At 49.3% G+C, this 143,843-nt stretch overlaps 1 protein-coding gene, 1 long non-coding RNA gene and 2 pseudogenes across 12 annotated transcripts; 3 read left to right on the top strand and 1 right to left on the bottom strand.

The window, feature by feature from the left end:
- The first annotated feature begins 20,098 nt into the window (after positions 1 to 20,098).
- On the top strand, positions 20,099 to 21,246 carry LOC105470105 (ras-related protein Rab-1B pseudogene; annotated as a pseudogene).
- A 4,369-nt stretch (positions 21,247 to 25,615) lies between these two features.
- LOC105471409 (Y-box-binding protein 2 pseudogene) lies at positions 25,616 to 26,754 on the top strand (annotated as a pseudogene).
- Positions 26,755 to 41,433: 14,679 nt separating this feature from the next.
- Positions 41,434 to 126,010, bottom strand: LOC105470073 (carbohydrate sulfotransferase 15). 11 transcript variants are annotated; one of them, XM_011721821.2, is made up of 8 exons: positions 125,899 to 126,010; positions 78,176 to 79,229; positions 77,079 to 77,418; positions 74,804 to 74,950; positions 71,007 to 71,163; positions 55,203 to 55,359; positions 46,226 to 46,373; positions 41,434 to 44,085 (listed from the first exon to the last, which is right to left on the bottom strand). In XM_011721821.2, the coding sequence occupies exons 2-8, from the start codon at positions 78,719 to 78,721 to the stop codon at positions 43,895 to 43,897; spliced, it is 1,686 nt and encodes a 561-aa protein (XP_011720123.2). In that variant the 5' UTR covers positions 78,722 to 79,229; positions 125,899 to 126,010; the 3' UTR covers positions 41,434 to 43,894. The 11 variants fall into 11 exon arrangements, with proteins under 11 accessions (XP_011720123.2, XP_011720137.2, XP_070925071.1 ...); XM_011721835.3 differs by lacking the exon at positions 125,899 to 126,010 and adding an exon at positions 125,639 to 125,749; XM_071068970.1 differs by lacking the exon at positions 125,899 to 126,010 and adding an exon at positions 125,143 to 125,163.
- Positions 126,011 to 139,172: 13,162 nt separating this feature from the next.
- LOC105470120 (uncharacterized) lies at positions 139,173 to 142,945 on the top strand. Its single transcript, XR_980297.2, has 3 exons — positions 139,173 to 139,295; positions 141,766 to 141,872; positions 142,384 to 142,945. It is a non-coding gene; the product is annotated as an uncharacterized lncRNA (long non-coding RNA).
- The last annotated feature ends 898 nt before the right edge of the window (positions 142,946 to 143,843 follow it).

Genomic DNA, 143,843 nt, shown 5'->3' with positions numbered 1-143,843 from the left:
ACTGGCTTCCAGTTCATTGCTGTTATTTGAGTATTTGCAGTGGAAAGTATAATTTTGCTTTCACCTGGCCAGGACCCTGGGCTCACACCCACCATGTGCTGGCATCTACAGTAAGAATAAAATTTGCAGGACAAAGCAGGTGACAAAACAGGTATTATTTTTCTATAACAGGACTTAATATGAGAGTCCAGCCCCCATTCACCAAATAACAACAAATGTCATCTAATCACTTCTGGGAATGCCTCAGTGACGCCTTCGTCTCTGCAGCTCCAGGTACATTTTCCCCTTCCTTGGTATCATCCACTCCTAAGGATTAAAGTGCCATCCACCTGCAGTAGCCTCCTGTTTCTCCCCGCGGACCAGACCCCTCCTGTGCTCCAGACTCACACAGCTAAAAGAGAAACGCCATTTCCATCCACACTGCTTCCCTCTGAGCCTTCCCTGTCTCCATTACTCAGGTCCAAACTGGGCGCGTCTTTTTGAGTCCTCTTTCCCTCACACCTAATCCAATCTTTGGTACAACCTGTGGGGTCTACCTCCCAAAAAGACCCCAAAGGTGACCTCTTTCACTTTTGCTGTTGCCGTCAGCCTTGTCCATGCACCACCATCTTTAATCTGGATAATTCTAGAACTTCATGGTCCATACCGAGCCACTAGCCACATGTCGCTATGTAAATTTCACTAATTTAATTAAAATAAAGTGAATTTTAAAGCCGAACCTCTTAGCCACACCTAGCCAGATTCCAAGTGCTCAAGGGCCACACATGGGCCCGGAGCCGCTGCCCGTGCAGTGCCAATGCAGGACACTTCCATTGCAGGACAGCCCTGCTCCAGGATCTCTCAGGGACAAAAGGGACGATGACCCCTGCCTGTATGTGTGTCTCCTCCCCCAGGCCCAGCCCATCTTCCCCAGGGCAGGCAGGGCCTTCTTCCTGAGCACAACTCAGCTGACATCGCACCTGTGCTTAAACTGTCTCATTGCCTATTCCAGTAAACAGAACAAAACGCAAGTTCCTTCTGTGGGCAGCCAGGCACCATATCTTCACATTCAGCCAACTGTCAGCAAATATCTACTGGACACAAACTATGTGCCCAGCAATTGTGATGGAAGATGCCGAACAGCAAAGAATCAAAACACCTTTGCCTCCATTGCCATGGAGCTGTCTAGGGGTGGGGGGCGGGGGGAGCAATAAACAAACGGTAAGTAAATGATAGTTTTCTAGAAGATGAAATTGCTATTTAAAAAAAAAAAAAAAAAGCAGACAGAGTGAAGGGACCTGGAATGCCAGGGGAGGGTGACCAGATGGCCTGGTTGACAAGGTGACAGGTGAGCCTTCCAGGTGGGGGATCAGCCAGCAGGGAGGCCCCAAGGTGTAGGCAGGCCTGGGTATTTGAGAAACCATCAGGGGATCCAAGGGGCTGGGAAGGAAGAAACAGGGGAGAGGGTAGGTCCTTGGGGGCTATGGGAAGGACGTGAGCTTTCATCTGAGCCAATGGGGAGTTATGGCACGGTTTGAGCCAAGCAACAGCTCCCAGCTCATATTCCAAAGGCTCCTTCCGGCTGCTGGCATGCGATGGGTGTTGGGAGGGGGGCGCGGAGAGCCACGAGTCACCTGCAGGGACGGGGAGGGTGAAGTGGATTGGGGTGGAAGTGGTGAGATGTTCAGAGATGTTCAGAGGATCGCAGGTGAGTGGGATTTGAGTGGAGGGAGCAGAACAGGATGGCTCTGGGTTACTTGGTGCCTGAGAGGTGGGAAGGACAGGTGTGCAATGCTGGTGAAGACAGGAGTGGGAGGCGTTCACTGGACACTCAAACAGAGGCGCAAACGGAGAGCAGGAAGCATCCACTGTACACCCAAGAGGAGGGACAAAGGGGAGTGGGAGGTGTTCATTAGACACCCAAGCAGAGGGGCAAACGGGCTGGATCTGAGTCCACAGTGCTGGAGAGAGGTTGCTTTAGAGGCGGGAGCTAAGTGTTATGAAGCTGGCCCGCTGCTCTCTCCTTTCCTCTCTCCACTCTCTTTCTCCGTCTGGTCACTTGCACCTCCCATTCCAGCCACGACATCCCAGCTCGTTTCGGTGCCCTGGACTCTGTCCAAGCAGCCCCCTGGCCAGCTCCACTCCGCGGTCCCGCCCTCTGCTTCCCACCGCAATCCGCAGCCCTGAATGATCGCTACTCACCCGGCTTAAGCTGTGGGCCCAAGAATACTTTAGGACAGTTGTGTGAGGACACTTGTGGAGGACAGACACTCCAGCTCCTTGCTTGGGCTGTATGCCCAGCGCTAGACATGCCTAGCCCCAGAGGACTCAGCATCTGCACTGCCCCCACCTTGCCCCGCCCCTGCCCCACCTTGCTGGGCCCCCTGCCCTACCTTGCCCCGCCCCCTGCATCCACCTGCTGCTTTTCTGGGAGGCCCAGGAACCCAGATGGTCGCTGACAAGAGGAGCATCCCTCCTGCACCAGGTGGATCCAGCCCTGGGGCCTCAGTCTATAAGACACCACCCCACCCATACACAGACACACACAAACATACACACATCCCACACACAAACACACACACAGACACATGCAATCACACACACCCCCCACACACACCCATACACAAACACACACATCCCACATACAAACACACACACGCAATCACACACACACACACAACCCCCACACCCACACCCACACACATCCCCCCCACACACAGACACACACAATTACACATACACCCCACACACACCCACACACAAACACGCACACACACACGCAATCACACACACACACCCCACACCCACACACACATCCCACACACACACACATCCCACACACACATCCCACACACACCCCACACACACATCCCACACACACACATCCCATACACACACATTCCACACACACACCCCCCACACCCACACACAGTCACACATACGCACACACATGCATACCCACACATTCACACAATCACATACAACCCCACACCCACACAAAAACACACACATGCAATCACACACACAAACACCCCACACCCACACACACACCCCCAACACATACCCACACATTCACACAATCACATACACACACCCCACACCCACACACAAACATCCCCACACATACACACTGACATACATACGAACCCCACCACACACACACCCCACACATGCCCACATTCACACAATCCATACACACACCCCACAGCCACACACAAACACATACACACAAACATCCCCACACACACACTGACATACATACAACCACACAAACACACAATCACACACAAACACCTCCACACACAATCACACACACAAACACCCCCACATTCACACACACAATCGCAAACATACACATCCCACACTCACACACAATCACAAATACCTCACACACACAGTCACTCACAAACATGCCCCCCACACACAGTCACACACACAAACACCCTCCACACACACAACCCCCCCACACACCCTCCACACACAAAAACACAATTACACACAATCATACATAAACACCCACCCCCAACACACACAAACACCCCACACATGCCCACACACAAATACTCCCCATACACATTCACATGCACACCCCACCCCCACATGCAAACAATTACTCACAAGAACACACAAACACTTCCACACTGACACAAACACAATCACAAACATACACACACTTCACACTCACATGCAATCACAAACACCAGACACAATCACACACACACAAACACTCCCCCACACACACAAAAACATACACCCCACAACCACACAAAAGCACACAACACGTACACACCCTCACACACAAAAAAACACTCCACACACCCACACATACAAACACCCCACAAACACCCACACACAATCACACACACAAACACCCCCACACACCCACATACAAACACAATCACAAACACCCACACACGAACACACCAATATATACTCTCACACTCACAGTGTTTAACTTCTTTTCTTCCCCTCCTCCCCCTTCCCTATTCCTGGTCTGATAGTTTTATTTGAGAAGACAGGAAAAGCCTGAAAAACCAGCTCGCCTCAAAAGTACATATTTTTAAAAATTGAATGCAGTATATTAATTATTGATTATGAATTTGATTTATGAATGAGAAATGACTTTGAAACTTATTTTTTCAGCAGTGGAGCCATTCAAAAGGGATACGAGCAAACGTTCTTGTATCCTGACTCCTGAGTCGATCCCACGCAACTCAAGTTGTCAACGGTGATGCAGAAGAGGAGCTGTGGAAACCCACAGAAATGCGGGAGCGTGACGGGGCGAAGAACAAGGACGGGAGTGGAGGGGGGAGGGGGAGGAAGGGAGGGAGGGGGGAGGGGGAGGGGGGAAGGAGGGAGGGAGGGGCGGGGAGGGAGGTGTGGAGAGGGGAGGGGATGGAGGGGCGGGGTGGGAGGGGAGAGGATGGAGGAGGGGAGGAGGTGGAAGGGAGGGATGGGGCGGGGATGGGGAGAAGGAAGGAGCAGGGAGAGGAGACAGGTGGACTGGCGAAGAGGGGATGAAGAGGAGAGGCGGGGCAGGAATGGAGCGACGGAGGGACTGAGAGGGGGTGACGATTCCCCGCCCCTCTGAACGCCCCGCCTGGCGGTGCTGCGCGCAGTGCTGGGAGCGCTCCTGCAGGAGGCTCCCGAGCGGGTCGACGTCCGCTTCCAGAGCCGAGGCCGCTTCTTTCCCGGGCGGCCACGTTGCGGGCTGAGTGGTTCCTCGCTGTCTCCTTTGGAATGGGTGGGCAGGTCTTTGTGCGCTACTTTTAAGTGCTGTAATGAGCGCCCTCTCGTTCCCAGCCCTGGAAGCTGCGGTAGCTCCGGGGAGCGGATGGAGTGTCGTGCGCTCCCATTCCCCACCCCATCCCACGTCTGGTCGCACCGAAGCCACAGCAGTGATCACAGGGACCCTCGGCCGCCAGGCCCGGGCGGGTGACAGGGACGCTCCGTCGTCCGTTGCGCCCCGCGGGTGGCTGCTCTGCACCTGGTGGACGCCTTCCCTGAAGTTCTTGATCCCTTGAATGCACTCAGGGCCAAGCGGATTTTCCTCCACGTGTGGGGATGGGAAATAGCTGCTGGCAGCCGGACAGGAGCTCTGTCTCCCTGCGATTTGCAGGGCTCGGGCTTGTGCAGCAGACATTGCGGGCGAACCCAGCCATGGGTGGCTGCAGGGAGGGCTGCTCGCGTGCAGACTCCGCAGGCGGGAGGCCATGGCTCCCCCAGTTCCTGCTCAGCCTGCGTCCTCACCCACCAGGCCGGCCACGGTGACTGGGACTGAAGGGGCTTTCTGGAATGCAAAACTTTCAGCGCTGAAATCGCAAAAGTCCTGGGTAGACCAAGGCAAGTTGGACACCCAAAGGCCAACCCAGCTTCTGGGGGTAGGGCAGTCACCCCTGCTGTATTCACCCCACAGGGCATAGACTCCTGGGGGAATAATCACCTTCAGTTTCTCCCTTTCCTGGAGACTCCAGAGATTTTATTTGTCTTCTTCACTCTGTGTGTGGCTGTATCTGGATTCAGCATACAGTACAATCAATCTGCTTTCGATTCTTATAAGCCCAGCATTGCTTATGAATTCCTGATTTGGGAGCAGCTCCAGTGTAGCTGTGGGTACCAGCCCCATTCAGCTCCTTCAGGTGCGAGATCGCTGCAGAGAGTGCAGGACAGGGAGGCCCTGGTCCCTTTTTTCTGGCTTTGTGGTAGGCTCTGAACTGTGCTGCTTTTGAGGGCACCACAACCTGTCATCTTGTTGGTTTCCTTTTGGTTTGGGCACCGGGTGAAGCTGACCTGCTTAGTTCATGAGCCCACATTTCCCGCTGGAGCTCTGCTACTGAGTATCCTCCCTCCACCCCTGGGAGGAGGGCTGCCCCTTGCCATCTGGGTCTGCCTTAATCAGGAAGAGAAGTTACTGTTGATGAAGGAAGAAAAAACAAGGTATATTTTTCTGAATCTTTTGCTTATTCCTAGACCAACGTTCCTTGAAGTTAAGATCCAGGAGCTGCCACCTCATCCCCCACCCCACCTTTACATTTACATTTTGTTTTATTTGTGACTTCGCCCCAGGGAATGTGGTCACCTAAATAGGGACCCAATTATAGGGTTTTGTGGAGCTGTAAGGAGCCCATCAGTTAATTTTTTTACATGCCATCCTGCTGGGATGGTACAAGGTGAACTCTGACCTGCCTGTCTTCTGGCTAACTAGATGGTTCATGTGTCTTCTCCTCCCTCTAGTGGACCTAATGGATCGATGCTTTTTTCTTCACCTTTTCTGTACCATGAGACTTTCAGTGTCCTCCCACTGTGGGTGTGGTATTCTGCCCCCTGGACCTCATGTGACTTGCTTTGGCCAATGGGCTGTTAGCAAACATGACTCAGAGTGGGGTTGGGTGGGGGAACACTTGCACTTTTCCCTCACTCTTGCTCCTTCTCCTTTGCCAAGACAGTCCAGGTGGTGAGTCTTAGGGAGCAGAGCCAAGTTTCCCAGTTATCCCAGCTGTGCTCATCCTAGAACAGCCAAGCTGCAACTGACCAGTAGACATGTGGGTGAGCCCAGCCAAGACCAGAAGAACTGCCCAGCAGAGCCCTGCCTAAGTCACTGATCCACAGAGTTGTGTGTCAGTATTTACAGTGTGACATGGATAATAGGGTGTCACTGAGGTTGTGTGGTTGATACAATGATGGATTCACTCTAGCTCCACACAGCTGCCAGAAGGAGCTCTCCGTTTCTGTGATGTCCCAGGATCCAGCATTATTCTATGTGCAGTTCAAAGCAGAAGGTGACAAGGGAAGGAGCCTGGTGTCAGGCAGACCAGAGTGTGGACCTGCAGTCTGCCACTTACAAGCAGCTTGACTCTGGGCAAGTTAGTTAACTCCTCTCGTATTCAGTTGTCTCATTCTAAAATGGAGATACTCCTGATATCACTAGTCCTAATGCTATGGTTTGGATATTTGATCCCTCCAAATCTCATGGTGAAACATGATCCCTGATGTTGAAGATGTGGCCTAGCAAGAGGTGTCTGGGTCATGGGGGCCAATCCCTCATGAAGTGCTTGGTGCAGTTCTTAAGGTAATGAGTGAGATCTCCGTCTATCAGTTCCCACAAGAGCTGGCTGTTAAAAAGAAATGGACACTTCCTACTCCTCTTTCTTGCTTTCTCTTCCTCTCCTTCTATGTGATCTCTGCACACGCCAGTGTCCCTTCCTCTTCTGCCATGAGTGGAAGCAGCCTAAAGCCCTCACCAGAAGCAGATTCTGGTGCCATGCTTCTTGTACAGCCTGCAGAACTGTGCACCAAATAAGGCTCCTTTTAAAAAATAAAATAAAATTATCCAGCCTCAGGTATCCTTTGTAGCAATACAAATGGACTGAGTCATTTAATAATTCTAATAGGCACAATTTATTGGGCAATTATGTGACTGAGATCATGTTAAGAATTTCATGTATAATAGCTGATTAGATTTTCACCACAGCCCTGTAATAAATATCTGTTTTACAGATGAGGAAGCTGAGGTACACTGAGACTAACTGACTGGGCCAAGGGGAGAGAGCATATGCTGCATTAAGTTTTGTTTTATGTGTGTTTTTCTTTCAGCAGCATATAGATTTTCCATATAATATGATCTCAACTAAAGCAAAATATATAGAAATAAGACTGGAAAAAATATGACAATATGTAAATAGCAGTTGCCTCTGAGTACTGAACTTTGAATTTTTTTATTTTTATATTAACTCAAAAATTCTTATAATTATCTTTACTTTTACATTTTTATATGTTTATATAAATATAATTATGACTATGTTTTATAAAAGATATTATTTTATATTATCTTTATAATTAGAGTCAACATTTTTAAAAAATTCCTCTTCACACAGTATTTGACTGTGTTCCTAAATCTTGTGGTTAATGACAATATCTGGCTTTAGAGTTACCTCCTTCATATTTTTTATTTTAATCAATGTCAGACCTTTGGTTCAACATCCTGGAAGAACAGTTATTGCAGCACTTTCTCCTAAAAGTATATTAAAATTCTGATAGAATATGTATTAGTTAGGGTAGGGTGGGTTGGGGTAACAAAGAGACCCCAAAATATATAATGGTTCAAACACAATAGAAAGGGGATTCTGTTTCTTGGGGAGCTTGCGGAGGACCAGTCTTCTTAAAGAGAACAACAAGAATGCTGATGGTATACCAAAAAGCATTTGTCTGAAGGCATTGGAGAGCTGTGGAGGCAACCAGGCCTAAGAGGCCAAGATTCCTGAAAGGGAAAAACCATGGAAAGATGAGCCATATTTTGAACCTGCTCTTCCCTCATGCACTTGGGAATGCTGGGCAGAAGGCCAGGCCTGGGCTACTAGAGAGGGCAAGAAAACTAGCAAAGATGTGGGAAGCTTACAGGTCTGGAAAGGAAAAATTAAATTCTTAGGGGTGGGGGATCCAGAATCCCATAAGATGGAGCAAATAACTGAGTCAAACTCTCAGTCAGTTTTTAACTCAAGATATTGGGAAATTTCTGGAGCTACACAAAATGGAAACTAGGTAGGCAAATACAGAGCCCCTGAAAAGCTAAGTGAAGTTTTCAATAATCTCACTGTGCTGAGGACACTAGGACTAAAACTTAGAACTTATGGGGCAAGGGCCATGATGAACACCCCAGCCACTCAACAGGAAACCCTAAAACCATGCTCTAAGAATAAACATGATCCAGGAGTAGGTAGAGGTTCAATACTGCTACTGAGCCCTGAGTTAACTCAGTCCCTGGTTGAATTAAGCTGACTAACCCATAGTATATGGTATGGTTTGGCTGTGTCTCCACTCAAATCTCATCTTGAATTGTAGCTCCCACAATTCCCACATATCATGGGAGGGACCTGATGGGAGGTAACTGAATCATGGGGACAGGTCTTTCCCATGCTGTTCTTGTGATAGTGAATAAGTCTCATGAGATCTGATGGTTTTATAAATGGGACCCCTGCATAAGCTCTTTTTTTGCCTGCCTCCATGTAAGATGTGACTTTTCTCCTCATTTGCCTTCTGCCACGATTGTGAGGCCTCCCCAGCCATGTGGAATTGTGAGTCAATTAAACCTCTTTCCTTTATTAATTACTCAGTCTTGGGTATGTCTTTATTAGCAGAGCAAGAACAGACAAATACAGTAGATCTACCTATCAGAGGAAAGGATGAACAATGTCCAGCATTCAATAAAAATATGTAGGCATACCAAGAGACAAGACCAAATGGTCAAGTGTTAGGGGGGATATTTAGATAAGGGAAATCAACCCACAGGTGATTCAGATATTGGACTTAGCGGATAAGGGCTTAAGTGAACTATTATTAATATGGCAAAGACAATATAGAAAAAGATAAAGAAAATAGAATTTCATCAGACAATTGAAAAGCTATGAAAGGAACTAAATGAAAATTTTAAGAACTAAAAATTGCAAAAACTAAACTTAAGAATTCAGTAGGTGGATTTATTATTAATGTAATCTGTTATTATTAATAATCTATTATGAATAGATTAGAAACAGCAAAAAAGAAGATTAGTGAAATAGGAAATACAGCAACATAAAAAATTAAGATTGAAACACAGAAGAAAAGAAGTTAGAAAATTCAAAAGAGAACATAAAGGACATAGACAGCAAGTGTGAAGGCCTAACATAAGTATAATTGCAGCCTCAGATACAGAGGAAAGAGATAATGGGATAAGGAAATATTTGAAGAATTAATAGCTGACAATTTTCCAAAACTGAGGAAATTTAAAATCTCTACATACTCTAAGCAAGGTAAATATAAAATAAATTTTACTTTAGTATAGCTGAACTGCTGAAAAACAAAGATTACAAAGGAAATTGTGAACACAGCAGGAGAGGAACGATAGATTACCTTCAATGGAGCAACAGTAAGACTAAACATTGGCTTTTCAGAAATGATATGTTTAAAGAGCTGGAAGATAGTACAATTAACCTGAAATTCTATATTCAGTGAGAGTGTAACAGCTCAATAGGTTAATCTTGCCCACTGCCCACCCAGATAGAGCCAATGTATCAAGATGGGGAATTGCAATAGAGAAAGAGTTCAATAAATGTAGAGCCAGCTAAATAGGGGACTGTAGTTTTATTACTATTCAAAGTAGCCTCTCTAAAAATCGGAGGCTAAGGTTTTGTAAAGATAGGTGAGCAGGGGCATAGGGAATGAGTGCTGCCGATGAGTTAGTGATGCAATCATAGGGGTGTGGAAAATGGTCCTCATGTGCTGAGTTCACTCCTGGGTGGGAGCCACAGAGGAGTTGCTGATCCAGTTGGAGTCATCCAGTCATCAGAAATGCAAAAGCCTGAAAAGGCATCTTAAAAGGGCAATCTTAGGGTCTACAATAGTGATGCTCTTTACAAGAGTCATTGGAGAAGTTGCAAATCTTGTGACCTCCAGAATAATGGCTGGTAATCATTTAACTATGCCTACATCTTAGCAGAATTCAGGTCCCTCTCATCTTCCTAACCTGGTTGCCTTTCATTCGTTTTGCAAAGGTGGCTTAGTTTTGGGAAGAGTTATTATGTTTTAGTCTCCCAAAGTTAGTCTGGCCCATGCTCAGGAATCGCCAAGGGCAGTTTGGAGGTTAAAAGCAAGATGGAATTGATTAGATCTTTCACTATCATAATTTTCTCACTGTTATAATTTTTGCAAAGGCAGTTTCCAAAACAGCCTTCAAAAATGAAGGGAAAATATTACTTAAAGACACCAAAACAGAAAAACCCAGTCTAAAATAAATGCCAATGGAAATTCTTCAGACAAAGGAAAAAGAACCCAAATTTAAAAACTGAAATGCATGAAGAAATTGAAAGCTACAAAAAGAGTATATATGTAAATATAAATAAATATTAACCATACAAAACATCAAAAATGATGTCTAGTGGTATTTAAAATATATATTGACAAGAATAAAGGAAAAGAATGGGAGCAATAAAGTATTCTAAGGTCTTAACATTGTATAAAGGAAATAAAAGTCCTAAATTATATTAGACAATAATAAATCAAGGATACATGTTGCAATATTTACAGTAATTACTAACATACAAATAAAAGAATGTTTAAGTACTAAGTTTATATAGGGAAAATAGAATAATAAAACTATTCATCCAAAAGAAAGTAAAAAAAAAAAAAACCCCAAAGACATGGAAAAGCAACATAAAATGGGTATAACATAAAAAGTAAAATGGTAACTATAAATTCTAATATATTAATAATTATGTCAAATATAAATTGACTAAATACTTCAAGTAAGACCAAAATAGTCAGATCTGATTTTATTAACTCAATTATATGCTGGTTACAGGAGACCCACCTCAAGAGCAAAAGAGGATGAAAGTAAAAGTTGAAAAAAGCTGTGCCAGATAAACACTAAACAAAAGAAAGCTGGTATCAGTATTCTAATATCAGAAAAGTAGACCTGAAGGTAAGAAGCATTGCTAGACATAAAGCAGATGCTTTGCAATGATAAAAGGATCAATCCACTCATAAAGCAAAAATAGAACTGAAAAAAAGAGACAAGTTCACAACAATGTTTAGAGGCACAAGCACACTCCTCTCAATGTATGATAGAAATGCAAATAGAAAATCAGTAATAGCACAATTAGCCTGACCTAATTAACACTGTATCCTACAATGACAGAATACGCTTTCTTTTTAAGTGCACACATAACATTTAATAAAATGAATCATATGCTGGGTCATAAAACAATTCTCAACAGATTTCAAGGGATTTGAATCACTCTGACCACTGTGAAATTAATCCTCTGACCACTGTGAAATTAATCTAGAAATTAATAACAAAAAGTTAATTAGGAAATCTCCTTTTCTGCTATGCTAGCAATCTCTGACTCCAAATATATATCAATGTCTTTTTAATTCATAGGAAAGCTTGAAGGAAGGAAAAGAGACACTTCTTGAACAGAAATAAAATAGAAACTACAGCCAGCAGGAAATAGAAACTACAGCCAGCAGGCAATCCATGAACCAATACACCAGGAGGAGCTCAGGGAAGCATCAAATGTGAACACATGTTCTAAGGGCTCACAGCTGGGTTTTGATGCCGGTTAGGAGAAAGGGAATATGGCTTTGACCTACATGAGGCAGAGGTGAACTAAGAACTCTGAGCAGAGTTGAGACCCTGGAAGACTGCCCCCTTCTTATAAGAGTAACTAGAAAAACTCAAGCAAAGCCTCCAGAACCAAGCTTGGCTGTGCACTGAAAAAGCAAGGGGGAAAAAATATCCCACTGGAAGTGGAAACTTCAAATTCATTCTACCCCAATCAGATGTAAAGTTTTAATTTATACTTCCCACAAAGTAAGGAAATCCCAAGCCAAAGATATATATATATATGATATAATTATATGTAAAATATAATTATAATTATAAAAATATATAATATATTTACAAAATATAATTATGTGTAAATATATGTTTATAAAACATGAGTATATTATATTTATTTATTTATATAAAATATTAATTTCAGAAGAATGATCCCTTGGCTCCAAAACTAAAGCAAAGATAAATCCTTTCTAAAGATATCTTCAATGCCAGGCCACATGAGACTCCCATGGGGGAAAACAATGGCAACACCAGCTGGAGAAAATTTCCAATAATTTTTTAAACTCACAAACTACACAAGGAAACAATTCATAATAAGGGAAGTCAGCAGATACAATCAACGTGATAATTAGATCCCCCAGGCACTTGTGATAACAGAATAGCCCAAATCAAATTATATACCAAATATATTTTAAATGATTAAATACATAAAGAAGGAATAAAAATCATGTTGAAAGAATAAGATTATATTTAAAAAATAATAACAGTCTGACCTGAACATGAACCAAATTGTAGTTCTCAGACTGAAAATGACCCCCAAAAGTTATTTTAAAACTTAATAGTTTAAATAGCAGAATTGATGGTTTAGATAAGTAGGAAGATTTGGTGAACTGGGAGATAAATGTAAGATACTTTCACAGAATACAATGCAGATATGAAGAGGTATCAAATCTGAAAAAGAGCCGAACTGAATGAAATTGAAACATGAAAAACCATACAAAAGATCAACAAAACCATAAGTTGGTTCTTTTGAAAAAGATAGACAGGCTACTAGCTAAACTAATGAAAAGAGAGAAGATCCAAATAAACACAATTAGAAATGACAAAGTGGACGTTATCAGTGACCTCACAGAGATGCCAAAAACCATCAGAGATTATTATGAACATCCCTATGCATGCAAACTAGAAAACCTAGAAGAAATGAATAAATTCCTGAAAACATGCAACTTCCCAAGACTGAACCAGGAAGAAATTCAATTTCTGAACTAACCAATTCTTTTCTGAACTAACCAATTTCAACGAGTTCTGAAATTGAATGAGTAATAAATATCCTGCCAACCAGAAAAGCCCAGGACTAGACGGATTCACAGGCTAATTCTACCAGACATATAAAGAGGAGCTGGTATCATTCCTGCTGAAACTATTCCAAAAAATTGAGGGAGAGGGATTCCCTCCTAACTCATTCTGTGAGACCAGCATCATTCTAGTGTTGGCAAAGACACAACAACAACAAAACAAACAACAACAAAAAAGACTTCAGGCCAATATCCTTGATGAATGTAGATGCAAAAATCCTCAACAAAACACTAGCAAACCAAACCCAAACCATATCCAACAGCACATCAAAAAGCTAATCCATCACAGTCAAGTAGGCTTTCCGTGGGATCCAAAGTTGGGTCAACATACACAGTCAATAAATGTGATTCATCACATAAACTGAACTAAAAACAAAAACCACATGATAATCTCAGTAAATGCAGAAAAGCCTTTTGATAAAATTCAGCATCCGTTTCTGTTAAACACCTTCAACAAAGTAGGCATTGAAGGAACATATTTCAAAATAGTAAGAGTCATTTTTGACAAACCCACAGCCAACATTACACTGAATGGGCAAAAGCTGGAAGCAGCATCCATGGAGGGAGTCAAAACTGTCTGTTGGCAGACAATATGATTTTATACCTAGAAAACCCCAGCCTCTGCCCAAAAGCTCCTCGATCTGATAAACAACTTTAGCCAAGTTCCCAGATACAAAACCAATGTACAAAAATCAGGAGTATTTCTATAAATCAATATCATCGAAGTTGAGTGCCAAATCAAGAACACAATCCCCTTCACAATAGCCACAAAAGGAATGAAATACCTAGGAATACAGCTAACCAGGTAGATGAAAGATCTCTACAACCAGAATTATAAAACACTACTGAAAGAAATCAAAGATGACACAAACAAATGCAAAAACATTCCATGTCCATAGATAGGAAGAATCAATATTGTTAAAATGGCCATATTGCCCCAAATAATTTACAGATTTAATGCTATTGCTATCAAACTACCAATGATATTCTTCACAGACTTAGTAAAAATTATTCTAAAATTTATATGGAATGAAAGAAAGAGCCCAAATAGACAACACAATCCTAAGCAAAAAGAACAAAGCTGGAAAAATCACATTACCCTACTTCAAACTATACTACAAGTCTACAGTAACCACAACAGCATGGTACTGGTACAAAAATAGACACATAGACTTATGGAACACAATAGAGAGCCCAGAAATAAAACCTCAGAGCTACAGCCATCTGATCTTGGACAAAATCAACAACAACAACAAAAAAGCAAGGGGGAAAGGACTCCTTATTCCACAAATGGTGCTGGGATAACTGGCTATCCATATGTAGAAGATTGAAACTGGACCCCTTTTTACACCATATACAAAAATCAACTCAAGATTAAAAATGTAAATGTAAAATCTAAAACTATAAAAAGCCTTGAAGAAAACCTAGGAAATACCGTTCTAGAGATAGGCCCTGACAAAGACTTTATGACAAAAATGCCAACAGCGATTGCAACAAAAATTAAAATGGATAAATAGGACCTAATTAAACTAAAGAGATTCTGCACAACAAAAGAAACTGTAAAACCAAGTAAATAGACAACCCACAGAATGGGAGAAAATATTTGCAAACTGTGCATCTGACAAAGTTCTAATATCCAGACTCTATATGGAACTTAAAATAACTAACAAGCAAAAAACAAGCAACTGGATTAAAAAGTTGCCAAAGGACATGAATAGACACTTTTCAAAAGAAGACATATATGCAGTCAACAAGCATATGAAAAAATATGCAGCATCACTAATCATTAGAGAAATGCAAATCAAAACCACAATGAGATGACCATCTCAAAACAGTCAGAATGGCTATTACTAAAAAGTCAAAAAATAACAGATGCTCGTGAGGCTGTAGAGAAAAGGGAACACTTATACACTGCTAGCAGGAATGCAAATTAGTTCAACCACTGTAGAAAGCAGTTTGGTGATTTCTCAAAGAACTTAAAACAGAACTACCATTCAACCCAGCAATCCCATTATGGGGTTTATACTCAAAGGAATATAAATCACTCTACTATAAAGACATGTTTACACATGCAAACATGTGTTCATTGCAGCACTATTCACAATAGCAAAGACATGAAATCAACCTAAATGCCCATCAACTGTAGACTGAATAAAGAAAATGTGGTACATATACACCATGGAATACTACACAGCCATTAAAAAGAACAAGATCACGTTCTTTGCAGGGACATGGATAGAGGTGGAAGCAATTATCCTAGGCACATTAATGCAGGAACAAAAAACCAAACATCGTGTGTTCTCACTTGTAAGTGGAAGCTAAACATTGAGTATACATAGACACAAAGAAGTGAACAATAGCCGGGCGTGGTGGCTCACACCTGTAATCCCAGCACTTTAGGCGGCCGAGGCGGGCAGATCACAAGGTCAGGAGATCGAGACCATCCTGGCTAACATGGTGAAACCCCGTCTCTACTAAAAATACAAAAAATTAGCCAGGCGTGGTGGCGGGCGCCTGTAGTCCCAGCTACTGGGGAGGCTGAGGCAGGAGAACGGCGTGAACCTGGGAGGCAGAGCTTGCAGTGAGCCGAGATTGCGCCACTGCACTCCAGCCTGAGTGACAGAGCAAGACTCCATCTCCAAAAAAAAAGAAATGAACAATAGATACTGGGGTCCGACTTGAGGAGAAGGAATGGGAGAAGGGTGAGGACCATAAAACTATCAGGTACTATGCCTATTACCTGGGTGATGAAATAATATATATGCCATATGAAATAATATGTACACTTTGGGAGGCCGAGGCAGGCAGATCACGAGGTCAGGAGATCAAGACCATCCTGGCTAACACAGTGAAACTCCGTTTCTACTAAAAAATACAAAAAAATTAGCTGGCCACGGTGGCGAGTGCCTGTAGTCCCAGCTACTTGGGAGGCTGAGGCAGGAGAATGGCATGAACCTGGGAGGCAGAGCTTGCAGTGAGCTGAGATCGTGCCACTGCACTCCAGCCTGGGCATCACAGTGAGACTCCATCTCAAAAAAAAAAAAAAAGAAAGAAAAGAAAATCTGAAAAGGATTAAGAGGAATTAAGATTAAGAGAAAATCTGAAAAGATTAAGATTATGAGAGATAATGAATAAGGAGGACCAACCTAGAATCCAGTAGTTCTTTTTTGTTGTTGTTTTATTTTATTTGTAATTGACACACAATAATTGTAGCTATTTATGAGGTACGGTGTCATGTTTTAATGCACGTATGCATTGTGTAATGATAAAATCATGGTATTAAGCATATCCATCACCTCAAGCATTTATCATTTCTTTGTGATAAGAACCTTCAAAATCCTCTCTTCTAATTATTTTGAAATATATGATACAATATGAGGGGTCTTCAATAAGTTCATGGAAAGTGCATATTATGAAAAAAACTATGCATGGATTGCAAAAATTTTTGCACAGATGTAAACACATACTAACTTATTATAATATGCTTGAGCAGGATCTAGTTTGAGGAACAAAGAAGGGTAAGACATGGGCTTAAAAACAGCCTGTATTAGGCTGTTCTCACATCGCTATAAAAAAAAAACCTGAGACTGGGTAATTTATAAAGTAAAGAAATTTAATTGGCTCCCAGTTCTGCAGGCTGTACGAGAAGCATAGCACTAGAGTCTGCTTCTGGGAGGCCTCTGGAAGCTTCTAATTATGGCAGAAGGTAAAGTGGAGACTCGCATGTCACATGGTAAAAGCAGTAGCAAGAGAGAGGGAGGTGGTAAGTGCTACACTTAAACAACCAGATCTTTTGAGGACTCACGTACCTGCTGTTCATGAGAACAGCACCAAGGGGATGGTGCTAAACCATTCTTGAGAAACATCTCCATGTTCCAATCATCTCCCAACAGGCCCCACCTCCAACACTGAGGATTACAATTCAACATGAGATTTGGGTAGGGACCCAGATCGAAACCACATCAGAGCCCCTGTCAGAGTAACATGAATTCTGCTAAAATTGAAGCAAGAACAAACACGAAATTTATGGTGAAGCTTGGATGGACAAATGATGAAATCATTGATGCTTTACAAAAAGCTTATTAGAACAATGTGCCAGTGAAATCAGCAGTTTACACATGGATAACTCGAAGGGATGAGAACATGCAGAAGTCTGGCCAACAGCAGCAGATCATCCACATCAATTTTTGAGGAAAAAGTTAAGCTTCTTTGTGCCCTCATTGAAGAGGACTGACAATTAACAGAAGAAAAAACAGGCAAGACCATAGACTTCTCAGTTGGTTCAGCATACACGATTCTGACTGTAAAATTATAATTGAACAAATGTTCCACTCAATGTGTGCCAAGCCCATTGTGTCCATGGCCCCCTGTGCAGTAACAGACCCATTACACTGAGACAGTAGGGGTTGCAGCAGAGAAAGAATTAATTTATTGCAGGGTGCTGAGCAAGGAAATGGGAAGAGACCCTCAAATTCCTCTCCCTAAAGAGTTCTGGGATTGGGTTTTTAAGTGGATTATGGAAGATGAGGAGCTGGAGAATTAGGGGTGTTGATTGGCTGGGGTAAGGGGGATGACATCAAGATGTGGAAACTCATGCTTTGGTGAGTTAGCTTCTTATGGGGTCCTTCAGACCAGCTGGCATCAGTGGGGTCCTTCAGACCGGCAGAGTCAATAGTTCATAAATATGCAGGACCTGAAAGAATATCTCAAAGGGAAAACTTAACATTTTATATTCTTTAAGTTGTTATCTATAAAGCAGTTAAGGAGAACTGTAATCTTCTAACAGGGTCTACATGATTCCAGGACAATAGGCACCAAACACCTGTGAGGAAGCAGGTCAGAGAATAAGCTGACTTCATGATTAATGCTGAACGTGCTGCAAGCTTGGTTTATTTTTATTTCTCCCTCTCCCTTCTTCCCTGATTAATTTTCATTGTCTTTTATTTTGGGAGACAGCATCTCATTCTGTTGCCCAAGCTGGAGTGCAGTGGTATTAACAGCTCACTGTAGCCTCGACCTCCTGAGCTCAAGCAATTCTCCTGCCTCAGCCTCCTGAGTAGCTGCGACCACAGGCACGCACCAACACACCTGATTAATCGTTTCTATTTTTTATAGAGACAGGGTCTCACCATGCTGCCCAGGCTGGTCTCAAACTCCTGGGGGGCTCAAGCGATTCTCCCAAAGTGCTGGGATTATGGGCATGAACCACTGTGCCCAGCCCCTGATTGATTTTATAAATGAGATAAGGGCAATTTTACCCAAGTTAACTTCAGAGAAGAGCAGAACTTTCAATGGAAATTTTAAACAAGTAGAATCAATATCCTGAGGCAGTTGTTCAAAGAATTATAACAGAAGATGAAGCACGGCTTTACTAGTGTTATCCTGAAGACCAGGCACAATCAAAGCAATGGCTACAAAGGAGTCAAAGCAAAACAGACTAATCAAGGGCAAAGGTCATAGTCACATGTTTGGGGATGCTCAAGGCATTTGGTTTGTTGACTTTCTGGAGGACTAAAGAATGATAACATTTGCTTATTATGAGAATGTTCTCAAAAAGTTAGCCAAAGCTTTAACAGAAAATCTCCCAGGTAATCTTCACCAGAATCCTTCACCACAAGAATGTTCCTGCTCATTCCTCTTGTCAGATAAGGGCTTTTATGACAGTTTCAATGAGAAATCATTAGGCATGCACCTTACAGTCCTGATTTGGTTTCTTCTGCCTTCTTTTTGTTTCTTTATCTTAAAATAATAATTTTACAGAATCTTTTTGTTTCTTTTTGTTTCTTAATCTTAAAAAATATTAATTTTTATTTCATTTTTTTTTTCTGAGACAGGGTCTCACTCTGTCACTCGGGCTGGAGTGCAGTGGCGTGATCTCAGCTCACTGCAACCTTTGCCTACTAGGTTCAAGCAATTCTCGTGCCTCAACCTCCCAAGTAGCTGGGATTACAGGTGTGCACCATTATGCCCAGCTAATTTTTGTATTTTTGGTAGAGATGAGCTTTCACCATGTTGGCCAGGCTGGTCCCCAACTCCTGACCTCAAGTGATCTGCCCACCTTGGCCTCCCAAAGTGCTGGGATTACAGACATGAGCCACTGCACCCATCCTTAATCTTAAAAAATCTTTAAATGGCACCCATTTTCCTTTAGTTAATAACATAAAAAAGACTATATTGACATAGTTAAATTCCCAGGACCCTCAGTTCTTTAAGAACGGACTAAATGGCCAGTATCATCCTGTATTAGTCCATTCTCACACTGCTATTTATTAGAAAAGAGGTTTAATTGGCTCATGATTCTGCAGGCTGTGCAGGAACCACAGCAGTATCTGCTTCTGGGAAGGCCTTGGGAAGCTTTTACTCATGGCAGAAGGCAAAGTAAGAGTAGGTGTGTTACATGGCAAGAGCAGGAGGGACAGTGTGGGTGGGCAGGAGGTGCTATACACTTTTAAACAGTCAGACCTCACAAGAACTCACTGTCATGAGGAGAGCATCTAGTGCTGTCCTCAGGGATAGTGCTAAACATTCATGAGAAATGGGCCCCTGTGACCCAATCACCTCCCACCAGGCCCCACCCTCAACACTAGAGATTACAGTTGAACACGAAATTTGGGTGGGGACACAGATCCAAACCATATCACATCTCTTAGAAAAATGTCTTGAAGTTGAGAGCCGACTGGGAGCAACCGAGCGGGCCGCCGCCGCCGCCATGAACCCCGAATATGACTACCTGTTTAAGCTGCTTTTGATTGGCGACTCAGGCGTGGGCAAGTCATGCCTGCTCCTGCGGTTTGCTGATGACACGTACACAGAGAGCTACATCAGCACCATCGGGGTGGACTTCAAGATCCGAACCATCGAGCTGGATGGCAAAACTATCAAACTTCAGATCTGGGACACAGCAGGCCAGGAACGGTTCCGGACCATCACTTCCAGCTACTACCGGGGGGCTCATGGCATCATCGTGGTGTATGACGTCACTGACCAGGAGTCCTATGCCAACGTGAAGCAGTGGCTGCAGGAGATTGAGCGCTACGCCAGTGAGAACGTTAATAAGCTCCTGGTGGGCAACAAGAGCGACCTCACCACCAAGAAGGTGGTGGACAACACCACAGCCAAGGAGTTTGCGGACTCTCTGGGCATCCCCTTCTTGGAGACAAGTGCCAAGAACGCCACCAATGTCGAGCAGGCGTTCATGACCATGGCTGCCGAGATCAAAAAGTGGATGGGGCCCGGAGCAGCCTCCGGGGGCGAGCGGCCCAATCTCAAGATCGACAGCACCACTGTAAAGCCGGCTGGCAGTGGCTGTTGCTAGGAGGGGCACATGGAGTGGGACAGGAGGGGGCACCTTCTCCAGATGATGTCCCTGGGCGGGGGGCAGGAGGTGCCTCCCTCTCCCTCTCCTGGGGCATTTGAGTCTGTGGCTTTGGGGTGTCCTGGGCTCCCCATCTCCCTCTGGCCCATCTGCCTGCTGCCCTGAGCCCCAGTTCTGTCAGAGTCCCTAAGGGAGGACACTCAGGACCTGTGGTCAGGCAGGGCAGGGGCCTGCTCTGCTGCTGCCTCTAGGTGACTTTCCAAGATGCCCCCCTACACACGTTTCTTTGGAATGAGGGCTCTTCTGTCGGTCTCCCTTCCACCCCCATGTATGCTGCACTGCGTTTCTCTCCTTCCCCTTCTTCCTGCTCTCCTTCTGCCCAAGAGCTGAGGTCTCCCCGGCCTCTACTGCCCTGGCTGCAGTCAGTGCCCAGGGCCAGGAGAGTGGCCAGGGGATCCAGGACCTGGGATCCAGGGCCCTGGGCTGGACCTCAGGACAGGCATGGAGACCAGCAGCCCACCCTTTCCTCTCCCCACTGCCTCTTTTCCCCTCCTACACTCCCAGCTCCAGCCGTCCAGCTGCGGTGGGGTCTGAGTTTATTTAGGACGGGTGGGTGGGTAGCCGCACTGGGCTTGTGTCTTGAGCCTGGAGGGAGTCTGCTCCTGCCGCCCTCTGCCCTTCCAGAGACAGACCCATGCGCTGCCTGCCCAGTGTGCCCCTTTGTCCCCACGTCAGGCAGAGGCGGAAGGCCCACTGTGCCAGAGGCTGGGCACCAGCCTTAACCCTCTGCTAGCACCTCCTCCCCTTCCCCGAGGCAGCACATCTGGCTTACTCTCCCCTGGGTCTCTGGAGCCCACCAGGGAAGGCCCTCATCCCCTGCCGCTACTTCTCTGGGGAATATGGGTTCCATCTGGGGTTGGGGGCCTCTCTGCTCATCCACTCTGCACCCAGGATCCTAGTCCCCTGCCCTCTGGCACAGCTGCTTCCTGCAGGAAAGCAAGTCTTTGGTCTCCCTGAGCAGCCATGTCCCTCGTGCTGTCTCTTGCCTGTCCCACCTGTGCCCTGCCCTCCAGCTTGTATTTAAGTCCCTGGGCTGCCCCTTGGGGTGCCCCCCCCCCGCCCGCTCCCAGGTTCCCCTCTGGTGTCATGTCAGGCATTTTGCAAGGAAAAGCCACTTGGGGAAAGATGGAAAAGGACAAAAAAATTAATAAATTTCCATTGGCCCTCGGGTGAGCTGAGGGTTTTTGCAAGGAAAAAAAAAAAAAAGAGAGAAAAATGTCGAAATTAATGGAGCTTATGTTGAGAGATCAAGTTTATGCTTTAAATTTTTATCTTTTAATTCCATTTTTACCTAACTTTTTGAAGTCCCCTTGTATTGTTAACTATAGTCACCCTACTGTGCAATAGAACACCATAACTTATTTCTTCTATCTAACTGTAATTTTGTACCCATTGACCAATCTCTTCTCATCCCCTCCTTCCACTAAGCTTCTCCACCTTCTGGTAACTTCTATTCTACTCTGTACTTCTATGAGATCAGCTTTTTCAGATTCCCCAAATGAGCAAGATCATGTGGTATTTATGTTTCTGAGCTTGGCTTATTTCACTTAACATAATGTCCTACAGGTTCATCCGTCTTGCAGAAAATAACAAGACTCGATTCTTTTTATGGCTGAATATAATTCCATTGTGTATATGTACCTCATTTTCTTTATCCATTCATTCACTAAGGGACACTTAGGTCGCCTCCATATCTTCACTATTGTGAATAGTGTTGCAATCAACATGGGGGTGCAGGTGTCTCTGTGACATATTGGCTTCATTTCCTTTAGATAGATACAGTATACCCAGTAGTGAGATTGCTGGATCATATGGTAGTTCTATTTTTAATTTTTTGAGGAACCTCTATACTGTTTTCCGTAACAGCTGTACTAGTTTACATTCCCAGCTGTATATAAGGTGATATGGTTTGGCTTTGTGTCCCCACCCAAATCTCATATTGAATTGTAATAATCCCCATGTTTCATGGGAGGGGCCCAGAGGAAGGTAATTGAATCATGAGAGTGGATTTTTCCCATGCTATTCTCATGATAGTGAGTAAGTCTCATGAGATCTGATGGTTGTATAAAAGGGCAGTTCCCCTGCACAAGCCCTCTTGCCTGTATGACTGCCACGTAAGACATGTCTTGCTTCCCTTTCACCTTTCACCATGATTGTGAGGCCCCCGCAGCCATGTGGAACTGTGAGTTAATTAAACCTCTTTCCTTTATAAATTACTCAGTCTGAGGTGTGTATTAGCCACATGAGAACAGACTAATACATAAGGGTTCCCATTTCTTCACATCTTTGCCAGTATTTGTTTTGTTTTTTGCCTTTTTGGTAATAATCATTCTACTTGGGGTGAGGTAATATCTCATTAAGGTTTTTATTTGCATTTCCCTCATGATTAGTGATGTTCAACATTTTTTTACATACATGTTGGCAATGTTTATGTATTCTTTAGATAAATATCTGTTCAGATCTTTTGCCCATTTTAAAATTCAATTATTTAGTTTTTTGTTATTGAGTTGTCTGAGTTCTTTATGTATTCTGGATATCAGCCCCTTGTCAGATGCATAGTTTGCAAACATTTTCTCCTATTCTATAGATTGTCTCTTCACTCTGTTGATTGTTTCCTTTGTTGTACAAATGCTTTTTAGTTTGCTATAATACCATTTGTCTATTTTTGCTTTTGTTGCCTATGCTTTTAAGCATAGGCAACAAAAAATCCTCGCCCAGGCCTATGTCCTAAAACATTTCCCCTATGTTTTCTTCTAGTAGTTTTAGAGTTTCAGGTCTTACATTTAACTCTTCAATCCATTTTGAGTTGATTTTTTTTTAATATGATGAAAGAAAGTGGTAGAGTTTTATTCTTCTGAGTGTCGATATGTAGTTTTCTCAACCATTTACTAAAGAGGCTGTCCTTTCTCCCAGTGTGTGTTCTTGACACCTTTGTCAAAAAAATCAGTTGCATGCATTTATTTCTGGGTTCTCCATTCTCTCACATTGGTCTACGTGTCTTGTTTTTATGCTAATATCATGTTGTTTTGGTTACTATAGCTTTGTAGTATATCTTAAAGTTAGGTAGTTTAATGCCTCCAGCTTTGTTCTTTTTGCTTAAGATTGCTTTGGTTATTTGAGGTTTTTTATGGTTTGATACATATTTTAAGATTGTTTTTTCTATTTTTGTGAAGAATGTTAATTTTTTTGATAGGGATTGCATTGAAATTCTAGATCACTTTGTGGAGTATGAACATTTTAACAATATTAATTCCTCTAACCCACGAACATAAAATATCTTTCCATTTATTTGTGTCCTCTTCAGTTCATTTCATTGCTATTTTATAGTTTTCACTGTAGAGATATTTCACCACCACTTTGATTCAATTTATACTTGGTTTGTTGTTGTAGTAGTTGTTGTTGTTGTTTTTGAGAGTCTCACTCTTATCTCCCAGGCTGGAGGGGAGAGGTACTATCTCACCTCACTGCAACCTCTGCCTCCCGCATTCAAGCAATTCTCCTGCCTCAGCCCCCCAAGTAGCTGGGATTACAGGTGCACACCACCACACCCAGCTAGTTTTTGTATTTTTAGTAGAGAAGGGTTTCATCATGTGGCCAGGCTGATCTTAAACTCCTGACATCAGGCAATCCTCCTGCCTCGGCCTCCCAAAGTGCTGGGATTATAGGCGTGAGCCACCATGCCTAGCCCAGGAATTGCTTTCTTGATTTCTTTTTCAGATGGTTTGCTGTTGATGTATGGAAATAGTACTAATTTCTGTATGTTGATTTTGTATCATGCAACTTTACTGAATTTATTAATTCTAACAGTTTTTTGTTTTTGTTTTTGTTTTTTTGGTGGAGGCTTTAGATCATGTTATCAGCAGACAGGGAAAATTTGACTTCTTTTTTCCGATTTCTCTCTCTTAACCTAATTGCCGCGGCAGGGACTTCCAGGACTATGTTGAATACAAGTGGTGAAAGCAGGCATCCTTGTCTTATTCCAGATTTTAGAGAAAAAAACTTTCAACTTTTTCTTATTCAGTATGATATTAGCTGTGGGTTTGTCATATATGTCCTTTATTGTGTTGAGATATGTTCCTTTCCTACCTAATTTGTTGATGGTTTTCATCATGAAGGGATGTTAACTTTAGTCAAATCCTTTTTTTGACGTTGATTGAGATGATCATATGGCTTTTGTCCTTGCAGAGTCTCATAGGAGTCCTCAGTGAAAAGCAAGACAGTGCAAGGGCTTCCTGACAGCATCTATCCATCCAGGCCAAGGCAGACTGCCCATCTCACATCTGGATGGGGACACAGACCGAGTTCTGGCAACTGAAATGTGAGTGGACTTAAATGGGTAACTTCTTAGCTAAGGCAACCGTAGTTCCCTCTTCCCCTGCATGGGCTGAGAGGGCCACGTGTTCCAGGAGGCACAGCCACTGGTTGGTGAGGGGCTGTGATATGTGAATAAGCATGGGCTTCAGAGACTGGGGAAAGAGAGCGATTAAGGAGTGCAGGCCAGGCATGATGGCTCATGTCTGTAATCCCAGCACTTTGGGAGGCTGAGACGGGAGGATCACTTTAGGTCAGGAGTTCGAGACCAGCCTGACCAACATGGTGAAACCTCGTCTCTACTAAAAATACAAAAATTAGCCGGGTGTGGTGGCGCACGCCTGTAATCCCAGCTACTTGGGAGGCTGAGGCAGGAGATTCACTTGAATCCGGAAGATGGAGGTTGCAGTGCGTGGAGATCAGCCATTTCACTCCAGCCTGGGCGACAGAGAGAGACTCCATCTCAAAAAAAAAAAAAAAAAAAAAAAGGTGCAGCGATTAAGAATGAAGACATTGGCGTGCAGGCGAGGCTCAGAGCACGAGGACCGAGCAGGGCAGCGGGTTCGCGAGCCGGGGGGAGGGGCCGGGGCTGCGGCGGAGGACGAGGCGGTGGCTGCGAGGGCCGGTACTGGACCCGGCGGGAAGAACGAGGTGGAGGCTGCAGCGGTGGCGACAGCGGGTCCCCGCGGCGACGGTGCCCGCGACGGCGGCAGGGGTGGAAGCGGTGGTAGCAGTGGTGGCACCGGTGCCCGCGGGGGAGCCGCAGAAAGCAGGTGGCGGGGCGGGCGGCTGCGGCGGGGGCAGAGCCGCCTTGAACCCCGCTGTCGGGGGCCCCTGCACCCCGGGCCCGCGCACCCCGGGCCCCTGCACCCCGGACAACCAGACGACGGCGGCCTCGGGAACCCCCGCCCCCACCCCTCCACCCATCCGGCCGGCCCGGAGTCAGGTGGACGAGCCGGTGCTGGCAATCCGAGTCCTGGGCACTGTCAAATGGTTCAGCGTCCGGAGTAGTTACGGATTCATCAACCGGAATGACACCAAGGAAGACGTCTTTGTTCACCAGACAGCTGTTAAAAGAAACAACCCCAGGAAGTTTCTGCGCAGGGCTGGAGATGGGGAGACTGTGGAATTTGATGTCGTGGAAGGAGAGAAGGGCGCAGAAGCCACTAATGTAACTGGGCCCTGGGTGGGGGTGTGCCCGTGAAGGGCAGTCATTATTCCCCCAACCGACTTAGGTTCCGCGATTCATCCCCGGCCTCCCTCAGCTGCCCCACCAACCATGGTGGCAGAGATCCCCTCCGGGGACAGAACCTGGCAGCGAAGGGGAGTGGGCCGAAGACTCTGGGCAGTGGCCCAGATGAGGGCGCCCCCCACCCTTCTACCGACGGCGGTTTGTGCCAGACCCCTGGCCCCCCAACCAGCTGCAGCCTATAGAGGGCACTGAGGGGGTAGAACCCAAAGAGACAGCCCCACTGGAGGGGCACTAACAGCAGGGAGATGAGCGGGGCGCCCCCGCCTAGATTCCAGCCCAGATACCTAAGGCCCTTCCGCCCAGGCCACCCCAGCAGCCTACCACGGAAGGTGCTGACGGTGAGACCAAGCCCAGCCAAGGAAATTATTTTTTTAAAAAATTTAATAAATAAATAATAAAAAAGAATGAAGACATTTTTGCGGCCAACAAACATATGAAAACAAAGCTCATTATCACTGGTCATGTGAGAAATGCAAATCAAAACCACAATGAGCTACCATCTCATGCCAGTTAGAATGGCAATTATTAAAAAGTAAGGAAATGACAGACACTGGCGAGGCTGTGGAGAAATAGGAACGCTTTTACACTGTTGGTAATAGTGTAAATTAGTTCAACCATTGTGGAAGACAGTGTGGTGATTCCTCTAGAGCCACAAGTACCATTTGACACAGCAATCCTATTACTGGGTATATATCCAAAGGATTATAAATCATTCTACTATACAGACACATGCACACATATGCTTACCGCAGCATTGTTTACAATAGCAAAGACTTGGAACCAACCCAAATGTCCATCAATGATAGACTGGATAAAGAAAATGTGGCACATATACACCATGGAATACTATATGGCCATAAAAAAGGATGAGTTCATGTCCTTTGCAGGGATATGGATGAAGCCGGAAGCCATCATTCTCAGCAAAGTTAACACAGGAACAGAAAACCAAACACAGCATGTTCTCACTCATAAGCGGGAGTTGAACGAGAACACATGGATGCAGAGAGGGGAACATCACACAGCAGGGCCTGTTGCAGGGTGGGGTCTAGGGGAGGGAGATCTTTAGTACAAATATCTAATGCAGGCGGAGCTGAAAACCTAAATGACAGTTTGATAGCTGCAGCAAACCACCATGGCACATGTATACCTATGTAACAAACCTTCATATTCTGTACATGTATCCCAGAACTTAAAGTAAAATTAAAAAAAAAAAAGTTAAGCCAAGGGTCACAGATTGGATATCTAAGTGTGTCTTTTAGGCAGAGCAGGGCATGTGGATTTATCTGTTTTATCTCAGCTTTTCATCGAGACTGCGGACACTCCTAAGCCTGCACAGTAGCAGCTTCTTCTCCAGACCCTCTGTCCCTCTGAACGCCAACCCCAGCCCTAGCCCAACCTAGCAAATCTCCTTCACTGCCAGACGGGCGAGAGCAAATGGAGAGGAGGAGAGAGAAAGCGAGTAAAGGAGAGGAGAGAGCAGAAAGGACTCAAAGGCAAAGTGGACAGGGAAAGGGAAGGTCAGGGCCAAGCAGGATGAGCACCTGGGTCCAAGATGGAAATCCCAGACCTCAGCATGTTGAACTAAGGCTGGGAAGGTGCTCAGATAACACAGGGAGGCCCTGGGAATAGGGCCAGGGGTGTCGGAGCCCAGCAGCCCCTGGACCTGTTCCATCCTGTTCCATCTAGGAACAGAATGGTTCGGGGAACAGGGAGAAGCAGAGCCTGCCTGCATAGGGCTGCGAAGACACAGAGGCAAGGCTTAAGGAGAGAAGAGAGCAGAGAGGAGATGGGAGAGGCCAGGGAAGACAGAACGCTGGGGAGAAGAGGAGAAGGCAGAGGCAGGCAACCATGAAAAAGGATAGGAGCCCTGGTGTGTTTGCAGACAGGCCTCTGATCCTGCTTCCAGGAACTCCTCATCACTATCACGGCCACTTCCAAGGCCTCCCTGGGAACAGTGATGGCTCCTTCCGAGGCCCTCCTCAATCATCCACAGTCCTAGGAGGGGGCTTGAGGCCAAAGTACAGCTGGCTCAGGACAGGATTTTGTAATGGTTCAGGAGAGAGGGTTGGGAAGGGGCAACTGTCCCAGGATGGAAGGACTAGGAGGGCAGAAAGGTGGGGAGGTGGCTGCGCCCCTATCACTTCCAGCGGAGCTGCTGAGCAGACCTCAGAGGCCGTGGGAAAAGCCCACAAACGGAGGGGCAGGTGGGTGCACCTCTGGGGGGCCGCCACATCCACTTCCCCGCAACTGGGCGCCTTCAGAACCACGCTCTTGATTGGCTGAGCTGCGACCCAGTTTTTCACCCTCCAACGCCCTCATCCTTGGTGTCGGGAGCTCCCCAGCCGGGTAAGAGGTGAGCCACGAAGCCTGGGGAGTGTCCAGCGGACAGCCTCTCTCCGGAAAGCCGGGAGGGAAAGGCTTCCTGGCTGCAGTGTCCACATTGGCCACCAGGGAGCAACGCAGGACTGCCTTTTGGCGCCTCCTGGTCTCCAGCGAGCAGGTCTGCAGAACCCCAGGGGCGTGGGGACCCGGCTGCCACTGCCGGCCCCCGCCCCCTTCCACACCCTTGGCACAGCTCCTCTGCAAAACGCCTTAGGAATTCATGCAGCTTGGGGAAAGTGGCGAGTTTTCAAAAGGCAATAAAGGGACAGGCAGATCTGAAAGGGCTCCTTGAAATCCTCCGTATTCCCACCCCGTTCAGAGACTGGGGAAACTGAGGCTCAGAGAGGTTAAATCGCTTGCCTAAGATCGTCCAACTCTTTCTCTGCCCCCCCCCCCACCCCCAGTTCGGTTCTCTCTCCGGACATCCACTACCTCAGCCTCAGGAACATCGCTACACTGCGGGATATCTGGGGATGGGGATGGAGGAATCCAGGCAGCCATCATGGAGGAAGCAGCAGCGCTTGAACTTGGCCTTGGGGTGGGGTAAGAGGCGGACTCGCTTGAACAGTGTGAGGAGTCACCGCGTGGGCAAAGGCAGGAGGCAGAGGGCTGGGGCCCCGGGAGGCAAGTGCTTTCTTAGGGGAAGTAGGAAGATAGCGGGGATAGGAGGTGTGCCCATATCCCGAGGTCCTTGCAGGCTGCCCGGGTCTCTGCCTTTAGAATTGCGGGGTGGCTCGGCCCAGGAATTTTCCTGAATTCCATTATGCTGAAAGCGCAGAGTATGGCAGGAGACCTCCCGATTATCTCATGTGGAAGTGGGAGTAAGCAAATGGTCTGCCCCGCCACTGGGGCACCGGCCAGCTGCCCCTCCGCGGCCGGGAGCCCAGCCCTGGGGAAGAGAGCGGCCACGCCCCATTCCTCCACCGTGACTCGAACCTTCAGCTGCTGGAGCTCTTGGCCACCGGGGCCCCGTATTGACCTCAGAACTGGCCGTGTCTGGGTCAGCCCGAGGTTCCTGGGCTCTGAGCAAGCGTCAGCCTGTGAGGTGGAAGGGCCCAGGGCACAACCGGTTCCATCTGCTCAACTGTGCCTGCAAAGCCATGGGGCTCCTCCCAGGGCCAGCAGCGCACTCAGCTCGGCTCTGGCCTGCAGGGAGATGTGGGACAGGGAGGAGATGCAGTGAGGGCAGCGGTGGAGCCCAGGACGGAGTTTCTGTCCCCTGGGAGTCTGCGCACACAGTGGGGCGCAGGGGAGGAGGAGGCCCTGCTGTCCTGGCATTGCTGTTGCTTCCACAACCTGAATATGGCACCCAACCCTGACCGCAGCCCTCCCTACTTGCAGCGGCTCAGCCTGGTCTCCCAGCCCCAGACCGTGTCCGAAGTCATTGAGTCTACACGGTTCCACCACCTCCTTGGAAACCCTTTTCAGAGACTCAGAGTTGAGAAGCTGAGGCTGAGATTCGAGCTCTGGGGACCAGCAGACCTGAGACCAAGGACCACCTCTTCTCCTTACTAGCTGAGGGGCCTGAGCCCGTCTGAGCCTCAATTCTCCCACCTTTATAATGACGAAACCAGAATAAAGATAAAACCTCCTCCCGGGGTTGCAGTGAGGATCTGAGACATGAGGAGACGCCCCAGCACAGGGCCTGGTGCTCACCTGTGTTCAATCATAGCTGGCCTGCAATGACCATTTTCATCCCCTTTACCATGGATGGCCTCTCATCTGGCCCTTGCGGGTGACAGCTGTGTCCATATCCCCTCGACATCCTGGGCATGCTGCTGAGCATGCCCTGGGCTTTTACGCTCCTGGCTTTCAGCCATTTGGCCAAACACCCTCCAGCTGATCTTGTAGTTACAAGTCAATTGTGTTTGCTCCAAGCCTTTTTCATGCCAGCTGTTCTTGATATTATGAATGCACAGGTTAATTAAATATCATATAAGCTAGCAAGTTTTCAAACTAGTTGGGTTTGTTTGTTTTCAGAGATGGGATGTTGCTCTGTCCCCCAGGCTGGAGTGCAGTGGCGTGATCACAGCTCACTGCTGCTTCAAATTTGGGGGCTTAAGGAATCCTCCCACCTCAGCCTTCCAAGTAGCCGGGACCACAGGTGTGTGCCACCACATTCTGCTAATATCTATTTATTTATTTGTTTACTTTGTAGAGACAGGGTCTCACCGTCTTGCCCAGGTTGGTCTCAAACTCCTGGGGTCAAGGGATCCTTCTGCCTGAGCCTCCCAAAATGCTGAGATTAAAGGTGTGAGCCACCGTACCCAACCTCAAACCGTTTAAAGATTCCTTTATACTCTTAAAAATCACTGAAGATCCCAAATAGCTTTTGTTTATGCGGCTTGCATTGATTGATATTTACCATATTCGAAGTTAAAGACGAGAGACTTTCAAAGCACAGGAATACACAAGCACGCACTCCATCGGCTGTCAGAGGGCAGGGCTGGGGCCTCTGGAAATCTTTATTTGCACCTTCTGGAGAAAATGAGAGCATCAAGGGCACACAACATCTTAGTCTGACCAAGAAAAGAGTTTGGACTCTGGATTCCCTGAAAGGGTCGCAAGTGGTCCCTGGGCCACTCTCGGAGAGCCACTGATGGAAGCTGATGAAATATGAATGCAGAAAGGGAGCTGCTCCCTGAACGCCAGGCTGGAAGCTTTGGAAAGTCCCAGCACAGATGAAGGTAATGATTTGGGGAAAATAGTCACACGAATAATGAAGGACTCCGCCTCGAGACTGCCTTGTAAGTGCCTTCCAGTTCTCACGTCCCTTTAGAAACACTGAAACCAGAAATCAGTGCTGATTCACTGCACTGTGGTTTCTGCCACAGAGATGACCCAGAGCTCCAGTCAGTGGGCTTATGCTCAGAGAAAAGGTTTTGGCCCCATACCAAAAGGCAGACAAATAGATGTGCTGTACTTTATGTATTTTAAGTAAAAATAAAATGTTTCAGAAATGTCTATGTGGTTATGTAGGACTTCCCCACCCATCTAACTTGCCCAGCTAACGCTGCAATTACAGATGTTGCAAGAACGTTGACCCAACCCAGCCTTCCCCTACTATGGTAAATGCCCCCCAGCCCTCCACCCTCAGGCTGGACACCAGCTCCAAGTCTAATCCTTGCCTTTGACCATTTGGGGCTTGACTTTGCCTTTGACCTTGCCTCCATTGCCTGCCACATCCTTCAGTTAGTCACAAGCACGAGATGGGTCAGATGTGGTGGGTTCCTATACTGGGTCCAGTACTAACTGTGTGACCTTACTGCAGTCACCTAACCTCCCTGAGCCCCAGCTTCCTTTTCTGTAAAATGGGGAGTTACACATAAGCATGCATATACCCGAGCTCTGTGGGTGCCGTCAGTAGTGATGTCACCATCCCACTGGAACAGTGCCTTTGAAATGGCCCTTCAGCCATGCTTCCTACTCCTAGCCCCTGTGATCACTCACTTGGACCATAAAAGCCTCAGCCTTGGCCTTTCCATTTCCAGGCACTTCTACCTGCTCCAAATTAATTATCTAAATCCCTGCTCTAACCAAGTAATTCCTCGGCTCAGAAAATGTCAGTGTGGGAAGCTCAATACACCACTCGTTCAACCAAAGGCATTTACCCTGAGACCCAAACCCTCTTTGACCTGGTGCCCACTTACCTGGGTGGCTTCACCCCCTACTGCTACACCGGTGCCTGAGGACCAGTGCCGAGGTGACCTGCCCCAACCTCCAGGGGCCAGATGCCATGTGGAGGGCATTACATGCGTGAACCCTGAATATCGCCATAAGGGCCTGAGTCTGAGTGCATCCCCATTCTGCAGATAAGAAAACAGAGGCTCAATAGCATCAAGTCCTCTGCCTAAGGTCACACAGAGGACAGTGGCAGAGCCAGGATTGTAGCCCAAGTCTCCCTGACTCCAAAGCCCAGAATGTTCGTATGCTCCTTTCTGGAGGCACTGAGACCTTCCCTGCTCTTGTGCCTTCCCTGTTCCCTGCCCCTGCTCACCCCAGCCCCTCCTCTCGGCATGCCTGCCCACCTTTCTAGATCCTGCCAGTCTTCGGGGCTCAACACCACCTCTTTCCGGATGCCATCTGGGTCACAGCCCCCATGCACCCTGCAGACCTCTCCTCTGCCAGAGGTTCTGACATTTGCACAGGGCCTGCATTCTCCTAGGCTCTCCCTGTTCCTTCCTTAGGAAAGTGAGTCTGGCCCCTACAGTGAGGTCCTCTTTCCCTGCTTCACACTCTAGAGCAGTGGGCCCCAACCTTTTTGGCACCAGGGACCAGTTTCATGAAAGACAGTTGTTCCACAGTTGGGCAGGGGGGTGGTTTGGGATGATTCAAGCTCATTACATGTATTGTGTACTTCATTTCTATTATTACTATGCTGAAATATATAACGAAATAATTCTACAATTCACCATCATGTAGAATCAGTGGGAGCCCTGAACTTGTTCTCCTGCAACTAGATGGTCCCATCTGGGGGTGACGGGAGGTAGCAACAGATCTTCTGTTGTTAGATTCTCATAAGGAACGTGCCACCTAGATCCCTGACATGAACAGTTCACAATAGGGTTGGAGCTCCTATGAGAATCCAATGTTACCACTAGGAGGTGGACCTCAGGCGGTAATGCAAGCGATGGGGAGCGGCTGTAATAGAGATGAAGCTTTGCTTCTCACCTCCTGCTGTGTAGCCCAGCTCCTAACAGGCCACAGACTGCTACTGGCCCATGCCTGAGGGGTGGGGGGTTGCTTACTCTACAGCATCATCACACATGTCTTTGCTCCATCTAAGTTTGTTGAGTATTATGTGCAGCCACTGATCCAGGCTCTGAGACTGCAGCCATGAACAGCATTCCCACCTCAAGGAGCAGAGGTCCCTGATGGGTAGAGGGCTGCTGAAGCAGCAGCAGACACACAGATGGTCCAGTCTCAGGTGACAGCTATGAGGCAAGTGCTCTCAGCAAATCAAGCAGGGAGCCTGGCTTGGCAGGAGAGGTATTATTTTGTGTAAGTGGCCAGGGAAGGGACCATACTAAGTCAAAGGCACCGGCCTGGCCAGAGCCAGGGAAGGGACCGTAGTGAGGCAAAGGTGCCGGCCTGGCCAGGGTCAGGGAAAGGTATGCCAGGCAGGGTACCCCAGGGGCACAGGCCAGTACAGGGAAGGGCTTGGTGCACTGAGCATGGTGGTGAGGTCAGCATGGCCAGAGCTGAGGTGAGTGCGGGCAGCTGAGGTCTCAGAGGTCAGCAGGGCAGGGTCAGGGAGGGCCTCAAGGGCCATGAGCAGGTCTTGGCCTCTTATCCTAGGTGTGTTGGGGAGTTGGGGAGGGTTTCAAGGAAGAGAGTGACATGGTTTGAAGGACTGTAGGGAAAAGTGACAGTGGAAGTGCCAGGCTCTCACCACCATGCCAGAGTGGTGTGGGGGTGGGGGGTGTTGAAGCATAGGTTTCACTGTTATTCGGGTAAAGTGAGACCAACAGCTCAGGAGATTGTCTTTGGCTGGGCTCAGTGGCTCATGCCTGTAATCCCAGCACTTTGAGGAGCTGAGGTGGGCAGATTGCTTGAGCCCAGGAGTTCAAGACCATCCTGGGCAACACAGCGAAACCCTATCACTACAAAAAAATACACAAAGTTAGCTGGGCATGATAGCAGGTGCCTGTAGTCCCAGCTACTCAGGAGGCTGAGGTGGGAGGATCACCTAAGCCCTAGAGGTTGAGGCTGCAGTGAGCCGAGATGGCACCACTGCACTCTAGCCTGGGCATCGGAGTGAGACCCTGTCTCAAAAAAAAAAAAAGATCGCCTTTGACACAATGGTTTGTTACTCACAGTTCCCAAGAGGAAGAGACACACCGGGCTATGTGGGGCCACTGGGAAGCACCGGGGTGAGGAGGCAGAGAGAGCACTGGGGAAATGGTGAGCCAGAGCCTTTGCTGTGGTTTTCATAGCAAGAAATGGACAAACAGCAACTGGGTTATGCAGGGCTAGAGCTGAGTTTGAATAATTTTATAGGGCTCAGGGTGTCTGGGCTTCCAAGTTGTCTGGGCTCTGGCCCCTGGATGACTGGGGATTGCCCACTGTAAAAGCTCAGGAAGGGAGATGGTCGGGGTGGGCTGGGATTGATTGTTTTGCATACAAAAGGTGTGCTCCAAGTGCTGCTATATCTAGGGGTTAGCTAGTCCCGAGGGGGCAGTCCTTCCCGGGTCAGCAACATGTCAAAGGATCATAAAATACAGAAAATAATCAACATAACGAATACAAGCGTGGTTAAGATGAGGGGGCAGAGCCGGGAGAATGGCGGATCCTCTGAGGCAGGGGGAAGACCAGATGGTGAGAGAGTGGCTTGGGAAGGGGCGGGGTGGCTGTTTGGTCAAGGTGGTCAGGTTGATTGGGAGGTTGCTGTCAGCCTGAAGGAGGAAGCCGAGGCAGAGCCTTCCCGCAGAAGAGACTGCAGGAGCAGGACAGTCGGTGAGATGGGTTCCAGGGTGGGTGAGGGCGAGCAGTGCCTGGCGGAGCTCAGCGATGTGGCCTGCATGGGCTGGTCACTGCGACTGAAGATGGAACCGTGCTGGGGAGGCGGCTTAGGTGCGGGGACAGACCCAAGAGCTCCGAGTCATTAATGCTGGGGGCGCCACCTGTCACACAGTGGGTGCACAGCCTGTGCTCAGGGCTGAGGTCTGGGGGTCATCGGCATAGAGATGGCGTCTGAGGCCATGGACTGGATAAGACCAGTTATGGGAGAGGGCTGAGGACTGAGCCGCTGGGCACCCTGACATTCATGGCCAGAAAGAAGAGCAGGTGCAGCCATGGAGGCACGATGGGGACCAGCGAGGAGTCCATTGTCCTGGAGACCAAGTGAAAGTTTCAGGAGGAGCTGCCAACAAAGTCAACAGGGCCAGAAGATTGGATTAGGGTTGGTGTCTCCAGACGAGCATCTGCGGAGGGTCTGACAGGGTGCACTCAACTTGACCCTCAATGAAGCAGAATATTACCCACTCCCAAAAGAACCCCTTGCTTCTCATAAGCAGAGCTGTATTACCAAAAAATTGTACTCAACGATTGTATTTTGAATTCTATCTCTAAATATTTGTGGAACCTCTTTTCTCTCTGTTACATTAGTACCTAATATCTTCTATTTTTCCTCTTGGGTCCACAAAGTGTAATATATTTACCATCTGGCCCTTTATGGAAACACTTCAGTCATTTTGAGCCAGAGCAAGAAAGTGGAGGAGGCATTTTGAGAATGGATGAGGGGCCACGGGACACATAGGACCCAATGCAAGGTACAGTGGCTTCCTGAGGATCAGGGCATGGCAGCCTTGGGGTGATCTGGTAGGTAGAGACTCTGGTAGGCCTGAAACATTCTGGGAGTGGTCTTCGTGGGGCCTGGGGAAAGCTGGGCGGTCAGTTCCAGCCCAGCCTCCTCCTGAGGCTTGGTCTCTGAGACAGATGGGGAAGTCAGAGAGAGTGGAGTAGCTGGGGAGGGGTGAGGGTATCTCACCAGAAATATGTCACTGTCCCCAGTATCGCCCCTCATGGCTGTTGCAGTTCTGAAATGCTTTAGGCAATGCTGTGATCAATGTCTTGTCTGTTTCTGATCAATATCTGTCTGCTGCACTGCAAGCAGGCAGGGACCAACTCTGCTCTCCCAGGTGCCTCTAATACCAAGGACATGGCTGGTGCTCCCTCAGTATTTGTTGGAAGAACCAGTGAAGGAATCAATGAATGAGCAAATGAACTATGCCCCACCCTCACCACAGTGCCCAGCCCAATGACTCGTGCATAGTAGATGTTCAGAAAATATTTGCTGAGAAAATTAAATTTTGGCTTTTTTATGCTTTCTAGCTCAGGTGTGTTTGTTTGGTGCCTTTGATGCCCTGGGCAGGGCTGAGCCCTGGGGTGGAGCAATCTACTTCTGATGTGACTCAGGGGTCACAGGATTCCTCTCCGTAGCTAGCCCATCACAGCCAGCCCCTGAAGTCTGCTTTCAGGGAGGCTCAGACAACTCACGCCAGCCAGCCCAGGGCATGGGGAATATCCATGCCAGCAAGTTTCGGCTGAGAGAGCCTTTTGGCAGAAGAAGTCATGTTTATTTCCCTTGTTTCCCCCTAGAAATCCCAGTCATCACCTAGACCCTTGATGAGTTAAGTTGCACAAACCCCTGGCCCAGGTGACCTCAGAAACCACTGGCCTTCCCTGAGGGAACTTGAAAGGGGGGCATTTGAAATGGAGGGGAAGGAGAACTGATCCTCGAAATGCAGACAGGCTGCTGAGGATGGGAGCCTGGGGCTGGTGCTAAGGGTGTACAATGCAGCACTATGGTTAAAAGCACTGACTCAGAATGTCTGAGCTGCCATTCTGCTCTTTCTGGGGATCTGAGCTGTGTGACCTCAGGCAGGCATGCAGCCTCTCTGATCCTCAGTCCATATTTGTTAACTCTGAGACCCACTCATGAGCAAGACAGACCTGTGGGTGCAGAAAGGGCCTGTGGTGTACCCAAGGTTATGAGATGGCTGTCCCAGGCCCTCTGCTGCGGAATTGGGCTTTGAATCCAGCTCATCTGGCTCCAAACTCAGGGCTTACCCTCTTCCCACACTGTCTCTGTCAGGGGCAGAGTTTGGTGGATGCAAATCACAGTCCCTTATGGTGGAAAAACAGTCGAAAGGGGATGGCTCATGACCTGGGGGAGATGGGCCAGGGTGCAAGGAGAGGCAGCTGGGATTTCCCCACCCTGATTCCCTGGTCCCCGCCTTTCTCTGCCCTGCCAGGAAGAATATTCCTCAGGGAGCGCTGGGCCTCCGACCCTGGGCAAGTCACAAGGCTCAGGGAAGCCGAGGTTTCAGCCTCAGCTGAGACTTGCCCACTTCTAGATCTGACCAGGACCTGACTTTAAAGGGGCCTTTCAAAACATGCAGAGCTGACGGTACACCCCAAAAAGCCCTCAGGATCCCCATTGGCCCTCAGTCCTGCCAAGGACCCTGCAGGAACCCGGCCTCCTCATGCTGCTGGCGGCTCTCCACCATGGGAGAGGAGGCCTTTCACAGTCTCTGTGCCCCAGACACGGTGCCCAGCACCTATAGGGCAGTCAGCAGAGGCTGCCCAGCAGGGAGGAGACCAAGTCTCCTCCTTGCTTTGCCACAGGTTCAACAATGAAGAACCCAGGTGCAAGCCTGAGCTGGGTCCTGGGTGCCCCATGGCAGGAGGACGCAGCCACTTGCAGGTGGCAATTGAGAGAGCCCTGGTGCTCTTCCCCAGCCTCTCTCACGGGCCTGCTGCGTTGCCTGAGAATCCCCACCTTCTGCCTTCATACCCAGCCTTACAATCCAAGGTTAGCAACCTGTGCAGCCTCAGGCTCCCAGGACGGCCCACAGTGCTCAGCCTGCTGCCCCGGACCTGAGTAGGAGCAGGTTTGCAGAGGATACTGGGGATGAGCCACGGGGCTGGGGACAGGGTTGGTGAGGACAGAGATGGTGGGGGTGAGTCCAGTCTGTAGCCATCAGTGAGACTGGACACCAGCCTTCCCAAGCCCAAAGCCATGAGGCTGGGGGCCACGGAGGTCAACAACCCCTGAACAGGGACCGGAAAATGTTCTAACTATTTCTGCAACTTTCATCAGCTGTTGCCTTTGAAGTCAACAACAGCTGAACTTCAGCAACTCAAAACTACCCAGGTGGCTGATGTGTGTAGTTTACACACATCCTGGAAAACTCACAAAGTAACTTCACAAAAATTTTTTAAAAAGCAAAAAGGTAAATAACTAGTAAGCACTCAAAAATTACTTCTACCAAGAGCTGGAGAAATTGTCCTGTCTCCATTGTGGGGGACAAGGCTGACTCTTGGAAACCAGGTGACCTTCCGTGGGAAAAACACTGTGATGTGAATTCGGGAGGAGGTGGGTCTGCGGCCTGACCCCTCACATCGCCCTGTCCACCTACTCCACTACCCCAGTCATAGGGCCTTGCCTGGACAGGAAGATGCACTGTCCCGGAATGATGCATCCAGAAGCTCGGCCTTCTGCTGAGGGCAGCCCCCTCCCCACTCAGACCTGCTTGGGCTGTACAATAGAGCACAGGGAAGTGGCCAGGGGGTACCCCCTCCATCCCATGCTTGCCCGACTGGCCAGCTCTCCACACCACCCTCCTGTGGTTGGCTGAATAACGGCCTTTGAAGATGTCCACGTCATAATCCCTAGAGACTACAAATATGCTCCCTTCTATGGCAAAAGAGGCTTTACAGATGTGATCTGGAGATGGGGAGATAATCTCGGATGATCTGGTGGGCCCAGTGTCATCACGAGGGTCCTTACGACACCGGGAACATGAGGGTCAGAGAAGGCCATGTGATCTCGGAAGCAGAGGGAGAGAGTTAGACTTGAAGATGCCATGCTTTTGACAATGGAGGAAAGAAACAGGAGCCATGAGTGCAGGCGGCCTCTCGAAGCTGGAAAAGGTAGGAAAACAGACTCCCTTTGAGCCCCTGGAGAGAACCAGTCCTGCTCATCTCTTCACTTTAGCCCAGTAAGACCGACTTCAGACTGCCGGCCTCCAGCACTGTGAGATCATAAACTTCTGTTGCTTTGAGCCACTAAGTTTGGGGTGATTTATAGTAGCTGCTGCAGTTTGGATGTGTGTACCCCAAACCTCATGTTGAAATCTGATCCTCATTGTTTGGGTCATGGGGGCAGAGCTCTCAGGAATAGCTTGGTGCTGTTCTGGGGGTAGTGAGTTCTTGCTCTATTTGTTCCCACAAAAGCAGGTTGTTAAAAAGAGCCTGGCAACTCCCTCCCCCGGCCCTGCCCTCCCCTCTGTGACCTCTGTGCGGCCAGCCCTCCTCACCTTCCGCCAGGAGTGAAGCAGCCTGAGGCTTTCACCTGATGCTTAATCCTTACCAGCAGAATTGTGAGCCAAACAAGCCTTTTTTCCTTTATAAATTTCCAGCCTCAGGTACTCCTTTATAGCAACACAAACTCACGAAGCTCCCAGGCTGCTCCAGCTAATGCAGCGTCTGCCCCACGGGACCTGCTCTGTCTCTGCTGCTCCGCAGAGAACCCTGCCCGGTGAAGTGCTGGGAAAACCCGATTTATCAGTGATGTTTTCCGATCAGTCCCCCTGGGATCCACCGCACCATAGGCAGCACAGTTGTCTGGAGGGTGAGATTTCTGGAGTAACAGGAAAATAGCCACCCACACAATCCCTGTCTCCACACTCAGGGATCCTTGGAGTTCCTCCACCTGGAGCACAGCCTTTGCTTCAGTTCCCAAATAGGGTCACTGTGGGGAAGAGGCGTGCTCATCAGGATCCTTCCCGAGGGCTGGTTTCTCGGTGGGGAGTGGGTGGCCTCACGGGAGAGGCTTTCAGAGGAAATCTGAAAGGGAGGGAAGTCGTGCCCTCAGCCCTCAAAGATGCACCCCAGCTGTTCTGCTCCTGACTCCCACCTGTCCTCCATTCCCTGCTGGGTAAAGCCATTCCTGACGCTGGCAGGAAAAGATGGGGTATTTCCAGCCTGGACACACCAGCCCCCAACCTCAACACACCACCGTGGGAGGCGGTGCTGGGGAGAAAGGGAACCCCAGGAAGGTCTGCCCAGAACTGGGGGACCCACCAGGGTCCACGCTGTGCTCAGGATGGCCCAGCTTCCAGAGCCCTAAGCCTGAGATGTCCCCTCTGTATGGGCTGAAAAGTGTGCCCCAAATTCATATGTTGAAGTCCCAATCTCGAGTACCTCAGAAGGTGACTGCATTTGCAGACAAAGTTTTTTAAAGAGGTGATGAGGTTAAGATGAGGCTGTCAGAGCGCGCCTTCATCCCCTCCGACTGGTGTCCTTACAAGGAGAGGAAGAGGCAGCAGGGCCGTGTGTGTGTGGCCACACGAACACACAGAGAGCATCAGCCATCAGCAAGCCAAGGAGAGAGACCCCCAGAGAAACGAGCCCTGCAGCACCTTGATCTCAGGCCTTTGATCTCCGGACTGAGAAAAAGTTTCTGTTGTTTGTGATCTTTTTTTCCTGGCTGCCCCAGCTGAGTGCACACCACCTCCTCCTGTGGGCTTGCCCTCAGCGATAAGGACACGTGCCACAGACACCAGGGGTCTCAAACTCACAGCTGCCGGGGACCAGGCAGGCCACCGGAATGAGGCCTGTGGTCACCTAACCTTCAAATTGGAAGGTCTGAAGACAATGCTAGGCCCCTCCGTTGTGGGGGACAAGGCTGACTCTTGGAAACCAGGTGACCTTCCGTGGGAAAAACACTGTGATGTGAATTCGGGAGGAGGTGGGTCTGCGGCCTGACCCCTCACATCGCCCTGTCCACCTACTCCACTACCCCAGTCATAGGGCCTTGCCTGGACAGGAAGATGCACTGTCCCGGAATGATGCATCCAGAAGCTCGGCCTTCTGCTGAGGGCAGCCCCCTCCCCACTCAGACCTGCTTGGGCTGGGCCGGACCTCCCACCCTGACTCACACCCCAACAGGACTCGCACGGGGAGTCCCTGCTAACATCTGAATCCTTCTCTCTCTGGTCTTGAGTTTTCTTCTGCCTGTTGCTAGCACGATCACACCTCATCTCTCAGCAGCCAGCACAGCTGTAACTCCCCTTTACACAGAGCCTGCACAAGTCGGGCAGGTCCGACACTAAACCACTGTGATTCATTCACGCCCCAGGAAGAGCCTGGCTGCAGAGGAAGAGCACCCGCTCCACAGGCGTCACTCACATGGGTCCATCTTTAATTATGTTAAATATTAATAAAAGTACAGTGTAACTGCAATTTACTGAACATACTTTACAGGACTAAGGGAGTACAATTTAACACAGTCTGGTACACAGCTTTTGAGAACAAAAAGGAACTTCAATACCATGTTATGAGAAATGCTCTAATTCACTTTGGTTTTGAATGGCAGGCTCGAGAACCACCGCCCAGAACGGAACCTATCCTGTCAGCAAGAGCCGGGCCTCGAACGAGAGGAAGCAGAGGCAGCAGAAGTGCCCTCTGGAGAAAGGCCCCTGGAGGGAAAAACCATGTCTGGATGGCATTGATTGGCACAGAAGGGATGGGACTGCATATATAAAAAAGATCCGCATAATAAACCAAATAATATTGGAAATAATACCTTCAGTAATACTTCTGTAAGAAGCAGAATTACACCACATGTTATTCACATGCATAGGAGTGCATAAGAAAAATCCCTTGTTATAATTATGGTTGGTGTGGAATAGTAAAATATGTACTGAAAATGACAAGTTAATTGGCAGAGAAATTAATCTATAAAAGGGTTGTGTCCAGAGCGGAGGAGCCTCATTAGCAACTGGAACTGAACAGAACTCACTCAGAAGACGCACTCACCCACACGTGCGAGTACACACACACACACACACACACACACTGTACAGCAAATAAATACACACACACACTGAAGGGATCTCTCCCTAAAGCATCCTTGTGCTCAGACCAGATTTCCCTGCTGGCGGCTGCTCCCAGTGCCGGCTATAGAGAAGGTGGGGACTGTCCCTGCAAGTGGGAGTTCGGGACACACAGCTCCTTCAGTAGCAGGAACAGCTCCCGGCCATCCTGGTGCTCAGAGCCCTCTGCACACCTTCAAATGGGCTGTGTGTCCCTTCCCTGATGGCAGAAAGACAACAGCACCAGGGGATGGCTGAGCGATTGCAGATCCTCCTACCCCTAAAGCCCGGTCTGTCTCACACATGCAAGTTAGAGCTGGGTAGACGGGTGCTTGCACTTTCTGGCTTTGGTGGACGAGACCTTGGCCTGAGAACTTTGGTTCACAGGAAGCTTCCCTTGACAACACTTGAGTGCAAAGCTTCATCCAGGTCCCACCTGGGCTGTTGCCAAGGATGCTCAAGTCTTCTCTTCAATCTTGCCCGTGACTGCCAAGAAATGACAAGATCTCTTGCCCATCCATCGGTAAACCAAGCTGCCAAGTAGCCTGGAAAATTCCATGAAGAACACGACTCTTAGAAACCTCATCCCAAATCTCAACACGCCACGTTCAGCCCAAGTTCAGCTTATGCATTGTGTTTCGGAATTGGGACATGGGTATCTATAGTCCCTTGCTGGGCAAGGAACTTTGACCACACGTAGTGGAGAATGTGGAAATAAACATTTTCCAATGGGAAGGCGGAGAAATGGAGCCTGTAGCCGGCCAGAACTAAAAATTAAAATCCTCTGTTTCTCTGATGATCTTGTAAACCTGATGAGGGCTTGAATTACCTACATTTTCCATGAAGTGTTCAATTCCTTCAGGTTGCTCATTCTGGCATTAACAGCAAAATTTTCCCTTCCAATTATAAACTGAATTTCTTGACATATAAAGAGGCAGCAGAGAGAGCGAGCCAGGACTGGTTAAATGCAGAAAGTGGTTTTGTTTTCAATGTATTCATTTTCTAGGTTAAACATAAGTAAAGTCCACAAGGACAGAATAGGAGGAGGTCAGAGAGATGAAGGTGCTGCCAAAAACTGACTGATTTTTTTCCTTTTGGAAACAGTGACGTTAACAGGGTTTACATCTGAAGAAACTAGAGGGCTGACTTTGGAGTAAAGGAGAAAAAAAAATGAAGAGCCTCCATTCTCGAAAGACTGCGGTTCTCTGTCCCAGTGAGCTTAGCGATCCCAACAAGCGTTTCAGAAGTGAATGTGATATGATCACACCTGTGAAGATAGCCATTGAATACAGACAGTCTGCGCAACACAGCGAGACCCCATCTCTAGAGGGAAAAAAGGGAACGTGAAGTGTAAGTTCCAGCCAGCCCTGTGGCATGACCTCTGGCATGCTGACTCAGAACCCAGACTGAGGCTCGCCAGAAGGCGGAGGCGGGCAGCGCTGGGCTGCCTTCCCTAGGTGTTCTCTCCACACCCAGTGCAGGGTCAGCTGGCTGCATCCCCAAGCTCCAGGACGCTCGGAGCAGAGCTGAATTCTTGAGAAATGGGGTCTCCACTGGCCTCAGACAGGAGCTCTGTGAGGGGTCCATTGCTGAGCTCTTGAACATCACAAAAGAAATTCCAAAATGGTTATAATTCATGTGTGCCTAGAGAGGCGGAGTCCTGGGGTTTTCCATACCATGAGTGAAACAGTTCCCTGCAAAGAGATTTGTAAAATCCTGGTGATGACGGCATTGGCGGGCCCAGCACGTGCAGCAACAGTTCAGCTCTCACGTCGTCTTCCACGCAAACGCCTCATCAGCGAGGACCTGCGCTAGCCTAGCGTTGAAAGGCCTGTAGAAATCCCGCAGAATCTTCTGTGTGATGGGCCACATGGGCCCCAGGTTCCGGTCCTCGGGACGCCGTGCATTGGAGGCGGGACTCTTGGTCATCAAAGCCTCCTGCTTCTCACTTAAGGGCCCTAGAATGAAAGAAGAGGAGTCCCGTAAGGCAGGAGGCATGGCAGGAAGTAAAAAGGACTTTGCAAAAATCCCAGCTATGCTTCGTATTCAGGCAGGATTTTCCTTTAAGAAGAATGTATTTGGGGATTAAAATTATTTGGCTGGATCCATTTTGGAAGCACTGAGGAAAGTGGAAATACCATTAGGAAATTGCAAAGACACTCTGTGGCGGGTGCAGGATGCCCACCCACGGGGGAGCCCAGCTGGCATTTAATGATGATACAGCGTCTGAGGCTGACCTCAAGGATTCCCTTCCAATTGCCCTTGGTGGGCTGCTCTCCATGGGTGTCAACCCATCCTTGGAGGAACGTGCGGCCTGCCGGGCACAGCCCATGGGCTTCAGTTTTCCTGCTCAGCAGCCCTCTGGAATTCCGCCATCATCGTTTCTATTTCAGGCTGCTCATGCCAAGGGCCCTGGGCCTGCAGTTTCACCCTGTGCGTCTTGCTGTGAAGTGGCCATAGGTTGGAGGGTGGGGAGGCCACCTGTGCCCAGAGCCCCCACGGGCTGAACCTCCATCTGCAGCAAGGAGATCAGTGAGGAGAGGCCTGCCGGCAGGGGCTGTCAGTCGCCCCCACGCCCCGCCCTCTGGAGTGAGGAGAGGCACTAGATCAGGCCGGCAGAGGTTGTCAGTCACCCCCACGCCCCGCCCTCTGGAGTGAGGAAAGGCCCTGGAACTAGCCGGCAGGGGCTGTCAGTCACCTCCACGCCCCGCCCTCTGGAGTGAGGCGAGGCACTAGATCAGGCCGGCAGAGGTTGTCAGTCACCCCCACGCCCCGCCCTCTGGAGTGAGGAGAGGCCCTGGAACAGGCTGGCAGGTGCTGTCAGTCACCCCCACGCCCCGCCCTCTGGAGTGAGGAGAGGCCCTGAAACAGGTCGGCAGAGGTTGTCAGTCACCCTCACGCCCAGCCCTCTGCGCCACAGCTTCTTAGTGTAACCCATCACTGCTCAAGCCTCTTTACCCAAGGCTCTTGGGATCTGGCCAAAGTCCTTAACCCATATACAGAAAAAGCATGTCCCAGCATCCTAGGGCCATATGAGATACAGAATTGGCCTTACTATCCATCTTGGGGACACAAGACAAGCTCATTAATGGGACAGAGTCAACATGTGGTCAAATCAAAGAAAGATGAGTCTAAGCCTTGGAAGGGAAAGAACTCATCAAACTCGATCACATTACCGCTCTCCAAAAAAAGGAGAAACAAAATCAAATGATCAAAGAGGCCCAAGTCCCAGTGGCAGGCAGATATTTTCCAGAAACACTCAATTAACCAAGTTCCCGGGCAAGACCATCAGTCAGGGCTGCAGGGGGTGTCCTGGGAAGGAGGGCGGCTTGTTCTGAGCCTGTTCAGCCTTTCAAGCCATCCCTGGGTGACCCGTCCACATGGGCAGCCCTCACTCCGCCAGCACATGCCTCTGCCAGCCATCACCACAGTCAGCAGTGTGGCCTGTCACCACAAAGTGACTCTCAGGCCCATGGGGGCGCTGGTATCCACAAGCTGAGGGCAGGTGGTCATGACCCAGGGGCCCAGCACCCATGACCAGCAGCCAAAACTCAGCCACACGGCTGTGACTCCAGGAATTTCCCAGAATACCCGAGATGATGCAATGATCTGTCTGTTCCCTCCTCCAAGCCCCATGTCCTCTGCTCCAGCTCCCCGGTGACATCCTGTTGGTCATACAAAGCTCAGCTCTCAGGCCCTTTCCTTCCACGAAGCCTTCCTCATCCCTGCAGTAGCTGGGATCCCAAACCATCAGCACATACCTTACATGACAGTGCTGACCTTCCCCATGGCACCCTACCTGTCATTCAGTTAGGTGAGCTATGGCCTCTTCCTCTGCCTTCACTAGACCATAAGTTCCCAGAAGGGAAACTATCTCCTCCTCTCCAGAGAATCCCTCACCATACTGTGCACAATGACCTTTGTACAGCTAGTGCTCAATAAATGGTACTTAACAGGCCTCCTGGAGGGCATCCCCAGGTCTCCCAGCTCAGCCCATTCCTACCCAGCTGACCAGGTCTGCATTTGCCCCAGAGGACTCCCAGAACAGGTCCACAGAGCTCATGCTTTGCCCCGTCAGTCTAAGCACGACACTCATACCTAGGTTCAGAAACTGGAAGACCTTGTGCATGGTGTACTTGACGTTGGATGCATGATCTTCCAGGCGAAGAATGAGAAACTGTTGCTTGTCAAAAACACTGAGCCAGTCCAGAAGGTACACAGCATAGAGCCCGACCTGGAGCCTCACCTAGGACCAAAGAAGAAGGGCATTATTTCAGGAGCGGTTGCCCCAACACCATAGGGCACTTTTCCAAAAGTGGTATGGCATTTCACTAGGATACCACAAAAGAGTTACCCTAGCAAAGTTACTTTCAGAAGCTGGATTTTAACACAAGGTGTTCTTCTTCTTTACAGGGGGTTTTGTGCTACATGTGCAAAGAATTCCTATATTAGGGGTTGCATTTAATCCTCACAACACCCTGTGGGTAGCTCCATGCCTCCATTTCACAGGTAAGGACTGAAGTGCAGGGAAGACGTCAAGGTTGTGGCCACCAATGGTGCGCATGTTCTTTGCACAATATCCTGGCTATTTCTCTGTTCCCAGTGTGACCTCTATGCCCAGCACACAATGGGCTGTGAAAAATCAACCACAGACACCCCAAAGACAACCTAGATGAGTGAAGAGCCAAATGCCTGATGCCAGAGGAACATCCTTGACTGTGAGGGTGTGTGTAAATCAGCATCTAATCAGCACTGAACCAAGTCCACAGGAGGATGTTTCTATTTAAGTCCTTTCTACTTTCTAGTACCAATTTCCTGGGTTTTCACCCTTCTGTTCCTTCTCTCAAGCCTTACTGCAAGCTGTGTGGTGAAGATTTCACTCTATTCTAAGAGAACTCTGGCCTTTCCCTCAGCTCCTGGGGGGTGATCTCTAGGTCCCTGGACATCCTACCAGACAGAAGTGTCCTGGTTGGCCTGGGGGTTTTGGTCATAGGCAGGCTAACACTGTGCTTTATGATGGGGCCTTGGGCCACATGGTATCAGTCCTGACTCTAATAGGACTGGAGACTAAAGGTCAGCCACAGGAGCTGCATGTGATGGAGCCCCAGTAAAAGGCCTGGCCCCCAAGGCTTGGCCTGGCAATACTCCCCAAGGATTGTCATATACCATGGCCAGTGGCACTAACACCGTCCATGACTCCACAGGAAAGAAGGACCCAGAGCTCCACATGTGGGCCCCTCCCGGACTCTGCCCCCTGCACTTCCTCTCCCTTGGCTGATTTTAATCTTCATCCTTTCCCTGTAATAAATCATAATCAAGAGCGTAATAGCCTCTAGTGTGTTCTGAGAATCCTTCTGGAAAATTACAGAACCTGAAGGTGGGTTGGGGAATATCTCTCCTGAACTTGCAACTGGTGTCAGAAGTGACAGCAGTCTTGGGAACAGTTTCCTCTAACTCCACAGTTCACCCTAAACTCTTAGCAAAGCTTCCAGAAAAACAAAACAAAACAAAACAAAACAAAAACAAAAAAACCAGCCTCTTCCTCTTTCGCTGAGGCCCCCTTCTCCAGGACTTCTCCCCTTGCCCCTTCTCCAAGTGCCCAGGGACCCTGCTCTGCCTATCTGTGTCTGCACAGAACTTCTCATCTCCCATCTCTCCCCAGTTCACACCACTCCCTTTGTTTGTGCCCCATCTACACCTGCCTGAAGCTGATACAGCCCTGGCTGGTCCTCCTTTCCCTGGTCTCTGCACTTCCATCTGCACCCTGCCACCAGCATGGGTTTTCCAAAGCAGTGAGCTAGCCACAGCCAGCCCTGCTTAAAGCTTCCATGGCTTTCTATGTATAGAAAGTTCTGGGCCTGGCTTAAACTTCCAGCTCATCCTCTCATATATGCAGCACTTCCCAGCTCCCCAGGCTCCTCTCTGGAGTTCCCATTTTTTAGGCAGACACTCTCATGTCACATTTCCTTTCCTGCCCAACTTGACCTGGACCTTGACCTTGAGGGCAGGGACTGTGGCTTCTCCACCATCCCATCCTTGCGAAGTCTGCACTCTGGCCCTCAACATGGTTCTCGGGTGCAAATGCTGAATACAGTGTTAACAACAAGACAATGAAAGATTGGGCAAAATATGTACAGATGCTAACTATTCTTTTCCCATTTCATTATTTTTCTAACCATGAAGGAGGATGGGGAGGAAGAAAAGCAATTACAGTGGATAAGTTGCCTTCAAAATTCATTAGCTGTTTCCAACCCACACTTTGTTGCTACCTCACATGCCAGCTCAGAAAAAAAAGACCTCAAGCTGGGCCGAAGCTAAAGAGAAAATGAGAACGTGCCAGTCTCGGAAATAAACATGCGTGTCGCCTCCAACGCAGACGAATCATGACGAGACCATCTTGCTGTTAAGTCACCGGCCTCCTGGGGCTTTTCAATTCTCTCCCTGGCAGGCTTGTAGGCCGTCCCTCGTAGGGGAGACCAGTCTGATGAGGTTTTTCTTTTCCAGAGAACGTGCCTTTCAACAGGAGAACTTTCCAGAAGGAAAGCAGCCAGGTGTTTGTGGCAAGCTGGGGTGTTTCAGAGCAGCTGTGGCCTGCCGAGCACCTGGCTGGGCACCTGCACCTGACAGCTCTCTGAAACCTCGTTTGTGCCCATCCTCGTGAAAGCGCCCTGAGCGGTCTCAGGTGGACACAGGCCTGCACCGCAGCATGGTCCTCCTCAGCAGGCGGCGCTGAGCCAGGAAGGGGAGGAACAGAGGAAACCGCAGGGGCTGCGTGCGGGGAAGGCCTCCGGGCACTTGGCTGCTTCTCCGGGGGCTAGCTCCCCTCCCGCTTTGTGCCTTCCCTCTGATCCATCCACCCCAAAGTCCCCTCAATTCCCACCCCAACCCCCAGCCCCTGTGCCAGGGAGGGGGAGTGCGGTCACCTGAAGTGACAGTTTCTGGTGCAGGCAGCATCACTACTGCAACCATATGCACCATGAAGACAGGACAAAGACAGCCCCCAGCAGACTGTTTTCCCTCATCTTTTCCCAGCATAGGACAGAGAATCAAAATAGAACAAAAATAAAAAGGGTATTTAGGGCAAGTGCCCAATGTGCTTAAAATTAGAAAACATCAGAGCTGTGAGAAGCCTCTGAAGTTAACTGCGCCAGCCGATTCATCGACAGAAACATGAAGGTGCAGGGCAGGGCAGGGGGCTACCCAGGGTCGGTGGCCAATACCCTTGAAGCCAGGACCCGAAGCCAGGTCACCTGTGCACATGGAGCTTGTCCCCCATGCAGGGCCCCAGGGAAGAGCAATCCCCACCGAGATCCGAGGCTGAGCTGAGCACAGTCCCAGTCCCCTCTTCTCCCCAGACAGGTACCTGGCCGAGCCTCTCCGTCCCCTGCTAGGGATTTCAGTTGGGAGTTCCCACTCAGCCTCCCCACTAGTCCCCATTCATTCATTTGGCAAATAAGCTGAGCTCGTGCCACCATGTGCCAGGCACCCTGCTAGGCAATGGTGATGTGCTGCTAACAGAAGTGGCCCTGCCCTCAGGGAGGCTGCAATCTCGTGGAGACAGAGCTCAACTGGTAAAGAAACAGACTTCAGCGATCACCTTGTGATGCACGCAGTGGAGAAAAGGAGTGGGTAGAAAGAGAAGACCGTCAGAGTAAAGCAAGCCCTGGAGTAAGTCTCCCCAACCCCAGAGGGCAAGAAGGAGAGAGTGGTGACAAGAGCCCTGGTGGCTCTCCAACCGGAGCCCACAAACACCCACCTGGAGGGCCTGAGAAACAGACCATACCCCTGTCCCCAGAGTTTCTGATTCAGGAGGTCTGGGGCTGGCAGAGCGTTTGCATTTCTGACAAGTTCCCAGGGGCTGTGGCTGCTGCTCATCCAGGCACCAGGCTTCTCGGGACCCTGCTCTGAGGCAGGCGCACTGGCCCCTCTGAGCATCCCCAGGGTAGGGTGTGCTGCAGAACAGTGGCGGGGGCTGGCCAGAGGCAGAGGGGTGTGTGCTGCCCCTGCGTCTGGGTGCCACAGGAAGGTGGTGAATGACTCCAGCAGGGTGTGCCAGGGCCTGGGGTGCCTCACAAAGCTGCCCTCCCAGGGCTGTGGCCGGGCTGGGATTTACAGCTGGAGGGAAACTGGCTTCTCCTCCCAGAAATGAAAATTCACCTCTATGAGGAGCGTTTCCGATTTCGTGGCTCTTTCTCTGATGTGTGAGCTCTCCAGGGACTGAAGAGAAGATTAAGGGACAATCTGTTACTGCCACATCCCTCCTGTCCACTGAGCCTGCCCCTGGGGATCTCCTTTGACCAGAGGCACCCGCTAAGCTACTGTCTTGTCATCCTCAGCAAAACACAAAATTGAACATAAAAGCCCAGGCCTCCTGCCAGCAAAACCCTTTGCTTTTAGGAGCCAGCTAGGGAAGGCAAAAACTCCCTGAGTGTCAAAGGCCAGCAGACCCAGGACTGAACCTCGAGCCTGCCTGATAACAGCTATTGGTGGAGGATTCACCTCTGTGGGCCTCAGTGTTCCCATCTGTGAAGCAGGGATGGATTTCAGGGGATCTCTAATGAGACGATGCATTGAAAGGACTTGGGACAGGGGCTGGCAGTAAAGAATAAAGGTTAGATCCCTTTCGCCTCACACAGATGGAGTTTCAGAAACCTTTTATCGGAAAGATTCAAGCATACCCAACACGGGGAGGATCACAATGGCGCCCACGAACTTATGGCTCAGTTCAGCAGCGCTCTCAAGTTCAGTCAGAGTGTCGACCTGGAGCAGGAGGGCAGGGGCACACCCTCCCTTCTGTGTGGGAGAAAGTGTCCAAGTGCTTGGCCCCAGGGCACTGGATGGGGGTCAGCACGCTCTACGTGGTACAAAGTGCACGGTAGCATGCAGATTGCACATGCATATTAAATATTCGCTCTTCTGCAGCAAGAAACACTATTTAAAGCCATTAAAATAAACTGTGCCTCGGGTCAGGAGTTCCCCCTGCCCTGCCTCTCCTTGCCCATCAAAACCCAGCCCAGCTTAAGCCGCTTCCTCCTAGGAGTCCCCAGTGCAAAGCCCACACCTGCCCCACTTTTCCCAGTCCTTTTCAGGCAGTCTCCTGCAGAGAGAACTCAGTGGTCCCAGGGCCTGCAGCGGAGGGCTCTGGCCCCTTCTGCGACCACATTAGCTGGATATCTTGCCCCTCGCTCTCCTCATCTGCTGACAGTGACATTGACTGACTCCTGTCTTCCCACCCACCCATCGGGTTTGTTATGAGAGTCACGCAGGAGACTGAACAGGAGAAAGTTTCAAAAGGCACAATGTGGTAGAAATGCCAAGGTGGGGATGGACACATGCCTCATTCCAAGCACACAACTGGTCACAGTACCGTCCTGCACCTTCTCTCTTGGACCAGGGCCTGCCACGCCATGGGTGCCGAGTAGCAACCACTGAAGATCAGACCGTTGGGGAAATGTTGAGGCCAAACACACGTCTCGGGGAAGCTGGGTTAAAAGGCCTAGCTTTGGGTCCTATATCCTCTGCTTACTGGTTGTGACTCCAGAGGAAGGCTGCCTCCCTGAGCCTCAGTTGTCCCAGTAGGAAGCCCCAGGCATGCAAGGGCCTGTGTTAAGGTTTAGTGCCAGGCTGATGCTGAGTCTACACTAGCTGAATCCATCACTTCCCATCCATACTCTGACGAGCACACATAGCCTCCTCGGCAGGCTCCACCTGGTGGCTCTTGTCTACCAGAAGGCACTTGGGCAGAGAAGGGGGCCAGGCAAACAGGGTCACCTGGCCGGATGGGGCCAGGAACCACCAATGCCTTCCTCCTTCTCATCCCTCCCTCAGTCAGGGTGCTGGCCTCAGACAAGCCTTGAAGGTCGTGCATCAAGCTCTTCCTTCCCTTAAACGAGGCCCCTATCAAAGACAGGACAACACTCCTATTTGGTTCCTCTTGGATTTTCCTTGGACTTTTCCCTCAAGATCCATTCCTGGCGGAGGCCTGCACCACCTGACCCTCAGGGGACAAAGGTGCCCCCTCACTTCCCACACTAAAGTAGGCGAATTCCCCCGAGCCGTGCTTTAAATTCACCTGGAGACAGTCTCCTGACGATGTCACAAATTTTGTTCGTAATTACAGTTGTTTAGGATTTCAAATTATATCATTTAATAATGCTGGGGAATTTCCTCTCTTTGCTTTGCATTTATAAATATTGGCTGATTAAGTGAGAGGGTGAGTGCCAGCCAAAGAAGTGAGCTCGGAGCCACGAACCCCTGTAAGGGGGAATTATCTAGTGGTCACGCACTGGGGGAGACACAACCAGGCCTGTCCAGATTCGCCTCTGTGCCCCCAGATCTTCAGAGATGAAGACGTACAGGGAGGGCACCTCTGCTCTGAGCGTTTTACGGCCAGCTGCGGGGAGGAGGGGACAGGGAGGCAAGGGTGGCCTTCCTGTTTCTGCTGTTTTCTCAAATGCCAAGCTGTTGTATTTTGGGGCAGTGTGCCCTGAACCCCATCAATAGTGATGGCAGTTTGGCATTTCAGAAAGATGCCTGGTGCAACGGATCAAGGTGAGAAGGGGTCTGGGGAGGGGCTGCCTCCCAGAGAGAGGGAAGTTGTGCAGGTGGGGGTTGCAATGAAAGGGCCAGTGGCTGAATCAGGGCAGTAGCAGAGGGTGGGAGAACAGTGGAGCTCTCTAGAAATAACTGGGAGAAAGAGGGAAAAGGACTTGTGGGTGGATTGAATCAGGCATGCTGGGATGATGGGGAAACGCAGTCCGCGAGTATGTTCCCTGATGTGCGTGCCACCTCGGCATGTGACCCATGATAGCCCTGGCTCTTAGCTGCTGTGATTACTGTTTATGCCAGGACTGAGGGTCCTCCATGTGGGGCCTGCAGGATGGAAGAGCCACCTGCAGCAGGAAAGTGTAGATGTGGCACGAAATGGGCCTGGCCTGAGTCACAGCTGCAACTTGATTTGTGTCTGTCAGCACACGCTGGGCACCCCTCTGTGCTCAGCGTCGTGATCGTGCTGGAAGAAACCACAACCCCACCTTGAGGCGTCACGCCCAGCGCCACTTTCCTCCTGCTGGCGCCCCTTTCCTCCTGCCAGCCCCAGCCCTCAGATCGCCCTCAGGGAGCCACCTTGAGAGCCAGACGGGCTGCCCTGCCTGTTCTCTCAGACTCACTCCATAGGGGTCCAGGGCCAAGAGTCACAGGTGAGAGCAGTTCTGGGTCACGAAGCTGGGTCAACAAGCTGTGCTGGCCAAGCCACACACAAATAAAGTTTCTCCAAGACCCTGTGTCCCCTGTGACGGTGGCCGCAGAGCCACTGGGTCATTCCCCCTTTGACAATCATAGCCCTGTGCCCGACTGCTCTCTTCATCAAACCCAAGCACAAACACACACAGGTTTCCTGTTTCTCCGGGTCTCCGTTTCCTTATGAAGGCTCCCTCCCGGGTTACATGAAACTTACGTTAAACAAGTATGTGTGCTTTCTTGCTTTAGTCTTTTATTACAGGTGCCTCAGCCATGAACATAGTAGTGAGATATTCCTTTTCCACTCCTACACTATCCTCCGCTTAAAACCCTCCGAGGGGTCCCATCTCTCTCAGGGTGAAGTCTAGACTTCTTCTGAGGCTCACTAAGTCCTGGGGGTGCGGCCCCACATGCCACACACCCAAGCCCCCTCCCTCAGTGCCCCCCATCTCCCACACCACGCGGCTGGCTGTGTTCTGCATGGTAGGTGGTGCTGACCACTGGGCCTTTGCACACGCTGCTCTCAGTTCCCTGGCCAACTCTCCTTCGGGCCTCAGCACAGACATTCCCTCTCCTAGGAACCTGCCTGATGCCCTGTTCTCAGGTGGTTCTCTGGTGGCCAGAGCTCCCTGCCCAGCCTCCATCTTCTCTCCCTGCCAGTTGCGCAGGAAGGCAAGGACCACACCTGTCTTGGCACTGCTGTGGCCCCAGGACTCAGCACCATGCAGGGGACATAGTGGCAAGAATGAATGCAGGAATGCAAGACAGACTCATCGCTCTCTAATCCTTACAACAGCCTGGTAAAGCAGTATTATTACCCCATTGTGTGACAAAGCAACTGAGTCTCAGAGAGGCTGAAACAACTGCCTAGAGTCACACAGCCAGCAAATGGCCAAGCTAGAAACCTGATCCACACTAATGGCTGGTTGCAAAGTGCACTCCTCCCACCTGGCACCAGAGCAGACTCTGGGGTACCTGTGTCCCTGTGGCATCTTCCTTGCCAAACTACAAAGTCCAACAGGGCAGGCTGGAATCCCACCCGCTGCCCCTGCATGCTGCCTCCCAGATCCGACGGCCTCTGTAATAAGAAAGAGGGGACAGGGCCTCTAGGCCTGAAGTCCCACCACCCTGGGGCCTTCCGAGATTCCACAGCAGGCCTGTTCCTGCCTTGCCATGCGAGACGCTGAGCAGAGCAAGGATTGTAAAGCCACTCCGGAACAGGCAGCGGCATTAGCCTTGCTGCATAAGCCCTGCTGCTGAAGCACACAGCCAGCCCAGGGAGCCCAGCATGGAAAACTATCCCAGGGCTAAAAGGTGCTGAATTCACCATTAACAGCATTCGAAAAGGCTAGAAATGTACAGACATAGTTCTGAAGGAAGAACAAGAGATACGATTGAGGAATCCACCGAAAATATTTTTCAACTGAGACTCTGTCAAAGAAGCACTGAAAATCATTGGTGGGTAATTTTTTAAACCAACAAAACAATCCGCCGCTCGAGAGAATGCTCTTAAGACAATTTGAGAGTCGGGTGTCCTCGCGTCTGCCGATTCTAATTGCCGGGTGTCTTGCTAAATGGTAATCTTCCTAAACGCACCCTCATTCTCCTGCTGAGGGAGGAGGGGGAGGTGGCAGGTGACCAGCAGGGAAGAAGGCAGGGAGCCAGCCTAAGAGCCCATCAGTTTTCAGCTTTTACATCCATGAATAATGGGGAACAGCATTTGCACATTAAAACGCTTCTCTCTGTTCCTATGCTAAAACCCAAGCCCACAATGCCACTTGCATAATAACAACAAACCAGCTCCTTCTGCCGGGGGCCAGCTCGGGGGGATACGCACAGGCATGGCGTTGTTGAGGGTGTTGTTGTAGACGCAGGCGCGCAGTGAATAATCAAGCATGCAATTTTCAAACAGCTGCAGGGCTTCTGTCACTTTCTCATGGAAGTCGTCTGCGGATTTATTCGAACTTGCAAAGTAGAGATAGTCTGAGTACAACCTGTGAATAAAATAAATGTATATTTTTACCACCCATGAATGTGCAATCACACCATTTGGGTGACAATGAAAATCAGTGTACAATTACATTATCCAGTTTTCCTGATTGAAACACAACCACCCCTCTTCCTTCCCTTGCAGATGAGCCACCTCCCTTGTCCCTTGGAGCTCCCACCCTTCTCGTGGTCACCTAAGCTCTTCCAGACCCAGACGTGTCTACACTGGCCCCACACAAGCCACTGGCCGCTTTTCTGTTGTTGCTCGTTCTAGTCATCTCAGGCAGCCTCTGTTTTCACAGTAACAGGGAGCTTCAAACAACACCAGATTACAAAAATGGTACACTAGCAAAGAGAAGCCATGAAAATTTTATACACCTTCTCATTCCTCTCTCCTCTGCTGAAGGGAGCAAAAATAAGAGCATCTGTTGCTCTCGCGATATTACAATTTCACATGAAATTCCCAGTCCTTTGCATACACATTCCTGACATTGAAAAAAAAAATGATGAAATGTGTCTTTCTAGGTTGGTAGGGACCTCGTTTTTAACACAATATAAAAGCACCCCCACATATGCACGTGAATACCTGCAGACTTACACGTTTACCTGTGGACATGGATCTGTTCATAGACACCACACACGCTATGGCAGATCGCTGCCACACAGGAACTGGTTGTCTTCCTTGACCCACTTCGGGCTCCTCTGTATCCTCCTCCCAAGTAAACCTCAACTTTTCTACCTCCACGTCCATCTCTGCATCACCCTATTTTACCAAGAATCCTGCTGTTAAACAAACTTGATGAGAGGCTACTGTTCTGGACTGAGCCTCTGCACAGGCCAGAACAGTCATCTGTGCTAGGTGCCACGTAACTGAACTGAACTCAGAACGGGCCAGTTTCCAAAAACCAGGGGATTCACAGCAACCAGTCAGACGTCCCCTTTGCTTTAACCCTAGAAGGAAAGTCACTTTGAAATGAACAATCCACTCTCTGTTCCCTGTTTTTGCTTCTTCAGCCCATTTCTGCCTATAAAGCCAGAACCTGGCTGGGTCCACAGGGGCACCTTCGTATTACAGGAATGGGATGCTGCCCTGTTTATGGACCGTGCTAATAAACACCAGGGAGATCTTTAAACTAAATTTGTCAAAATGCTGTTTGTTGACACGGCTACGCTGGTTCAGCCAGAATCCCCCACCCTTGACAACTGATCACCCTTCTTATCCGATCAGGTTCCTGGTCCACCACCTCCAGGAGGTGCCTGGCCACCTGGCCTGTCTCCAGCAAGAATCCCATTGGGTTGGTTTAGCCGGAATCCCCACCCCTTCCCCCTTGATGTTTCCCTTTAGTAACTTTCCAGCCACCAACCCCCTCGCCCTGCTCCTGGCTTTTTTTTTTTTTTTTTTGAGATGGAGTCTCAATGTGTCGCCCAGGCTGGAGTGCAGCTGCGTGATCTTGGCTCACTGCAACCTCCGCCTCCCAGGTTCAAGCGATTCTCCTGCCTCAGCCTCCCGAGTAGTTGGGACTACAGGCGCCTACCCACCAAACCTGGCTAATTTTTTTGTATTTTTCATAGAGATGGGGTTTCACCACGTTTGCCAGGCTGGTCTTGAACTCCTGACCTCAACTGATCCACCTGCCTCAGCTTTAAAATCCCTACTTTTCCTAGTTGTATTCGGAGTCTGTCTCCTCTACTGGAAAACTGTCATGGCAGTCCCTATACCTACTACCATGGTCCTGAAGAAGGCCTGCACTGCCATTTTAATAAATGTCAGGGCCAGGCACAGTGGCTCATGCCTGTAATCCGAGCACTTTAGGAGGCCGAGGTGAGAGGATCACTTGAACCTAGGAGCTCAAGGCCAGCCCAGGCAACATAGTGAAACCCTGTCTCTACTAAAAATACAAAAAATTAGCCAGGCATGGTGGTGCGTGCCTGTAGTCCCAGCTATTCTGGAGACTGAGGTGGGAGAATCACCTGAGCCCAGGAAGTTGAGGCTGCAGTGAGCCGTGATCGTGCCATTGCACTCCAGCCTGGGCAATGGGAGTGAGACCCTGTCTCAAACAAAACAAAACAAAACAAATAAAAGTGTTTTTATCTTCAACAGAACTTTCAGGGTGTGAATTTCCTATTCTTTTTTCTCCTCTCTCTCTCCTTACAGCCCCTTTTGTCTGTTTTCAACCTTCCTGCCATATGTCCCACTCTCTTCTTGCACACACACCTCATCATGAGCCCCATGGCTCTTCCCAGAACCCTTCACACACTCACAGCCTTCGTTGTGTCACCTGCGTCTCTGGATCAAGGGTGAAACCGGGCTTATGAAAAATGTGGCCTACATGGCTCTGCGGGATCAGGCTTCTCTCTCCTCGAAGCTCTATACTTTCTATTCCTTCAGCTTCTCCAACCTGGCTTCCCCTCTTTCCAGGGACTCTTCATCTGCACCCATATCACAGGAAAGAAAGAGAGTCTGTCCTGTGACTCTCCTTCTGCACCCATGCATCCGGGTATCTGACATCCATACTTCCAAATACACCCAGACCTTCAGCCACACACTGTCCTGCAAAAACTGTGCTCCCTTATAGCAGGGTCTGTTGCAAATGTGCCTCCTCCACCGCCCTCCCCTCTAACTGAGGTCATGATACAGGGATCAGCATTTCTCAGGGACAGGCCCAGAAGCTATCCACCTCCGTAGCCCACCTTGGCACATGGGGTGCCTCTGACACAGCCCGCTAGAATTCATCCACGGCCAATGTCCACAGAGGACACCTCTTGGAAGTCTTGAGCGAGTGGTTTGAGATCTACCCACAGAGTTCCTAGAATCAAAACACCCACCGGAACAGGAGTGTTCCGTCTACCACAGCCTGGTCAGCCAAACTGTCCAAAGGGACCAGTCAGCAAAGGTACTCGGTGGTCACTGAGTGGATTTCCCCAGATCCACACTCACCTGAGAATATTCCCCATGACAACACCACATCAGCTTATTACTGGTGTCCCCAACATCACCTGTGCTATTTTCCTTCTTCAGAATTAGGAGACACATCGAAACTGAAACACGGCATCTGTCACCATAGGGTCGCTCATAGTTACTATGACTTAAATGACTGGTCAATAAATGCCAAAATCAGATACACGTGAACCTTCAAGCAGGGTTTGGCTGTGTGCACTGAGGGGTGCCAGGTGGCAACGGGTCCGAGGGGTACCCTTCCTGGCTCACACATTTCCTACGAGTCCTGTCAATATTATGGCTCAGCCCAAGAAACTGCGTCAATGAAAAGTAACAGATGCTTCTGAAAATGTCATAAAATCCCACGTTAAATAAGAATTCGAAGCCCAGTTTTTACCAAAGATGCCCACAGAACTACCCAAATTGTTTGGCGGAACTGGAATTCCATCACATAAATTACCTCATACAAACCCAAACATTGGCTGAAGGTTTCCATACTGAGAATTTCTTTGTGGTAATAACATTTCTTGCAGATATTTGGCTCATAAGTAAAACAAAAGCACCTAAGCCTGTCTTGATTTTAAATACAAAGTCACTTTATGAGGGATCTACTGATTCCATACAATTCTTCAGAGATCAAGAAGTAATCCCTGGGAAAAACTGGGACATACCCACTGTTCCAACCAGGCAAGCCCACCCCCAGCAGGTGAAACGGCTGATTTTCATCTGTTTGGGGTGGGTTAAAGTGAGTCCCATTTACAGCCTTTGAGAGCCAGGTCACGCTCCTTCCTGGGCTGGATGAAAAGAGACTCCTTTGGCCTCTCAGTCACCTCTAGATACTTTGGATCTGCTCAGAGAATTGGCAGTGGGCTTTGGGAGACCCTTGAACCCCACTGTGAGAACCCACTCTGGGTCCCTGGCATCCTGCTGTGTCACAGACATCTGAACAGGGTCTAGATTCACCACAAGCCATGGCCACCATCTGGATTCTGTAGCTGGATGGACAGTGGACACCAAAGAATTATGTCCAAGTCTTAAGCCCAGCCCCTGTGAATGTGACCTTTCTTGGAAAAAGGGTCTTTGCAGACGTCATTAAGTGCAGCATCTTAAGATGAGATCCTCCTGGATTTAAGGTGGTCCCAAATCCAATGGCAGGTGTCCTTATAAAAACAGGAGAGGACAGAGAGCACCACAGAAAGACGGAGGCAGAGCCTGGAGTGCAGCGTCTATGAGCCAAGGAACGCCAAGGACTGCTGGAGGCTACCAAGAGCTGGGAGCAGGGGACGGCTTTTATCCCTTAGGGCCACCAGAGGGAACCAACCCTGCAGACATCTTGATTTAGGACTTCTGGCCTCCAGAATCATAAGAGAATACATTTCTGTTGTTTTAAGAAGCCAAGTTTGTGGTGATTTATTCCGACTGCCCTAGGAAACCAATACAGATTTTAAACCCCAATTCCAAGGAAGACCAGTAACTCCAAGGAGTTATTTTCGCTGACACCTCTCTGCCACCCTGAGACCCTGGAACAGTGGCCATGAGGGTAGCGGGGGACTGGAGCCATGTGGCCAGGTTTCCCACAAGGAGGCATGAAGGAAGGCAAATGCACTTCCCTTCAGGGGAGTACTCGGACAGGGGAGCACTGTTTGGGTTCTCCCCAAAAATTAAGCAAATGCTTCCTAAGACTGTCTTCAAGTAACAAAGCTATCATTTCCCCCTTGATGATTTTCTAGGGGAAAGCAGTGAGTTAATAATCTCGGGTGAGGGAAAGCCACTTGGGTGGGTTAAAGCCACTCAGAAAATGTCGAGAAGAAGAGCAAACACATCAAGAATAAGTATCCAGTGGACCTCAAAAGGCTGGACAGGCACACCATTGAACAAGATGAAACATACAGAGACAAACTGAAATGTCCACCTTTTAGTCTTCAAAATCCACTGACCCATGAGGAAGTGGGGGAAGGAGACCAACACGGAAAACACACAGCTCACGATGAATCATCACAGAACTGCAGGGGCACAGATGCAACCCCAGGAAGCATTAACAGAGGCACCGCATCAGGAATGTGGGAGGGCGGAGCCAGGCAACAGGCAGCTCACGGCCTCAGCGGACGCTTGCTTTCAGTGCTGGGCACCAAACCTGGTTGCTCTCCCTGGAGATGCGGCCTCAGCGGACGCTTGCTTTCAGTGCTGGGCGCCAAACCTGGCTGCTCTCCCTGGAGATGCAAAACCTCAGCAGGAGGGAGCCCAGTCCCGAACTCCTGAAAGACTGACCAGCAGGCAGAAGGTTTAGGAAGAAAACCTGGTGCAGGCAAGGGGAAATATCTCCAGTCACGGCAGCCCAACACAATCAGATGGTCCTAGGAGGTAGAAGCAGCCTAGGCTGGAGGGAAGGAGGGCTCCAGGGTAGCGTGGGGGCCAGGGGACCTGATACCCTCCCAGCCCTGAGTTTCAGGGCTGCCCAGCCCCCTCCAGCTGAGCCACCTCATTTTCTTACTCTCAAACCATCCTGAACAGATGGGTATTACATTTGGCCAGGACTGTTTCCAACGACAATTCCAAATATAAGTCCAAATGCATTCCAGGCCTTCTGTGCTGCGGTTATTTTAGAAGGCTGCCGGTGCGGCCCCTCACACTGGGCCTGTGCTCATGGGGTGCTGCTCAGTCCCTTTCCTGTGGAGCGCAGGGGTCCTGGGACCCCTGGAGGAGCAGTGGGATGGGAAATGTATGTTGGGGGCATAGGGCTCCATCAGTCCAGTGCCTCTGAAAGTGACCATGTCTCTCCCCAAGGGACAAAGGAGAGGCCAGCAGTGGGCAAGGCCCTACTATGTAAAATCTGGATGATCACCCCAAGACCACTGCCGAATTCATTCAGGGACACTTACAGGGTGCTGTTCTGAGCCAGCGTGAGCACAGGTCAGTGAGCTGATCACTATTAAAGCAGGACAGGGCTCTGTGTGATTGCTTTCTGGGTTTAGCACCTGCAATGTTCTCAGTTTCCACTCCTGATGTGGATGCTGGGGGGTAGGGAGGGCCACCACCACCAGGGCCTGTGCAGGGTGCTGCAGGCATGCTCTGCTTCTATCTTCACAACCCCACAATGAGATACGGGCCACTGCATTTTATGGAGGAGAAGGCTGACACTAGAGAGGTTAAGGAGTTTGCCCATGGTCACGCAGCCCAGGAAGCTCCAGGGCAGGACAGGGACCCAAAGCAACCCAGGCCTGCCTGACCCCAAAGCCCCTCACCCAGCAGGATGTGGCCCCTGCCCTCCGAGCTTAGGCAAGGAGACAAATCCATGGCTGACTAGAGTGGGTGCTGGCCGTCTGCACTGACAGTTTTCGGGTTTTGTTTGTTTAGATGTTTTTATTATTTTGGGTGCACAGTGATTTGGAAGAAAAAGTCAATTCTACTCCAGAACTACTTAGTAAGTCACAGGAGACTGATAAGCAATTACAAATATAATAGAGTGGCAAACAAACACTTAGGATAAACGTGAGGAACTCCAACGCCACGGTCGGGAACAGCAAATGTGTTTATGGAACATCGCACTGGGCATCTAGAAAAGTGACAGCAACAGCAAAAGGGAATTCAGGCATCTATCATGAAGCCGGAACACACTGCGGGATCTTGTACCTCTTGGAAAAGCTAATATTCCTTGGTGATCGCAATAGCTCATTAAAGTTCAACGGATCCAGTTCCTAAGTGACGATGTGGTTGTTCATTGGCCTGCCCTCTACATGGAGAACTCCGCAGGTCCCGGCTCCAATGCCACTAGTTTGGGAAAACCTCTCTCCACGGTGGGTTCCTCCTCCTTTTGTAGTATTTTTGTTCATATCATTTTTATATTGAGAAATGATCCACACACCGTAGCATTCACCCATTTAATGTGAACAAGTCGCCAGTTTTTAGTATACACCACACAGCTGTGCGAACACACCACTCCCCAGTCCCAAGGTGTCTTCATCACCCTGATAAGTGACTGCTGGTTCTAACACAGCAGTTCCCAAAGGGACTCATGTCAGAAGTCACTAAGATCACCCAGCTCAATAGGCACCCAAACACACAAGCTTCAATCTCAGCTTCAGCTCAGACAAGGGCAGGTGCTCGGTGGCCTTGAGCTGTGACATTTCCTCCAGTTACTGCTCCATGCATGGGACTTCTCAGAGGGCCACTTTTGAGAAAAGATCCCAAGCTGGTGCTGCAGTTGCAGGCGGCGGGGAGCAGGTGACCATCCCTGGGCTGGCTCACCCCAGTGGCACTGGCTCCACCTCCCGTATTCCTCAAACACCCCCAGCTGGTTCCTCAATGACAGTTACGGGAACGGTCACATTTCCTCAGGCAGGAGGACCCGAGATGGGGACACGCTCATGTCCTCCAATTCACCCTCAACAACATCTTGCAGTCCTGTGGCCACGTGAGGGTCGTAATGAGAGGCAGCCAGAGCACCTGGCCTCGTTATTCTCCATTTGCTGGAATCCGAATTGAAATCACTGATCAATAATTCCCAGCCTGTGGTATGGTACCATCAATAACGATTATATATATTTTTCCTACCAGGAAAAAAAGGCCATTTAATGTAGCTGAGACCGAGACCTTTTGTTCCACCAAATCACGAACTGTGACTGTCTCATTAGGAGGCTCGATGAGACAGGACTGGCCAGGCCAGCTGATCTGGAGGGACTGTCTACGGTCACCTTAGACTGAACACGGGGGTGACACTGGGGAGGCTCATTTTCTGCCAGTTAAGAACATCCACGTTTGGTCCTAAAAACGCCCACATGAATGACAGGTGTCCTGTTTATCGGGGCCATTCTATTTCCTACCAGGCCCTAGGTTCCTTGTGCACAAGTGGGCTTCCCAGCCCCTCTTTGTTCCTTCCAGAGCATCCAATCACAGGGCCCTGGTAACTGTTCACAGACTGGGAGACAGCACTTCTCAGAGACGACACCAAGCATCCCTGACATCTCCGAGCCTGGTGTGGTTTACAGAGCACCTTCTCGTGATTCACCAGTGATCCTGATGGCAGATGTTTCTACAGGCAAGAAACCTGGGGTGCACTGAGGATTGCCTGGCTACCCTTGGTTACAAAGCCAGACCCAGGGTGTGGGCCCCTCACTGCAGGGCAATGGCCACTGCACACTGGGGGGTCCAGTATGTGACATGTGTGACCTCCTCCTTCAACAGCGTCAACCTCACTAAGCAGCCCAGAACTCTGGGCAAGACAGGTCCCGTAACTCTGGCTGCCCCAGGGTCGTTTCTAAGTGCCCTCCCTGATCCCGGCCCAGCGGGCAACATCTCACCTTGGGATCTCTATAGATACAGACACAACGGGGCTCTTTTTCCCTAGGGTGTGCCTCCTGCTCGGAACTGTCCTTTCCAAACAATCGTGTGGGAATACACAGGACTGCCAAGAACTTCGCAAACATTTCCCCAAAACATAAACATCGTTCAACACTTGGGAGTTTTCGGCTTGGTGGTTTCTCTCCCACCAATAACAAGATGTGGCGCCTCACCAGGCAGTCCCTCCTGAACAGTCTTCAGAGAACTCCTTCACAAAGACCGGAGCTGTCCGTCTGGCCTGGGCGCTGCCAGCTCTCCCTCCCTTCTCTGTGGTCAAGGCCAACCCCCTTGACCTCGGGTGGCTCAACAGCTCAGTCCTATTAAAGTGACCTCGCACCACTTCCAGGGCCCATATCAAGGTGTGTCAACAGGCAGCTTCTGGAAAGCAAAGTGCCTGAACCCCCCAGGAATCAACAGGCAGCTTCAATAAAGATACCGCACTACAGTAGTCCTCGCAAGGACCCTTGTGATTCTTAATCTTCCAAAATCTTAGAGAAAAGGAAAGACTGAGAGCTGGAGGGAGGAGCGAGAAAGAGAAATCGATTTGTGGCTGTTGCTGCAACCTCTACAGCCCCACGGCTTTCTCCTCATTCTGTCTCTTCTGCACAGAGGCGTTCTCCTAATTTCCCTTTGAGATGGTTTAAATCAATAATGAATTCCTCAGTGCTAGGAACAGCCTGCGTTTTAATCCTTGTGCAAATCTGTTCTAGAGAAAACATCGCATGACATTCCCAATGCCAGGCTCTCTTCTGACTGAGAACATATCCACGGCTTTCAATCAGTGCTTCTAGGGGCTGGGGGAAGTTCAGCTGTTTGGAGAAGGGCTTTTGGTGCTGCCTGAATAGCAAGAGAGATTCTCAAGTCAAAGTTCTGCTGCGGTTCAAAGGCATGAATCCAGCTCAGCTCCCTCCTGTGCGTGCTGGCTCTTGCCCTAGGGTGGGCATCCTGCTCCCTCTGATGTGGAAGTAGGTGAATGAGGTGTAGACAGAGGCTCCCTGAGAGCAAACGGGATGGATTTTCCTCTCGTATGTACAGCTTGCATCTAGCACATCAAGGGTGTTCGATAAATACAGCCAGGCGTCACTTAACAGCAGTGACATATATGTTCTGAGAAATGCATCATTAGGCGATGTCATTATGTGAACATCATAGAGTGCTCACACAAACCCAGATGGCACAGCCCCCTACACACCTAGGCGGCAAGGTACAGCCTACTGCTCCTATGCTATCAGCCTGTACAGCAGGAATCCTGTAGGCAGTTGTAACACAAGAGTTAGAATTTATGTATTGAAACATAGAAAAGGCACAGTGAAAACACGGGATTGTAACATTACGGGGCCACCATCATACATGGGGTCCACTGTTGACCAAAACTTGGTTATGTGGTTTGCAACTCTATTTGGGGAATGAGTAAATGAGTAATCAGTTTATTGTTATTATTATGAGCTATTACTGATACCTAATAATAATAGCTAATGATTACATATTTTCCATTTGTCAAGCCCTGTTTAAACACATCACTACATATATTAAGTCACTGAACTCTCACTACCCCGGAAGTAGGACTATATTCCCCCATTCTACCGATGAGAAAATGAGGCACAGAGAGGTTAAGTTTCTTGTCCCAGTTTACAGAGCAGTAAGTGACAGAGCTGGGGTTCCAATGCCTGTGTCCCTAGCACCAAAACCCCGGTACACCTCCTACTCAGCTGCGCACCACCCTCACGCCCCCTCACACGCTCTGCAGACAGAGTGAAACTGATGCAACCAGGATTCCTGTCCAAATGTTCAGCCCCGCTATTCCTCTGTGTCCCCCTGAGTGACTGCCTATAACAGAATCCATTTCATTAAAAGCCTGCTTCCTTTCCTAGTTTATCGTCATAACTGAATCATTTGGCCAGTCCAACGGGTTGTTTAAAAACGCAGTTTATAGAAGCCGATGAAGAAAAGAATGAGCCAGGTTCCAAGACTCCAGGCATTTGGGTCAAAACCGAGTTTGAATTCTTCACTGAGCTGAGTTCTCCTGCCCTTTGGACTCGTCGTCATAAAAAGGGAAAACGAACCATTCCTGTGGTGGGTCGTTTCTGGGCATTGCATTAAGACTATACACAGAATTAAACCCAAAATATAGACACTGTAAAATCCTTAACAGATGGTGCATGACCCCACTCCAAATGTCCCTTGAATAAAAGAGGAATGCAACTAGGTTGGAGGGGCCAGCACCTTCCACGCATTTTTCACATTTAATGGGGGCTATAACTGCCTCTGAAGTAAGAGACAAACTCTATCAACTGTCTCACAAATGAAGAGGCAGGAGGCTAATGTGAGATGCATTTGAAAAGAATAGTCTTTACCACTTACGAATGGGATTAAATAAAGACAAATTCTGCTTGCAACTGGTAGCTTCTTTTTAATTAACTGGGCCAATTTAGCATAGGAATGCATGAAGCTAGTTTTAAATTGTCATGATCTCTTACAGAGAGAAAACTGGAACATGAATTCTTGGCTGGCTTCTTTGGCCATATGAACCATCCCGTCCACTTCTTTCCAGTATTCCTCTGTTCTCCTCCAGGAAAAAAAAAAAAAAAAAAAAAACTTGCCACTTGAATCTTTCTCTGGAAATTTAAAAGTGATTTGACTTTGCTTAAAATTCCAACATTTTCAAACCCTCTACTTTGGATCAATTATAGAAGTAAAGGTTGAATGTGAACCTAAAACTAAAAATAAAAGTAGTATTTCCCCTCTCCAAGTCAATTTATAGAAGGAAAAGAACAACTTGGGACCAATCCAACTTGCACCCAGCGACCCACAACATCTCCCGCGTACAGAAGTGCAAGGCCACAGAACAGGGCTAATGGCCCAGGATCCCGTTATGCTAATGGAACTTGGGCTCAGAGTGTTTGTTTCTTCAAGAGTGATCTAAACACACAGTATTTATCATCCTTTCTGGCCGAGATGGGAAACGCGCCAGCCTTCGAAAAAGAAGAAATTCCTATTGTTACTTATTTTTATAAATGTTTAAGAATAAATGAAATAGCTGCTATGTCAGTAACTTACACAGAAAATACGCACATAAACACAATTCCTCTGCCACTAGAGCTGGGATCAAGCTGGAAGCTACTCTCCTGGCTGCAAAGCGCAGGCCCCAGTTTCCTGAGGATCAGGTGCAGAACAGGAGGTGGCTGACTCCTAGGATGGTCCTCAGTGATCCCCGGTTCTTGGTATTCACACCCTGTAGTCTCTTCACATTGAGTGTGGCTAGACCTCACGACTTGCTTCTAACCAATAGAATATGGCAATGATGATGGGATTTCACACCCATGACTAGGTTAGAAAAAATCGTGACTTCTAATCTGCTAGCAGACGCTCTAGCTTGCTGGCTTGGATAAAGCCTGCAGCCATACTGGAGAGGCCCTTTGGCGAGGTACTGAGGGTAGCCTCTCACCAAAAGCCAGCAAAGATCTAAAGCCCTCATTCCAACAGCTCTTGAAGGAGCTAAATTCTGCCCACAACCATGTCCAGTTGGGAGCAGGTCCTTCCGCAGTCAAGCACATGGAAGAGCCCCAGCCTGGTGACAGCTGGATCACAGCCTTCAGAGAGACCCGAAGTAGAGGACCCAGTAAAGCTGCACCCAGGTTCCTGATCCCCAGAAACCATTTGAAGCTGCTAAGTTTTGGCGAACTTGTTCCCTAGCAGTACATAACTCATACAGCAGGCAATGCAAGGCCTGGGTCAGCGTCCTAACACATGCTGCTGCCCCAGCATCTTGCCCTTCTCCTCAGAACCAGGACATGTGCCACGACAAAGCCGCCGCCCACTTCTCTGATAAAGCACCAGCTCCCAGGGGGTAGGCACTGGGTGGCCACTGTTGTTCACCAGGGCACGTATGCTCAGTGCCCAGCACAGCACCCAGCCTGTGGCAGGGGCTGAATATGTGTTTGAATTGACCAACTATTTCTGTTAGGCTGAGGACCAGGGAGGCAAGAAGCTTTCACGTTCAATTCCTAGGATAAATAGAGTATTTGTTATTAAAAGAAGAAAACATGGTGGCTACTTGGGGGGACCACGCTGTGAACTGTGAGCCTCCTTCTAGCTGGCAGACTCGGGCTGGGTATGAGAGAAGAGTTTGGCAGGTCTTGCTCCTGGCTGAGCCGCTTGCACCTGCACGGTGCTGCTGTCTTCTGTTCCAACGCTCACCTTTGTGGTGTTTGTGTCCTCAGAAGTGGGACCAGAACCCAGGAAAAAAGAAACACACTCAGGGACCCTGGCTCCACCCCCTAACAGGGACCCTGGCTCCACTGGACCCTGGCTCCACCCCTAACAAGGACACTGGCTCCACCCCTAACAGGGACCCTGGCTCCACCCCCTAACAGGGACCCTGGCTCCACCCCTAACAAGGACCCTGGCTCCACCCCCTAACAGGGACCCTGGTTCCACCCCTAACAGGGACCCTGGCTCCACCCCTAACAGGGACCCTGGCTCCACCCCCTAACAGGGACCCTGGCTCCACTGGACCCTGGCTCCACCCCAAACAGGAGAACACGTGGTCTTTTCCTTTGCACTTGTCCTTCTCTCTGCCTGGAAGGTTTCTTCATCTTAACCCACCTTCCTTCCTTGTTTACACAGCAAACTCTTATTCATCCTTCAAAATCCAGTCTGGCATCAGTTTTCTCCGGGTCAATTCCTTCTGGATCTCCCCACTCAGGAGCCCACTCTCCCAGCCTCCTACTCTGCACTACTGTAACCAACCACAGCCACGCCCACGTGCCCACCGGGAGCTCCAGTCTCCCAGGGCCCAGAGCAGGGCCCACACACACCAAACCCAGTCCTGACAGATGGGCCCCCACCTCTCTGTGCCCAGAGAGCACACAAGGCTGCCCCTGAGGTTAAGGCGTGGTCTGACCTTCCTCAGAATGAGGAACTAAGGAGCAGCGACAGGAAACAATTTGATGAGCACACCGAGCACTTGCGCCCTTCAGCTGGGAGCCGTGGGGGGGAGGGAGGCAGAGCAGCTGTGAAAACACCTCCAGGGACTGCGAGGGGTCAGTGCAAGGTGACAGTTATGTCACCATGAGAGCTCCGCTAGTGTGCATCAGCCCTGCTGAACAGAGGGAGACCAGCCTGCTCAGCAAGGCCAATTTCTGCCTCCAAAACACAGGAACCAGCAGGTGGGACGGGACATGGCAAGTGACAGCAAGTCAGTGGCTGCCTCGGAACAGAGTGGACGAAGTCCTGGGCTGGGAGATGCAGAGGGTAGGGAGTGAAACCACACCTGGCACTTGCCAGAATGCATGGCACTGGGACAGCCACCAAGAGCTCAGGCTCAGGCGCTGGGGCTGAGGGAGGGCGGATCCAGCCTCTCCCTAACCAGGTCATACTCAGAGTGGCGGGAGCCATGCAGACTCCATAAGAGGGACATCAGCTCAGAAGTGTGACCAGGGCAGACTTTAAAGCATGTTTTTTGGGGACAAGAATGCAAAGTGAAAGAAGCAGGACATAAGACTGTACCGTCACACCCACGTGTATACACACACACACACACACACACATACACACACACCTATTTGCATAGAAAAAGTCTGGAAGAAAATACACCAAAACATAAATAGTAGTTATCTAGGTGAGAAATTATAGTTTGAAAACAGTTTTCCAATATATGTTCTAAAATTTCCACAACAAACACGCCTTATTGTTATAATTGGCAAATACGTGGGGCCACGAAGGTATGCCACCTGAGGAAGGGATCCCACAGGTCAGTGTCCTGGGGCTGCCAGGACAAATCACCATGAACTGGTGGTGCACAATGACAGGACTCTTCCCCCAGTGTCCTGGAAGCTGGAGTCTGAAACCCAGGTGTGGGCAAGGGGGGCTCCTCTGGGGTGCCGGGGGAGAATCTGTTCCATACCTCTCCTGACTTCTGGTGTCTGCCGGCACTCCTTGGCACCCCTTGGCTGGTGGCAGCATCACTCCAGCCTCGTCATGAGGCATGCTCCCTGTGTCTTAGGGTGGCTGAGGGTCTACCCTGATCCAGTATGACCTCATTTTAACCTGAGTGCATCTGCAAAGATCCTATTTCCAAATAAGGCCACAGTCACACACACTGGGGGAGACAACTTCGGCATATCTTTTTGCGGGGCATAATTCAATCCATCAGAAGATGCAGTTGGCCCAAAGGAAAATACGACACAAAGGGCTGTGGTCCCCGTCTTTAAATATTGCCAGCCTCTCCTGTTTTGGAAGGATTAGACTTGGTCTGTCTGACTGTATTGAGAAGAAACAGGACTAATGAGTGCATGTTCCCCCAGAACAGACCTGGTCTCAAAATAGGAACACAGCTGTCCTAAGCTACACTGGCCATCTTGCGTAGAGAATTCCCTGACTCAGAGCGCCTCGGATTAGACTGCGGCCCCTCTGCTCTGATGTGGTGGTACTGGAGGGAGCGTTGGACTAAATAATTTTAAAGTCCTGGCAGCCCTGAGATTCTGTATTCACACAGGCAACAATGATGCAAGCAGCGCCCAGTGGCAGCTGGGCCGCCCCACAGTGGCTGTTCAATATCCCACTACCCTGGCCTCACCCACGCTGGGCAACCCTTGATCTTAAAGCAAAGCTGCTCTACTCATCATTGTTCTTCCTTTTGGTCTCTCAAGGAAAGCTGGAAACTGTACATTCAATGCAGACAAGGATAAAGGCATCAACCACGTCGAGAGACACAGAATTCTAGGAGTTAAACCACGTGGCGAAGCCGACGCCCCTGATTCTAAGGGTGTTTCCCGAGCCTTGACAGCACCAAGGAACCATCCTGTGTCCCTGGTCAGGCCCACCGGGGCTGAAGACATGCAGACCAGGATCAGAATGGTTAAGAAAACAATCTGCAATGTGTGTCAACTCAGTGACGACAGCCCCAAGAATAACACTTACATAAGAAACAGCAGTAACATTGCAAGTTCCATTGATTTTTATTTGTTTTTATTTATTTATTTTGAGATGGAGTCTTGCTCTGTTGCCCAGGCTGGAGTGCAGTTGCGCCATCTTGGCCCACTGCAGCCTCCACCTCCTGGATTCAAGCGATTCTCCTGCCTCAGCCTCCCGAGTAGCTGGGACTACAGGAGTGTGCCACCACGCCTGGTAATTTTTGTATTTTCAGTAGAGACAGGGTTTCACCATGTTGGCCAGGCTGGTCTTGAACTCCTGACCTCAGGTGATCCACCCACCCTGGCCTCCCAAAGTGCTGGGATTACAGGCGTGAGCCACTGCACCTGGCCTATTCAATTTTTTCTAAAGGAGACAAAATCTTAATTGTGATGACAGGAGAATACCTTTCTTCAAAAGTGCTTCTTCTTCTCACCCCAAATACAACACACAGAAACTGCTCACCTCTCCACAGGGTCCCTGAGCATGACAATCAGTTTGGCATTCGGCTGAAAGGCATGGATGAAGTCCTGGGTCAGAAACGGTGGCTCGCCGTCTGTGCTGTTGTCGTAAAAGAACGTCCAGGCATTGTTATCCCACATAGTGGAAGCACTGGCCTCCCCTGGAAACAGAAAACACTCCAAGTGAGCAGGGGTGGGATTCAGGCTCCCACGAAGTGGCCCCGGGTGCCAGAGGCCAAAGCTGGTCCCGATGCCTTCCTCTTAAGCAGCAGGAGAGGCCAAGCTGTCAGCCTTTGTGGGCAAACAGGACTCCAAAGAGAGAAGGTTGGATGCCCACCCCTGCCACAGTCACACCCCACCTCCAGCCCAAAAACCTCTGTCTGGAAGTCCAGGCAATCCATGCAACACTGAGTGTCCCCACCCCTGAGCCCCCTTTCCAAGGGGAGCAAAAAAGAAAACCTTCACCAGCATCTGGGCCCCCAGTTTCACAGTATTTAACTTTGCTCATGGTGCACAGCTCTGTGGCATTTTAAGGGCCCACGGAGAATGCAGTCTGTGAGAAAATACACCAAAACACAAATAGCAGTTATCGAGGTGGGAAATTATAGGTGGTTCTGAAAATGGTTTTCCTGTATAGTTTTCCAATATATGTTCTATATAGTAGATGGTTCTAGTAATAGATGGAGTTCTCTCTGAACTGGGGGCCCAAGATGGCGAAAGGCCTTGCCATTTCTGCCCCGGATCTAACAAAGAGAAAGAGCTGGGGCAGAGCCAAACCACGTTTCAGAGCTGGGAGGAGCCGAGAACTGGTCTAGCAGCCCAGGAGCCTGGAGCTGGTACTAGATGGTTTCCTTCCAAGGCATCAGGAGAAAGCAGGAGGGTGGGAACACTAACCCTGACAAGGAATTCGAGTGCGATTTCCTTCCTTGAAGCTGTAACTGTTCATCTCAGGGCATACTCTAAGACTAAAAGACAGAGGGGCTTTGCCACAGGGCTCACACACCCTGTCTCCTGTGAGCCACTGCTCTGCACGCAGCTGGTGCCTACTCAGTGCAGACTGGGTGAACGGGAACTGGGTCCCAGCCAGTTTCACATTTCATCATGGTCCTCATGAGTGAAGGATGTAAATGGCAAAGACACATCCCAGCACAGAGGTGATGCCAAGATACAGGCAGGCATTCCAACAGCGCAGACTCTCCCAGAGGACGAAGCCAAGTTCCTGAGGGTTTGAGGGTGTGTGTGTGTGTGTGTGTGTGTGTGTGTGTGTGTGTGTGTTTGGGAAAGTCTTCAGAGATTTAAAAAGGAAGGCAAATCCATCAATCAGCTCTACACTTGATTTCCTGACAGTTTGCCAAGGACCACAGGACACATCTGAAAGTTACTTATCCGGGGAAAGACTGAGCCAGATGACTGAGTCTTTGGTCAGTGACAAGTGTATCATATCCCTGCAGGCCCCTATCAGTTCTGTCGGATGCATAATGACATCCAGGTGAACAGCTCTGTTCTGGCCTTTTTTTCTTTCTTTTTTTAAAGAGATAATACCCCAGGACACAGAAAAAACAAGTCAATCAGAAGTCCCTTGAAAATTCTACTCACAACGAATAAGAATATAAAGGACAAATGAACTCTCTAGCTAAATTGGCACAAATTCTGTCAGATCTCAAAAATGAACTGGTTCTAGAGCCATGGAGGCATTTCTCCATCCACCTGACTGTCTTCCTTCCATCCGGCCACCATCCATCCTTCATCCACCCAGGAAGCATTCATTTGGTGTCTAATCTGTGCTCAGCATTGTGCTTGGCACCAGGGACAGATCAGGGGAGGAAAGCACGGCCCCTCCTCTCTCAGACCTTAAGAAACAAGGGGGACAACAGGCAATTCAAGAAACAAAGAGTACCACGTTGGGTACCTGGGAGTAGACGCAGGAGCCTTTCAACATGCCTAAAGCCCTAGCCCCAACTTCAGCCATCACGTTCAGGCCACTTGCATCCTGAAGCTCTTGTGTGACTCTAGCTGTCAACAATGACAGCAGAAGAAAGGTCCTCTCTGCCCTAGGGGCCCAAGATGAGGCAAGATCCTGCTGTCTCTGCCCAGAATCTAACACAGAGGAAGAGCTGGGGCAGAGCTGAGTCACATTTCAGAGCTGGAAGGAGTCTAGAACTGACCTGGTCCAACAATTCCACTTTGCAGAGGTGCAGACAGAGTCCAGGAACAGGAAAAATGACCGGCTGCACGGCACAGAGCTGGCTGCTGGCCCAGGCAGGGCTAGATACCTGTCACACCACAAGACTACCCTAAAACTCACCAAACTCTGCTTTAAGTAAATATCAGCACAGTGATTTTATTTTTTGTTCTTTTTAAAACCTAGGAGCAAGCAAAAGTAGGAGACCAAACGGAGGCTTTCCTTTTTCATTCATTGTCTTAGTCTCTGTTTCCTGGCCCGAGGATACATATTTTTAGCACTTTCATAAGAACATGTGATTTTCCCAGAGGCATATGGTATAGGAGTCACAATGAAATGTAAGTCAGACTTGAGATTTGGGGAGTTTGGACCCCCAAGTTTGCAAAAAACTAGCTAAATCATACTGGAGGTGACTCCCAGTGACTTCATGTCTTTGAGCTTAAAAGAAAAAAAAAAAGAATAAGTCAAGACTTTGGCACATAAGCCTGTCCCCTTGGATAGGAGAGTCTTAAGTTCAAAAGTCATCTTTCAAAGGGTTGATTACAATTCCTCTTAGTAGCTAATAGATTTATTTAATTTGGAGATTGCAAATATAACAGATCTAGGGAAATTAAAAAATAGATCACTGTCTACGGTAAACAATTTAAGCAAAACGTGATTCAATTTCTCTTTCAGAAGGCATCAGTGGATAAATGCCTTCTAAGCTGAATCCAATAAAAAGAATTATGTCAGACAAATAACAACTCTAGCGATCTAAGGTAGAGCGTGTGCACTGTAGTTATTAATCCTATTCATCCTGTACTGCATGCCGGAAGTTCTCCAGGACAGTATATTTCAGGTGCTTTTACCACACACACGCCTCCCCTCCCCACACACAAAGGTAACTGTGAAAAAAAAAAATGGCTACGTTAATTTGCTTTACTGTAGTAATCATTTCATTGTCTCTGTTTCCAACAAAACATCACATTATGCTGTACACCTTAAATTATACAATAAAAAATAAATTTTAAAAAGAGTAAACATATATGTTTACTTATAAAATAATCTTGTGAATATTTAAAACAAATTATTATTAATCAACCTCATTTTGAATGCCCAAAGGCATTAGGTTGACAGAGGCTAGGCTTTTTAAACAGCAATTAGTTATAGGCGATGTGTCAGAGCGGAGTCTATTTCAGAAGAAGCTGCCTCCGTCTTATATGGTCCCAGTGGCCAGGGATTACAAAAGCCCCAAGCAGCAAATCAATGACTAACCAGTTAACTGCATTTATAATTCCCCATCCAAACTTATCGGATCAGTACATCAGGAAAAAGTCAATATCCCTGCTTAATTTCTTAAAAACAAAGAAATGGCAACTTCTCACGAAAGCCATCAGCTGTCCTTAAGTCTCCATAGACGTAGAAAGTCAACATTTCTGCTTTATAGTAACTGTTCAAGTGATGTGAACATTTTATGTAGTGGTAAAAGTGACGGCCAGGTGGAGCAGTGGAGGCTCAAAAGAAGTCTGCTGCCACGATGCAAATGTTCTGCAGGTGAAGCAGAGCTGGGCCAGGCCTGGAGCCTGAGCCAGGACCTCAGGGAGGGTGCTAGCCCTGCCAGAGTAACACAGAAGCCTTACCGATAATGATTGTATTCATCTTGCTCTGCTCCTTTGCAGAGCTGGCCTGCAGTCCTTGATGGATCTGGTGTGCGGCCAGGTCAAAGAGGTCCAGATAATCTTCCACAGGATAGCGGTCTCGCAGCCCATCTCTTAGGCGGACAATTCCTACAAGAACCAAGATGCAGGAGATACTGAGGACAAAGTTGCTACTGCTGGAGCGATGGCCTCCCAGACAGCAACCAAAGAGAGATGGAACGGCCTAAAGGGCCTGGCTACAGCAGCAAGAGGCTCAGCCCGGGTAGCTTCAGAAAGGGTCGCCGGGGATGGGGGTCTATGGGGCCTGGCTACCCACTTTCAATCCATGCATGCTTCAGGGGCTGGAAGATACCACCACTAAGCTGGACAGTGGGAGATTAAAGACTGGAACACCTATTCAAGAGCTAGAAACATGTCTGCTTGGAGGGACAGAGTCTGGGGCTGGTTAACTTGTGCACAGGTGGGACTCTTAAGTGGCCGGGCAGCAATGACAGCCAGGATGCATATGTTGTGTGAAACAGGGACAGAGGACCAAGGGCAGCCCACGGGGGAGAGGAGGGCAGTATCCTATAAACTCCATGATGCCTTCCTCATGGGGGCCAGCCAGCACCTGCCTGATGTTCTCTCTCCTGCCCTGTTCAATCAAATACCCTGCCCTTTGTCCAAACAACAAGGGTAACTGATCATACTCTAGACAGACATGGATTCTGGCATCAGCCACATAGAGCTTAAATTCACCCCCTGCCTGAAAAATAAATAAATTTCACTTGCAAACATTTAAAAATCCACTTCCCAACGCCACAACTCCTGAAGTCAATGGAAATTGGAAAGAGAACATCCGTGGCCAAAGCAACAAGAGGTTCAAGGTGACATTGAAGACTAGATTCCAGAGGCCCGCCTCTGTTCTTCCTCCTTTCCTGCCAGTGGGAAGCTGGTTTTCATTAAGGGGAAATCACTGTGAGCCTCGGGGGAGCACCCTACAGCAGGGGAGTGTGTTCAGACACACCAGCAAATGCATAGGGATGTGAAACCCTGGCTCCTACAGCGGCCGCTGCTAAACCACAAAAGAAACATTTACACTTTAGCTCACTGTAGGACGAACATCATCAAAGGATGAAAGCAAACGTTTGTCAGGAAACACATTAAGAGTTGGTCTAAGGAAAATTTTGAAGATTCCCTTCTAGGCAACCTGAGTCCATTACTGGAAAACACCCTCGTGGCCTGCCCAGACTCTGGTTGACAATAGGCACGTATACCCCTCAGCTCCAGTGACCAAACCTCTCCTGGCACAAGCAAAAGGTTACAGAAAGGAGACAGTGATCTGAGGACCACAGGGTGCCTGGGGCTGGGCTGGAGCAGAAAGGGATGGGCAGTGGTCATGGTCAGCCTGCGGCAAAGGGCTGAGAGCAGGGCCTCCAGAATGATCTCCATGTGGTTATCATATGGAACCCATAAGGCAGATGGGGCAGGTCAGAGAAGCTGAGGCCTGAAGCAACTCAGTATCCCCCAGGTGCAGTGACTGCAGCTGAACAACACACAGCTGGGAATAGCACAGAGGAGGGAACAGCACAGAGCAGGGAGCAGCACAGAGCAGGGAGCAGCACAGAGCAGGGAACAGCACAGAGCAGGGAGCAGCACAGAGCAGGGAACAGCACAGAGCAGAGGAACAGCACAGAGCAGGGGAACAGCACAGAGCAGATAAATAGCACAGAGCATGGAACAGTACAGAGCAGGGAACAGCACAGAGCAGGGAGCAGCACAGAGCAGGGAGCAGCACAGAGCAGAGGAACAGCACAGAGCAGGAGGCAGCACAGAGCAGGGAGCAGCACAGAGCAGGGAACAGCAGGGAATGGTACAGAGCAGAGGAACGGCACAGAGCTTGGGAGCAGCACAGAGCTGGGAGCGGCACAGAGCTGGGAGACAAGAGTCCCGATCACACCTTCCTTGCGGGCCCTTACTAGCCACTGGCACTTACTGCTCACTGTTCGGGTCATGTGCCTGGGCTTTCGGAACAAGAAGAGATGCCAGTTCTGACTCGTCCCCTTGTCCTGCACACAGCTGGCAATCAATGCTCACTGCATGGCTCACTGGAACCGGGTTCCAGTGCTGGGTCTTTGCCTGGGAACAGCCTCCTAACAAGGGAATTGTGCAATCTCTTTCTGCGGCCCTCGCCCCCCTACCCCAGCGCTAACGTTGCGGGAGGAATGAACGAATGATGGAACGAGACCAGACAGGAGCCCTGGGACCCGGCACTCACCAAACCGCTTCCGGGTCCACCAGTGTGGCTCCTTGATGGCGGAGAACTTGACCTCAGGGTGCAGCCGCAGGCGGTCATAGAGGTCTGTGGTCCCGCACTTAGGCTGCCCTATGATGTAGAAGTGCGGCAGGCAGCGCAAGCGGAAGTGCTTCCCGTGCGCGTGCGCCAGGTGGCCCCAGAAGGCCTTGCGCAGCGCGTCGAAGGTGGAGCGGAAGCGCTTGGAGTAGAGCACGTAGGAGTTGGTGAGGTACGGGTCTGTGGTGTTCCGCCCCGAGAACTCCTCGTACCAACAGGGGCTCTTACTGTTTGGAAGGAATTTATTGGGGATGACTGAAAACATCTGCAAGGAAACAGAGGAGGAGAGACACCGAGGAGGGGAAAGTGAGCAAAGACACAATCTAACCGCAATGGGAACATGCCCTGAGACTGACGACCGTCTTCAAATTCGACCTGTTTGACAATGACTAACAAATAAAGCAAAACTTGGTAGACGGTCAATGACTGTGCTTTCCTCACCCCCGCCCCTCCCCCCCCACAAAAAAAACTTGGATTAAAGATAATCCAAAATAAAGATTATTTTGATTAAAGTTAAAGAATAAAAGTTTAATTAAAATCCATTCAACCATAATTTACCTTTCTGACACACAACACACACGCACACATGGTAATTAAACAGAATCTTTTTACTAGTTGTATATTTAAATTGCCGTTAGAGATTAAAATATAGAATAGAAGCAGAAAATCAAATTTAACGCAGCTTTAAAATCCCAAATGATGGTGATCTGCAAAAGCAACTTTTAACTACCACGATCACATGTCAAGCAAGAAGTTCTGGAATGAAATAATGAGAGCCGGCGGCCCTTGAACATGCCTAACCCAGCGTTCAGGACAGCAGATTCCCTTCCTGGCACTCCATAGCGTAAGCAAACATCACTCTTTCAGTGCATTCAAATCCATAAGGCTGTCAAATGATCCTTGCTACATCTGAGACATTTTTCAGTCATTTTCCTTCTGTGTTCCCAAAGATGGTGATAGAAAGAAAAGCACTCATTTCTAAAAATCAACCAATCAGTCAAGATTAGCACAAAGCTACTCACATGCAACTCCTGCTTCTTAAGGTCTTCTAAGTCTGGGAGTTGTCTGGTCGTGAACTCAATCCTAGCTGTGATGCTGTTGATAATTAATTTAATGCTTGGATAGTCCTTCACGTATGAAATATTATTTACAGAGGATTGATGATGATGTTCTTTTGTGTCGCTTGGGTTTTCGCTGTCCATCAAGCTGGGGTTGCTGGGGAAGCCTCCGTAATGGAAAGGTGATGAGATCAGAAGCTCTTGGTGGGCCCCAGAAAGGATGTAAGAAGCCATTACCAAGGTCATTATTATCAGTCCAAAAACGAGGCTACATCGCTTCCCCTTCTTGAAGCACATAAACCCACCCCAGTTCTCGTTCCCTTCAGTCCTCACTTCGAGAACAGCAAGCAAGTTCATCTGCTTACTGTCCACACGAAACAGAATTTTGTTTTCTCCTTTGCACGTGGGGCACGCCTGGTGACCGTGGTGGGGGCCCCCTCGGCAGTTGACCTGGTGCTTGTGTGCACCGTCGGGTAACAGCTGTATGCAGCAATTAATGCAGTGCCTCATGGTAGTGCCAGTGCCCTGGGCTTACCGAGCCATGGGTGGTGGTCCCCCCAGGAGTCTGGATGTCCACAAATTGTGCCGGAAAACCTTAAGGATGCCTTGTGATTACATAAGATGGATGGAAAGCACAAATACAAAAATAAGCACACACCACAGCACTAGAGAAAGAGGACGCACATTCTTTGGTTCAGCTCCGAAAGAAAACAAAAGGAAGTGATGTCCCAGAGTCATGTTCTACAAGAGCCTCTGCAACCTTGGAGAAGGTCACTAGTTTGGGAGCAGCTCTGCCTGCCCTTCAGGTTTTTCCCATGGCACAAAAAAAGGTGGAAGAATTCTCACTGGGGAATATGGAAACACACAAAAAATTAAAAGAAATCATGGTCTTTTCACTGATGGATGGATTGCCATGCCATCCACGGAGGCATCTGTGAAGATCTCCACTTTTACATCCTGAGTACCTTTGGAATATTTCCTCTTTGTGGGGCGCAAACTTTAAAAAATGCCAGATTTCCTACACAAAAAGACAAGAGGCTTTATTACATTGTGTGGTAATAGCGATAACCCAAAGCTCATCCTCCAACCAGAGACAGATGCTCACTCTCTTTTCCACCTCTAAGTCCAGCCAAGCCAGCCTGGTTCTAAGCAAGTCATAGAAAATCATGAGGATTAAAGGAAGAGGTTTCAGGTCCTTGCAGTTGGCTTTGGGGCTCAATTTCTGCCACCAAACATGGTCCCAATTCCAGCACCACCAGCGCCACATCAAACATCTCACATTGTGCATGGTCCACATCTCCCCTAATCCCTCTGCCTTGATATATCTCAGTTACAGGATCTCTGAATCCCAGGATGTTGTGATCATTCTCAGATTCATGCACAGTCAATGACTACAAATTTGAGGGATGAATTGAAATATCAGTGCTTTTCAGTCAATGAAAAATCTCAAGAATACTAAGGAGGATGGTTAGAATGGGAGCAGGCAGAGAAAATGTGTTTTTTCCCTCTCGCTGGCATCAGCAGTCTCTTTCTTAGAGTTAACCTTTATTATCAGATTAGGAAGCAAAAGTTAATGAAAATTTAGAAACAATGAAATGAGTCTCTCCTTCAGTAGAATGTATCATATTAAAAAACCACTTGACTTTAAGTTATTAAGCAATTAAATCCAATGTATAGTATTCCCTCGAGTGGCACAGAGCTTCAGACCCTGACATAATTTTTCATTTTCATCATCTCGAGCAAGATATGATTCTTAAAAACCCATTAATAGAATCCTGTGGTTATAAAATATATTGTTGCCCAAATGACACTTCTTTGTAGATGTCATAAAAAGAGCCATGGATAAGCAAAAAAGGAGACCTACTTAGTTTCTGGCAGTGGTAGATCACCACTAATTGGCTGTGTGACCCTGAGCAAGCCACATAACCTCTCTGAGCTTTGGTTTCCTCAATAGCAAAATTAGGAAAATAGGGCACCTTAACAGGTACTAAATTAGCTACTACATGTAAAGAGTTTGAATAATGCCTGACACATATTTAGCATACCATAAAAGGTAGATAGCATTGATAATAATAGCATCATCAACTACTACTATGATTTTTCATTGTCAGTGAATGCCAAAAACATTTGAAATGGGATCAAAGATGAAAGATCCTATACCACATGATTATTCTTTAGCAATTGAAAATTATCCAAGAGTAGTAGATTCATCTCCAACTCTACACACGCCACGCCTCAAACAACCCTCACTGTGTCCATAGAGGCGGCATTAACTAACCCCGCATCAAGATCTCCATGTACTGGCTGAAGGATTAAACAATCAGAACTCAACAGAAGAAATGTTCATGCCCCTTGGACTGAAAACCTCATGTTTTCTCAAAATATGGTGGCCAAGAAATAGCCAAGCTGTGTGTTTCCCAAAACGTCTTCCTCCCACAAAATGTTCCGCTTGCCGTTGGTGAGTGTTCCATGCTTAAATTATTTGGAGAAAATGTGGAATGGACAAAATTACACAGAATTCTTTACAGCCGAACTTTTCAGGGCCTTTGATATGCTAATAAGCCCTGTGAATCCACAAGAGAGGAATATAATACACAAAGTTGTAAGTACATAATTGGCCAAGGAATCTCACTAGGGTATCAAGGAGCCAGTTTGAGAAAGGCTGGTCAGTAGAGGCTGAGACCTGAGTCCTGCAGAGGCGCCGGGGCGGGGATGCAGAAGGGGCCAGTTCTGGGAAGCCAGGCCGGACATCTCAGGCCCTACCCCCATCTCTTATCCCTGAGGGCAGCTGGAGGGACATGAGGGCAGCTGAAAGGACATGTCAGAAACCTCAAGACTCAACCTCTGCTTCAAACTTGCTCAACCACCCCTGACCCATCGCTTGCTACAAACAATTCTTCCAAACTAAAGAAACAAAAGGGCAAGATCCCCTACTTGGAAACTCCATCATTAAGGCCAAGAAAACATTTTTTCACATGTCCAAGACAGGGCCAAGCCGGGGTTAAAAATGAGACTCCAACCAGCAGCTCAGCAGGGAGGGAATTCACACCCTCCTGTCTTTCTGCTGCAGAAGATCGAATTAGATTCTTTAAAAAGCAAACAAAACACGGACTTTGAAGCTCCAAGACAGGAATGTACATAATCTGGACCCAAACGAATGGGCAAAACATTCCTAAACAAGGGCAGGGGAAGCTCATTTCAAGCAAAGCGAAAACATGAGCAGCTGACAGTCTCAACAGAGAGGAGGGAAGATGGGGTGCCCGGACCGGGTCCACAGAGCATGTCTGCCGGGCAGCCGCCCCCTCCAACCAGCCCAGCCTCTGCAAGTCCTGCTTCCTAAACAGAAAGAACTGAGGAGGCAATTTGAGAGGCTGCAAGAACCTTAGCAAAACACTCAGATACAGTGTTTTCTCAGCTCCTAGCATTCTTTCATTCGTTCATTCATCTGTTCAACAAATATCTTTTGAAGAACAGCTGAGTGTTGCACATGTCCAGTTAGGGGGAGGCCAGCCAAAAGCCAATACAAGATGAGGGATGTGATGTGGAAATAAAGAGATGAGTATTTGGTCTCTATCCTTGGGTACTGGTACACAGGTGCTAAAATCCTTGGAATTTTTCTGAGTGATGGGGTGAGAGAAGCACCTGTCGTCATTCATGACAAGCCCCTTTCAGCCATATCTGAGTGTATCCTGATGCGGTGACCCTTTGCAGGCCAGGATAGCTCCAGGCTGAGGGCTGGTCACCAGAAAGACCAAGCCTCAGTTAGCAGCTTTCAGCAAACCCCCCAAACTCCAGGTAGGGAAGAAGGGCTGCAGATGAAGTCAATCACCAGTGGCCAATGATTTAACCAATCATGCCTTTGTAATGAAACTGCCATCAAAACCCCTAAACCACTGGGCTCAGGCAGCTTCCAGGTTGGTGGACCCTTCGAGGTGCTGGGAAGGTGGAATGGAGGGAGAGGGCATGGAAGCTCTACACACCTTCCTCCAACATACCTCACCCCATGCGTCTCATCTGCTGGCTGTTTCTGCATTGTATCCTATAATAGACTGATGATGAGCCAAGCACTCTCCTGAGTTCTGTGAGTCATTCTAGAGAATTACTGAACCTGAGGAGGTTGTGGGACTCTCTTGCCTTTGTAGCCAATTTGGACAGAAGCATGGGTAACCTGGGGACCCAGTACTTGGGACTGGCATCTGAAGTGGAGCAGTCTGGTGGGACCAAGCCCTCAAACCTGTAGGGTCTGCCTCTGGTAGGGGCAGACTTGAATTGAATGGTAGGATAATCAGTTAGGTTCTAGAGTTGGAGGATTTGCTGGTGTTGGAAAACACCCCTGGGCTGGGGTGGGAAGGGGGGTCCTCTCTGAGAAAAAACATAAAACTACCTCACATTTACAAGTTTTTACCAAAATCGATAGCCACTGTATAGTATGTCAAACATGCAGTAAGATGGACAAGCAATCTGAAGGCCAGGTGAATCCCTTGTAAGTGAAGGCCCTAGAGCCCGGCGGCTTCCAGACGAGCCCTCCCCTGACGGGTGCGAGTGGTGCAGGGCTGACCCAGAGAGGAGTTCTGTTCCCAAGTGGAGCTTGTGTACCACCAGGGGTAGGGGTTGCAGGGCACAGGCTATAAAGAAGTCCCAAATGAATAAGATAATCCCAGATGCTGCTAGATAAAGGCTATGCAGAAAAGAATAAAGAAAAAGGGGAGAGAACAATAAAACCATTGGAACAGGGTTTTGGAATTCTTTGTGCCATCCTAGGATGGCCCATTCTTTGTTGTCAGGGCTGTCCTGCGTAGGATGCTTAGCAGCACCCTGGCCTCTACCCACTGGATGCCATAGCACCCGTTCCCCTGAGGTGTCACAACTAAAAATGTCTCCAGGCATTGTCAATGTCCCCTGGGGTGCATAATCACCCCTGGGTTAGAGTCACTGCCTTAGAGGAGTGGGAGGTATGATACACAGGGTGACAGGGAAGACCTGATTTCACAGGGACATTGGAGGAGAAACCTGAATGACAAGAAGGAAGCCAGTCACATGGAGACCAGGGGAAGCAAAGGCCCTGTAGAGAGATGCTGTGGGGAGTCCCAACCCATGAGGGCTACTGGCAGTGTAGGCCAGTAGTGGGGGTGGAAACCCAATGGGAGAGGAGGCAGGGACCAGGTTCTGTAAAGTCTTGAAGGCCAAAGTCAGGGGTGGGATTTGCTCAAGTGCAAAAAGGGAGGCACACTATATATTCTTTTTTTTTTTTTTTTTTTTTTTTGAGATGGAGTCTCACTCTGTGGCCCAGGCTGGAGTGTAGTGGCACGATCTTGGCTCACTTCAACCTCTGCCTCCCGGGTTCAAGCGATTCTCCTGTCTCAGCTTCCGATGTACTGAGATTACAGGCACACACCACCGCGCCTGGCTAATTTTTGCATTTTTAGTAGAGACGGAGTTTCACCACATTGGCCAGGCTAGTCTCGAACTCCTCGCCTCAAGTGATCCAGCCCGCCTTGGCCTCCCAAAGTGCTGGGATTACAGGCATGAGGCACCATGCCTGACCTCAAAAGAATTTTCATACTATGTATAATTATTAAAGAGCATAACTCAGGGAAGAAAAATCCAAGTAATGGGGTGGTATTGAAAGGAAAATGGATTGCTGTTATGTTCCTTATCTGGCCTTTTCCATAGGCCACAAATTATCCCAAGCACAGTCATTCAGAAACCTAACACTCAAGTGGTTCCTCCTTCAGAAAGGAGTCATGTATGCCCCTGCACTTCACCTGTCTGGAATGTCCACGTTTGGTGCCAGTCGACTCAGACAAGACGGGGCCCTTGGCGCTTCCGTTCATGTATTAAACCAAAGGATTCAGGTGTACATTTCAGTGAGATTACTTCCCACCTGGGCTCAATTCTGAGCCTGATGGATGCAGACCATCACTGTGGGAACCTGGCACCAGGAGAGAAATCAGATAACGGGTCCCAAAATAGAAAGTGTTCAATTACCCAGCCCTTGCTTGGACACCCCCTATTAACCTATGCACCCAAGCATCATTAGCAAGCCATTTATAACAAAATTGTAATTGAGAGACCCAGAAATACCACTTTAGATTAAGTAATTGAATGCCCCCTCAGTGTAAGATCGATAAAGGGCATCCAATTTCACCCTAGGAAAAACTTATTAAATTATTGTAGCTATAAGCTGATATAGCAGAGGAAAGATGTATGAAACTTCAGAAGAAATCTGGATGGATTTAAATAAATAGCTTCATTTTGGTAGAACATTTACATCTGCCCTCTGGGGAGAGAGAGGGAAAAAAATAGCTAATTACATTATTTTACCTTTATGTTTTAAGGAAAAAAATTCAATGGCTCTTAATTAACCTTTACTAAAACACAAAGCCTTCTTCTGATTAGTATGTCTAACTGCTGACATTCCTCTTTAGGCTATATATATGGAAATACATTTTTTCAAGGAATATTAATCAACAAGTAGGAGAAGGAACATTTTTCACATGTAGCTCGAAGACAGAAGGTTGTTGCTGAGACTGAGAAGAAAGCCAACAAGACTGAAGAGTTCTGTACAAATTGTAAATCATCAGATTCAGTCTTCTACCTGGACGTTGACAGTTTTGATCACATCCAGTCAATAAGCAGAATAAAGCCACATCACAACATTCACTGGCCCATAGCATAGTGGAGAGAACACAGCAGTCACATGGGTTAGGATTCCAAGTCCATGTCCACCCAGTGGTCTTGGGAAAATCACTTAAGGTTTCTGGGCCTCTGTATTTTCAAAAGAAGTCCCTGCTAGCAACAGATCACGTACAGCATTGGAGTTCAGAGCCCAAGTGCTAGAGCCAGGCTGCCCAGGTTTGATCTTGAACAAGACATTAAACATCTCTTCTCCCCATTTCCTTGGATACAACTTAGGAATAATCACAGGACCTGTGTCACGGAAGTGCTGTAAGCACCTAGTGAACTCATTCATGCAAGGTACTTAAAAGAGTATCTGGCCCGGCTGAGCGCAGTGGCTCACGCCTGTAATCCTAGCACTTTGGGAGGCCGAGGCGGGTGGATCACAAGGTCAGGAGTTCGACACCAGACTGACCAACATGGTGAAACCCCATCTCAACCAAAAATACAAAAATTAGGGAGTGGTGGCGCACGCCTGTAATCCAAACTACTCAGGAGGCTGAGGTAGGAGAATCATTTGAATCCAGGAGGCAGAGGTTGCAGTGAGCCAAGATTGTGCCACTGCACTCCAGCCTGGGCAACACAGCAAGAGTCCGCCAAAAAAAAAAAAAAAAGTGTCTGGCCCATAGTTAGTGCTCAATAAATGTTAGCTGGTATTACAGATGCACAGTGCTGGCCCACAGTGGGAATTTGATAAATAGTTATTTATTACTCTTTACCATAGATTGCATTATTGGTCTCAAGTTTTTCTTCTTCCCCTTGTTCACATTCTTTGCCACTTTGGAGGGCCTTCAGCTGCAGCAGTGATGTATTTCTCCACCCTTCGGTTTGAGTTGGGTGGCTTGCTTTGGCCAGCAGAATGAGGCAGAAGTGGGCTTAGGGCTGGCACATGCCAGGCCCTCAGACATGTCCTGTGTACTCATTTGTCCTCTTGCACCCTTGCTTGGCCAGGAGGAGTTGAGACAGGTGGAGCAGGGCCACCTGGCTGAGCCCACCCAGAGCAGCCAACACCCACTGGATCTCAGCCAATTCCTAAAGACAGCAGAGAAATAATAAAGGGTCGATTTTTCTTTTTCTTTTTTTTTTTTTCGAGACAGAGTCTCACTCTGTCGCCCAGGCTGGAGTGCAGTGGTGTGATCTCAGCTCACCGCAACCTCTGCCTCCTGGAGGCTGGCTACCACCAGCAGTAGATATGCCAACATGATAATGGAAATTCAGAGGGGAGGCTGGGCGCAGTGGCTCACGCCTGTCATCCCAGCACTAGGCAGTCGGATGACTCAAGCCCAGGGGTTCTAGACCAGCTTGGGCAACATGGCAAAACCCCGTCTCTATAAAAAATACAAAAATTAGCTGGGTGTGGTGGTGCACACCTGTAGTCCCAGCTACTCGGGAGGCTGAGGTGGGAGGATTGCTTGAGCCTGGGGAGGTTGTGGCTGCAGTGAGTCGTGATCACACCACTGCACCAGCTGTGCAACAGAATGAGCCCCTCTCTCAAAAACAAACAAACAAAAAGAAACTCAGAAGGGAGCTGTTCCTGAATCAAGACACAATGGCTGAAACATCGGAAAATAACACACCAGGTTATTTTCTGACAAAATGTGTGTGTATGACAACCACAGCTGTTTTGTTTTAGATATCCAAACAACCGGCCCACACTCCCCCGCCTCCTGATGAAGAGGCCTTCCTCCTTGCCTCTTTTCAGTTACTAATTTCTTCCTTGCTTCCTTCCTCTCCCTGAGCAAGCCTTTCCTGTAATCTGATCCTTATGGTTTCCTTGCCAGATTTCATCTTTCCTGATGCCTGGGACGCGTCACTCGTGCTTTGTCTAAAACAGGTATTCTCAAACCACGATCTGGGGGATCTTCCTGGTCGGCCCAAAATCTGTGCATACAAAACCCAGGCAGTTTTTAAGCTTATTTTTAAAGCACACTTGACTGTCTTTTAAGTTCATCATCAACATTACTTTTGGTTAATCACGACCACCTTACATGCATACAAAGTACATTCAATGCTATTATTTTAGTCCGTAAGCCATATCCATAATAAACAGGCATTTCCCCAAGACCAGATCTCTATAATATGCAGCCAGCGCCTTCCCCGTATTCTGAGCTCACTGATTCTCAACTTGGTAGTGTCATGTACGTCCGTGTGAAGAGGCCACCAAACAGGTTTTGTGTGAGCAATAAAGCTTTTTAATCACCTGGGTGCAGGCGGGCTGAGTCCCAAAAGAGAGTCAGCGAAGGGAGATAAGGGTGGGTCTGTTTTATAGGAGTTGGGTAGATAAAGGAAAATTATAGTCCAAGGGGATTTGTTCTCTGGCGGGCAGGAGTGGGGGTCGCAAGGTGCTCAGTGGGGGAGATTTTTGAGCCAGGATGAGCCAGGAAAAGGACTTTCACAAGGTAATGTCATCAGTTAAGGCAAGGACCAACCATTTTCACTTCTTTTGTGGTGGAATGTCATCAGTTAAGGCAGGACAAGGCATTTTCACTTCTTTTGTGATTCTTCAGTTACTTCAGGCCATCTGGGCGTATATATGTGCAAGTCACAGGGGATGCGATGGCTTGGCTTGGGCTCGGAGGCCTGACAGGTAGAAAGATGGGATGTAGGAAAAACGGTTTCCAAGCAGTCAAAAATAAGACACTATGCCAGGCTTCGGAGTCAGGGAGACCTGCATTTCAACCCGAATCAAGTCTAAGGCTGCTCTAATGATCTCAGGCAACGAATTTAACCATTCTGTGACTAGGTTTCCTCATCTGTAAAATGGGAATCAAATGATCTGCCTCCTAGTGTGAATGTGAGGAAGAAATGAGGTCATATACACAAAATGCATAACCCAGAGTCTAGTACCCTGCAAGCCTTGGAAGGATGAGCCATCCCAAAATATGCCAAATTGATATGTTGATTATTTTGAGTCAAAAACACTGGAGGAATTATAGTTTCAGACAGGGCCAGCTGACCTGTCTCTTCCTGCATACTCCAAGCCGTAGACTCCTCTGGGAGGAGTACCCTTCCCCTGCCAGGCTGAGAAAATGGCCCTCCTCAGCAGAGCCTGGGAACTGGGGGCTGCAATGGACCAGGATAAATACACTTCACAAAGGAACCCTTCTCTTCCACTGGTTTTACACACCCCATATACCTCCCAGAGACTCCCCTAGAAATGTATATTGCTCCACCAGATCCCTTGTGTTCCATCTCTTCTGAAATTGATTGTTCTTTGTCTAAAAGGTCTAAAACCTTCAACTCCACTCTCTTGTGAAGATTCCCAGGTCCGTGTAAAACTAACAAAGTGTGTTTGCTTTCCTTTTGTTTGTCTGCCTGGTGTCAAGTTGGCTTCTGGATGCAGTTGAGGAGCCCGCAAAAGAGTTAACGAGGAGGGGGCTGGAGGTGATCTCTGGCTCTCCTGCATCTCAATACATGACCTGGATTCCTTGCATTATCACTGGAGAGACCCTTGGGTCCCCACTCCAGGGTTACTTGCTTTCAGTGTGCATATATTATAATTCCAGACACTGGTGTCCAATTTTCTTGTCTGCCACTCATCTGAGGTGATGCCCTGGAAGAGGCAGGTAGCCACACAGATGCAGGAAGTAACGCCCAAGTTCTACAGTAGAACAACGTACTAAGAAGCTGAGCTGGCCGGGATCATTTGGGCACCCCTGTCACCAGGGCCCATAGCTCTGGCGAGCCGGGCACAGCTGTGGGGAAAATTCTGGAAAAGCTCACCCCCTCCAAACGACTGTGGCCATCCAGAACTTGTTTCAGTGCTCAACAGCAAGGGCCAACCTTCCAGAAACGCACCCATCCCCAAAGATCTAGGGTAAACCAGCCACTGCTGTACAGATGGGAAATGCCAGACAGTGAAGCTCCTGGGATCCCTGAGGATTCTACTGCAGTCATTCACAATCAGAAACACCCGGAACCCCTCAACAATGATGGTGAGCACACTCAGACCCAGGGCAAAACCCAGGTGGCCTCCAGCAAATCAACTTGCCAGTATAAACCTACGGGTACCTGTCACCCAGCCTGCCTTTTACAGAGAAACTAAGGCCGGTGTGGTCTGTACTTCCCCAAGGACATGCAGCCCATGATAGAAAGGTGGGGCAAGAGGCCCCAGGGGCCTGACACTCAGTCTTCCACCATCCCTCAAGAGAAGAGCCCATCCTAACCTCTACCCCTACCACCCAGGCGTGGCCTCAGATAGTCCAGCGGCTTCTCCAGGCCCCTGGTGTTCTTCTCCCTTCCAATCTTCTGAGGAATCCCTTCCGAGAAAACAGATTTGCAGTCTCACCCATAGACACAGGACAGGAAGGTGAGGGAAGCATCCCAGGAGGAAGCTGATGGGATGAAACTCCCCTACCTCCTTCAATCTCCTTTGAGCGCTTTGTCGGCCTGGGGCATTGTCTTAAACTGTCTCAATTCAGACTCTAGTCATCACTCAGGCTTGTCTCCTACAGCCAGGGAAGAGCCTGCTAGGACCGGGTACAGCCCCAGGACAGAGACAAGGGATGGGGGGAACAGAGATGTGCAGAGGCTGGCCTGGTGCCAAGTGTGGGGACAGGGGAAGGAAGGACAGAAAGCAAGGCGGGCAGGGGCAGGGGAGGAGGGAGAGGCGGGGCTGTCCCTTGTCAGTTGCCCTTGCAGCTGAGTCAATGGTTAGGAATGGAACTAGCCCCATGCACAGGAGGCAGGCCCCAGTGCACACCCCCCAACTCCTATTTTGTCCCTGTACATCAAAGAAGCCTGGGCTGTGTACAACTGGACACACTGCAGCCCAGGCCTGTACGACCAGACACTCTGCAGTCCAGGCCTGTACAACTGGACACTCTGCAGCCCAGGCCTGTACAACTGGACACACTGCAGCCCAGGCCTGTACGACCAGACACTCTGCAGTCCAGGCCTGTACAACTGGACACTCTGCAGCCCAGGCCTGTACGACCAGACACGCTGTGGCCCAGGCCTGATGGACCGGACACACTGCGGCCCAGCCAGTACGACTGGACACGCTTTGACCCAGGCCAGTACGACCAGACACTCTGTGGCCCAGGCCTATAGGACCGGACACTCTCAGGCCCAGGCCTGTATGACCAGACACGCTGTGGCCCAGGTGGTGGCTTCCATGATGATTTGCATTTTAAAACTTCAGAGCAGCAAAGGAGGGACCCCCCCAGCAAGGCAGGGAGCTGCTTGGTGTCCTGATCGCTAACCTGGCTGGTCACCCTGAGCGTCACTTCATCTCTCAGGGCCTCTGTTTATCCGTATATAAGATACGGATTTGGGACTACCCCTTTTGGCCCTAACACTCAGGGGTGTATGATTTGAAGTTAATTTCTCCTTAATAAAAACTCATTATCTTCATCTGTTATGTCTTTCAGGGCTGCTCAGAGGCCAGTGATTTTGCAATGAGCGTTGACTAGCCGGCGCAGCGCTTGCTTTATTAGCCAGATAATTAATTCAACAGAGACGCAGAGTCTTCTCCAGATTAGTGGTCCACACACTTTTGTACATGTTTATTTAAACACCTACTATGTGCAGGGCTTGCATTTGCCGGGGCTCCAAAGACAAAGACCGCAGCGTGTCCGGTCGTACAGGCCTGGGCCGCAGAGTGTCCAGTCATACAGACAAAAAAATGAACAGCCTGAATCCTCTGGGAACATCCCATCTAACTCCAGAACAAAGACTCCAGAGGCTCCAGAAAAATGCCCACATTCGGGACTGTATATCCCATTTCAAAGACAGCCGTGAAGCCCACCTAGCCCCAGGGAATCTGCAGAAGAACTAGCTCTGCTCCAGGAATCCGAAAAAGCATGGTAACAACAGCCGTGATTCAGTGAACCAGGGCCTCTGGCCATGGCAGGCAAGAGGGAGAATGGGGTCTTTTTCCTGTTCTCTGTGATAGCTTGGTCTCTAATAAGGCAATCAGCTCCGGCTCCCTTGTGCAACCACCAGAGATATAGGCCAAACACAGCAGATGTCCCAGTCTCTCTGAAATGCACAAAATAATCAGGTTTTCTCAGCGAAGGGGCAGGGTGGACCACAGACTTCAAATATGTTCATGCTGCATTTCTCCCCCAGTGATTTCAATGTGCACAAAAGACTCTAAAGGTCTTTGTGACACAATCAATAATTTTTTCTGAAACCAAGTGAGGAGAAAAACTATTTCAGAGTGCTCATTTTATTATTTCCAGCAGTAAATCACACCAGTGTAGGGACTAGATTTTCTCATGCTTGTATATCTACTGACTCCGGTTTTCCAATAAGGCAGAGGCCGCTCAAGAGGAGCTTAAGGGGTGTGCCGTGAAACGCGTCTACCGAAATGGCTCTAGGGAACAAAGCGAGGACAGTCATATAGCTGCAAAGCATTTTAGCAGCACGTGGAGTCAGTTTAGGGTTTTAAGTGGCCCCAGGGATAGCGGCAAAAGAAGAAGGAAATGCCTGATAGTCCAGTATCTGCCACCTGCAGAGGACCGTGCTAGGTCCCTTCTTGAAGGCACTCTCTGAGGTCAGCACTGAGATTCCCCAAGTCGTGTGTGGGAAACTGAGGCACAGCAGGGTTAACCACATGCCTAGAGTCACAGGGCTCCCCAGTGGTGGGGCCAAAATCCAACCGCAGGTCTGTGTGGCTGCAAAGCCCGTGATCTTTCTCCTGCAGCAGGCGAACCAAGCTGTTGTTGGCAGCTGTAGGGGAACCTGCTCAGAACTCAAGGCTCACAGAGGAGCACGGTCAGCCATCACTCAGCCCACAGGCCACCTTTCTCCCTTGTAAGGAGGTGAGGCTGGACTACAAGCTCCATAAAAGGCCAGGTCAGTGGTGCTCAACCCTGAATAGCACAGAGTAAGTGCTCAATAAATACTTTTAAATTAAAGAGTCAGGGAACGAGCTCCAGAAAGCATGGCAAATATCCAGCAAATATCCAGAACAGAGTCATTATTGCTGAGTCACAACAACAATGATGCCAGCTAACATGTGTTGAGGGCTTCCTTGTGTCCAGACACCAGGCTGGGGTTGATAGGGATTATTCTATTTAAATGTCATAATCTAAGAGGAAAGTACAATTACTACTTACATTTTACAGATGGGGAAACTGTGGCCCAGAGAATTTAATACTATACACTTCCTCCCCAAATGACTTACAGAATACAGGAGAGCGAGCTGGCCTAGGGAAGAGCTGGAGACCGAAGGCCTAGGCTGAACACTGGCCACACGGTTTAACCAGCCACATGACCGTAGGCAAACCTGTTCACCAGTTCAACCCTCATTCTCTTCATCTCAAAGTCGACGTGGAAGGCTCAGCATTGTTACATGGGTGCAGTGATCTCAGGAGCCCAGGATGTTTAACACATGTTATAATTATTCTTTTTGCACATTTTCGGGGTTCAAACACCTGCAACATCAAACCTTAACTACCAGGAAATAGTGACCCATTTTCAGGCTAGGGCTCATTCTGGCTGTCATGTATTTAGACTACAAAGATGAGTGGTACCTTCTAGTTGCTGTCCAATAATTTTTCCTTGACACAAATAGAGAAATGAATGAAAAGAAGCAGCCCAGAGTATAATGCGCAGAGACTATAGATTAGGGACAGAAGAAGCAGGGTGACTCTGTCCACCCTCAGGTCCCCAGAGTCCCCCTGCCCACTTTGACCTGACTTCATGAAGAGCAAAAAGGTTGCAGGATAGTGGAAGATGCCCAGCCCAGATGTCCTTCAGGACGGGCAGAGGAGAAAGGTCTTGCGTGGACACATAGCTCACACGTTCAAAACCAACTGCAAATCATGATTCTGCAGATGCACAACGCACCCTAGAATGAATCCATTACAGGCAGCGCGACTGAAAGGGGAGCAGCTGCACACTCCCCACCAGATGGCCTTGCTGATCCGGGTAGTTCTAAACATTGTTTTATTTCCAAAGATGAGCAAAATAAGAATCTGGTTAACCCTTCAATGAGAAGAACTGCCTGAAAACACTTCATTGGAATTTCCTTCTTTTTGATGGAAAGACCAAGCAACCCAAATAAATGAGGAGGTCCTCGGGAGGGTTTTAGAGCCAGGCGAGGGAAGTTTCTCCAGTGGGTCACCTGAGGTCAGCTGACATCCACTGTCTGCCCCAGATGGACCCAGCCCTTACTAAGCGTGCCAAGAGGTGAGGAGAACAGCTCCGGTACCAACCCAGCTTGGCTATAGGGACCTCAGGAGTGTGCAGAGTGTGCCAGCCCCCATGCAGTGTGTGCACAGCAGGTGTGCCAGCCCCCAAGCAGTGTGTGCACAGGTGTTCCAAACCCCCGAGTGTGTGCTGGTCCTCCCCAGGAGTGTATGATGTGCCAGCCCCGCCCCCAGAAGTGTGCAGAAGTGTGCCTCCCCCAGGAGTGAGTGTGCAGAGGTGTGTCTGCCCCCCCCCAGAAATGTGTGTTGTGCCAGGCTCCTCCAGGAGTGTGCAAAGATGTGTCCCCCCCAGGGTGTGCGAAGGTGTGCCAGCCCCACCAGGGGTATGTGAAGGTGTGCCAGCCCCACCAGGAGTGTGCAAAGGTGTGCCTCGCCCAGGGGCATGTGGGCATGTGTAGGTGTGCCAGCCCCTCTACCTCCGGTGTGCAGAGGTTAGCCAGGAGCTGTATGAAGCCGCAAGAAAAACTGAAGCTTCCATGTTTAAAATATTTGAAATTTTCAACATTGAAATCATTGTTTTCAAATAAGTTATACCCACGTATATTACTAACTGACAAAATCTGCAGAGATCCAGCTCGCCTTGCTGGCTGCAAGCTGTCGGGACCAGCCTGGAGGACCCCAGGGAGCCCTCACTGTCTTTCACCTTTGAGTACTGAAGAGGAAATTTTGAGAAGCACTGGTGTAGGGACAGGGGGAAAGGAACCAGGATGACCTGCTGTTTTATGGCAGGCGTGAAGCTGGGAACCTGCTTCCTCTCATCTCTTTCTGACTTTTAGACAACACTAAAGGTAGGTGTAATCGCTCCATTATGCAGATAAGAAAACGGAGGCTCTGGGTGAAGTGGCTTGCCCTAAATCACGCTGTAAGTAAATGGCAGAACTGGATTTAAACACAAGCTGAAGCCCAAACTGCCTCTCACTTCATGGAGGATGGGGACATGCACATTCACATTCACTCCCTGATATGGTTTGGCTGTGTCCCCACCTAAATCTCAACTTGAATTGTAGCTCCCAGAATTCCAACGTGTTGTGGGAAGGACCCAGGGGGAGGTAATTGAATCATGGGGTCCGGTCTTTCCCATGCTATTCTTGCGATATTAAATAAGCACGCGATCTGATGGGTTTATCAGGAGTTTCCGCTTTTGCTTCTTTCTCATTTTCTCTTGCCACCGCCATGTAAGAAGTGCCTTTTGCCTCCCACCATGATTTTGAGACCTTCCCAGCCAAGTGGAACTGTAAGTCCAATTAAACCTTTTATTCTTCCCAGTCTTGGGCATGTCTTTGTCAGCAGCATGAAAACAGACTAATAGACTCCCCAAACAGTTCCCCATTGTTGACTGTGGGTAGCATTTGGGGGGTTTTGCTTTCTATTTACATATTTCCATCTTGCTTCCAATTTTACTCATATAGAGCAAGCATCACTTTTGTAACTACAAATAAAGAAGAAATAATAAATGTTGCACAAAAAAAGATGTGGCAAATAGAAAACGGACTGGGCCCAGGCCTCCAGGACGTGAGTGCACGTCCAGTCAGACAGGTTTCTGAGACTCAGTTTCCTTATCTGTTGAACATGCATGCACTCCTTGCCTCCCTCGTCAGATCAAGTGGAATAGGGAATTGAAATGAGGCCACGGGCCACAAAGGCAAGGCAGAGGTGGGCTAAAGGCTTTGTGCAAAGCACCAGTGGGAAGCTCTGTCCAAGCTGCACTGTGTCCCCTCCTTTCTCAAGTTATCTTTGATTTAATAACATCTTTCCTTCAGACATACTATAAACCATTAAAAAACAAAAACAAAAACAAAAACCCTCCCATTACCATTCAACTCCAAATGACAGGCCTGGGAGTGCAGCTGGGAAGGACATTTTTCCTTGTCTTCTCTGCCACTGCAATGGAAAACCCCAAGCAGACCACAGAATTCCCTGGAGTGGGCATGCAGTTTTATACACACGCACAGACCAAAAGAACTCCAGGTCCAAGAGCAAAAGGGACAATGTGACCCCGGAGGATGCTGTTTTATGAACGTTCACCAATGCCCAAAGAGAATTCGACAGCGGCGGCCGAGGATCTCATTCTGTACAGCTACTAGGCACATAGGAACGGGCACATACCCTTGTGGAAAGAGAAACGTGGTGGAGAAGAAAGACAAAAAGCCAAAACCCAGAGGCAGGTAAACATCCACACATGCCATCTGGTTTGTATCAACCCCTTACCGGCTATGTGCCCTCGGGCAAACTGCTTTGCACTTCGGTGCCTCCCTTCGCTGATCTGTAGCAGGGAGATAACGGCAGTATCGACCATTTGGACAGGCGTGGAGATTAGGTGGGAGAATCCCTACAAAAATACGCCCGTGGTACCTGCCAACTCTAACTGCTCAACGAACGGCAGGCACCACCACCACCAGCCTCATTTCTTTTTCTTTCCTCCCTCCCGTTTCTGCAAACAGGATCTCAGCTCAACAGTAAGGACTTTGGCCTGGTGTATAAAGACCCAGCCGAGCCAGAATCAGTGGCGGAATACTTTTAAAAAGGATGAAGGGAGCCCGAGGCTCTGGCAGTGAAGTGGCTTGCCCTAAATCACACTGCAAGTAAGAGGCAGAGCTGGACTTAAAGGCAAGCTGAAGCCCTCTCACCTCATGGAGGATGGGGACATGCACATTCACATTCACTCATCAAGCAGTTTCCCATTGTCAAGAGTTGGGGGGCTTGGTTAAAGCTGCATGCAAACCAGCAATGTCTGAACAAAACTGCTTTGGAGAGGCTGGGAGAGAGCCCTTCTCCACCCTGACGTGGCCATGAAAACACTAGTCCCACCAAGACATCAGGAGGCAAAAGCTGTTTTTCGGAGGAAGAGAGAGATCCAGAGAAGAATCTAATTAAAAAATGGTCATTTCAGGCTGGGTGCAGTGGCTCATGCTTGTAATCCCAGCAATTTAGGAGGCCGAGGCAGGTGGATCACCTGAAATCAGCAGTTTGAGACCAGCCTGGCCAACATGGTGAAACCCCGCCTCTACTAAAAATACAAAAATTAGCTGGGTGTGGTGGCAGGCACCTGTAATCCCAGCTACTAGGGAGGCCGAGGCAGGAGAATCGCTTGAACTCGGGAGGCGGAGGTTGCAGTGAGCTGAGATCACATCACTGCGCTCCAGCCTGGGGGACAGAGCGGGACTCTGTCTCAAAAAAAAAAAAAAAAGGTCATTTCAGACCCTCCTTCTCCTTGTCAACTTCCTCTTGCCTTTTAGATAACAGACCTAGTTTCTGATAGCTCCACTCAGATCTAGAATCTAGATTTCCAACCTCTGTAAAATAGGTCAAACAAGTATTTATTTATAGACCTATCGCCCAAGACACTGAACTTAGATATGCCCAGTCTATCAAAAAGGAATGTTTTTCTTTTCTCTTTTCCATTAGAGACAACCTAAAAGTGTTGATGGGGCATCGCTTTAAAAAAATATATCTCTAAGTTTCCTTATTCAGAGCCGGAAAAGTGAACATTCAATAAATATTATAACAAAGGCATGTTCCCCCAGAATACCCACGTCTCTTCAGAGTGTAGTGAAGACTCTGCTTACACTGCTGCTGTCTTGCTCATCCTGTCAAGAACCAGGGGCAGCTGCCAGCTCTGGAGGGAAAGCCTTCTTTTGCAGAGAGGTAGAGTAGAGAGGGGAAGTGAGAAGTGAGAGGCAGCGATACAGCGTATGAATCAGACAGCTGAGCTTCAAGCGTTGTGTTGTGTCCTCAGTGCTATGTAAACATGATAATAAAAAAAAAACTTGTTCAAAAAATAATAAGTGGATCTTGGCTGAGGCACAGTCGTCTCCCACAGAGCAAATGATCTATGGTATGAGAAATTAGTAACCTCTCTGAATTAACCACAGAAGAGTGGAATCTTTCTCATAAAGATCTGGAAAGCATTCAGGCCTCATTACGAAGGCCAGGACTTTTTTGCAGATAGCAGATTTCCCCCTGGGCTAAAAAGAAGTCTCTCCCAAAAAAAAAAAAAAAAAAAGAACTTAAGAAAAGTCATTGTAGCTGACTGGTTCAAGCTGACTGGTGCAATCAAAAACTGCTCTGGTTTCTGTTTCAGAAAAATAAATATTTGATCAAAGTACGCAGTTGTTCAGACCTGAAGTCAGTTCAGAGTAAGAATTTTGCTCCACGCAGTCGAAGTGCCTGTGTGATGGCCTCCCCATCCCCAAGGCCTTCCCCATCCTTGCAAAGGTACAGCAGCGGCCACGGAGCTGAACGCAAGCCCCTGAGTTGGAGTCCATGGGGATTCAGAGTGTGCAGCGTAGACACAGCCCTAGCTTTGTGGGGCTTGCAGCCCAGGAGACACCACACGATCATGAAACAGCCACACCCACGCTGTGACTTTGGGCAAGTCCCCCAACCTCTGAGGCCCTTCTTCGTTGCTGGGCTGTACTTGGGAACATTCAATCCCCCTTGCAGCACTGCATCCCCCAACCCCACCCCAGACCCCCGACCCCTGCTGGCTGCCTTTATCTCGCTGTCTCTATGTGTCCATCTTCTCCCAGCCTCCTTAGCCAGATCCCATTTTCCTCAACACCACTGGCCCTGCTAGACGCTTTCACTCTTGTTCACCCTTCAGATCTCAGGCAAGGACCCCTTCCCTGAAACCCCAGACCACACTGGCCCTGCCCTGATCTCTCCAACCCTTCCCACTTCCCTTTCTTGTGTGTGTGCTTGTCTGACTAGCATCTGCCTTAACCAGCTGATAGTCTTATCGGCTCTGTGAGGGCAAGAGAGTCTCTTGTTTTGTTCACTTTTACAAAAAAAGTCCTGGAGGAAATTATAAAGGTAGGCAAGCAACACATATAAAAACTTAGCCCAGTCATAAAGAGAGAATGCCCAATACATGTTGGGGTGGGGGCCGGGGGTTGAATTTAAAATTTGGGCTGAGCACGGTGGCTCTTGCCTGTAATTCCAACATGTTGGGAGGCCGAGGTGGGAGGATGGCTTGAGCCCAGGAGTTCAAGACCAGCCTGGGCAACATGGCAAAACTCCATCTCTACAAAAAATTTAAAAATTTGCCAGGCATAGTGGTGGTGCCTATAGTCCCAGCTACTTGGGAGGCTGAGGTGGGGGGATCTCTTGAACCCAGGAGATCCAGGCTACAGTCAGCCGTGATCATGCCACTTGTACTGCAGCCTGGGTGACGCAGCAAGACCCTACCTCAAAAAGAAGAAAAAAGTAAATAAATAATAAAACTTGCCTCTAGGCTTAGTCTCTATGTCACTGAAAACCTGTTTCTCCATGACTTTCAGGGAAATTGTTGTCACCCAATATTGCTGTGGGACTGCTGGGGGTTGGCCCCAGGCTTCACTGGCCCTGGGGTTCCCGACACCCACAGAGAGCTGCTCCCTGCACCTCCCCACCCAGTCCTGCTGGAAGCAGACACAAGGGTGATTCTGAGGGCCCCATTACAACATCTCATTCCTACCAACCTCAAGAGCCCCTTCCTGCCTCTTCCAAATTAGCTTTCACCCTTAACAAAACATGCCAAAATGATATGTCTCAGTAAATTATATGATTCTTATCTGTGGCCAGAAGTCTTGTTTTTTCCGTTTTGTTTTGTTTTGACCCATTCTCAGTTTCGTATAACCCTTTCAGGCAAATTTCTGCATCCAGAAGATATAATTTTTCAGCACATGCCGCAAAATCCCAGGTACTGAGCTCAGGACAAAAGAAGGAGAAAAAAAAATCCCACCTCCCCTTTTGGATCATTTTCCTTCCTTTCCCGTAAAGGAAACTTGGAAATGTTTCAAAAGCATCAAGTATTCAGAATCAACTAAAAACCCAAATTCTTCTGTCTTTTTGTCTTGTTTGGTCCCCTCGGTCACTTTTTCCCTCTTCTACCCTCCAGAAAAGACAAAATACCAGTTACCTACTAATTAAATGAGTGCCTCCATTTAATCAATTTGAGAGATTCACTGGGTTTTATGGGAGGACTAGATTTGGGGGTTAAAAAATTGTTCATCAAGTTACAGATGAATTGGGCTAGGAGAGCTTTGAGTGTCGACCAGCTAGGAGAAGGGGAAGGAGGCTGAAATGGGAAGAAAGAGACAGGTGTTTCTCAAACTTCTTTAGCTAACACACTGCAGGTCTGGGACTCGAACCCAGGGCTGTCTTTCTCCACCACCACCAAGACATGTTCTGTCACTGCTTCTGCATCTATTTCTGGGACTGACCCACACCTCCTCTTATGTAACTGGCTGGGGGAAAAAAAAAAAGTTTACATGGTCACAAAGCAATTTGCAATTATCTTCTTTCTAAATATTCATAAGCTGGGATTATTTTCCCCTTTGGATGACAACACAGTCGATAACATCGCTGGAAAGTCTTTGGTTGACTTAGTTTTTCTGAGATTTTCACACCCAAAACATTGAGCAAAGATGAAGGATGATGAACAAACCCCAAGGGGCTTTTCCTTAGAAATGGCCAAAAGCGTTCACCTTACAATTTAAACAAGAGGTGGAGACCTTTCATCTTAGGGTGGCAGCACCCCCACCTAAGCTGCCATGCACCTCCCTCCTGGGAAGGTGGGCTCCAGCCCAGCTACAGCTCATTTCCTGGGCTGCGTCTCCCTGTTTCCCTGACCAACCAAGCCCGACCCAGCCACAGCTTTCTGAGACAAAGCTGGGACTTTTGGTGACAGCACATGCCTTGGGCTCAGCCTCCTCCTTTTGTCCCATTCTTCCTGCCCCCACTAGGACCTGAGCCACCCCAAGGGGGCTCTGCAGCTGGGGCAGAGGGTCCATTTGCACACACCAGAGTAACTGGCTGCACTTAGCACTGTGCCAGGCATGCAGCCTCCCATCTGAGTGAAAAGACAACCGCGCCCCACGCTCCACATCTTGCACTCAACACTGTGAACACCACGACTTCTGCAAGGGGCACACTTCCAACTCCCTGAAAAATCTCTTTGGGGATCACAAAGAAGAGATTAGGAACATTTTTCAGGAGGTAGCATGAAGCCCAGATATTTATCGTCCATGGGTATTTTCTGGCCAGTGATTCACATTCACATCATTCGTGGAAATCTCTGGCATCTACTGCACTTATTCAGACCAATTTGCTTAGTAATCACTGCAGGCGCACTTCTGTCCTGCTTCCTAAGACGTGTAATCCAGTTGGGCATGGAAGCCGCTAGAACAGAAGCTCAGATCCAAGCTGAGGCACTTGAGAGATCATGCTGTTGAAACCTCTCATCTCCCAGATGAGGACCAGGAGCAGGCCATCTGCCCCAAACCACGGCTGACTCTCAAGTCAGATAAACAGGGCAGTTGGAGACCTTCTTCTGCATGTTGGGCAATTAAGCTTATAACTGGAAGTCTGAGCCCTCAACTACTTTCAGAAACAGATTTAGAAATAGATGGTTTTTGTTTTTTGTTTTTTTGAGACGGAGTGTTGCTCTGTTGCCCAGGCTGGAGTGTAGTGGCGTGATATCAGCTCACTGCAACCTCCACCTCCTGGGTTCAAGCAATTCTCCTGCCTCAGCCTCCCGAATGGCTGGGATTACAGGCGCCCACCACCATGCCCGGCTAATTTTTGTATTTTTAGTAGAGACAGGGTTTCACCAGGTTGGCCAGGCTGGTCTCGAACACATGACCTTGTGATCCGCTGGCCTCGGCCTCCCAAAGTGTTGGGATTACAGGTGTGAGCCACCGTACCTGGCCTAGAAACAGAAGTTAATATTATTTTCCCCAAGTAGAGTTGGGTTTTCAAGTTTCATTAAAGGTTGTGTCTGAGGGTGCAAAGTGAAAATGATACATTGAGGCAATTATCCAGATACTTACTGTCAAACTACCAGAACCTTTGCCTCAATTAGTGAAATAACTGAAGCAAAAAATGAGCATATGGCTAATTCCAGGAATAGCCAGCTCAAGCTCTCCACCTGCTCCAGGGGTCAGAGGCAGAGCCAAGGGGATGGTGAAACCAGTCCCTACCCCGCAGTGGTGTATGTGCTGACCACTTGGGAGCAGAGTGGCGGTTACCAGGACATGGGTTGTCTAGACAGCTGGTGTTCTCATCCTGGCTCCATGGCCTGACACTTAGCCCACCTCAGTTCCTTATCTGAAAAATGGGGATGATGTGACAATATGTAGTCTAATGGAGCCACAGGGAGGACTGAGATAATCCATGGGAAGCATCAAGCAAAGACCGGGCACCTGGGAAGTGCTGGAATCATTGGCAGTGCTCCTCATTATGGCAACCATCATTGTCACTATTATTTCTGTTTCCACCTGCTCTTTGACATTTAGCTGATGGGCCGGGTACATGGCTGGTCTGGTTTGTGTCACACACTTCCATATTTTATTCCAGCGTCTCCTAGAGGGCTGCCTTGCTGAAATGCATCCGAAATGAATTACTTTACTGTCTGTTACAATAACTAGTCCTTCATATTCAAATCCAGAAAAAGATCAAAACGCATACATTTTAATGTCTTCTAAGTCCATTGTGAAAAGCATCACTATGCTCTTATTAAAAATTCTGCTTTCATCACCTGCCTTAATATCCCTGTTCTTTAATTTAAAAAAGAAGTCAGAAAGACAGAGGAAAACAGTTATTTTTAAAGTAAGACCTTATCTTATGAATAACTGTAAAATGTTCTATTTTCATAAGAAACACAAATTCAAGCAATAAAAAGGGGATCATTTTTACTTTAGAATGTTCGGCCTTTTGGCATTTTGGGCCCTAAGTATACAAAGAAAGCATACAAGGAGATAATCCAAGCTAGAAAGTATCAGAACATGCTGTAGCATGCCTCTCTCTGGGCTGAGCTGGGGTCAGATGTGAATCAGACAGGACCAGGCAGGATGAGAACTGCCCCTCAGGTGAAGAGGACAGTCCCTTGTCTCTGCACAGACATCCATGAGCTTAGCATTCCTCCCCAGAGGCCTCTCCCAAGGATGCAGGTCTGTGTTGCTAGGCAAAGTTGCAAACTCCCACAAATCAACATCCGGTTTGAGTTCCTACATCCTGTAGTCCTCTTAATATGGAGAGGTCAGGTTCAACTGACTTCTTCAGGCTCCGCTCTAGTACAAATCAGTGCCACACAGATCATAAATATAGCCAGGAAATTCAAGAGTCTTGCAAAGTTCAAGTTAGTCCCTTGAACTAACTTGAAGGGACTTCAAGTTGTTTGGGGGATCCCCCACCATTGGTGATATGGCACAGATGAAAATGGGGCAGAGGTACCATGAACAGAGTAACATCACAAGAATCATCGGGGCCAGGCTCGGGGAATTTGGGACAGGGAGTCCAGGGTCTCTGGCAAGTCTCTGAGTCATCAAGATGAGTGAGCTTCAAAAGCAACACAGAGGAGAACCACGAACAAGCAGTGCCGCGTGCAGGACCCATGGCCTGGGGAAGGCTGAACAGGGATGGAGAGTTTACGGTTTCACAGTTTTAAAAGTTTGAGTCACTGACTTTCAACAGGTGAGGCAGAGCAGGGGACCCGGAAAACAGGAACAGTGCTCTTCCACGAGCCCCTGCCATAGGACATCTGGGCAGAGGCCAGCCTGAGCCTGGACCTTCCCAGTCAGCCAGCTCATCCCTCGAGGAAGGACGAAGATTTCTCTCTCATTGCCCGCCTTTAACACTTCTGTATTCCAGGCCTGACCAAACCAGATTTATCCATTAGGTTCCATGACATGTGGAATATAATGAGGGCAAAGAAGTCACCCCGAGATGGGAGTTCCCCTGAATCTAAGGTACAACTGTGCCTCCCTTTAGCTGTAGGACTTTGGACAAGTGGGGACATGCAGAAAATGGTGATGTCCCCCCCAGCATGTTGTCAGGAGCAAATGATATAGTCTGGCTGTGTGAGTGCTCTGTAGAGAGCACACAAAGGACAGGATTTTTCTTTGCAATGGAAAGTAGTTACAGTGTTGTCCAAGAAACAGTTTCTGGAGAAAAAAAAAAAAAGGAAAAATCTGCACTTACAGATCTAGAGTAAAAACACAATGTAGGTCTGAGGTTCCTAGCCACTCCCAGGCCAGAGGCCCCTCTGGGAATCTCTCCCAAGGGAAATGCATATGCCCACCTATGGGGGTGTCACTTCAGGGAGGTCAACGTGAAGGCCATATTTGATCAGCAGATTTAGGGGGCATGCTCCAAATGAACCCATTCAATAAAGTTTTGTGGGACTTTTTTTTGTTTTCGTTTTGACACTGAGTCTCGCTGTGTCGCCCAGGCTGGAGTGCAGTGGCTCGATCTTGGCTCACTGCAACCTCTGCCTCCCAGGTTCAAGCGATTCTCCTGCCTCAGCCTCCTGAGTGGCTGGGATTAAAGGTGCGCACCACCATGCCCAGCTAATTTTTGTGAGGTTTTTTTGTTTTGTTGTTGTTGTTGTTGTTGTTGTTGTTGTTTTAGTAGAGACGGGGTTTCACCATGTTGGCCAGGATGGTCTTGATCTCTTGACCTTGTGATCTGCCTGGCTCGGGCCTCCCAAAGTGCTGGGATTACCGAAGTGAGCCATCGTGCCCGGCCCTCAATAAAGATTATTAAAGCCCTACTCTGTGTCAGGCCCAAGTGTAGAGCCCTGGGATGCAGCAGTAAACAAAACAAGTCCATGCTCAGCTGCACCTCGTAGGCTGGTGGGGAGGCTTCCAGAATCCAATGAAGAAGAGGGCAGATAACCTTAGACGGGTTGAGCGCCTTGGATGAGAACCTGCCAACCCACTACCCGGCTCACCTGCGAGTCCCTGCCCGCCGCAGCCTCTGTAGGCTGCCCTTCATGGCACTGTCTGGGGGGTCTCCTCCAGAAACAGTGGGGCAAAGGCAGGAGGCAGAAATAAAACCTAATTTGCTTTCTGGACCACATTCCTGTAGCTTAGTATTTGGCGGTGCTCTCTACCCCACTGGGGTAAAGAATTCAATTTGATTTGATTTGATTTGATTTGATTCTAATTTAAAGGCAGAGTTCTCACCCTGACCAGCGGCAGGCCATGTCCCACTTGTGTGAGATGCAGTGCAGCCCAGGGTGAGACGTGCTCAGCTCTCTCTTCCCAGCCTAGAGCGTTAGAGAAGATTCTCATTTTCTAAAGGCACTCCCTGGAGGCAACTGGCAGTTTCCCTCTTTGGGTAAGGTACCCAAGGAGATGGACAGGCCAGCCAGAGCCCAACGGACCCATCACAGGTGGTCTTGTGGCCATCTGTAGGGCCAGGTGTGCTATCAGCCTGAAACCCTGCTCCCACATGAGCCAAACAAGGGGCCACAGTGGGGGCTTCTCTCCTCTCCTCCAACCCCCTGGCACTCTGAGTCAAATTCCAGCAAGTGCCTCAGAGCATCACTGCTCAACAAAAATGGAGTGTGAGCCCATACCTAGGTTAAATGTTACAGGTGCAGTTAATTTTCATGTAGTTCAACTCGAATAGACCCAAAATAACCACTTCAACATGTAGTCAGTGTAAAAGTTATTAATAAAAAATTTGAATTTTTTTCATACTAAGTCTTCAAATTCCAGTGTGTATTTTACACTTAGGGCCATCTCAATTTGGATGCTACAGTTTCATCTAAAGTACCTGAGCTGTATCTCGATTTCATAAGACTTACAGTTGGAAAAGGAGTTATGGACCCAAGCTGCTCCAAACATTCTTAAAAGTTTTCTAATAACTGAATTAAGTATCTGCTTTTAAATTTAAAATAGTTAAAATTAAATGAAATATAAAATTTCCATTCTTCCACCGTCCTAGTCACATTTCGAGCATGATCCCGTGGAGCAGGAGACACAGAGCTTGTCCAGCTCCGCAGAGAGCTTCCTGCACAAGACTGCTCAGGCAGGGACCTCCTGGAGCGCGAGATCTGTTTCTTATTTCCTTCATTCCTCTCCTTAGCCAGCCTCCCAACAAAACGCCCTGGGAAGTCACTGCTTCCCCAAATTGAGTACAACTCACCTAAGGCATTTGTTACAAACAGCTTCCAAGCCCTGCCCCAGATTTACTGAATCTACTTGGGGTAGGGAAGACAGCCGGGCAATAACCCCAGCTAACGGCCACAGGTTTTCCTTCCTTCCAAGTCTCTTTTATCCAGCCACTGCCACTGTTGTGGGTTACAAATTTGACAGAGCCGGGGCAGGACACACACCCCAGCTGGGGCTCTGCTGCTCAGTGCAGAGTCCTCTCTTCTTCCACTTCCTGTGTGGTTGGGGAGACCAGCACACCTGCACTCAGAGTTCTCATGAGCACACAGGAGGCTCAGTAAATGTCAGTTGCCTCTTCCCACTGCTCTGGATCCCCCATCACACCAAATAACAGCTTTTGGCACAAGGAAAGCTCTTTCTCCAACTAGAACACTGGGTGGGAAGTCCAGGGGCTGGGTGCAGAACCAGTTGGTTCTGAGAGTAAACTGATCTACAAATAAAAACCTTTCTTGACTGAGCCATTAAATGGTGGCAGCTCTCAAGCCCTCCCAAGAGAATACCCCAACCAGCTACCAGGCCAGCCACGTTCCTCTCAAAGATGAGCCTGGAGGCTTTGCTTCATTGCATGCAGACACCCAAAGCATGGAGACTAAAATGCCGAATTCTGGGCTCTTCTCAGAGACCAGCCAATCCCATCCCCAAGTTCAGACACAGATTGGCTTCCAGTGAAACGTGACCACGTGGGCAGAACCCCAGGAGGGACAGGGGCATCTTTCTGGCGCATCCCAGAAGCCTTCCCTCTTCCAGTGCACCCACATCCAACGCAAAAAGGGCCAGCCGTTACCCCCCGGGGTCTTTTCTTTTTTGGGAACTTAGGCAGAGGACAAAAGGGAGTCAGTCTCACCTTACATTTTTTCCAGGCTCTTATTTCATCTTTCCAGAGACTCATACGCTGCTGATCGCTGCTGACGGGAAAGGTAAATGGGTACAATCGCTTGGAACACTGGTATTATCTACTGAAGCTGGGTACACTCATTCCCAAAGACCACAATTCCACTCTTAGTTACATACCCAACAGAAAGGCATCCACATGCTGATCAAAAGACGTGAACTAGAACACTCATTGTACTATTTGCAGGGCCAAAAACTGGAAATCACACAGTGTCTACCCACAGTAGAACAGATAAATACAATTCAACTGCGAAAATGAACAAGCTACACCCGGGAAGAATCTCACTGATGAAGTACTAAGCAAAAGAACCCAGATACAAAGAAGAACAACGCATGATTCCAGTTAGAGACAGCTTAAAACAGGCCAAAAACCCAGGTTGTGGAAGTCAGGATAGCAGTTTGCCGTGCGTGGGGACTGAGAGGTGGTTAATGACTGGAACGGAGCCCAGCGGTCCTGGGGTGCTGTCTGTATACCTGATCTAGGTACTCGTTGCACAGGTTGAGTTCTGTTTGTGAAAATCCATCAGGCAGCACACTTAGGATAGAAGCTCTTTAATGCATGAAGGTTATACTCCAATTCCTTAAAAGTTCACCAAAAAAGAAAGCCAGATAGATGGTGGGAAGTTTCTGCCCCATCAGAAACCAAGGGAGACGCAAAGGGCACAGCAGCCATTTGACAGGCGCATGAAGGAGCCAATGCAGGCCGGTCCTTGCACCTTGACCATGAAGGCAAATGTTCTCTCATCAGACGACGCCCATTTCCTTTCAGAGGCACCAAACCAAAGCTCCTCTGTTCGTGCATTTTAAAATGGTTAACAGAGCTCGTAACCACTTAGGGCTTATTTTACGACCCGGCTCTTAGTCAGACGGCTAATGACCTCCAGTTGCCAGGTTTGATGGGTTTCCAGGGTCTTAAATGGCTCCTCCCGGGTGGACTCAGCCAGGAGGCTGTAGATCCCCCTTGGCCATATCCCGGGCCCGCTCAGCTTGGCAGCCACCTACAGGCTACGCCCACACAGGGCAGGGGAGAGGTCTCAGGTGGGGGCTTTAAAACAGATGCTCTCCACATAGTCTTTTTAGCCTCTTTGCATAGAAGACTTTCTCAGGGCATTAGTGGGTGCGATCAGCGCAAGCTCAAGCCATTCCTGCCGCGCCCCCAGGGAAGGCAGCTTGCTCTCCCTCCCAGGATCTTTCCACTTCATCTCTGCAGGGCCAGTGCCCCCCAGCCACGAAAGACACCAAATCCTTGCACTGCTGCCATTGGACAGTTTCTACTTGGCAAGTTGCTTCAAGAATTTCTCAAATCTCTCAGTAGAGAGAGAAAGTCAGCAAGTCCCTGGAAGCCTGGAGGCAGGGGGCAGGAGACACTAAACAGAGTGTGCCACCCGATGGCGGAGGGCACAATTCGGGTGGCAGGTCAGGGCAGGGGCCTGGGTGGGAGCATCGCCCAGTTGTGATCATCAATCCAGTCTCTAGAAACAAGGATTCTAGCACATTCTAAACCTTAAAATGAGAACTCTGCGTCCAGGCACCTCATTGGGGACTTAACATAACTTCCCTCTGCACGCCCAACACCATCGCCAGGTCTGTAATCTCTGCCTCCTCTCCCTCCCCACAGAGCTTCCTCCATTATGACCTGGAGCTCTCCAATGCACCCCGCACCTCTGCTAGACTGGGCTCACAGCATCGGCTCATAGACCACTTCCCGTTCCTGTCCCCAGCTCATCACAACTGAAATTAAATGATCCTTTGCCTAAGTGTTTCCACCTCATTCACCTCCTAGACTCTAACCTCCATGAGGACAGGACCTGGGCATGTCTCACTCGCCACTGCCTCCCAGCAGCCAGGGCTGACCTTCCTTCTGAATGCGGCTGTGCTAGGCAAGGGGGTGCAGTGTGTGGACAAGACAGACAGGCTTCCAGCCCCCGCGGAGTTAATGATGTTTTGCAGGGAGGATTGTTCCGGCACATTCCTCTTGTCATGCTTCTGTTTCTCTTTTGTGTCTCAAGATTTTTTCCCCCAATGCTTTTAAGCCAGACTTATTATTCAGGTTCTCTCAGACTCCCACATCAGGTAATACAAATATTGTGAAGTTTTTTCCTATTATTTTGCTTCTGAAAGTGAAAACAATGACTGTGGATAGCTTAACGGGGAAAATAAATAAAGTCAGCTTTTGCTTGAACGTGAAGGTGCTATGTTTGTTATTTGCCGAATAAGTTAAGAATAGGCTGCACGTCCCCATGGTGGGGAGGGTGCAATCCCAGACACCCAGAACAGCACAGACCTCCCTCCACACATCCGAGGCTCCACGGGAGAAGCTTTGGCCTCCAGCACTGCAGGCTTCCTGCCCTGCTGTCTCTCCCCAGCCAGGAGGTATAAAGGATGGTTTCTTTCTTTCTTCAAGTGTCACAGCCCATTCAGGCCCATCGACTTGTGACAATGAGAGGAGAGCACAGCGGCCCGGCTCCCTTTGAGCTCACATCTCCAGTGACCTCTGTACAAACCGAGGACAAAGGGAGGAAAATCTAGCTGCGGTGCGGTCACTCCCCCGAGACGCTGCTCGGAAGAGATCTGACTTGGGCAGCTCTCTCCTGATGTATTCTGAGCACAGCATCCACCCCGCACACTCCCTTCCAATAAAAAACTAACTTTAATGCTCATTCAAGAACCCCTCTTCCAATTTAAAACCTGAAAAGTCCGGGCTCTCCTTGGCTGGAACCTCTCCTGTCTTTGGCAGCCGGCCCTGGATGCTCCTCTCTCCCTCTCCACTGGCAAAGGGGAAAGGGCACCTCTGAGGCTGGGCCAGCCTGCAGGGAGGGAACAAAGAGTCAGCACAAAGGAGTCCCGGGCCCTTCCAAGCCTCTCGCTCCAGGGAGATGCTTCCTGGGTGGGATTTTATTTCCTTACCAAGATGCACTATGTCCCCCTCAACTTTGCAAGGTGGCATTCTCCGGGATCCAGAATGACAAGGATGACCTACAGTGGCCCCTAAAATCCTAGACTGTCTCCAGGAGCTTTTTACTCCACTGGGATGAAAAGCCAGGGGAGATGGGCTGCCCCTCTCTTGGGACTGAGCCACAGTGTCACGACAGACACACACGTTAACCACACATAGGTACTGGAGAAACACTGTGTGTCAGTTTTTTCCATTTTACAGTGAAAAATCACCAGGACTAGAGGCTTAGACACACACATAGTGTAGATGGGTTTTGTATTCAGGTTTTCTCTTCTCAAAGCTGAGCTGTCAAGTCAGTGAGTTTCATTAGAGAATGTTGGTCCTTGTCCCTGTCTGTTCTGAAGAGCCTAGCAGTAGACTGTCCCAGATTCCTGACGCGTGGAGGCTGAGAAAGCCACATGAAATTTCCCCAGCAGACCATGCTGTTGGCTCCATGAGTTAGTTGATTCAGCGGGCATTTCCTAAGCGAGTGCTTGGGTCAGGCCTCCAGCCAGAGCCCCCCAGCACACCAAGGTGATTCAGCTGCAGCCTGCACCCCCCGTGAGGTCACAATTCACACAAGTTGCTACAAATCACATTGGTCTAGGATCAGCATCCTACAAGATCCCAGAGCCAGCTCCGAGGGCGGAGACCCACAGGCCATCACACGGGGCCCTTTGCTCAGAAACGCCCTATATGGGATGTATTGTTCCGCTTTCCCTAGTTTTAAATTCTTAATAATTTTTAATGTGCATTTCATGTTGTGTTGCATCTTGCAAATTATATAGCCTGTCCTGGAGATACCTAAAAAGTTATCTTATCAGGATTAAAGGAGGGTGAGAACACACCCAGAGTGCTGTTCTCATTCCTGGTATATGTTAGAGCCAAAGAACAGATACTTGGAGAATGGCATTCCGCCTCGGGTTTAAGCTCATCTTGGGTTTGAGCAGAGACCTTTCCCGGGGCGTGTCAGAATGAGAATCAGAATCTTCCATTCCATACCAGGAGTGAGGATAGCAAAAGCTGCTTCCATGAGCCTGTTTATCATGTCTCATCTCGAACGGTATGTTCTCTAATGCAGCTCTGCCTGATGATTTAAAAATATGGAACCCTTTAATTCATCATGCTAATGTGATTACACATTCATCCCCAGAGTCCAGGCCATCCCTGAGGCACTCAAGCGGAGGCCTTGTCTGTGAAATTTACGAGCCGAGGCTTACACTCTTTCAGCCCCTTTAAATGGGAAAATCTTTACCTTAGTTGAGTGATGTGCTCTGTCCACCGCCTAAAGAGAAAATTAAGCCCTCCAAGCAGTGCCCTGCTCTGTTAGTTTCTGCAACTCATCCCCAAGCCTGCGCAGTTTAAACACCATTTACAAACAAGCTTAATTTTAACCTTCCTTTGTGGAGAATGCAAAATCAATTAAGTATATACTGATAATGCCCTCGCATCTCGTTCCGGTGGCATCTCACAATTAATGCTGCCCATGAGGCCGAGCGTGAGCAGCTCACACAGTCCTCTGGTTATTACGAGCATCACTCGGCTCCGGAGTTGAGCGCAGAGGGAGGCAGGCACAGCTCGCTACATGGGGACTCTGCCTCTTTGTAAAATCAGCTTGTAGATGGTTTAACTAAAATACACCGGAGCATAATTCAATTGGTATTGAGGCTCCCATCAAACCAAACTAGGCTGCAGAAATTTTACCAACCTTAAAAGCACCTACAAGGGGCAAGGTACAAATTTCGTTTGGATGTTGCTTGGGTGTTTCTAGCTCTACAGGTAGAATTGTTTTCACCACTAAAACCAACTGCACTCAGAAATGGAAGGGACACGGCAGATCTCACATAAGCCTCTTGCACTGCAGGTAAAGAAACAGAGACTCAGAGAAGTCAGGACAACCCCAGGGCACAGAGCAGTCACTGTGCAGGTCTGAGCCAAGGAGGGAGCCCCGCAAGGTAAGAATAAGCAGTCTCTGACTTCACACTGCCTATATTCCAGGCCCGACTCTACCATCCAGCTGCAGGAATGTGGGCAGGGTGAACTCCTCCGAACTCAGTTCTTACATCTGTAAAATGGGGATGTTAACTGTATCTACCTCAAAGGTTGCTGAGTGTGTAAAATGAAATAAAGTAGATAAAGCCTAAAGCATACTAAGTACTCAATGCAGCTTGGTTTCCCTTATCAAAACTGCAGCTCCCCTGGTCTGTCCTATGAACCAAACTGCTGTCTAAGGTTCTTTATCTCTGAGAATCTCTCAGAGCTGCGGAAGAAGGTTACCTGTGTGCACGCATCAGAGACAATGCACCCACAGAGCACCATGTGGACCCGTGGAACCTGTGAAATTCATCCTCCAGTATTTGTTGAACTTATGGAAATGAATTTTAATTGATTGTTAATTGGAAGGGATTGAAACATCCTCTAAAAGACAAACAGCAATGCTAAAGCTTATGAAATTCTAAAACGCTTCTAAAATGCTATAGATCCCTAGATTTAATAAGAAGAATAAGGTCTGCAGCTCAGTTAACGGTATTTTATCAGTGTCAATTTCCTGGCTTTGATCATGTCTGAGGGTTGCATAAGATGTTCTCCCTGTGGGAAGCTGGGTGAAGGGTACACAGGGACTCTGTACTATTTTTGCAACTTCTTATGAGTCTGAAATTATTTCAAAATAAGAAGTTAAAAGTATGAGGCAGCATATAGGAGTGACAAGAGATTATGGGGACTCTGAGCAAGCATTCAGCATGTCAATACAGCCACAGCTTCCTGGTGTGGCCTCACGTGACTTGGGAAGAGATGCTGAATGAACAACTGGAATGATTCTAAACCAAACTACTCAGAAAAAATATTTCTTTTATCTTTCCATTTATTAAAATGCAAAGAAATTTATGTTTTGTCCACCATTTAAAAATTAGTCAACAACATAAAACGGAGATGTATATTACTGCCACAACTACTGATAAATATTTATCGGGAAAACTTTGCAATGTAACAAAGGATCACTCTTAAGGATGTCTGGGAAGACCACAAAGAGATTTCAAGTTTATGAAAATAACTGATAGACACAATCTGTTGACGCCCTACTGTGTGTCGGGTTGACGAGCTGGTGCCTTGGGTGTGGTTTCCACAAGAAAGCCTGGCATTAACACGTCATTAACAAGAACGGACTCCATGTGGTATGGAGTAGTTCAGGAGTGGACAAGGTTCAGAGTGTCCTGATGGAGGACCTGGGAGGCCAGAGTGCTGCCCCATGGAGACCACGGTTACTCAGGTTAACGGCAGGACCTGGGACGAAGAGGCAGCCTGGGGTCCACTCCTTCGCAGGTAGGGAGGTGGCTGCAACAAGAGGACAACCAACAGCAGGGCCCTCGAGAAACTGAGGTTCTTACTGACGAGGGTACAGAAACAGCTGGAGGCAGCACTAGGAGGGAGGAAGAACTGCCTGAGAGGGCCCAAGTCCTGAGCAAGGGCTGGGTCTCTGTTACAGCCAGGGCCGGAAAGCAATGCTTAAAGAAGAGGCCAAACCAGCAAACAGTTTTCCATGCCTCATCCCCCTCCAAAGGATTCCTGCTCCAGGATCTAGGCTGCATGGAACTGTCCCCAAATTCAAGTTAACGGCCTGTGTTCACCTTTGGGAATTCGCAGTCCTATTTCAGTCTTGTTTTTATGAGTGTGGTTTCAGCTGCCCACCCCAGGATGTCCCCCCTCAAGCATGTGCTTACATAAAAATAGCTCTGCCTCCCCAGCCAAGCCCTAAGTGAGAGGACAGGGACGTTGGGGTTTTGCTTTGTTTTTTGCTAGCCCTGTTTTCTGAAACTGCAGCAGCTGCAGGCCAGCGAGCATCAGACAGGTGTTCTTTACCCAGAGATGGGACGGGGTGAAGGCAGAGCGGCAAATGTCAGTGCAGAGGATGCAGAAGAGAAGAAAATCAAGCCAGGCGCCCAACAAACAAAGTCTCTTTCTCCCGAGCATAACTGAATCCCATCCCATCAACAGGTTCTCCCCTTGGGGTTCTGGCACTGACTGTTCCCTCCTTCCAAGCATCAGACAGCAGCACCCTCAGCCCATTCAAGAATCAACTGAGATGTCACCTCCGTGAAAAGGCCTTCCTCGCCCACCACCCAGTCACTCCAGCACATGGCTATTATGCCTGTCTGTTCTCTTGTATTTGCGACCTTGTCTGCTGCCTGTCTCTGTCCATGAGAATACGCCCTCTGTAAGCGCTGGGACCCTGTGTGTCTAACTCACGGCTAGATCCCCAGCTCCTAGGACAGCATGGGGTACACAGCAGGGCCTCAATAAAGATTTCTTTTCACTGGAGGGTGACTCTCAAGAGGATGTGCAGAGCTTGAGTCAGAAGAGTTGAAGACATCAAAGGGCCAGGCTCCCACATATTCTTCTTGATCAAAGCTGAAGGACTGGGGCAAGTCACTGACTTCTGCAGGCCTCCATTTCCCCAGCTATAAACAGATGATCTGAAAGACGCTCACCATCCCCGCACTACGGGTCAAAGTTTCCAATTATTCACTGTACTCCTGCCTGTTTTCCTTTCACCCATCTGTCTGTCCATCTGTCCAATCATTCTTTCTCATGGACTAGGCCCGGGGGATGCCACCTTGAATAAGACATTTCCTGTTCTGAAGGGACAGATAACCTTCCAGTGGCAGAAACAGAAAGGAGGCAATTCTGCACTGACCAGCTATCTGTCAAAGGAGACTCCTGCGCCTCCAGCCCAGGCTACTGTGGGGATGAGAATGGGGTCCTTCCCCAAGAGAAAAACAGATCTAAAAATTCCACCACTGCTACTGAGTGATGAACAGTGTGTGTTACTTATAACCAGGGAATCTGAACATGAAACTCAAAGACAGCCACAAAGTCTCATCACAGATTGAGGACAAATGAGGCTAATTCCTGAGACCACTGTGCTAATTATCTATCCCTTATCTTTGCCACAGGAGAACTGGAAATTCTCATTAGAAGAATGATTACAATCACTGCTAAGTTCCATCAGTGTTTCTTAGCTAAAGGGCTTAACAAATGCAGGTCCGTGCATGCACACACACACACGCATGCACACACACATATGCCCAGCATCCATCCCCAGAGATCTGATGCAACAGAGCTGATGTAGGACCAAAGTATGTGCATTTCTTTCAATAAGCTCCGTGGGGGGTTGCAAAGCGGCGCCCCTGATTTACAGCCACTGAGTTTCTGCCAAGTTTACTTCTTATTACAGCTGTAAAGGTGTGTTAGAATGTCAATGATAACAATGAGAATTATATCCATGAGGATTTTAATGGAAGAACTTTCCTAAGCACAGAGAACACTCCAGCCACAAAACACTTTTATCCACCTCATCAGAGCTACATGGTGCCTGGAAACATCAACGCTGGAAGGACCAGCCTGAGGACACAGCTGCCCCTGGGACCACACCCACAGGCCATGCAAGAAACCCAGCCTAGGGAGATCTCCCAGCCGGCCTCCACATATTTCTTTCAATGCTTTCACCCAGTGTACTACTGAAAAAACAACTTCCGAATGTATCCTGGAGTCACAATCACAGCCCCTTGCTTATGGGCTTGGCCAGATCAGATAAAATTTCATTCTCTGAATTGGTCCCTAATTTAATTATTCCCCGGATAAGCAGCCGGGCCTCCCATCACTGCAGGGGAGAAAGAACTAGAAAGACGCTGGCGCCACAAGTTGTAGTTCTTATTTGGCCACTGGTGGATGGGGAGATGTTCTGGGCCTTGGACATCAGATGCATATCGGATGGACAGAGAGATGGGTGAAAGGAAAACAGGCAAGAGTCCACTGGATAACTGAAAACCTTGACCGATAGTCACATAAAAGAGGGCAAGCTAACCACCATCTGTTCACCCAGCCCACCTTAATCTGCTGCCCCAGGCCAGTCAAGAAGGCAACTTGGGGTTTTAGTAAGAGTTTAGGGAGAACATTTGGAGTAATTGGATTGTCACTCCAAAAACCTGGATTCAATCCTGTCTCTTTATGTGTGGCTTCTCTGGCCCTCAGTTTCCCCATATATAAAAAGGGGCTGAACCATGTTTGCCCGAAGGCCTTTCCAGCTCCAGAATTCAGACAATTCAGTATCTCAGCCAGGATCACTGACAGGGGGATCAGGATCCCATCTAAGAACAAATCCTTTTCTAGGGTCAAGGAAAGAGCATTTTTAAAAAATGAATCTTATTATTAGAAGAAAGTGAAAACATCTCATAAAACATAACCCTAGAAATGGAAACACATGTCCACACCCAAAGAAGCTTGTACACAAATGTTTGTGGCCGCCTCATTCATAACAGCCAAAGGTGGAGACAATCCAAGTGTCTGTCAATGGACAAATGGATCCATGTAACTGTGGGCTATCCATACAATGGAGTATTATTCAGCCATGAAAAGGAATGAAGTGCTGACGCATGCCACAGCATAGATGGACCATGAAAGTTACAGCGTACAAGAAGCCAGTCACGAAAGACCTCATTCTATGTGATTCTGCTCATACAAAAGTCCACAATAGAGGAATTGGAATGGACAGAGACAGGAAGTAGATTTGTGGTTGCTCAGGGCTGAAAGGTACATGTGGGGGAGTGGGGAGATAAAGGAGTGATAGCTAAAGGGTACAAGATTTCTTTTTGAGATAAAAAAAGTTCTCAAATTAGCTGTGGTAGTGGTTGCACATATCTGTCAATATACTAAAAAACATGGAATTGTATACTTTGGGTAAATTGTATGGTGTGTGAATTATATTTCAATAAAGCTGTTAAAGAAGAATAGATTGAATAGGATTTTCAAAAGTCTGTTTTATGACTTTTTAAAAATAAATCGGTTGAGAACTTTGAAAGACACACATGCCTACCCTTCAACACTTCTGCAGCTTCCTAAGTAATCCAACGGGTGATTTCCAGTGAGCAAGTCTTCTCACCCTTCCATAAACCAAAAAAACTGCTGACTCAAAAGTGGGCAGGCCTGCATTTTTTCTATTGACTTGTTTCCATTTTTATGGCCAAAAGCAAATTTATTTTCTACCACTCAAATGGCAACTGAAGCTTCATCTTCTTTTCAATACATCGTTTTTCTTCTCTGAGCCAAATTTTATACAATGCAAAAGATCCCTGGATTTTCAATTGTCAATAGGTGAGCAAATGATTTTTTCTTTTTTTTTTTTTTTTTCTTTTTTTGCCTGGAAGATGTTTCTGAGGAGGAGCTCACAGTCACCCAGCTCCCACTCTTCTCTTCTGTACATCTCCTCATATCTAATTTCTCATAGAAACTGCTATCAAGTGGGTATAAATAGCTTTTCAAAGTTAGGACGACACAAAATGTCAGGCTTATACTGTTCTCATTAGTCGGAGCGTGCTTTCTTCCCACTCATTTATTCCCACTGATAACTTTCTTAGGCAAGTTCAGCGTGTCCTAAAAGCAGCTATTTCCTCTGACTTTCACTATAATGACTTGGATCACTGACCTGATGCGGCATGGCACTCAGCCTTTCTGGAACATATTTTCTTCATTAAAAACTGTGACGGATGATGAGAGAGGATCCCGCCACCGTGGGTCAGGCTGGAGATAACCACAGGCAAGGAAGTGGTAAGCCTTTGCAGTTCAGCACACCCAGGGCTCAGAGGAAGATGGTCCTCCCCAAGGCTCACGGTTTCTAAGCCCACACAATGTTTCAGTTGGGGTCACCAGGCAGAGAGATGTCAGACACTCTGAGGCTCAGGAGGCTGCACCTTTGCAAGGCAGAGCTAGGGAAGGAAAGATGGAAGGGTCCCTGCTGCCCCAAGGAGTCCAGTCCTGAGGCATCAGTGTTCAGTGGGACGGAGGAGGAGCTGACCCTCCCAAGGGCGGGGCCACGCACTGGCTAGGAAGCAAGGACAAAGGGGGCCCTTGGTACCTGCCTCTCGGGGAGTCACAGCTGAGGGCCCAGGACCCTCCTGGCTGTCTTCTCATCTGCCCTTCATCCTGTGATGAGACAAGAGGGAGGCTGCCAGTTGGATGCCCACCTACATTCAGCCCTCCTCTCCAGGCGAGCTGACCTCCACGGCCCAGCCTTCTCCGTTAGAGCCTCTGGGCCAGAAGGTGTTCATCAAAGGCTGCCCAGAGAGCCTTAGAAATAAGTTCCCCCATACCAGGGACAAATGGCCTGCCCAGCTCCTGCTGCCCCACCAAGCCCCCCACTACCAAGAACAGGCCAAGGCCAGACCAGAGATGGCATCCCACCCACAGTAAGGGATTAACAAAATCATCTGGCTTGTCCTTCATAGAAAAATTAAATCTAAACAGCCCCCAGGAATCCAGTGGAGGAAGATACCACACAGAGGCCCTCACAGTTCCCCTCTGAACTGGACATGAGAACTTCCTGCTCCCTCCACCAGACCACAGAAAGGGCACTAAAACTCCCGAACATCTGCCTAGAGCAATAGCAACTCCGAAGTCAAGCGTCTGGTTACGTGACACAGAGGTCAGCCAGCTGCAGCCAAATCCCCACCTGGATGTCCAAGAAACCAAGGACAGAGAAGCCAGGCCCCTGATGACCCGCAAGATCTCAGCCAAAACTCCTCCACCCCACCTCCCTGGGCTGCTGCAGCTACCAGGCAGAACCATCAGAAGTGCATGGAGAGAAACGCAAGCCTTCGGCCCACACTCCCCGGGGCAACCCTGCTTTCTTGTAATCCTGGCGGTCCGTCGTGCATGAAGCAAACAGGATTTGGTGTGTACATTTGGAAGACTCTTTACATATACAGGTTCACAAAGCAGAGAAAATTAATCCTCAGTAGACCCATAGTCTGATTTGGGGTTTGGAAATTATAGTCCCTAAAAATACACACCAGGACATACTTTATATTTTTAATGCAAATATTTACATTCCAAACAAAGGAGCATGGAACTTGAAGCCGAGCTATTTATACCAGCTATAAGAAACACGAGCAGCCTCCACATTTCTCGCCTGAGTAGATGGCTCCGCTTATATTCCTGAAACAACAACCAAATTTCCATAACATTTTCCCCTAAGGCTCTCAAGACACAAAAAACTGTGGTTACTACGTTTTAATAGCCCCAAAACCTAATGCCAGGAAATCCAAGGTTATTCCATTAGGCTCTCGACTCCTTGGGAAATTGAGTGACAAGTGTGAGCTCTCCTGTGCCACACTATCAAACTTAGGGTTCACATAAAATCTCCAGGATAAACTCGCCTTTGGAAGAATCATTTTTAATTGATGCATTAATGCAACACGTGGCGGTCACTGGCCACTAAGTGAGAGTCCAGCTACACAGATGTGCCGTGAGTCCCAGACACCCTCCTCCTGAAGAGTCTCGTCAGGCTGGGAGAGCAGACCCCACCCGGGAAACTGTAGCCCAGCACAGTGTGGAACAGGGTCAAGGTTGAGAAATACAATAGAGGAAAACTGCAGAAGCTCAGAGGAGGAAGGCTCCACCTGGATGCGGGAGGGAGGTACAGGGAAGAGATGGCAAGAATGACAGGCAAATGCTTCCTGAAGGCAGTGGGGGTGGGAGGGCTCAATGATGAAGTAGGCAGATGTGGGAGCTCCCCCTCTCCAGTGGCTGGAGGACCCAAGTGTAGCCAAGTCCAGGCCCGGCTGGCCAGACAGACAGAGCCGGGTCTGGTAGAAGCAGAGGCCCTTTGGGGGCCTGGGACCAAGAGAGAGGAGGCAGAGAAGCTTCTCCAAGCCCAGGCTAGGAGTCAATCATTACCTCAGCTCCCTGTGAATTGCGTTCAAGTTAGAATGCGACCTTGAGATCCATGGCTCACCATTATCTCAATCATGCTCTGCCAACAAGTAGGAAAGAGATGTTCTTGAATTTAAAGCCAGATTATTTCCTGGAGCAGACAACACCACCTACTTGACACACTGCGGCCACCTCTACCAAGTACGTACCTAACAGATGCCATTGACCACCCTCCCACCGTGGGCCAGGCACGGAGCCCAGCATGTCATATTCCTTGCCACGGGGCGACTCTTCTCCACCACTCCAGATGTTTCCTTCCATGAGGAGGACGCTCCCCCTGTGTAACTTTCCTGTTGTCTATACCTGGTGGTGTCTACACCATCCCAGGAATATGGAAGGAGGGCCTGGACGTGACAGCTCAGCCCTGCCTTTCCCCATGGCAAGGAGGCCCTTCACCCTGCTAGGAGAGGCTTCTCCAGCTCCACAGGCGATGGGGTGGGCAGGTCTGCCTGACTGCCCCAGTTCCCCACTTCTTTGCCCACTGGTTCAGCCACATTCTCCAACAACAGCTGCAGTCGGGATGGCCATCGCATGCGGATTTCCACCTGCCTTCCTCCTCCTGTATCTCTCCATAGGTTTAGACCTCGCCCAGAAAAGAGTGGTTCCACGTGGGGAGCTCCCCTGAACCCTAAATTGTACTCTTTCAAATACTCAAGCCATCCAACCAGGTAGAGATCATTAACCCCATTTTACAGATGAGGAAACCGAGATGCAAGGTAAGCCACTTGACCAGAGTCACAGGAATGGGACGAAGCAGTACTGCATGAACTTGAACCTGAGTCCACGTGGATCCCAGGTTCAACCTACTACCTGCCCTGCCCCACCCAGTGCCTATGGCATCTAACACTTGAGCTAAAAGAGCATCCTTGTCACGGGGACCAAACATTTGGCTGACAAGAAACGTGAAGGTACAGGTGAACTTACCGCCATCAGCATGAGTGAGCTGCCAGGGCTTACAAAAGGGAACACAGCTGCCCAGACCACTTTCATGGAAGGGTAAAATAATACATCTTACACCTCTCTCGACCTCTTAGACTCTGAAATGCAGGCTCTGGCCTCCTAGCAAAGGTGCCATGGGCCCAGTCCCTCGGGACAGCTACCTACAGGGACACAGAAGAGCAAAAGCAGGACAGAACCTCCCTAAGATAGATCCAGGGCCACCCTAGGAGGGATGGCATTGCCACTTCTCCTTGTATGCCCTCCCCCTTGGTGGCCACACCACTATCTTTTTGACCACAGGGAGCAAAAGGGTCTGGCAGGGGCGTATTCCATTTCAAGAGAAAATGCTAAGCCACCAAGTTCCAGCCTATTGTCAGAAAAACATAATTGTGCCTGGCCTGTATCTAATTATTTGCCCATGTTGGGGTATTTTCCAGGCACCTGGGTGCCTGGGCTGTCTGTTTCAATATTTTTACCACAAATGCAATTCTGGAAAGTGTCCAAGTTTCCATTATAATGATACCCTCTGCTTTTGAGGATCTGCCAGCCTTACTTTCTTCAGAGATCTAAAAGGCCTGGGCCATGATGAGTTCTAGAAATGTAAAATAGGCATCAGGGAGAGCCTGCTGAAGCCAGGAGGCCCCCCTCAGACCCCCTCTGGGCTCTTTTAAGCTGGGAGTGGGGCGAGATGTAACATTCAAGTGAGCTACACCAGCACAGTTCCACCTAGAGCTGCGCGGTCTCCTCTCTCTGGTTAATTGCGTCAAATATGGGCACAGCCGAGCTGCTCCACAGCCTGGCTGCAAGGTCAGCTGAAGGGTCTTGAAGGGTAGCTGTTTACCAGTGTTCTCCTCGCACAGATGAGGAGACAGAGTCCAGAGAATGAAGCCACCACCCTAAGGAAACCTAGCTGGAGCCAAGGCTTGCAGGGGCTCCTGCCTATACCCTTTGAGGTAGAATATACTGGAATCAAATATGGAGACATGCATGGTGAGGAGCTCCAGGGCTAAAGAATACCACCCGAGCCAGTGCTTACTGAGCACTTACTGGATGCCAGGCACTGTGTCAAGCACTGGCAGGTATTAACTCTTTGAAAAGACACCCGTCCTCAGGCCAGGGCCGAAGTCTTCCCTGAACACTCCAATCTCAAAGTCGTTACCCCGGGCTCCTGCTGCACTTTGCCAAGCCCTGTAAGGTGCCTGTCAACGGCGTTACGTAACTCTGACTTGCACAAGCTCCACCTCGCTCACTGATCTGAGTGCTGTGCTCTGTGCTAAGCACTGACTCTCTGCTCTCATGCACCTGGCCCAGGGCTGCAGGGCAGAAACGCCGCAAGTCCTGCTGCAGACGGTCTCCTTTCCTCCCCATCCCTTTGGAAATCAGCAAAGATGAGAAACTGCTTCCCACTTGCCACCTCCCCACAACTTAACCACTTGCTGATTCACGCCGCCTCCTCCTTCTGGAGCCACAGTTGCTCTTCTCCCCTCACCCCCTTATTTCCCTCCTGCCTCCACCGTCATTCCCAATCCCTCCTCCTGCACATCCGGATGGCTGAGAGCTTGGTGTGTGTCATCTCCAACAGCCTCCCAGCCCTCTAAAGGACACAAAGGGATACACCTGTGTGACCTGCCTAGCAGAGGGCCAGCATCAAACCTGTAGGGACACAGCACGTGATAGCTCTTGCAATGAACTGTCTTCCCATACTTACAATTTTAAAAATCTATATTGGCCCAAATGGACACAAAACCTTTCTCCTTCCTGGACACTCCTAACTAGACACCTAGACTGGACACACTAATTAGATAACTGTTCCCTTTATGCTCCATCTCCTGCTGTGGAGACACAGGTCTACACATAAATCATTTTGTCCCAGTGCTTTATTTGAAAGGAGAAACCATCTCAGTAAAGAAATCAGACCCTCATACTGGAAGCCAATAAAGAAATGCCTTGTGCAGTGGAAACACTCAGTCTCCCAACACTTAGCCAGCTAAGTGCAAACGTGATCTCCTCATTCACAGCACAGGAACACAGTGACCCTTTGAAGTAACTTAATCTCATACCTGAGCGTCCCCTTTACAGACCAGAAGGGGAGGGAAGCCGCATGATTCTCACCAGTGACTGAGTCACTTCCAAATCACAAGCTGCTAAAGAGACGTCCGCTGGCTGATTGCTCAGATCAATGACACTCCCAAGTCAGCTACCACTTTTAAAAACAGTCTCTGCTTTTAGAATTTAGACGACTCCTCTTTCATACAAATGCGCTCCAAACAGCATCTCTGCAATCCTGGGCCTGCTGAGGCCCCAGGAAGGGGGACAGTGCCTGAATGTGTAAATGGGAAAAATGAGAGCTGCCAATTACAGGGAATGTCCACTCCTCTGGGAGTTTCTAAGAGGCCTCAGCCCAGCACAGCAGAGATGAAGGAGCTGGCCAAGAGCTGGAGATCAGAGACCCCCTGACTTCCCACTTACTGGCTATGTGACCTTGGGCAAGTCACTCCCAACTTAACATCATACCTGAGCATGCCCTGCTCACGGGGTGGGTGACTCCCACCCACTGCTCTGAAACTCAATGTCCACACCTGGAAAAGGAGGCTCCTCACACTCCCCCGAGTCCACCCTCCACTCCCCCACTCCTGCTCCGAAGCCTTGCTTTGCATCACTGCCCTTCTGGGCTCTTTCGGCAGCTTCTAGACCATTTGTCTGTCTACACAGCCAATTCTGCTTGTCCCCCTCCCATGAGGGCTGGGACCCTGTCTGTCCTATCCCCACCAAATCATCCCAGAGGCTCAACTGCAGGATCTATTTGGTGAAAGGAATTATATGAAAAGGTTCATGCAGATGACTTTCCACATCATGGGAATTCATTCAACAGCTGCTGAATGAACGTATGGCACATGAGTACGTGAAGGAACTCTGCCCGCCTCACCTCCAGCCTAGACCTGGCCACAGGCATGATGGGCAGCCATCAGTTCTTAGTCTCTGGGCCCACGATGGGTGTGGCTCCTGTGCCCTGCTCTCTGATGCAGTGACACCCTTCCCAGTAGATAAGCACTGGGCCAGATGGCAAGCTTCAGACCTCCTGGAAGGGCACTCACCCCGAACCCTCTACCATACTTCTGGAATTTGAGCCCACATTTAAATACCCAGGCTGGAGAATCCTCTCAAAAACTCACAAGACCTATCAACTCTGTGTTCCCCCCAACTGGCTGAAACTGAGTCGAGGCTGTCCCCTGTAGTTGGGCATGTGCTTACCTGTTCAGGACACCCCTGGGGTCTCCCTCTTCTCCCCAGCCCCCTCCACTAGCAGGGCACCTTCCAGCCGAACTCAAAAGGGCTTCGACCACCACAACCCAGCACTAATCTACAGCTTCCCCTACTGCAGACTCCTGGCGCCCAGCAAGTTAACTTGGGGTTTCTTTTCTGCTGTTTCTCAAGACGCCAAATAAGTAGAATCTGCTTCCCACTTTACCAACCTTTCCCCAAACACTTCTTCTTGACGCAGGAATTAATCTTCTCTCTTCTAGGCATGTGAAAAATCAAATGCTTCTGACATCTCAGCTTTCCTGGCCAGGGGGAGCAGCAACCAGGGATGACAAAGGCGTGGAAGGAAACTGCAGCCCTCACGGCAGCCACAGTGACCCCCGGCTGGGTCCCTGGCCAGGACAGTGGCTCAGACATGGCAAGCTTTGATCATCCAAGAAAAGCAAGACACACATGTGACCATTGTGGCCCGACCTGCCTGCCACCCCCCCGGACAATATCCTGGAGAATTACCCCTGCATGCTTCACCTACAAGCCAGCTCACTGCAATCATCCAGTGTCCAGAGGAGAGAGCCACAGAGACAGGGCTGGACTTCTGCAGAAGGTCCCTGAGCTGGCTCTCCTGGGGAGCTGGACTTTGGAGGTAAGCCCAGACCTGCAGCTCCACCTCCAGCTCACCTATGTGCCCACAGGAAGGCCATGACAAGCCACTTCACCTCGCCAGCTCAGTGTGCCCATCCAGGAGGTGGCAAGAAAGAAAATCTTCTGACAGTTTCTCAGGAATTTGGGGAGAAAAATTTGTTTGGTAAAAACTACCTACTTAGAAGGCATTTTTATTCCTGTGCTACTTTGAATGAAATCATATATGATCTATGTATGTATTTATGTATCAATCAAGAGATGCTAGTTCAACATTCAGTTTGTAAAATTAGTAAGTGCCACGTTCTGGAAGGGAGGGTTCCTGATTTTGCAAGGTTGCCGGTGGTGGGAGGAGGAGCAGGAAAGCGGCGGATGGATAATGGTCCAGGAAGGTCCAAGGAGGGTCCAGGAGAAACGCTAGGCAAAACTCTAGGCCTCAGTTTACTTCAGGACCCCTCGGGGGGTGCAGATGCCCTCTGAGGCCTTTCTGCCCCAACACTGGGAGGCTACCCTAACCCACCAAGGCATCCCACAACACTCAGGAATTGCAGCTGATAAAGTGGGGCTGGGGGCACTGCCAGGGCGCCCAGAGGCAAGGTGAGTCCCTCTGCTCAGTCTCACTGACCAACTTGTCACATCCCTCTGCATCGCATCCCGGAGCCACGCTTCATTCCCGAGAACTCGTACCATTAACTTATCCAACGTGAACAAGGCGAAGGCGCCCAGCTGTCACAGCGGCTCCGCGCACGCCGGCAGACGAAGAAGGGCCCCGGTCTCCAGGAGCTGGTCCCAGCCCCCAGCCTGGCAGTCTGCTTCGCGGACTTCCCTACACCCGGCGCGGACCTCCAGCCGCCAGCAGCCGGCAACCCAGCCCCAGCCTTCCTCGCCTATACCCGCCGTCCCAGCCGCGCTGGCCGGCCCCGGGCGCAGGGAGGGCAGGCAACGTGGGCACCGGGACCGCGACGGGGCAGTCAAGCAGCTGTGCCCAGGACCCGGGCGGCTCCGAAGCCTCAACACGTACACACTCGAGCGCACGCCGGCCAATCGGTTGCCTGGAGGAGTCGGGAAGGCGCTTCCACGGCTCTTCATTCATTCATTCTCCCAAAGGCAAGGTTCCCTTCGCCCCGGCGCCTCCATCCTGCCATCCCAAGGGGCCAATTGCGCCACAGCCCGCCACCCAGCCACCCACAGCCACCGCGTCCTATCCCCCGGCACACACAACCCAAGAGACTCGCATTTCATCTCCACTGCCAGAGTCGCCTCCGCGCCCGGGCCGCTACCACCTGGCTCCCCAGCTTCGCCGCCCCGCAGCCCTGGATCCCCGCCTCCGGCCCCACCGCGCGGCTCAGACCTGCCTCGCTCGGGTCGCCGCACCCAGGCCGGCCAGGGACGCCGCCGCCACTGCTGGGAAGCGCCGGCAACTCCCGAGTCACGCCGCCTCCCGAGACGCGGCGGGGCGCAGGGAGGGGACAGCAGTGGGGGCGGGGCGGGGAGGAGGAAGAAGGAGGGGGCGGGGAGCAAAAGTTCACACCGCTCGGGGCTCAGCCGCGCCCCCATCTCTTCCCAGGCCCGCCCCCGCCATCTCCCTCCCAGAACCGGGTCCCACGGGCGTAGGCGCCGGAGAGCTCTGGCCTCGCAGCCCGGAACGGCCGCAAGGCTAGAGCCGGGGTTCTGGAAGCGTATCCGAGCTGGAGACCGGGGAGAGAGTGGCTGATGCCCGCTTACCTCCCCCGGGCCGCGCCTGGAAACTTCCCCAAAGTGCGATAGGGGTGTGGGGGCGGAGCGCAAGGCAGAGGGGAATCCCCGACCCCTACCACCAAACGACGCGCGCTCACACCGCGAAAGCACTGGTCTGTCCGTCGGTCGGTCCCCCGCCTGCGGCTCCCAGAGCTGGGCGGTGCAGGGGCGCCCCGATTCCGACTACTGGGCTCCTTCTCCCGGATAGCCCGCCCGTGCGTTCCCCGCGGCGTGCGCCACCGGCCGGCCTCCGGCAATCCACGGCGCCACCACGCCACTGCTCGGTCCCCTGTCCCCTCGCTCCGACCGCGTCCTCCCTGCGAGGGAAGGGGCGTGCGTCGCCGCTGGGCAACCCTTCCCGCGGGGTCCTCAAGCGCGCAGGGCTCCGGAGCGCCGCCAGGACCAATGGCGAAGGGACACCTCCCGCTGGGGATCTCTGAAGGCTCGGGGAGGCCGAGCCGAGGGGCGCGGGGCCCAAACCTACCTCGGCTCGTCTCGCTTGCTCGCAAGTTCATTGTCTGCCTGGGCCGCCGCGGCCACCGCCACCACCGCGCCGTGAGCGCCGCGGGGAGTGAGGCTGCGCGCAGCCTCCGCAGGTCCGGACTCCCTACGCCCAGCCCCGGCCGCTGCCGGCGCTGCCTGGCCAGAACCCGCGGAGGGGCGCCGGAGCCCCGAGCCCAGAGCCAGACCTCCTACCGCCGCTCCTCGCCGCCCCCACCTCGGCATCTGGCGCCTAACTTGTACCTGAGAAGCCTGAGTCCAGCCCGGGAGCCTCTGCGGCTCCGGCTCCGCGGGAGCGCGCTCAGCTGCCGAGCCTCTAGCCCCGCATCCAGGGCGCGTCAACCTGACTCCGCGAGCGCAGGGAGGAAAAGTTTGGGAGTGACGTGCAGACGGCGAATGAAACATCCAAAGAGAACCCTCCCCCCGCCCCATGTCGCGCTGACACACATCAGCTCGAGTCTGGAATGCGAGATCAAGGCGTGTGCGCCGAGCGGTGGGTTTGGCCCCCGCCCCCTCCCCCTCCGAGTCAACACTGCTTGTGTGTTGCAGTGATTCCAAATAAAAGCACATCGAAACCCCTGAAGTCTGACAGTGACACCTTGCCAGAGCCTTTTTTTTTTTTTTTTTTTTTTTTTTTTTTTTTTTTTTTTTTTAAGACGGAGTTTCGCTCTTGTTGCCCAGGCTGGAATGCAATGGCGCGATCTCGGCTCACTGCAACTTCCGCCTCCCGGGTTCAAGCGATTCTCCTGCCTCAGCCTCCCGAGTAGCCGGGATTACAGGCGTGCACCACCACGCCCGGCTAATCTTGTATTTTTAGTACAGACGGGTTTCTCCATGTTGGTCAGGCTGGTCTCGAACTCCCAACCTCAGATGATCCGCCCGCCTACGCCACCCGAAGTGCTGGGATTACAGGCGTAAGCCACCGCGCCCGGCCGCCAGAGACATCTTTAAGGAACCTGGCGGTCTGGAGCCAGCCCATACATTAATATTCAAGGCCACGGCGCTGGTGAGTTCGGCATCCTCTGTTGTATTTGCATCCCAGGAAGGCTGGCCTGGCTCTTTGGCCCGGCGTGTTTGCTTCCGCCGGGAGGTAAAGCTCTGCAGGACCCCGAGCGCCACTGCCTGCCGCAGTGACCTGGAGTCTGCTCCAGGGAACTACCTGGACAGCGCGAGGGGCAAGAAAGCGGCACCAGTGGCCAACTCCACTGACTCTGGGCTGAAGATGTCATCAGTTAAAGAAAAAGACACATGAAATTCTGGCAGATTCTCTCAGAGGGCCTTGCAGCACCAAGCCCAGCCTCTCAGGAAACTGAGGTCCAAGGGGCAAAAAGAATCTGCAGTTTTTTGCCGGCCTGTGTTCCCGTGGCCAGAGTCCAGCACCCTCTTCCTCCAAGCAACCAGCAGTTGAAATGAAAGTGCTCCGTTAACTATAGACTACATGCCACCGAAGGGTCATTCCTGACAGTGCCTTCTCCCCATTATCTCTTTATTGCTGGAGGCTTCATCTCACCCCCCTGAAGCTACAGTCCACCCTGAGGTCATAAACTTCTGCTCAGCATCCATGGCAACTAATTCAGAGGTCACCATCAGAGGATTATAACTGCAGATGGGAAACCGGGATGAGAGGGGAGTTCTTTAAAATCCTATCTTGTTTTCCTACAAATAATGCCTCTTACATAAAATCTGCAAAGAACAATGAATGCAGCAAAGAGACTTGCCTTAGAATATCAGACGAGATTGCTTTTTCCATATAGACTCCACTTGGTGATTTTTATTCTTTATTTTTTTTTAAACAAAAACCTATTTCTGAAAATACAATGAGCTGCTTTTTGCAGGGTTCACAATTCCCAATAGATGATGATGCCATTTTTCAAGGTCTCACACACGTTGTGGCTTTGGGGCTTATTTATTAGCTCCCAAGAAAAGCCTGCCTTTCAGCGAGGTTTATATACTCGAGTAATTGCATCAGGGGACACAGAGCAGGTTGCTGTTAAAGAGGGTTGGTTGTACATGCGTCTGCAAGGAAGGCCCTGGGCCAGGCAGCTGTCAGACCAGTGTGCAACTGGTTTAAACAAACACAGGGAAGGGTCTGTGGAAACGGCGAGGAGGAAATCCCCTTCTGTAAGGGTGTGTGGAACATTATTCTAGGGCCACACATACTGCCGGGGAATAATGCCTTTCCTTTCCTCCCTCCAGGTAAACACATAACTCCGTTACGGAGATGGCACTGGGCCCACCCAGATCACCTTCAAATTCAGGTGTCAGAAACCACAGTTGACATGAAGCAAATTGTTTTTAAGTAAAAATCACGGTACCGCTTTGATACGAATTCCACCAGGGACTTTCCAAAGGTGTTTATACACGTGCCTGAGATTAACTAGAGGGTGATTTTTTCCCTTTCAACCTTAATTTCAAAAAATTACCCAAGAATTGCACTTGGGCCTGTTATTGCAGAGAATTGAAAGAACACCCAAATGCCAGGTCCCTGTGGGTGGGTGGAAGGATAGACAAATAAATGTGTAACTGCAAGAGAGGTTGGTACTAACATGGTAATAGCAAGTCATGGCTGAAAAAAATGCAGATACTGGCCAAGCACAGTAGCTCATAGCCTGTAATCCTAGCGCTTTGGGAGGCCGAGGCAGGCGGATCACTTGAGGTCAGGAGTTTGAGACAAGCCTGGCCAACATGGTGAAACCCCGTCTCCACTAAAAATACAAAAATTAGTGTGGTGGCACATGCCTGAAGATTGAAAGAGAATCGCTGGAACCTGGGAGGCAGAGGTTGCAATGAGCCGAGATCACACCACTGCACTCCAGCCTGGGCGACAGAGTGAGACTCCCTCTCAAAAAGAAAAAAAAAAGAAAAAGAAAAAAGAAAGAAAAATAAAATGCAGATACTTTCAGAAAATAAATCCCTGCTTCCCCTGTGTGCACTCTAGGCCCCCACAACTGTGGATTTAAATTGCCTGGGTTCAAATCCTACTTCTGTCACCCACTAGCTGAGCAACCTGGGCAAGTCACTTCTTCCCATGCCTGGGTTTGAGGCTTCTGATAGCACCTACGAATAGTTGACTGAGATGTTGATCCCAACTCTTCACTCTCCTGTGGTGGTTATTACACATATGCATCCTTGTCACGGCCTTCCAGTGTGGGGATTGCACTTCCCCATTCCTTGACTTTGGACTGGCTTTAGACAATGAGATAATGGGGAATATACCTGGATCAGAGGCTTGAAGTGTGCTTGGAGGGCCCGACCTGCTTTCCTCTGTTCTGGTGGTCCACCATGAGAAGAACACGTTGCTGCCTCTTTCAGAGAGGCTTCAGAATGAACACACATGGAGGAAACCTGAACTTGACTTGCTGTCTGGAGCCATGTCACTCCACATACAGCAGGACTCACAGCTGCTACAGGCAACCTACAGACATAAGAGCAAGGCAGGGAAAATGCTTATTGTTGCAAGCCACTGAATGTTGCAAATGTTTTGTTACACAGCATTGTTGTGGCTGTAGCTGGCTGATACATGGCCTCAGTGGCCTGGTGCCAAGACTGAAGACAAAGTATTTTAAAAATACTCAGCACAATTCCTGGGACACAGTAAGAGTTGAAAATCGTAGTTCTTATTAGTAATCATTATTATTGCAAGTAGTTTTATCCATGATAGTCACATAATTGAATGTTTGTTAACATGCAATTGTGTAATAAATTGAATCCATGAATAAGTATAACTCGAATAAAGATTCTGTAAGAGATGCTACAAGGACACCAGCAAACTGGAATGTCAGGGACCTGCCACAATCCTTGAAATCACATTCACTTACTCATTCATTATTCACTCATTCAGCAGACACTCTCTTAACACCTGCTGTGTGCCACTCACAGAGCTGAATGTTGGCACCACTGAGGTCACTAAGACTCAGCCACCTCCTGAAGAAAGGGACCTTCAAAGTCCCATGTTGTGACAAGCATTGTGCTGAGCACTTTCCCATGCCTGTGAGGCCAGTATTACTTATCCCCATTTTTCAGGCCAGGAGACTGAGGCTTGCAAACCAAACACTTAGGCAAGGACAAAAAGCCACGTCTGTTCCATGAGCGCGCACCAGTGCCGATGAGTTCAAGTTCATAGTGGGCAGACCCATTAGGGAAGCACCGTGGGGCAGGGCAAAGAATGGACACACCTTGTCACTCTCTGCCTCCTGCGTGCTAAGAGGGGCTCAGTAAACACTGAAGCTCAGGAGCCCCAGGTCCTGCTCCTGCCACTGAAAAGGGCTGCACCTGGACGTGAGGGAGCCCTTTGGGTCATTGCAGAGGCCTTCAAATTCATTTTGGCAGCCCTGGCTTCAGATTTCGGCCACCTCTGCCACCAGCAACGACCTGCCTCCCACTCTGTGACTTTGACAAATTTAGACTGCTCAGTAACCTGAAGTGCATTTCACTTTCATAAATTTAGCAATGCTCTGGTTAGGTGGCTCCCTTCTGCAGTAATGCATCCATTAAGTGCACTTTAAGCCCATTTTGGTATGCTAATCCATCACAAATCGACGTGAAATTTGGGTTCTTGTGAAAATTTCCTACACCCCATCCAAAACCTCTACCGGATTTAGGACAATAACAACTAGTGGTTCCTTAGAACAGCAGACTTCGGCTCTGCATCAAACCTTCAGTGAAAAAAGGAATGGGGTTAGTTTTAAACCAGTGTCCAGGCTTGTATATTCACAAGAGCCGTCTGCTCTTACAGGGTCCTCCTGAGGGGTGGTTCACATGTTCCAAAAGTGCTGCTGCAGCTTTAAGATTTCAGAGCTCTATTCCAGAGAAATGGAGTCCTGTATGTCTCTGCATTCACCACCCCTAGCTCAGAGCCTGTAAATGTTTATGAATGACCCAGTTAGAATCACCTGGCTTGATTAGCACTTACTCATTCATCAGACTTAGTTAGCTTCATATGATTTCACTATGTCCTGATGAAGACTGGGGATCCTAAAACACAGGCAGATGCCTCTGAAGGAAAATCAGATGCAAACCCCCAGTGCCTCCAGTGATGACCACGTCATCAGAATGGTGCAACCTGTTTATCCTACAGCCTCTGAGGCCGGAAGGAATGTGCAGCCAGTAATTGACAATACAAAGAACCTACAGGTGATAAAAGAGATATAATGTCATTGTTATCACCACCTAAGACTCTGTTGCTACCAATTGTTGAAGGGCAGCACCTATTAAGTAGATGTTTTTAGCTGCGTAATAGACATTTCGCCAATAAGATAAAGTTTACAGCTGGTAGCGTTCTCACTTACTTGCTTCTGTCATAAGATCTACAACCCATTCAACAGCAAAAATGAGCTGTTGACTTGGTAAATTTAGAGCAGCATCGCCTGCCCTAGATGTGAAATACCTCAGCCTTCTAAATAAATTTCATTTTCCTGGTTGAGCATTTAATGCAGTGAAATGTTACAAAGCGGTGTTTAGAAGGATAATAGAAATGAACACCCACAGGCAGACGCAGCGAGCAGTGCATCATGATGGGCACTCCTTCCCAGCCCAGCTTTGCTTCCAGCTCCAACCCAGACCTGCTTCACCCCCACCACCCCGGGCTCTGTGGGTGTCCACCGTGCACCTTCTCAGGCGGTGCCTGTGAGAGAATCTCCATGACATCTTTACTGCTGCTCCTTTACCCCAGTGCAGTGAGCCATAGTCCTCTTCCCAAGCCTGGCTCATCTTGGAAGTGCCTGGACAGTTTTCAAAATGCAGATTCCTAGGCCCCAATACCAGAGATTCTATGACAGTGGGGTGGGGCCAGTCATCTGAATCAGAGTGTCTGGGGTGGCACCTGGGCACCTGTGTATTTAACAAGCTCCCTCAGCACCCATTGACCTTTGAGAGCTGCTGGTTTGGACCAGTCTCATGTCTCCCACGAGGCTGTCACAATAGCCTCCTCCTGCCACTTTCCCCGCCTCCTCTCCCTGCTAGCTGCTAACTGGTTCTTTCTACTTACACAGCCAGGGTCTTTCCAACACACAGATCTGATTCTGTCGGCCCCATGGCTAAACACCTTTGATGCCTACCCTTAGCGCCTCCACTGCGCCAACAAGGTTAGCCAGGTCCAAGTCCACATTGCCAGACTGTGCAGCTGTGGCCCTGCCTCTTCCCTGGGCCCATCTCCCTCCTTGGCTCCTGGACACCCATCAGCTCCATCCACATGGCTTCCCAGAGTGGCTCAGGGGCAATAGACAGGGTGGTTCTGAAAAGATGAGTCCTGTGACAATGGCAGCACAGAACACGGCTGTCCACTTCCAGGGACTCTCTGCTCTTAGATGGGGGTTGGCTCTTTAGGAGTTGCTTAGACAAAAGCAACCACCTGCTGTGGGTATGGCTGTGGGTGTGGGTGAGAGCTGGGGGCGGGGAGTAGTGTGAGCACCTGTTCAGAAGTGTGCCCCACCCCCACCGGACCCGTGGTAGGCTCACCTGAGCACTAGGTACATGGGCCACAAGCGCCCAGACTCCGGCTCTGACCTCAACTCCACTCTTCCTTTGCTGTGACCCCCTCTGAGCCTCACATCCCTCCCTGTGACATGAAATGTGGAACAGGATTCTCTCCTGGGACGGTCCCCTGTCCAGTGTCATCCAGAATCGGTATCTCTCATTGTGAGAAGTGAACAGAAAGGGATTTCCTCACTCTCTGAATTGATCTTCTGTTGCTGAGTAAGAAATTTCCAGCAATTCATGACTTAAAGCAGAATCCATTATTTTTTTTTTTAATCTCACAGCCTGTAGACCAGAATTCTGATGGGGTCTCTGCTCTGGGTCTCACAAGAATGAAATGCAGGTGTCGGTCAGGCTGGGCTCGAACCTACAGGTCCTGGGGAGGAATCCAAGTCTTGGCTGTTGGTAAACTGAGGCCCCCATTTCCATGCTGGGTGCCAACGTGGGTACACTCTCTATGCTTAGAGGCCACCTACATTCCTTCTGTGTGACCCTCTCCACCTTCAAACAGCAACTGCATTTTGAGTCTTTCTCACTCTTGAAGCCCCTCTGCCCTCCTTTTCTACCAGCTTTTAAGGGCTCATGTGATTCCATTAAGCCCACCGAGGATAATTCAGAATAACCCCCTCTGCTGAAGTCAACTGATTAGTAACCTTAATTACATTTGTAGAGTCTCATTTCTTATGTAACCCAATATATTCACGAGCACGACACCAGGGCACGGGTAAAGGTGATGGGGTGATGGGGGTAAAGGTCACAATTCTCCAGAGAAACAGAACCAGTAGGATGTATGTTTGTGTGCATGCATGTATGTATTTGTGCACTAGAAGAAATTCACATGATCATGGAAGCTAAGGAGTCCCAGCCCTCAGGTCTCAGCCTGAGTGTGACAGAAGGCAGGAGGGGGCCGGCATCCCAGGTGAAAGCAAAGAGAGAGAGGACTCTTCCTTACTCAGCCCTATGTTCTATTCAGACCCTTATTGAATTAGAGGAGACCTGCCCTCCCTGGGAACCCTGGCCTGGGCAGGGCAGTCTGCTTTGCTCCATCTACCAATGCAAATATTAATTTCATCCCAAAACACTCTGATATGGTTTGACTGTGTCCCTACACAAATCTCATGTTGAACTGTAGTTCCCATAATCCCCATGTGTTGTGGGAGGAACCTGGTGGGAGGTGATTGAATCACAGGGGCCGTTACCCCCGTGCTGTTCTCATGATAGTGAGTGAGTTCTCATGAAATCTGATGGTTTTATAAGGGGCTTTCCCCCAGACTTCACTCAGCATTTCTCCCTTTTGTCGCCATGTGAAGAAGGGCATGTTTGCTTCCCCTTCCACCATGATTGTAAGTTTCCTGAGGCCTCCCCAGCCATGCTGAACTGTGAGTCAATTAAACCTTTTTTCTTTTTAGATTACCCAGTCTCTGGTATGTCTTTATTAGCAGCATGAGAATGGACTAACACATACCCCCACAGACAGACCCAGAAAAAAATGTTTGACCAGATATCTGGGCACCCCATGGCCCAGTCAAGTTGATACATAAAATTAACCATCCCAGGGGTCATTTAAAATTCAGCCTATCTCACTCTCTGTGTTAGGAGTTCCAACCAGCTAGTTTGTCCCACTTCTTCAGCAAATATTTTCTGAGCAGGCTCCAGGGATATCACACATGAGCTTCCAGGACTCCCACCCTACCCTTGGGAGGCCCACAGTCTGAAAGGCTTCAGACAGGGAAAAACCGGGTGCCATGCCCATGTCAGGGCTGGGGCAGGTGGCACCCCCCATCAGGTGCAGGTTCTTGTGCACTCAATGAGAAGCCAGCCCAGGCAAGGCTTCCCAGCCACATCACTCCAGGCCATGCTCAGGGATTTGCCTTACACAGGGACTCCCTGCACAATCACTGACTCACCATGTTCTTTTGATATAGTCACATAGAGGCAGTTGACACTGAAGTATACACAGGTGAGTTGTATGGTGGCTGGGAGTTGCTTCAATAATGGGCTGTGGGATGAGCTGGGGGTGTCAAAAAATGAGACCGGCCAGGGTCATTGAGGCTGGAGGGTGGCATGGTGGTATTCATCCCTATTTCTGGTCTATATTTGGAAACATTCATTTAAAAAGTGTTTTAAAAATGCATTTTAAATGACAGTTTTTGTCTTCCTCAGAAAGGAAAAACCATCATCATTTACCATTAAAAAAAAAAAATCACAAAGTAAATACAATGAAAAGAAAACAAAGTTACTCAACTCCAACCAGGTACTAATGAGTCCTTCCTCCTTGTTAACAGGAATGTGAGTGAGTGTCAGAGTTTAGGGCCCAGGGTCCAGCAGGCTTTCTCACAGGGATCAGTTTTTAGCAAGATGCATCAGTTTTCTTTTGATCTTTCTGATTTTAAGAAAGCTGATAACAAAATACCCGTCTCAGTCTGTGGCCCTGCTGTCTTTAGCACTGGATGTCTGCATCACCTAGGAGCCCCTGTGGTCTGGGTGAGCCCTGTCTGGGCACACTGCATGTGTGCAGGGGGAAGAGGGATGCAGGTGGGAGAGGGGCCAGAGGATGGAGAGAGCACTGGAAGCAGCCAGGGAGAATCCACTCAAGAAAGGGAAGCTCCAGCTCAGAGATGGCCTCCAAGGCCCCTCCTCCCACCTCAGGACTCGACCTTCTTCTCTGGATCCCACTTGCAATCCCCCTGCCCTTAAGACTCAAGACCTGGAAGCACTGTTCATGCTCCCCACCCTCTGCCCCAAGCTTGCCCTGGGAAAGGGCCCAAGGGCCCTCCACACCCTAGTTTCAGCGTCCAGTGAAAACCCCGCCTCTCCTGCCATCCCCAGGTCTAAGAGGGGACTACTTTGTTGTCTGCTAAGCCTCTGATGTCCTGAGCATTTGAGGAGGTTGAGGTGTCGTGTTCTCAGCCCAGGCACAGCTCAGGGGCCTACACCTGAGGGCTACATCCCTGAAACCCTGAGGGACGTCAGCTTCACGGCTGGTCCCTCCATCCAGAATTGGGCTTTGGGCCTTCTGGTCCCATGTGAGGCCAGGCCTCCTGGCCTCTTGGCCTTTCTGAGTCCAGGTCTCCAGTCCACCCCAGTCTCCAAGGACAGGGGCTGAGCAAGGATACAGCAAACTACCTGTGCTGAAGCCACAGGGGAGGGATGGGAGTAGAAGCCGATCCCCCTCAAAGAGCGCAGGGTCTAGGGGCAGTGACTGCTCTCCTGACCTTACTGTGAGGGACAGGGCAAGGGGAGGCTTACCCCACACCGAACTTGTGCCCGGCACTACACTAGGGCATGCCTGTTAGCTCAAGCGAAGACACTGCAGCCTGCCACCTGCCCTGTTCTGGCCACCCTCAGATGGTGTACAGCATGGTTGCACAGTCCTGACCCACCCAGGCCAGGGGGGCTGGGAAATGAATGAGAGGACCCAAGGTGGCCAACAGGGAATGGGTCTCCAGCACCATGGAGCACACATGCCCATCCAAGGAAGCCGCTATGTCTCAGTTCCCACTGGATGGAGCATGGGAGTCTGAAATTTGGATATTATTGTGAAATAGCCCAATTAAAAAGAAAATCTTGGATTGGCAACTAAATCAGAAAAAATAATTGTACAATATAGTAAGATCCAATGCCATCAGATTGCAAGAGAGTCCCACAGGCTGTCACTTTGCAACCTCTGGGGTGATAAACACCAGCAGCTGAGTCTGTAGCTCTGCACCAATGGCTTCCAGATGCTTCAGCTAAGCTGAGCCTGAAGGGCTTGAGTAGGGCTAAGAGGACGCTGCCCCATCTACAAGCTCAGGCAGTGGGCAAAATGCACACAGCTTTGTAGGAGTTGGGATGGGACTCATTGGCCCTTGAATCAGTGCCCTGTTCAGAGTACCATCCAACCCAGAAATGGGCCAGATGCTGTCTGAGAATCCCACCCCAGCAGACCAGAACCAAACTGGAACCCAGGTGTCTCCTCCAGGAGCCTGAGGGCCACCTGTCACCTTGCTCCAGATTTGCATGTTTTTGCTCCAGCAGCATATGTCAACAGGGACTGCAAACATTTTCAGATGACAATGTCACAATTACAGTCCTTGGGGCAGTTTGCTATTTCCTGTTTTCTTCTTTTATTCCCAAGCCAGGCCAGGCTCTATCACAGGAAGGGGTACAGGGGTGATGGAGCTGAGACTAGGACAAAACAGAGGTGGAGCAGGGCCTACAGATGGGGACAACTCAACGATGGACACCACCTTTGATGGTGTCCCTGCTGCCTGAGGCCACCTGCCTCTAAACATGGCATCACAATGACTTCTCGCTTTGGAACAGAATTTGCAAAGGCTCCAAGGTTGATGTTATATTGTCCCCTAATGTGGCCTTCAGGTCTGTCCTAGGAGAGCAGCTATAAGCTCTAGCCTGCCCTGACAGGGCTGCAGGGGAGGTGGTTGTGGATGTTGACGGTGTACCTTTCATGGGATGCTTCTTTGCCCTGGTGGACGGCCTGATTAAGGCCCAAGTGTCTGACCCATGACCAGGTGTCCTTGTCCCTTGTGCTGGCAGATGCCCTTGTGGCTCTTGCCTGACTTGTGTCCAGTTTATTCCTACCAAGATACCCACTCTCTAGGACAGCCCTGAGCAAGAGGGAAGGTAGATTTGGGTGTGTCAGTCAAGTGAGACACAGAGAAGGCAACTCAGCAAAACACACGAAATAACAGAAGCAGATGTTATTACTTACAGGTCCCAGAGAGAAGAGGGCAGCATGCCTCAGGGCCAGTGGGCAGCAGGGAGCTGTCTGGGACGCGCAGGCTCCACCAGCATGTGTGGAGCAGGGCTAGGGGGACCCAGGGGCCAGAGCCTTTACTGGGGTCCAGGGCTTACCTAAGCAGATTTTCCATGGGAGTTCTAGCTGGTGGGTTTAGAGCAAGCAGGCACAGGTATAGGGTTGCTGTGGCCGAGAGGGTGTCACTGGGGCATATCTACTCAGTCCATGCTGTGTGGACGTCAGTGGAGTGAATCGAGTAGGCTGTACCCAGCTGTCCCATAGGAGGTGGGGGCATGGTCACCAGGAGGCCTGGCATAAGGCAGATGTCTGGATCAAACACATTGAGAAACTGGGAGGAACCGGGAGGAACCAAAGAAATGGAAACTGTCAGGGGGGTCTAAGCTCTACCTCAGGTCTGAGAAAGTTAAATTTATATTCAAAATGGATGCTGGGGCAACGTAAAATTCTAAGAATTCAGTCCAGGTGGAGACTTGGATCAGGCGCCACCCCCTCACTATCCTCATGCCTCTGGGGATATCTGGCCTCTGGTTGGGCCCTGGGTGGGGGCGATTCAAGGAGGGAGGAGCCCAGCATTTGAGAAGTGAAGGAGTGGAGAAGGACATCTCCTGGACCACAGAGGCCCCCAGTCCCTGCACTATGTTTAGGGCTTCTCTCCTTCCAGAGTGAGAAGCCCCATCATCTTTACCAAGATGAGGAGGCCGTGCCCAGTCATCCTCTGAGCCAGGTCCTTGTCTGCCTCCTGCAGGTGCCCAACAGGGGCTGTGTTGGAGACAAAGCTGAGAGTCACCCTCAGGCCCCATCTGCTAATTATCTGCCTCCTCCAGGCTGGGCCTCTGTAAGTCCTGGGAGTGGAGCACCAATCTCTTCCCAGCAGGGAGCACATCTGAACCAGCCTTCCAGCAGGCCTTCCCCGTGCCTCCAAGGCATTCGGAACTCAGAAGGCTATTCCTTTAGGATCTGCCTCCAAAGCAGCCGAGGGGGGCTTCTCTCTCCCCCAAGGAACCACCAACTCTAACACGTGCATCCCATCTCTTGTCCTCAGGCCAACCAACCAAAGTTGTTACTTCACTGGCTGCAATCAGGGTCTACAGCTGCCTCCCCGGTGGGAGTGGCTGAAAAAACAATTATTTCTTCTTTCAACTCAGTTAGAATACTGAGCCGATAGTTGAAGAGGCAAGGAATCAAATATTAATAGAAATGGCTATGTAATTCTTATTTGGAATATTAATTTATGTGAAGGGACCAGGGACCGACAGACGTATCCTCTTCTGTGAAGTCCTAGTGAAGGAGCTCTCCCCAGTCTCATCAAAAAGCCTAATACAAATAAACAAGTTCCTGAGGCTGAACAGGACCTGCCCCAGGCAAAGCGCTGCAGCAGCAACACACCAAAAAATAATCATGCCATAAGTATCTCTGTGCAAACGCATTTATATTCATCCAGTTATTTGGGCCCTGGTACCTATCTCTTAAAGGTTCATGTAGGAAATATTAATGCCCCATTTTATAAATGAAACAATAAGCTCAGAAAGAGGAAACGTCTCACCCAGGGACTCACAGCCGATAAGTCATAACTGTATCAGGAAGGATTGAAATCCAAGTCCTGCGCTCTCCCTGCTAAAGCCCCTGCACTTCAAAAATCTTAATCTCACAGCATCCCTGGGTCTATACTTTATTCAGCCCATTCTGTAGAAAAGGAAACTGTATTTGAGAAAGCATTGTATTTGACACTTTCCCAAATCCCCGGTAGCATCGGTCCACCCACCCATTCCCCCCTGTAGCTTCCCAGCACCCTAGGAGCCTAAGCCATGTTTCCCAGGATCAGAACCCATGGGGGTGGTGCATCCACATGTGTTTTGCAGTCTTCAGGCTCTCCGGCTCAGTATTTAAAAAATATCAACACACCAAAACCACAGAACACAAGGTTTCCGCACCTTGGCAAATTCCCTGCTGACTCAGCCAGGCTGGGAGGGAGCCAAGTATGGTAACTCCTCCGGCCTTGCGTGAGAAATATTTATTGTTGAATAGTCCTCTGTTTAATAAAAGGCACTCAGGCCTCTTGGCGGGGCAGAGAGGCTCCAGCGAGCACAACTATATTTCCCAAGCCTGCCACTTTCCGGTGGGATTGCTCAGGGACAGCTTCATCCTCAGTTGTCCGGTAGAGCTTGTGTTTTCCCTCTGCAGAGCACAGGGTGCGACCATGATTTACCTAAGTCAGAACAGGTTTTTCAGTTTCCATTTTCACCCTATTTTGGTTTTGCTTGGTGAACTAGGCAAATGACTTAACTCCTCTGCACTTCCGTTTGCCCATCTGTGAAATGGCTAGAATGTAAGGTAGACACTGATTGATCTGTAAAGAGCTCGCCTCTGATTCACCTCCAGATAACATGATTCTTCCCAGAAGTGAGAGGTAAGGGCTTGTGTTCGGGGCTGAGGGGAGTCCTTCCTGGAGGCTGAACAGGTGGGTCTGTGTTGACTTGAAAGGAGCCTTTGAAATAAATGCCAGAATGCAACAGAGAAAATGGCAAAGGACTTCAGGGCACAGGAAAACTAACTCCACTGTTCAATAATGCACGAAGCTTTTTATGATGCTTATGAGAAAAGCTCCTGTCTGCAGAGGAGGGGCCAACAGAGCCGGTTTCAGAACAGAGTGTTCATAATATATGGGATTCCAAATCCCAACGACCAAAGACCAGGGGGGTTAATCATGTTTCAATTACCTCCACAATTGCAAAGCATGATATTTATGTGATGTGCCCTGGCCGTCTCTGTGTTAAAAGCATCCTTCCACTTGCCATAATGAGCACCTTCATGTCTGTTCCCCCGTCCCACCCCCACCTGTCCTGGGATTACTTATGTTCAGACTGGGAATTGATCACCGGCTTCCGAGCTTCAGTTGCCAGGATAACACACGGGGCTTTTTAATCTGTCAGGCTCCCCTTTGTTCTTTGGGGACTGGCTGCTGAGCAGTGCCCAGCAGGGGTCAGAGGCAGAAGGGCAGTGGATGCTTTGCAGGGTGTGAGGGGAGGTGGCCAGGGCACCTGGTGTTGAGCAGGCTGGTGACTCTGGCCCGGGTCTCTCTGAGCCCTCTAATGCTGTAACCTACTGCCTGTTGGGGCGATCCATCAACAAGCCTGTCATCTTTCTCCAAAGCTGCCCTAGCCTCCCTGATCGTAAGCTCAGTGAATGACAGTCGCTCAAGTGAGGAGTCTGGGAATTGCCCCGTCCCCAGCTGGATTCCACTGTTGATAGCTCAAGGCCCTGCTTCCTCCTCCCCTGCTGCGTTACCATGGCCCCATTCAGGAGTCCATCCCCCGTGTGGAGATCTCTGCAACGGCCTCCCGAAAGGTCTCTGTGCCCTGTACACTCCACCGCCTTCTTTTCATTGTAGCCAGAGCTCTCCAGCCCGGCCCAGCCTGACCCACCACCTCATCCTTTCCACCATGCAGCCCCCATCCGCCTTCCTTGCCGCCCCCCTGCAGGCACCCGGAGCACTGACGGCTCCCAGACACCCTTCTGCCTCTTGTCCCGGCTCCCGCAGCCTGGAATCCCCCTGGCCCTACCCTCTAAATGGTGTACATTTACTGCTGGTCGAGTATCCGTTTGCTTCCCTGCGTTTCCCAGCCCCTCTGCAGTGATGTGGGGCCACGTGGCGAGTCCTGATCCAGGGATGGAGAGCTGGATGGTCAGTGTCATTTCCAGCTGAGGCCAAGGAGCAGGCGGGGCTCTCCAAGTGCTGTCTCCCTCGGGATGAGACCAAGGACCCCCAAGGGCAAAGCAACCACAGTCCCTAAGTCACTGCAAAGACACCTGGATGCCGAGTACGCATACGTGAACTGCTATGCCTACGTGGACTGCTATGCCTGGCGAAGCCCAGTGCAGTCACTCCTCTAGGAGCCCCCAGCTAAACTCAAGTCCAAGTGGTGCTTCCATAGCGTCCTGTGATCTCCCCGAGGGCAGGAGCTTTGTGTCTGATAGAATTTGGGTGTTTGTCTCCTCCAAATCTCATGTTGAAATGCGATCCCCGATATTGGAAGTGGGGGCTGGTGGGAAGTGTTTGGGTCTTGGAGGCAGATCCCTCATGAATGGCTTGGTGCTGTCCACCAGAGTAACAAGCAAGTTTTCATGAGAACTAGTTGTTAAAAAAAAAAAAAGAAAGAAAGAACCTGGCACCTCCTCCCCTATCTTTTTCTTCCCCTCTCACTCCGTGACATGCCAGCTCCCCTTTGCCTTCCTCCATGAGTAGAAGCTCTCTGAGGTCCTCACCAGAAGCAGATCCTGGACCCACACTTCTCATACAGCCTACAGAACCGTGAGCCAATCACACCACTTTTCTCCATAAATTACCCAGCCTCAGGTATTCCTTTATAGCAATGCAAAACGGACGAATACAGTCATTGCCGCCATCACTACCTATCGTGTTCTGAGCTCTGTCTAAATGCTTTACACATCTTATCTAATCCTAGTAATTGCCCTCTGAGGTCTATACTATTCCCATTTTGCCAACCCAGACACTGAGTTCTCACAGGTTAAGTGGCTTGTTTAGCCACCCCGCTACTGAGGGACAGCCTGTCCAAGCCCACATGCTTCCCACATCAGTATCCACAGCCAGCACTTAGCACAGGGGCTAGCCCACAGTGGGTGCCTGGTGAAGTTTGTTGAATGAATACCTAAAAGATGCTCCACCTTCTGACTTCCCTTTTATGCAGTGGAGCCTGGGGCTGGGCGAGTGGGGGGGTTTCCCACTGGGCACTGGGGACAAATGGCAAGTTGTGCCCAGGAAGGTACATCCAGGGCAGGTGACTCCAGACATTTCCCCTCAACTCAAGTTGCAGAGTACTTTTGTGATGGGGCCTTTTTTTCCTTTCTTCGTTTAAAAGAAAACCGAAGAAGGATGGACTGGCCACAGTCCTCATCGCTTGCATCCACCCTGACACTCATCTGAAGGCTGTGGTTTGGCCTCAGGACCTCTGGCAGCAGCGCCCAGGTGACTGCCCCTGCCCCTCACCACCTCTGTTTGGGGGAGGGAGGACGAGGTGCACTGAGCTGGGCCTGAGCCACTGGGTGGGGCGCTGGGAGCCAGCGTGAAGAAGGGAGCTTGCAGGGGCTCTGGCAGCCTCTGCTCTGGTAACATGTTCAGCACAAAGAGCCATTATGCCAATTGTCTTCCTTCCTGGGCAAAAGAAAAGCACAGCCAAGGTGACAAGTGAGAAGGCTGTTTGAGAGACCCCGATGAGTGGAGTGGGGGTGGGTGGTCAGCTCCGGGAGGGGGTTTGGGTGGAGGGAGGAGGGCTGCAAGGTGAACAGACAGTTTGGAGTTTGTCTTTCCATGACTGGTAGCATGGTGCCAAGCTCTGGGCAGAAGAGAGGGACTCTGCCTTCTGCGGGCAGGGATTTGTTGGCATGTCTGTACCCAATTGACCAGTCACTGGGCCTCTGGAACCCGCTGAAGGTAGTTGTTTGTTTGTCTTTTTCTGCTCTGCCTGGCCTGCCTGAAGACCCACTGAGACGGTGTGTGGGGTTTGAATTCAGTCTTCACGATCGGCTTCTCCTGGGGATTAGAAAATCCATAGCCAAAAGTCGTCTCCTGCCCCACCCACCTCCACCATCTGCAGGAAGGAGACAGTGGAAGAGAGAGCCCCTCTTTTCCCTTGGGATACTGTCATGTTTGTGTCTGGCTGTGATGCCCAGAGCGGCTGCACCTCGCCTCCACTTTGAAGATGCAGCCAATGGGCAGAGCCCATGGGATCCAGGAGAAGTGAAGTCAGAGCTTTGACATCCTGTCTGGAGCATGCCCTGCCAGGATTTCTGGGCTGTGAGATGACAAATGTCCTTAAGTCTTAGACTAATTTGAGTTGAGACCTTCTATTGCTTATAACAACATCATCCTAAGGATGTTTTTGGGAGTCTGGGTCTTATTCTGGGGCAATGGAGAATAGATAATGACTACTAGTGGGTGGGTGGATGGATGGATGGATAGATAGAAGAATGGATCGGTGGATGGATCTATGGATGGATAAATGGATCAATGGATGGATGGATCAATGGATGAGTGGGTGGATGGATGGATGGATGGATGGTTGGATGGTTGGATGGATGGATGGATGGATGGATGGATGGATGGATGGGTGGATGGATGGATGACGGATGATGGTCACCGCCTGGTCAAAAACCATGAGGCTGCTATAAAGGAAATGGATTGTCAGGAGGAGGTTTTGGGAGCCAGAAGCAGGAAGGATTGGAATCTGGTAGGAGTTGAGGGCCCACCAGTCCATGCCAGCCCCACCTTTGCAAAGAACCTTCACCAGAGATGGGAAGCCCCCCATGGAGCAGTCAGCCCATCCAGCTGCTGGGATGGTGCCATGACCTAGAAGAACATCAGGCATCCAGTGCAACACGGCTCCCACTGTTGCTTTCATGCCGACATGAGTAAAACTCTGCAGAGGCACAACATGCATTGTCTCTCCACCCACAGAGACAAGCGGAGTGTCTGTGTGTCTGACTGTGTCAACACACAGTCGTTAAAGAGCATGTTTCACTGAAAACACAACCACATAATCACAGCCATTACCTCCTATTCCCTTTAATAAACGAAGAAGTAAATATCAGACCTAAAGCCCAAGAAATGTCAGTGTGGGGACTTGGGAGAAGAAAACAGATCACAAAATTAGGGCATTTACTCTCCTGTATGCTTGCTACTCCAATAAGCCACCCTGCCCGAGGCAGCCACCCTGTGTATCCTAAATGCTCATTAACTGCTGGGTCATGGCCAACAGATGCTCAGGGTGCTTACGGAACATTGGTGTGGAGTTCATCTGAAATCTCTTGGGAGACCCTATTGGGGAAGGCACGGGGAATCACACTTGGTTGGGCTTATATCATGGCTCTGTCATTTCCTACCTGGATGATCTTGAGGTGGTCTCTCCTCTGCACCTGTAACGTGGCGGTTTGAGGGGGG

This window comes from Macaca nemestrina, chromosome 9 (genome assembly GCF_043159975.1).
Source record: "Macaca nemestrina isolate mMacNem1 chromosome 9, mMacNem.hap1, whole genome shotgun sequence".
Classification (NCBI taxonomy): Eukaryota; Metazoa; Chordata; class Mammalia; order Primates; family Cercopithecidae; genus Macaca; species Macaca nemestrina.
The sequence above is the reverse complement of the archived record's forward strand: the minus strand, read 5'-3'. Positions and strand labels throughout refer to the sequence as shown.

Excerpts from the sequence above, each read along its gene's own strand:
- LOC105470073 (XM_011721821.2), bottom strand. The coding sequence starts at position 78,721 with ATGAGGCACTGCATTAATTGCTGCATACAGCTGTTACCCGACGGTGCA. Across the intron at positions 77,419-78,175 it reads TTAAGAAGCAGGAGTTGCAT|ATGTTTTCAGTCATCCCCAA; the intron begins GTGAGTAGCTTT and ends GTTTCCTTGCAG. Across the intron at positions 74,951-77,078 it reads GTGGACCCGGAAGCGGTTTG|GAATTGTCCGCCTAAGAGAT; the intron begins GTGAGTGCCGGG and ends TGGTTCTTGTAG.